The sequence below is a fragment of the Physella acuta genome, unplaced genomic scaffold (assembly GCF_028476545.2).
Source record: "Physella acuta isolate Inbredline_101_S28 unplaced genomic scaffold, ASM2847654v3 ptg000283l, whole genome shotgun sequence".
In the NCBI taxonomy this organism is placed as follows: domain Eukaryota; kingdom Metazoa; phylum Mollusca; class Gastropoda; family Physidae; genus Physella; species Physella acuta.
The window spans coordinates 817,035-928,143 of record NW_026731802.1 but is presented as its reverse complement, the minus strand read 5'-3'; the positions used below and the strand labels follow the sequence as shown (position 1 = coordinate 928,143).

Here is a 111,109-nt window from a genome sequence, read left to right as displayed (position 1 = left end):
TCACCCATCATCCGATCGCCGTCCCGATCATAAAACACGAAGGGATATAACTAAAAATATTGAGGAGTTATTCCCCTTCGTTCATCCTTAACTTTCTTTCACACAAAGGGATTTGGCGTGGGGGTGAGCAGTGCCGCCATTTTCGGGAAATCAAAATTAATTGAAACAAAGAAGAAAATGTGATGAATTACTAAAATAATGAACTATCAGTGCTTGTACGACTGCGCCTATCTTAAGGTCGGGACCTTAAGAAAGACATTGATGCACATTCCAAAAAAAGACTACTCTTAGTTTTATGCACTCTGTGGGTTTTTTTTTTGTCTGTCCCGTTGTCCTAGTCCAGGGGTCTCCAAACTACGGCCCGCGGGCCAGATGCGGCCCGCGAGGACATCTCATCCGGCCCGCGGCGATCTTTTTGTCCTCGGAAAAAAACGTTTGTTGGGTATGGCTGAGGAACTTTGCCCAGAAAAATCAAAGACATGCCTGGAACTAACTGGCCCCCGAACTGAAATTTGATAGTTAATGCGGCCCTCGGACTGAAAAGTTTGGAGACCCCTGTCCTAGTCCGTTCGTGCGCCACGAGGTTTTTTTTTTTAAATTTTAAAAATCATTTCCTGCATTCCTCTCCCTGTGCCTTCCCATCTTTTCTTCTTCCTCTTTTTGTTTGCACATAGACTTAAAGCTTTTTAAAAACGTGTTGCTTATTTTACACTATTAATTAAAATTTTAATCGCAATGCAGAAATCAGTCTTGTCGAAGTGCTCGAAATTTTTCTCGCCAGTTTCGAGCCACTACGAAATACAATTGACAAAAGCACGAGTGAGGGATACAGGTAAGTTGGATAAAAGCTTGGGAAAACATCAAAATCTCGACTTTTCAACGAAACAGTTGTTTTGGTAACGATCTCTAAATTGTGTACCCCCCCCCTAATTGTATTGGAATGTTTATATATTTAATATTTATATATTTAATATTTATACATTTAATATTTATATATTTAAAGATCCAGAAAAGACAATGCCACTCCCCAGCACTCAAAAATCGAAAAAAAAATTATGCTTCCTTTAAGTTAAGCTACCATCCTGATATGAATACAATTAATACAAATAAATACGTAAAAATAAATAATTAATACAAATAAATACGTAAAAATAAATAAATAGATTAACAAATGTACACAAACACCCACACACACACACACACACACACACATATATATATATATATATATATATATATATATATATATATATATATATATATATATATATATATATATATATATATATATAGGCCTATATATATATATATAGGCCTATATATATATATATATATATATATATATAGGCCTATATATATATATATAGGCCTATATATATATATATATATATATATATATATATAGGCCTATATATATATAGGTATATGTAACGTTTAAATTAATTAATAATAAAAATAATAAATAATATCTGTGAACTAATATATTTATATTTTTTCATGTACTATCTTGCGCAATTTTAACTTACAGGAATATTAAATTATCATATTTCGTATTCCATTTAAATACGCATTGGAGATAGTTTTGAATCATGACAACAGTAAACAATTTTACAAAGGGAGGGCATTCATTCTCCCGGAACTACGTCATGAAATAACGCAAAGTATTAATATCACCTATGGAATCGATCGGATTCCTCTGCTTGCGGCACAACTTACGTTTTTACGGTCAGTGTACTTAATAATAAAATCTGTAAACATATAGATCTAGATACCTGTTAATAATAAAGTTTTAACATTTTCCACAAATTTAGATGTAGGCCTATCAACTTTTATAATGATCGTCCGTCATTCTGTGTGTGTGGCTAGTGTGGATCCTAGATTTCTAAATTTAACTAAATTAGTAAATTTACTAAAAATTTAACTAAATTAAATAAAAAATTAAAATGTAGATAAAAGAAGAGCCGGACAGGGTTTAAAAACTAAGATTGATCATTAATCTAGATCTAGATCTATCTCCAGAAGGTTATAATATGTCAGAATTTGTCAAAATCACAATTTAGATTTTTGAATGATTAGGCCTACTAAATTACTATGCACCCTTGGGCCTTATTATATATATTCCGTATATGATAAAGTATGTGTAAAACTGTAAAATCTTTCAAAATATATTATTTTATTATTAGATCTCAATCCCTCTTCAGTCCCCACTACCAGTTTACAAACTCATTTCAGAACAAAGGGAAGCTACATTGTTTTTTATAACATGCATTTAACAAATGTATTAATTATCTAAACTAGTATAGCTTGCTAACCAGGAGGCAAGGCCGGTTGCTAACTATAAAATGGGGTCCACACCGGATGTATGACTTCCGATGATTTTTCTTAGATCCAGTGACCTTCATAGAGTTATTGTTTAAAATGTTTACCACGAGCAAAATGGCGGGGTTTTCACATTATAAAAACAAACTATGGGTGGCAGGGCTAAATATGTCAGAAAAGCATTTTAAAATTTGGTTTGGAGAACAGAGGCTAAATTCAAAAGTTGGTTTCATTAAAATTAATAAAATATCAACATGTAGGCCTAGGTAAAAAAAAATGAGCCAGTAAGTAAAGCATTATAAGTTTTATCAGTCTATGAAAAAAGAAATCAAATATTGAGAGCCTTTTTTTATAGGACCAACTCTCATATCACAACCAATTTATTCTTATTTTCTTAAAACCACGTGCCCTTATCTGGTTCATCACTAGTCAGGAACTCTGTTGCATAGCCAATTATAAAGTGAACAGAGTCGTTGTAAGAGTGATATAACATGGTTGTTATGGAAGGGTGACGTTTTGTAATTTAGTTTAAAACAAATTAAAAACTTCAAAAATTAGTGTCTAATGGATTAAATAAGGATGTCTATTATTCAGTGGTCATGTTAAAATTGAAAATTGAGTAAATTTTAGATTTAGCAAGAAAATCTAATCTAAACATTAATCAATTTAACATTTACAAACAGTAATGCACTCAGAAATGGACAAAATTTCAGATAAATATAACAATACTGGCACAACAAGATAATCTTGAGGTTTCTTGCTATTACGTGAGTCTGAGTACTAATCTTGGGCATGGAGATTTCATGATCTGGTTTGAAAAGTTGGGGAGGTGTCAGACGGAATCCCTGGAGGACGTATTTAGTTGCATCAAGATGGAATGAGTTCATTATTCAACACCAAAACTTCCTCCATACTCTGTATACAAGAGAGTAAAAACTCTCAGGCTTAATTAGAACCAAAAGGGGCACATATTTTACTGGCATAGCTCATAAGATCATCAATTTCTTGATATTCTAACACTAAATTTTTTCCAGACTTGGAGTGATGTCATTTATCCCCCCTCAAACACAAAGGGTACCAGCAGCTTTAATTGTTGATTATTATCATAGCACCATCTAACATTATGAAACAGGCTACTAATTGGCTAATGATTATTGCTAATTCATTAAATTGACTACTAGATCTACTCTCTAGAGTCTACATAAAATTATTTAAACTGTCTTATTAAATCTTGGCCTAGCCTATACCATTGCGAAGTGTATTGTTTATAAGATAAAAAATTGATATAAAAAACAGAACTTACAGAAGGTTGATGTTTGTTATGGCTTCCTTTTTTTTTTTAATAAAATAATCCAGGATGTGACTTTTTGGATTTCTCAAATGGAAATCCAATCTTTCCATTTGAACTGCTATTTCCTTCACTCATTTACTCCTATCTTTCCATTTGAGCTGCTATTTCCTTCACTCATTTACTCCTATCTTTCCATTTGAACTGCTATTTCCTTCACTCAGTTACTCCTATCTTTCCATTTGAACTGCTATTTCCTTCACTCAGTTACTCCTATCTTTCCATTTGAGCTGCTATTTCCTTCACTCATTTACTCCTTCACTTATTTACTCCTATTTTACGCTTATTTTCAATTTTTGCATACCTTTTATGAAGTTTAAAAAAAAAAAAAAAAATTAAAATTGGAAATGACCTCTTTAGAAACAGCTGACATTCCACAGTATTCCACACATTCTTATTCAAATCGTCCTGCTATTCAAATTGTCCTGCTGCTACTAGATCTATTGTTAATTTTTTTCAAACATTTGATGGGAAACGCACATTTCTTTTGGATGATTAGGTATGACGGTACTAGTTTAAGGTTAAATCTAGATCAAGATTCCTAATTTTAACAGATTTACACATTTTTAGAATTCACAAATTTTTTTGTCTTAATTTTTCGATATTTTCAATATTTTCCCCCCAAAAATATGGAAAAAGTTATCCAAAATGTGTCAGTTCTTGAAAAGAAAATCCCCCCAAGCCTAGTTTCTGTTAACTTTGCATGCTGTTAGTGTAACTATTGCCTAATTTATCTACCAGTATTTTAAAGCGGCTTCTGTTTTTTAAAGCCATCCCATCTACCTTTTACCTCAGCCTTCCATTTTATTTCGCACTTCAAATTTTGAAATCCTAGCAAAAGGTGACTGGACTAGATGCCCCAGCAAGTAGCAAGAGTTGCTTATGTGAACTCACCAGGACCCTAAGGATGTGTTTGATACATTTTGTGTTGGCAAACATAAAAATGACATCACATTCAATCTCAGATAGCTATGGTCTTTCTATGACATATTCTATAGGCCTACTGATTTCAAAAGTTATGTGAACTCCCCATGACCCCTCCGCTTCTTGTTCGTGGGAGAAAAAATATTATACGGACAAATTTAGTTTAAAAGAGAAAAATATCCACACAAAAAATGCCTTTTAAAAATTTTAAACAAAATGGTGGACATTTTTCTAGCAAAGTAAGGCTGTTTGATTCCAAATACATTTTCCTCCATATTTGAAATGACAGGCTGCTTGTGAATGTGCTAACCTGCAGCTGTTTCAAGTCTCCAAAGTAAGTTGTAGGTGCCTAGAGAATTGAGCAGTCTGCCTTCTCTTCCTCACAAGTATGTATGCAGGTGTCCCCCAGGATACGCGGAGGTTGGGGTACGTCCATCGTTTGTAATTTATATCAACTGCTATGTTTAGAAATTTGTGTGTGGTGAGGTTTCTATTTAACTTTTAACTTATGTCAGATTATCAGATTAATGAGTGCCATATAGTTTTAGTATGTTGTAAACACCATAGTTTTTCATTTTCATGACATTTGCAGTGGTGCCACTTATTTTGTAGGAAACATGACATTTGCAGGGATGGAAATGTTCTTTTCACAGCATCCTAGCAGGCCTTACTAAAAGAATAGTTATAACTTGAGTATGTTCTTTTGACAGCATATTAGCAGGCCTTACTAAAAGAATAGTTATAACTGGAGTATGTTCTTTTGACAGCATCCTAGCAGGCCTTACTAAAAGAATAGTTATAACTGGAGTATGTTCTTTTGACAGCATCCTAGCAGGCCTTACTAAAAGAATAGTTATAACTTGAGTATGTTCTTTTGACAGCATCCTAGCAGGCCTTACTAAAAGAATAGTAATAACTTGAGTATGTTCTTTTGACAGCATCCTAGCAGGCCTAACTAAAAGAATAGTTATAACTGGAGTATGTTCTTTTGACAGCATCCTAGCAGGCCTTACTAAAAGAATAGTTATAACTTGAGTATGTTCTTTTCACAGCACCATTGCTTAAGTAGGATAGAAGAGTGAACTATTTTTTCTGTCTTTTGTAGCTCATCAGATGCCAACATGAGTGGACCACCTGGCAGGTGGGTCACTTGGTTTTATCTTAACACTTACTCCAGTCATCATTCCCTCACCTGCTCTTATGACCTGTTCTCATGACCTGCTCTCGTGACCTGTTCTCATGACCTGTTCTCATGACCTGTTCTCATGACCTGCTCTCATGACCTGTTCTCATGACCTGTTCTCATGACCTGCTCTCGTGACCTGTTCTCATGACCTGTTCTCATGACCTGTTCTCATGACCTGTTCTCATGACCTGCTCTCATGACCTGTTCTCATGACCTGCTCTCATGACCTGTTCTCATGACCTGTTCTCATGACCTGCTCTCATGACCTGTTCTCATGACCTGTTCTCATGACCTGTTCTCATGACCTGTTCTCATGACCTGCTCTCATGACCTGTACTCATGACCTGTTCTCATGACCTGTTCTCATGACCTGTTCTCATGACCTGTTCTTGCTAAATGTTAAAATGTTCAAATTTGATGACCTTCTACAGATGGAATCATTTCATGTCATAGACCTAACAGTTTGTCCTATAGCTATGTCATAGACCTAACAGTTTGTCCTATAGCTATGTCATAGACCTAACAGTTTGTCATGTCCTATAGCTATGTCATAGACCTAACAGTTTGTCCTATAGCTATGTCATAGACCTAACAGTTTGTCCTATAGCTATGTCATAGACCTAACAGTTTGTCATGTCCTATAGCTATGTCATAGACCTAACAGTTTGTCATGTCCTATAGCTATGTCATAGACCTAACAGTTTGTCCTATAGCTATGTCATAGACCTAACAGTTTGTCCTATAGCTATGTCATAGACCTAACAGTTTGTCTTGTCCTATAGCTATGTCATAGACCTAACAGTTTGTCCTATAGCTATGTCATAGACCTAACAGTTTGTCCTATAGCTATGTCATAGACCTAACAGTTTGTCTTGTCCTATAGCTATGTCATAGACCTAACAGTTTGTCCTATAGCTATGTCATAGACCTAACAGTTTGTCCTATAGCTATGTCATAGACCTAACAGTTTGTCCTATAGCTATGTCATAGACCTAACAGTTTGTGTTGTATTTCAATTTTCTTGTAAAATATATGAAGAGTATATTTATTTTCCTATTGTATATGTCATGATTTCTTGTAGTATACCCGATGAATACAAACACAACAAACTTGAGAACCAAAGAGCCCTCATTGAACTCAATGCTAAAAAGAAACGGCAAATGCCGCTGATGATACAACCCAATGACAATAGCAACAGGCCAAACTCTGGGCGTAAAGGGCGAGATGACAGCAGACCATTGGTCAAGGGTGATGCGGTCCGTGATGCCAGGACATCGGATAATTATAATTATGGTCAGTAGCTGCGTGTTCCTAACTTTCAAAGTTATCTTTATAAATCACACAGTTCTTTTACACCTCTTACAACCACTGGCTAAAGGTAGAGTCAGCCATTGCACCTTTACTACCACTGGCTAAAGGTAGAGTCAGCCATTGTACCTTTACTACCACTGGCTAAAGGTAGAGTCAGCCATTGCACCTTTACTACCACTGGCTAAAGGTAGAGTCAGCCATTGTACCTTTACTACCACTGGCTAAAGGTAGAGTCAGCCGTTGCACCTTTACTACCACTGGCTAAAGGTAGAGTCAGCCATTGTACCTTTACTACCACTGCCTAAAGGTAAAGTGATAAATCAAAGATAAATAAATGTAGTTTTTAATAATAAAGTTTAAAATCTTAATTTTATTAATATAAAACAGTAGAAAAAAAACGGGATAATGTTATATCAGCTTGTAAATGCACTGAAAATAAGAAAATGGTCCCCTAGCAGATGTTAACAATGTATCTGAATGTGGTCCCCTAGCAGATGTTAAGAGTGTATGTGAATGTGGTCCCCTATCAGATGTTAAGAGTGTATGTGAATGTGGTCCCCTATCAGATGTTAACAATGTATCTGAATGTGGTCCCCTAGCAGATGTTAACAGTGTATGTGAATGTGGTCCCCTAGCAGATGTTAACAGTGTATGTGAATGTGGTCCCCTAGCAGATGTTAACAGTGTATGTGAATGTGGTCCCCTTGCAGATGTTAACAGTGTATGTGAATGTGGTCCCCTAGCAGATGTTAACAGTGTATGTGAATATGGTCCCCTAGCAGATGTTAACAGTGTATGTGAATGTGGTCCCCTAGCAGATGTTAACAGTGTACGTGAATGTGGTCCCCTTGCAGATGTTAACAGTGTATGTGAATGTGGTCCCCTAGCAGATGTTAACAGTGTATGTGAATATGGTCCCCTAGCAGATGTTAACAGTGTATGTGAATGTGGTCCCCTAGCAGATGTTAACAGTGTATGTGAATGTGGTCCCCTAGCAGATGTTAACAGTGTATGTGAATGTGGTCCCCTATCAGATGTTAACAGTGTATGTGAATGTGGTCCCCTAGCAGATGTTAACAGTGTATGTGAATGTGGTCCCCTAGCAGATGTTAACAGTGTATGTGAATGTGGTCCCCTAGCAGATGTTAACAGTGTATGTGAATGTGGTCCCCTAGCAGATGTTAACAGTGTATGTGAATGTGGTCCCCTAGCAGATGTTAACAGTGTATGTGAATGTGGTCCCCTATCAGATGTTAACAGTGTATGTGAATGTGGTCCCCTAGCAGATGTTAACAGTGTATGTGAATGTGGTCCCCTATCAGATGTTAACAGTGTATGTGAATGTGGTCCCCTAGCAGATGTTAACAGTGTATGTGAATGTGGTCCCCTTGCAGATGTTAACAGTGTATGTGAATGTGGTCCCCTAGCAGATGTTAACAGTGTATGTGAATGTGGTCCCCTAGCAGATGTTAACAGTGTATGTGAATGTGGTCCAGTGTACACAGATGTTAACAGTGTATGTGAATGTGGTCCCCTATCAGATGTTAACAATGTATCTGAATGTGGTCCCCTAGCAGATGTTAACAGTGTATGTGAATGTGGTCCCCTAGCGAATGTTAACAGTGTATGTGAATGTGGTCCCCTATCAGATGTTAACAGTGTATGTGAATGTGGTCCTCTAGCAGATGTTAACAGTGTATGTGAATGTGGTCCCCTATCAGATGTTAACAGTGTATGTGAATGTGGTCCCCTAGCAGATGTTAACAGTGTATGTGAATGTGGTCCCCTATCAGATGTTAACAGTGTATGTGAATGTGGTCCCCTAGCAGATGTTAACAGTGTATGTGAATGTGGTCCCCTAGCAGATGTTAACAGTGTATGTGAATGTGGTCCCCTATCAGATGTTAACAGTGTATGTGAATGTGGTCCCCTAGCAGATGTTAACAGTGTATGTGAATGTGGTCCCCTATCAGATGTTAACAGTGTATGTGAATGTGGTCCCCTAGCAGATGTTAACAGTGTATGTGAATGTGGTCCCCTAGCAGATGTTAACAGTGTATGTGAATGTGGTCCCCTATCAGATGTTAACAGTGTATGTGAATGTGGTCCCCTAGCAGATGTTAACAGTGTATGTGAATGTGGTCCCCTAGCAGATGTTAACAGTGTATGTGAATGTGGTCCCCTATCAGATGTTAACAGTGTATGTGAATGTGGTCCCCTAGCAGATGTTAACAGTGTATGTGAATGTGGTCCCCTATCAGATGTTAACAGTGTATGTGAATGTGGTCCCCTAGCAGATGTTAACAGTGTATGTGAATGTGGTCCCCTAGCAGATGTTAACAGTGTATGTGAATGTGGTCCCCTAGCAGATGTTAACAGTGTATGTGAATGTGGTCCTCTAGCAGATGTTAACAGTGTATGTGAATGTGGTCCCCTATCAGATGTTAACAGTGTATGTGAATGTGGTCCCCTTGCAGATGTTAACAGTGTATGTGAATGTGGTCCCCTAGCAGATGTTAACAGTGTATGTGAATGTGGTCCCCTAGCAGATGTTAACAGTGTATGTGAATGTGGTCCCCTAGCAGATGTTAACAGTGTATGTGAATGTGGTCCCCTAGCAGATGTTAACAGTGTATGTGAATGTGGTCCCCTAGCAGATGTTAACAGTGTATGTGAATGTGGTCCCCTAGCAGATGTTAACAGTGTATGTGAATGTGGTCCCCTAGCAGATGTTAACAGTGTATGTGAATGTGGTCCCCTAGCAGATGTTAACAGTGTATGTGAATGTGGTCCCCTAGCAGATGTTAACAGTGTATGTGAATGTGGTCCCCTAGCAGATGTTAACAGTGTATGTGAATGTGGTCCCCTAGCAGATGTTAACAGTGTATGTGAATGTGGTCCCCTAGCAGATGTTAACAGTGTATGTGAATGTGGTCCCCTAGCAGATGTTAACAGTGTATGTGAATGTGGTCCCCTAGCAGATGTTAACAGTGTATGTGAATGTGGTCCCCTAGCAGATGTTAACAGTGTATGTGAATGTGGTCCCCTAGCAGATGTTAACAGTGTATGTGAATGTGGTCCTCTAGCAGATGTTAACAGTGTATGTGAATGTGGTCCCCTAGCAGATGTTAACAGTGTATGTGAATGTGGTCCCCTAGCGAATGTTAACAGTGTATGTGAATGTGGTCCCCTAGCAGATGTTAACAGTGTATGTGAATGTGGTCCCCTAGCAGATGTTAACAGTGTATGTGAATGTGGTCCCCTAGCAGATGTTAACAGTGTATGTGAATGTGGTCCCCTAGCAGATATTAACAGTGTATGTGAATGTGGTCCCCTAGCAGATGTTAACAGTGTATGTGAATGTGGTCCCCTAGCAGATGTTGACAGTGTTTGTGAATGTGGTCCTCTAGCAGATGTTAACAGTGTATGTGAATGTAGTCCTCTAGCAGATGTTAACAGTGTATGTGAATGTGGTCCAGTGTACACAGATGTTAACAGTGTATGTGAATGTGGTCCCCTAGCAGATGTTAACAGTGTATGTGAATATGGTCCCCTAGCAGATGTTAACAGTGTATGTGAATGTGGTCCCCTAGCAGATGTTAACAGTGTATGTGAATGTGGTCCCCTAGCAGATGTTAACAGTGTATGTGAATGTGGTCCAGTGTACACAGATGTTAACAGTGTATGTGAATGTGGTCCCCTATCAGATGTTAACAATGTATCTGAATGTGGTCCCCTAGCAGATGTTAACAGTGTATGTGAATGTGGTCCCCTAGCAGATGTTAACAGTGTATGTGAATGTGGTCCCCTATCAGATGTTAACAATGTATCTGAATGTGGTCCCCTAGCAGATGTTAACAGTGTATGTGAATGTGGTCACCTAGCAGATGTTAACAGTGTATGTGAATGTGGTCCAGTGTACACAGGTCCTGCTGCGGGCCTAGAGGTGGGCTCAGGTGAGCCGGTCCACCCTGGCAAGTACAACCTGAGAGATGTGACTGAAGACGAATCGAGAGATGTCAGTGACACAGACAGTGACGACATCCAGACAATAACAGCTGGTAAGTCCAGATATCCCTCACTTTGATTTGGTACTCTGATTGTTTAAATCTGTGCTTTGTGCTGGGGCCATCATGGGGCCATCACATCCATGTTTTGTGCTGGGGCCATCATGGGGCCATCACATCCATGTTTTGTGCTGGGGCCATCATGGGGCCATCACATCCATGTTTTGTGCTGGGGCCATCATGGGGCCATCACATCCATGTTTTGTGCTGGGGCCATCACATCCATGTTTTGTGCTGGGGCCATCATGGGGCCATCACATCCATGTTTTGTGCTGGGGCCATCACATCCATGTTTTGTGCTGGGGCCATCACATCCATGTTTTGTGCTGGGGCCATCACATCCATGTTTTGTGCTGGGGCCATCACATCCATGTTTTGTGCTGGGGCCATCACATCCATGTTTTGTGCTGGGGCCATCACATCCATGTTTTGTGCTGGGGCCATCACATCCATGTTTTGTGCTGGGGCCATCACATCCATGTTTTGTGCTGGGGCCATCACATCCATGTTTTGTGCTGGGGCCATCACATCCATGTTTTGTGCTGGGGCCATCATGGGGCCATCACATCCATGTTTTGTGCTGGGGCCATCACATCCATGTTTTGTGCTGGGGCCATCACATCCATGTTATGTGCTGGGGCCATCATGGGGCCATCACATCCATGTTTTGTGCTGGGGCCATCACATCCATGTTTTGTGCTGGGGCCATCACATCCATGTTTTGTGCTGGGGCCATCATGGGGCCATCACATCCATGTTTTGTGCTGGGGCCATCACATCCATGTTTTGTGCTGGGGCCATCACATCCATGTTATGTGCTGGGGCCATCATGGGGCCATCACATCCATGTTTTGTGCTGGGCCACCCCACCCTCAAGATGGAAGATTGATTGAACTTTGCAGACACAGATCCCGTCCCCCACCCACGACGTCCTCGTCCTGTCCAATCAGACAGCAGCAGCCCAGCCCTGATCCATGAAGATGATGTTGACAGTGAATCCATCCCCATGCCCGTGGCACCCTCACAGGGAGAGGTCAGCTCCAGCCCCCACCTCGCTCCTATCTCCACATTCCAGACACAGAACAGCTCAGAGGTAAAACTCTTGGTGTAGTGCTAGTAGTTGGTGTAGTGCTAGCAGTTGGTGTAGTGCTAGCAGTTGCTTGTTGGTGTAGTGCTAGCAGTTGCTTGTTGGTGTAGTGCTAGCAGTTGCTTGTTGGTGTAGTGCTAGCAGTTGGTGTAGTGCTAGCAGTTGGTGTAGTGCTAGCAGTTGGTGTAGTGCTAGCAGTTGGTGTAGTGCTAGCAGTTGCTTGTTGGTGTAGTGCTAGCAGTTGGTGTAGTGCTAGCAGTTGGTGTAGTGCTAGCAGTTGCTTGTTGGTGTAGTGCTAGCAGTTGGTGTAGTGCTAGCAGTTGGTGTAGTGCTAGCAGTTGCTTGTTGGTGGAGTGCTAGCAGTTGGTGTAGTGCTAGCAGTTGGTGTAGTGCTAGCAGTTGCTTGTTGGTGTAGTGCTAGCAGTTGGTGTAGTGCTAGCAGTTGGTGTAGTGCTAGCAGTTGGTGTAGTGCTAGCAGTTGCTTGTTGGTGTAGTGCTAGCAGTTGGTGTAGTGCTAGCAGTTGCTTGTTGGTGTAGTGCTAGCAGTTGGTGTAGTGCTAGCAGTTGGTGTAGTGCTAGCAGTTGGTGTAGTGCTAGCAGTTGCTTGTTGGTGTAGTGCTAGCAGTTGGTGTAGTGCTAGCAGTTGCTTGTTGGTGGAGTGCTAGCAGTTGGTGTAGTGCTAGCAGTTGCTTGTTGGTGTAGTGCTAGCAGTTGCTTGTTGGTGTAGTGCTAGCAGTTGGTGTAGTGCTAGCAGTTGCTTGTTGGTGGAGTGCTAGCAGTTGGTGTAGTGCTAGCAGTTGGTGTAGTGCTAGCAGTTGCTTGTTGGTGTAGTGCTAGCAGTTGGTGTAGTGCTAGCAGTTGCTTGTTGGTGTAGTGCTAGCAGTTGGTGTAGTGCTAGCAGTTGCTTGTTGGTGTAGTGCTAGCAGTTGGTGTAGTGCTAGCAGTTGGTGTAGTGCTAGCAGTTGCTTGTTGGTGTAGTGCTAGCAGTTGCTTGTTGGTGTAGTGCTAGCAGTTGGTGTAGTGCTAGCAGTTGCTTGTTGGTGTAGTGCTAGCAGTTGGTGTAGTGCTAGCAGTTGGTGTAGTGCTAGCAGTTGCTTGTTGGTGTAGTGCTAGCAGTTGGTGTAGTGCTAGCAGTTGCTTGTTGGTGTAGTGCTAGCAGTTGGTGTAGTGCTAGCAGTTGCTTGTTGGTGTAGTGCTAGCAGTTGCTTGTTGGTGTAGTGCTAACAGTTGGTGTTGTGCTAGCAGTTGCTTGTTGGTGGAGTGCTAGCAGTTGGTGTAGTGCTAGCAGTTGGTGTAGTGCTAGCAGTTGCTTGTTGGTGTAGTGCTAGCAGTTGGTGTAGTGCTAGCAGTTGCTTGTTGGTGTAGTGCTAGCAGTTGCTTGTTGGTGTAGTGCTAGCAGTTGGTGTAGTGCTAGCAGTTGGTGTAGTGCTAGCAGTTGGTGTAGTGCTAGAAGTTGCTTGTTGGTGTAGTGCTAGCAGTTGCTTGTTGGTGTATTGCTAGCAGTTGCTTGTTGGTGTAGTGCTAGCAGTTGTTGGTGTAGTGCTAGCAGTTGTTTGTTGGTGTAGTGCTAGCAGTTGGTGTAGTGCTAGCAGTTGGTGTAGTGCTAGCAGTTGCTTGTTGGTGTAGTGCTAGCAGTTGGTGGAGTGCTAGCAGTTGGTGTAGTGCTAGCAGTTGTTTGTTGGTGTAGTGCTAGCAGTTGCTTGTTGGTGTATTGCTAGCAGTTGCTTGTTGGTGTAGTGCTAGCAGTTGGTGTAGTGCTAGCAGTTGTTTGTTGGTGTAGTGCTAGCAGTTGGTGTAGTGCTAGCAGTTGGTGTAGTGCTAGCAGTTGGTGTAGTGCTAGCAGTTGCTTGTTGGTGTTGTGCTAGCAGTTGGTGTAGTGCTAGCAGTTGTTTGTTGGTGTAGTGCTAGCAGTTGCTTGTTGGTGTAGTGCTAGCAGTTGGTGTAGTGCTAGCAGTTGCTTGTTGGTGTAGTGCTAGCAGTTGGTGTAGTGCTAGCAGTTGGTGTAGTGCTAGCAGTTGGTGTAGTGCTAGCAGTTGCTTGTTGGTGTAGTGCTAGCAGTTGGTGTAGTGCTAGCAGTTGCTTGTTGGTGTAGTGCTAGCAGTTGGTGTAGTGCTAGCAGTTGGTGGAGTGCTAGCAGTTGGTGTAGTGCTAGCAGTTGTTTGTTGGTGTAGTGCTAGAAGTTGCTTGTTGGTGTAGTGCTAGCAGTTGCTTGTTGGTGTATTGCTAGCAGTTGTTGGTGTAGTGCTAGCAGTTGTTTGTTGGTGTAGTGCTAGCAGTTGTTTGTTGGTGTAGTGCTAGCAGTTGGTGTAGTGCTAGAAGTTGCTTGTTGGTGTAGTGCTAGCAGTTGCTTGTTGGTGTAGTGCTAGAAGTTGCTTGTTGGTGTAGTGCTAGCAGTTGCTTGTTGGTGTAGTGCTAGCAGTTGTTGGTGTAGTGCTAGCAGTTGTTTGTTGGTGTAGTGCTAGCAGTTGGTGTAGTGCTAGCAGTTGGTGTAGTGCTAGCAGTTGCTTGTTGGTGTAGTGCTAGCAGTTGGTGGAGTGCTAGCAGTTGGTGTAGTGCTAGCAGTTGTTTGTTGGTGTAGTGCTAGCAGTTGCTTGTTGGTGTATTGCTAGCAGTTGCTTGTTGGTGTAGTGCTAGCAGTTGGTGTAGTGCTAGCAGTTGTTTGTTGGTGTAGTGCTAGCAGTTGGTGTAGTGCTAGCAGTTGGTGTAGTGCTAGCAGTTGGTGTAGTGCTAGCAGTTGCTTGTTGGTGTTGTGCTAGCAGTTGGTGTAGTGCTAGCAGTTGCTTGTTGGTGTAGTGCTAGCAGTTGGTGTAGTGCTAGCAGTTGGTGTAGTGCTAGCAGTTGGTGTAGTGCTAGCAGTTGTTTGTTGGTGTAGTGCTAGCAGTTGTTTGTTGGTGTAGTGCTAGCAGTTGCTTGTTGCTGTAGTGCTAGCAGTTGGTGTAGTGCTAGCAGTTGGTGTAGTGCTAGCAGTTGGTGTAGTGCTAGCAGTTGTTTGTTGGTGTAGTGCTAGCAGTTGTTTGTTGGTGTAGTGCTAGCAGTTGCTTGTTGCTGTAGTGCTAGCAGTTGCTTGTTTAGTTAACACTCAGTTGTTGGTAGGTGAATGTTGGCCAGCCATGGCATTGGGTGAATGATTGACATATTTCCTGGTTAATTACAGAACTCAGAAAAGATTCCAAAGAAGAAAAAAAAAGCAAAAAAGACAGAAGAAACCTGTGAGGTGAAAAACTTTGAGGTGAGAAACTGTGAGGTGAGAAACTGAGGTGAGACACTGTGAGGTGAGAAACTGTGAGGTGAGAAACTGTGAGGTGAGAAACTGAGGTGAGACACTGTGAGGTGAGAAACTGTGAGGTGAGAAACTGAGGTGAGACACTGTGAGGTGAGAAACTGTGAGGTGAGAAACTGTGAGGTGAGAAACTGAGGTGAGAAATTGAGGTGAGAAACTGTGAGGTGAGAAACTGTGAGGTGAGACACTGTGAGGTGAGACACTGTGAGGTGAGAAACTGTGAGGTGAGAAACTGTGATGTGAGAAACTGTGAGGTGAGAAACTGTGAGGTGAGAAACTGTGAGGTGAAAAACTGTGAGGTGAGAAACTGTGAGGTGAGAAACTGTGAGGTGAGAAACTGTGAGGTGAGAAACTGTGAGGTGAAAAACTGTGAGGTGAGAAACTGTGAGGTGAGAAACTGTGAGGTGAGAAACTGTGAGGTGAGAAAAGTTTTTTGCAAGCTTTTATTTAACTTGTTTCCTCTGTCTGTCTTAATCCTGTTTGTCTAGATCAAAATTTTGGGCACATTTAACTGATCAATTTCTTTAAAATTTGGCAAGTGGGTCAAGACCTGATGACAATGCAATATGCCATTAAATTTGACTTGATTGGTTGCATAATTAGTTTTTTTTATTAATTTACTTAAAATTTTCTGAAATGAGTATGGCATCCTACTACTATTGCGCACTTTTATTAGCACATTAATCATGTTCATCTGGAGCACAATAGTTTTTAGTCATGAAACTCTATTGTATTAAAAAAAAAGTTAAGGACGGAAAAAGAAATGCATGAAAAACATTTTAATAACGTGCTGTCATGTAATGCACTAAAAAGGAGAAAATAAATGATTTTCTTCAAATTTATAATAACACACTACTATTCAAACTACCAAAAAATATGTCGTCAGACTTTTTTCAGAGAACGGCAATGCTAGTTTTAAAATATTTGCTAGTTGTGTTTAATTTTGTCCTGTCTCCAATAATGGATGGAATGATTGCTGCGTTGAGTACACATTTTGTTCCATGAAAGCAGCAGCAGCAAGAAGAGGAGGAGAGCGGGGGTGCCACCGCACGCTCCTACACACCAGATGCCTCGGAGCTCAACGAGTTTGTCTTGAGGCCAGCACCCCAGGGGGTCACCATGAAGTGTCGCATCACCCGTGACAAGAAGGGGGTAGACAGGAACATCTTCCCCACCTACTTCCTGCACCTGGAGCAGGATAATGGCAGAAAGGTCAGGCAGCTGCCAGATTGATCTCACACTGTCATAGCACTCACTTGGCACATCAATTGGGTTTCACTCTAGATTAGCATTCACAGGCTGCATTGTCATATTAGTCACATGTCACACTGCCATGTTAGTCACATGTCACATGGGTCACACTTTCATAATCTCATGTCACACATGTTATATAAGACACATGTTATATCAGACACATGTTATATAAGGCACATGTTATATAAGACACATGTTATATAAGGCACATGTTATATCAGACACATGTTATATAACACCCAGGTTACATAAGACCCAGGTTATATCAGACATATGTTATATAAGGCACATGTTATATCAGACACATGTTATATAACACCCAGGTTACATAAGACCCATGTTATATCAGACACATGTTATATCAGACACATGTTATATCAGACACATGTTATATCAGACACATGTTATATCAGACACATGTTATATCAGACACATGTTATATCAGACACATGTTATATCAGACCCAGGTTTGGAAAAAAAAAACACCCTCCCCATCTTCTGCAGGTTTTTATCCTAGCTGGCAGGAAAAGAAAGCGCAGTAAAACATCCAACTATCTGGTCTCAACTGATCCCACAGACCTAGCACGCAATGGGGACGCTTATTGCGGCAAACTCAGGTAAACAACTCTCTCACCCTAACTGTAGGGGACACAACTCTCTCACCCTAACTGTAGGGGACACAACTCTCTCACCCTAACTGTAGGGGACACAATTCTCTCACCCTAACTGTAGGGGACACAACTCTCTCAGCCTAATGTAGGGGACACAACTCTCTCACCCTAACTGTAGGGGACACAACTCTCTCACCCTAACTGTAGGGGACACAACTCTCTCACCCTAACTGTAGGGGACACAATTCTCTCACCCTAACTGTAGGGGACACAACTCTCTCACCCTAACTGTAGGGGACACAACTCTCTCACCCTAACTGTAGGGGACACAACTCTCTCAGCCTAACTGTAGGGGACACAACTCTCTCACCCTAACTGTAGGGGACACAACTCTCTCAGCCTAACTGTAGGGGACACAACTCTCTCACCCTAACTGTAGGGGACACAACTCTCTCACCCTAACTGTAGGGGACACAACTCTCTCACCCTAACTGTAGGGGACACAACTCTCTCACCCTAACTGTAGGGGACACAACTCTCTCACCCTAACTGTAGGGGACACAACTCTCTCACCCTAACTGTAGGGGACACAACTCTCTCACCCTAACTGTAGGGGACACAACTCTCTCACCCTAACTGTAGGGGACACAACTCTCTCAGCCTAACTGTAGGGGACACAACTCTCTCACCCTAACTGTAGGGGACACAACTCTCTCACCCTAACTGTAGGGGACACAACTCTCTCACCCTAACTGTAGGACACACAACTCTCTCACCCTAACTGTAGGGGACACAACTCTCTCAGCCTAACTGTAGGGGACACAACTCTCTCAGCCTAACTGTAGGGGACACAACTCTCTCAGCCTAACTGTAGGGGACACAACTCTCTCACCCTAACTGTAGGGGACACAACTCTCTCACCCTAACTGTAGGGGACACAACTCTCTCACCCTAACTGTAGGACACACAACTCTCTCACCCTAACTGTAGGGGACACAACTCTCTCACCCTAACTGTAGGGGACACAACTCTCTCACCCTAACTGTAGGGGACACAACTCTCTCACCCTAACTGTAGGACACACAACTCTCTCACCCTAACTGTAGGGGACACAACTCTCTCACCCTAACTGTAGGGGACACAACTCTCTTACCCTAACTGTAGGGGACACAACTCTCTCACCCTAACTGTAGGGGACACAACTCTCTCACCTCTAGGTCTAACCTGCTGGGGACACAACTCTCTCACCCTAACTGTAGGGGACACAACTCTCTCAGTCTAACTGTAGGGGACACAACTCTCTCACCCTAACTGTAGGGGACACAACTCTCTCACCTCTAGGTCTAACCTGCTGGGGACACAACTCTCTCACCCTAACTGTAGGGGACACAACTCTCTCAGTCTAACTGTAGGGGACACAACTCTCTCACCCTAGGTCTAACCTGCTGGGGACACAACTCTCTCACCCTAACTGTAGGGGACACAACTCTCTCAGCCTAACTGTAGGGGACACAACTCTCTCACCCTAGGTCTAACCTGCTGGGGACACAACTCTCTCACCCTAACTGTAGGGGACACAACTCTCTCAGCCTAACTGTAGGGGACACAACTCTCTCACCCTAACTGTAGGGGACACAACTCTCTCACCCTATCTGTAGGGGACACAACTCTCTCAGCCTAACTATAGGGGACACAACTCTCTCACCCTAACTGTAGGGGACACAACTCTCTCAGCCTAACTGTAGGGGACACAACTCTCTCACCCTAACTGTAGGACACACAACTCTCTCACCCTAACTGTAGGACACACAACTCTCTCACCCTAACTGTAGGGGACACAACTCTCTCACCCTAACTGTACGGGACACAACTCTCTCACCCTAACTGTAGGGGACACAACTCTCTCACCCAAACTGTAGGGGACACAACTCTCTCACCCTATCTGTAGGGGACACAACTCTCTCACCCTAACTGTAGGGGACACAACTCTCTCACCCTAACTGTAGGGGACACAACTCTCTCACCCTAACTGTAGGGGACACAACTCTCACCTCTAGGTCTAACCTGCTGGGGACACAACTCTCTCACCCTAACTGTAGGGGACACAACTCTCTCAGTCTAACTGTAGGGGACACAACTCTCTCAGCCTAACTGTAGGGGACACAACTCTCTCACCCTAGGTCTAACCTGCTGGGGACACAACTCTCTCACCCTAACTGTAGGACACACAACTCTCTCACCCTAACTGTAGGACACACAACTCTCTCACCCTAACTGTAGGACACACAACTCTCTCACCCTAACTGTAGGGGACACAACTCTCTCACCCTAACTGTAGGACACACAACTCTCTCACCCTAACTGTAGGGGACACAACTCTCTCACCCTAACTGTAGGGGACACAACTCTCTCACCCTAACTGTACGGGACACAACTCTCTCAGCCTAACTGTAGGGGACACAACTCTCTCACCTAGGTCTAACCTGCTGGGGACACAACTCTCTCAGCCAAACTGTAGGGGACACAACTCTCTCACCCTATCTGTAGGGGACACAACTCTCTCACCCTAACTGTAGGGGACACAACTCTCTCACCCTAACTGTAGGGGACACAACTCTCTCACCCTAACTGTAGGACACACAACTCTCTCACCCTAACTGTAGGGGACACAACTCTCTCACCCTAACTGTAGGACACACAACTCTCTCACCCTAACTGTAGGGGACACAACTCTCTCACCCCTAGGTCTAACCTGCTGGGGACACAACTCTCTCACCCTAACTGTAGGGGACACAACTCTCTCACCCTAACTGTAGGACACACAACTCTCTCACCCTAACTGTAGGACACACAACTCTCTCACCCTAACTGTAGGGGACACAACTCTCTCACCCTAACTGTAGGGGACACAACTCTCTCACCCTAACTGTAGGGGACACAACTCTCTCACCCTAACTGTAGGGGACACAACTCTCTCACCCTAACTGTAGGACACACAACTCTCTCACCCTAACTGTAGGACACACAACTCTCTCACCCTAACTGTAGGGGACACAACTCTCTCACCCTAACTGTAGGGGACACAACTCTCTCAGCCTAACTGTAGGGGACACAACTCTCTCACCCTATCTGTAGGGGACACAACTCTCTCACCCTAACTGTAGGGGACACAACTCTCTCACCCTAACTGTAGGACACACAACTCTCTCACCCTAACTGTAGGGGACACAACTCTCTCACCCTAACTGTAGGGGACACAACTCTCTCACCTAGGTCTAACCTGCTGGGGACACAACTCTCTCAGCCAAACTGTAGGGGACACAACTCTCTCACCCTAACTGTAGGGGACACAACTCTCTCACCCTAACTGTAGGGGACACAACTCTCTCACCCTAACTGTAGGGGACACAACTCTCTCAGTCTAACTGTAGGGGACACAACTCTCTCACCCTAACTGTAGGGGACACAACTCTCTCAGCCTAACTGTAGGGGACACAACTCTCTCACCCTAACTGTAGGGGACACAACTCTCTCACCCTAACTGTAGGGGACACAACTCTCTCACCCTAACTGTAGGACACACAACTCTCTCACCCTAACTGTAGGGGACACAACTCTCTCACCCTAACTGTAGGGGACACAACTCTCTCACCCTAACTGTAGGGGACACAACTCTCTCAGCCTAACTGTAGGGGACACAACTCTCTCACCCTAACTGTAGGACACACAACTCTCTCACCCTAACTGTAGGGGACACAACTCTCTCACCCTAACTGTAGGGGACACAACTCTCTCAGCCTAACTGTAGGGGACACAACTCTCTCACCCTAACTGTAGGACACACAACTCTCTCACCCCTAGGTCTAACCTGCTGGGGACACAACTCTCTCACCCTAACTGTAGGGGACACAACTCTCTCAGCCTAACTGTAGGGGACACAACTCTCTCAGCCTAACTGTAGGACACACAACTCTCTCACCCTAACTGTAGGACACACAACTCTCTCACCCTAACTGTAGGACACACAACTCTCTCACCCTAAGTGTAGGACACACAACTCTCTCACCCTAACTGTAGGACACACAACTCTCTCACCCTAACTGTAGGGGACACAACTCTCTCACCCTATCTGTAGGGGACACAACTCTCTCACCCTAACTGTAGGGGACACAACTCTCTCACCCTAACTGTAGGACACACAACTCTCTCACCCTAACTGTAGGGGACACAACTCTCTCACCTAGGTCTAACCTGCTGGGGACACAACTCTCTCACCCTAACTGTAGGGGACACAACTCTCTCAGCCTAACTGTAGGACACACAACTCTCTCACCCTAACTGTAGGACACACAACTCTCTCACCCTAACTGTAGGACACACAACTCTCTCACCCTAACTGTAGGGGACACAACTCTCTCACCTCTAGGTCTAACCTGCTGGGGACACAACTCTCTCACCCTAACTGTAGGGGACACAACTCTCTCACCCTAAGTGTAGGACACACAACTCTCTCACCCTAACTGTAGGACACACAACTCTCTCACCCTAACTGTAGGGGACACAACTCTCTCACCCTAACTGTAGGGGACACAACTCTCTCACCCTAAGTGTAGGACACACAACTCTCTCACCCTAAGTGTAGGACACACAACTCTCTCACCCTAACTGTAGGACACACAACTCTCTCACCCTAACTGTAGGGGACACAACTCTCTCACCCTAACTGTAGGGGACACAACTCTCTCACCCTAACTGTAGGGGACACAACTCTCTCACCCTAACTGTAGGACACACAACTCTCTCACCCTAACTGTAGGGGACACAACTCTCTCACCTAGGTCTAACCTGCTGGGGACACAACTCTCTCACCCTAACTGTAGGGGACACAACTCTCTCAGCCTAACTGTAGGACACACAACTCTCTCAGCCTAACTGTAGGACACACAACTCTCTCACCCTAACTGTAGGGGACACAACTCTCTCACCCTAACTGTAGGGGACACAACTCTCTCACCCTAACTGTAGGGGACACAACTCTCTCAGCCTAACTGTAGGGGACACAACTCTCTCACCCTAACTGTAGGACACACAACTCTCTCACCCTAACTGTAGGGGACACAACTCTCTCACCCTAACTGTAGGGGACACAACTCTCTCAGCCTAACTGTAGGGGACACAACTCTCTCACCCTAACTGTAGGACACACAACTCTCTCACCCTAACTGTAGGGGACACAACTCTCTCACCCTAACTGTAGGGGACACAACTCTCTCACCCTAACTGTAGGGGACACAACTCTCTCACCTTAACTGTAGGGGACACAACTCTCTCACCCTAACTGTAGGGGACACAACTCTCTCACCCCTAGGTCTAACCTGCTGGGGACACAACTCTCTCACCCTAACTGTAGGGGACACAACTCTCTCACCCTAACTGTAGGGGACACAACTCTCTCACCCTAACTGTAGGGGACACAACTCTCTCACCCTAACTGTAGGGGACACAACTCTCTCACCTCTAGGTCTAACCTGCTGGGGACACAACTCTCTCACCCTAACTGTAGGGGACACAACTCTCTCAGCCTAACTGTAGGACACACAACTCTCTCACCCTAACTGTAGGACACACAACTCTCTCACCCTAACTGTAGGGGACACAACTCTCTCACCCTAACTGTAGGACACACAACTCTCTCACCCTAACTGTAGGGGACACAACTCTCTCACCCTAACTGTAGGGGACACAACTCTCTCACCCTAACTGTAGGGGACACAACTCTCTCACCCTAACTGTAGGACACACAACTCTCTCACCCTAACTGTAGGGGACACAACTATCTCACCCTAACTGTAGGGGACACAACTCTCTCACCCTAACTGTAGGGGACACAACTCTCTCACCCCTAGGTCTAACCTGCTGGGGACACAACTCTCTCACCCTAACTGTAGGGGACACAACTCTCTCAGCCTAACTGTAGGGGACACAACTCTCTCACCCTAACTGTAGGGGACACAACTCTCTCACCCTAACTGTAGGGGACACAACTCTCTCAGCCTAACTGTAGGGGACACAACTCTCTCACCCTAACTGTAGGGGACACAACTCTCTCACCCTAACTGTAGGGGACACAACTCTCTCACCCTAACTGTAGGGGACACAACTCTCTCACCCTAACTGTAGGGGACACAACTCTCTCACTTCTAGGTCTAACCTGCTGGGGACACAGTTCACCTTGTTTGATGATGGGGACAACCCAAAGAAAGGTTCTCAAGGTGCCAGACAAGAGTTGGTTGCTGTTGCTTATGTAAGTCTGTCAAGTTTGCTTGCTGTATATCTGTCAAGTGTGCTTTCTGTGTATCTGTCAAGTTTGCTTTCTGTGTATCTGTCAAGTTTGCTTTCTGTGTATCTGTCGACTGGCTGTTTTACTGTCAAGTTTACTGGCTGTATGTCTGTCAAGTGTACTTGCTGTATGCCTGTCAAGTTTGTTTGCTGTTTGCCTGTCAAGTTTGCTTGCTGTTTGCCTGTCAAATGTACTTGCTGTTTGCCTGTCAAGTTTGTTTGCTGTTTGCCTGTCAAGTTTGCTTGCTGTTTGCCTGTCAAATGTACTTGTTGTATGCCTGTCAAGTTTGTTTGCTGTTTGCCTGTCAAGTTTGCTTGCTGTTTGCCTGTCAAATGTGCTTGCTGTTTGCCTGTCAAGTGTGCTTGCTGTATGCCTGTAGAGTGTTTGCTGTTTGCCTGTCAAGTTTACTGGTTGTAAGAAGAAGTTGTTTGCCGCAGGAAACGAATGTTCTGGGCTTCAAAGGCCCGCGCAAGATGACCATCATCATCCCAGGGATGACCAGTGAGCACCAACGTGTCAATATCAAGCCTCAGGGGGTAAGCTTCACACATCACACACTCAGGGGGTAAGCTCTGCACACAGCTTCACACATCACACACTCAGGGGGTAAGCTCTGCACACAGCTTCACACATCACACACTCAGGGGGTAAGCTCTGCACACAGCTTCACACATCACACACTCAGGGGGTAAGCACACAGCTTCACACATCACACACTCAGGGGGTAAGCTCTGCACACAGCTTCACACATCACACACTCAGGGGGTAAGCACACAGCTTCACACATCACACACTCAGGGGGTAAGCTCCGCATACAGCTTCACACATCACACACTCAGGGGGTAAGCACACAGCTTCACACATCACACACTCAGGGGGTAAGCTCTGCACACAGCTTCACACATCACACACTCAGGGGGTAAGCTCTACACACAGCTTCACACATCACACACTCAGGGGGTAAGCACACAGCTTCACACATCACACACTCAGGGGGTAAGCTCTGCACACAGCTTCACACATCACACACTCAGGGGGTAAGCTCTGCACACAGCTTCACACATCACACACTCAGGGGGTAAGCTCTGCACACAGCTTCACACATCACACACTCAGGGGGTAAGCTCTGCACACAGCTTCACACATCACACACTCAGGGGGTAAGCTCCGCATACAGCTTCACACATCACACACTCAGGGGGTAAGCACACAGCTTCACACATCACACACTCAGGGGGTAAGCTCCGCATACAGCTTCACACATCACACACTCAGGGGGTAAGCTCTGCACACAGCTTCACACATCACACACTCAGGGGGTAAGCTCTGCACACAGCTTCACACATCACACACTCAGGGGGTAAGCTCCGCATACAGCTTCACACATCACACACTCAGGGGGTAAGCACACAGCTTCACACATCACACACTCAGGGGGTAAGCTCCGCATACAGCTTCACACATCACACACTCAGGGGGTAAGCTCTGCACACAGCTTCACACATCACACACTCAGGGGGTAAGCTCTGCACACAGCTTTACACATCACACACTCAGGGGGTAAGCTCTGCACACAGCTTCACACATCACACACTCAGGGGGTAAGCTCCGCATACAGCTTCACACATCACACACTCAGGGGGTAAGCTCCGCATACAGCTTCACACATCACACACTCAGGGGGTAAGCACACAGCTTCACACATCACACACTCAGGGGGTAAGCTCCGCATACAGCTTCACACATCACACACTCAGGGGGTAAGCTCTGCACACAGCTTCACACATCACACACTCAGGGGGTAAGCTCCGCATACAGCTTCACACATCACACACTCAGGGGGTAAGCTCCGCATACAGCTTCACACATCACACACTCAGGGGGTAAGCTCTGCACACAGCTTCACACATCACACACTCAGGGGGTAAGCACACAGCTTCACACATCACACACTCAGGGGGTAAGCTCTGCACACAGCTTCACACATCACACACTCAGGGGGTAAGCTCTGCACACAGCTTCACACATCACACACTCAGGGGGTAAGCTCTGCACACAGCTTCACACATCACACACTCAGGGGGTAAGCTCTGCACACAGCTTCACACATCACACACTCAGGGGGTAAGCACACAGCTTCACACATCACACACTCAGGGGGTAAGCTCCGCATACAGCTTCACACATCACACACTCAGGGGGTAAGCTCTGCACACAGCTTCACACATCACACACTCAGGGGGTAAGCTCTGCACACAGCTTCACACATCACACACTCAGGGGGTAAGCTCTGCACACAGCTTCACACATCACACACTCAGGGGGTAAGCACACAGCTTCACACATCACACACTCAGGGGGTAAGCTCTGCACACAGCTTCACACATCACACACTCAGGGGGTAAGCTCTGCACACAGCTTCACACATCACACACTCAGGGGGTAAGCTCTGCACACAGCTTCACACATCACACACTCAGGGGGTAAGCTCTGCACACAGCTTCACACATCACACACTCAGGGGGTAAGCTCTGCACACAGCTTCACACATCACACACTCAGGGGGTAAGCTCTGCACACAGCTTCACACATCACACACTCAGGGGGTAAGCTCTGCACACAGCTTCACACATCACACACTCAGGGGGTAAGCTCTGCACACAGCTTCACACATCACACACTCAGGGGGTAAGCTCTGCACACAGCTTCACACATCACACACTCAGGGGGTAAGCACACAGCTTCACACATCACACACTCAGGGGGTAAGCTCTGCACACAGCTTCACACATCACACACTCAGGGGGTAAGCTCTGCACACAGCTTCACAGATCACACACTCAGGGGGTAAGCACACAGCTTCACACATCACACACTCAGGGGGTAAGCTCTGCACACAGCTTCACACATCACACACTCAGGGGGTAAGCTCTGCACACAGCTTCACACATCACACACTCAGGGGGTAAGCACACAGCTTCACACATCACACACTCAGGGGGTAAGCTCTGCACACAGCTTCACACATCACACACTCAGGGGGTAAGCTCTGCACACAGCTTCACACATCACACACTCAGGGGGTAAGCTCTGCACACAGCTTCACACATCACACACTCAGGGGGTAAGCTCTGCACACAGCTTCACACATCACACACTCAGGGGGTAAGCTCTGCACACAGCTTCACACATCACACACTCAGGGGGTAAGCTCTGCACACAGCTTCACACATCACACACTCAGGGGGTAAGCACACAGCTTCACACATCACACACTCAGGCGGTAAGCACACAGCTTCACACATCACACACTCAGGGGGTAAGCACACAGCTTCACACATCACACACTCAGGGGGTAAGCTCTGCACACAGCTTCACACATCACACACTCAGGGGGTAAGCTCTGCACACAGCTTCACACATCACACACTCAGGGGGTAAGCTCTGCACACAGCTTCACACATCACACACTCAGGGGGTAAGCTCTGCACACAGCTTTACACATCACACACTCAGGGGGTAAGCTCTGCACACAGCTTCACACATCACACACTCAGGGGGTAAGCACACAGCTTCACACATCACACACTCAGGGGGTAAGCACACAGCTTCACACATCACACACTCAGGGGGTAAGCTCTGCACACAGCTTCACAGATCACACACTCAGGGGGTAAGCACACAGCTTCACACATCACACACTCAGGGGGTAAGCTCTGCACACAGCTTCACACATCACACACTCAGGGGGTAAGCTCTGCACACAGCTTCACACATCACACACTCAGGGGGTAAGCACACAGCTTCACACATCACACACTCAGGGGGTAAGCTCTGCACACAGCTTCACACATCACACACTCAGGGGGTAAGCTCTGCACACAGCTTCACGCATCACACACTCAGGGGGTAAGCACACAGCTTCACACATCACACACTCAGGGGGTAAGCTCTGCACACAGCTTCACACATCACACACTCAGGGGGTAAGCTCTACACACAGCTTCACACATCACACACTCAGGGGGTAAGCTCTGCACACAGCTTCACACATCACACACTCAGGGGGTAAGCTCTGCACACAGCTTCACACATCACACACTCAGGGGGTAAGCTCTGCACACAGCTTCACACATCACACACTCAGGGGGTAAGCTCTGCACACAGCTTCACACATCACACACTCAGGGGGTAAGCACACAGCTTCACACATCACACACTCAGGGGGTAAGCACACAGCTTCACACATCACACACTCAGGGGGTAAGCTCTGCACACAGCTTCACACATCACACACTCAGGGGGTAAGCTCTGCACACAGCTTCACACATCACACACTCAGGGGGTAAGCTCTGCACACAGCTTCACACATCACACACTCAGGGGGTAAGCTCTGCACACAGCTTTACACATCACACACTCAGGGGGTAAGCTCTGCACACAGCTTCACACATCACACACTCAGGGGGTAAGCTCTGCATACAGCTTCACACATCACACACTTAGGGGGTAAGCTCTGCACACAGCTTCACACATCACACACTCAGGGGGTAAGCTCTGCACACAGCTTCACACATCACACACTCAGGGGGTAAGCTCTGCATACAGCTTCACACATCACACTCAGGGGGTAAGCTCTGCACACAGCTTCACACATCACACACTCAGGGGGTAAGCTCTGCACACAGCTTCACACATCACACACTCAGGGGGTAAGCTCTGCACACAGCTTCACACATCACACACTCAGGGGGTAAGCTCTGCACACAGCTTCACACATCACACACTCAGGGGGTAAGCTCTGCATACAGCTTCACACATCACACACTCAGGGGGTAAGCACACAGCTTCACACATCACACACTCAGGGGGTAAGCTCTGCACACAGCTTCACACATCACACACTCAGGGGGTAAGCTCTGCACACAGCTTCACACATCACACACTCAGGGGGTAAGCTCTGCACACAGCTTCACACATCACACACTCAGGGGGTAAGCACACAGCTTCACACATCACACACTCAGGGGGTAAGCACACAGCTTCACACATCACACACTCAGGGGGTAAGCACACAGCTTCACACATCACACACTCAGGGGGTAAGCTCTGCACACAGCTTCACACATCACACACTCAGGGGGTAAGCTCTGCACACAGCTTCACACATCACACACTCAGGGGGTAAGCTCTGCACACAGCTTCACACATCACACACTCAGGGGGTAAGCACACAGCTTCACACATCACACACTCAGGGGGTAAGCTCTGCACACAGCTTCACACATCACACACTCAGGGGGTAAGCACACAGCTTCACACATCACACACTCAGGGGGTAAGCTCTGCACACAGCTTCACACATCACACACTCAGGGGGTAAGCTCTGCACACAGCTTCACACATCACACACTCAGGGGGTAAGCTCTGCACACAGCTTCACACATCACACACTCAGGGGGTAAGCACACAGCTTCACACATCACACACTCAGGGGGTAAGCTCTGCACACAGCTTCACACATCACACACTCAGGGGGTAAGCTCTGCACACAGCTTCACACATCACACACTCAGGGGGTAAGCTCTGCACACAGCTTCACACATCACACACTCAGGGGGTAAGCTCTGCACACAGCTTCACACATCACACACTCAGGGGGTAAGCTCTGCACACAGCTTCACACATCACACACTCAGGGGGTAAGCACACAGCTTCACACATCACACACTCAGGGGGTAAGCTCTGCACACAGCTTCACACATCACACACTCAGGGGGTAAGCTCTGCACACAGCTTCACACTTCACACACTCAGGGGGTAAGCTCTGCACACAGCTTCACACATCACACACTCAGGGGGTAAGCTCTGCACACAGCTTCACACATCACACACTCAGGGGGTAAGCTCTGCACACAGCTTCACACATCACACACTCAGGGGGTAAGCTCTGCACACAGCTTCACACATCACACACTCAGGGGGTAAGCTCTGCACACAGCTTCACACATCACACACTCAGGGGGTAAGCTCTGCACACAGCTTCACACATCACACACTCAGGGGGTAAGCACACAGCTTCACACATCACACACTCAGGGGGTAAGCTCTGCACACAGCTTCACACATCACACACTCAGGGGGTAAGCTCTGCACACAGCTTCACACATCACACACTCAGGGGGTAAGCTCTGCACACAGCTTCACACATCACACACTCAGGGGGTAAGCTCTGCACACAGCTTCACACATCACACACTCAGGGGGTAAGCTCTGCACACAGCTTCACACATCACACACTCAGGGGGTAAGCTCTACACACAGCTTCACACATCACACACTCAGGGGGTAAGCTCTGCACACAGCTTCACACATCACACACTCAAGGGGTAAGCACACAGCTTCACACATCACACACTCAGGGGGTAAGCTCTGCACACAGCTTCACACATCACACACTCAGGGGGTAAGCTCTGCACACAGCTTCACACATCACACACTCAGGGGGTAAGCTCTGCACACAGCTTCACACATCACACACTCAGGGGGTAAGCTCTGCACACAGCTTCACACATCACACACTCAGGGGGTAAGCTATTCACACAGCTTCACACATCACACACTCAGGGGGTAAGCTCTGCACACAGCTTCACACATCACACACTCAGGGGGTAAGCTCTGCACACAGCTTCACACATCACACACTCAGGGGGTAAGCTCTGCACACAGCTTCACACATCACACACTCAGGGGGTAAGCTCTGCATACAGCTTCACACATCACACACTCAGGGGGTAAGCACACAGCTTCACACATCACACACTCAGGGGGTAAGCTCTGCACACAGCTTCACACATCACACACTCAGGGGGTAAGCTCTGCACACAGCTTCACACATCACACACTCAGGGGGTAAGCTCTGCACACAGCTTCACACATCACACACTCAGGGGGTAAGCACACAGCTTTACACATCAGTTGCTTCCATCATCACTCTTTTCACACACCCCACCATTCACACATCACACACTTCACTCATCAAACTGTTCACACATCACACGCCCCACACTTCACACTGTACACACATCATACTGTACACACATCACACGCTTCACACAACAAACTGTTCACACCACTCACCAAATTGTTCAAACATCACACACTTCACACGCTTCACACATCACATACTTCACACATCACACTGTTCACACACTTCACACACATCACACTGTACACACATCACACTTGGCTTGTGTCCATTGATCTCTAGATTAGCCTGTAGACTTAGGGCTTGTGTCCATTAATTCTATTGCAGCAACACGATGGCTTGATTGAAAGATGGAAAAGAAAAAACATGGAGAATCTTTTGGAACTACACAATAAAACACCTGTCTGGAATGATGGTAGGTGTCTGTAATGATGGTAGGTGTCTGTAATGATGGTAGGTGTCTGTAATGATGGTAGGTGTCTGTAATGATGGTAGGTGTCTGTAATGATGGTAGGTGTCTGTAATGATGGTAGGTGTCTGTAAGGATGGTAGGTGTCTGTAATGATGGTAGGTGTCTGTAATGATGGTAGGTGTCTGTAAGGATGGTAGGTGTCTGTAATGATGTTAGGTGTCTGTAATGATGTTAGGTGTCTGTAATGATGTTAGGTGTCTGTAATGATGTTAGGTGTCTGTAATGATGGTAGGTGTCTGTAATGATGGTAGGTGTCTGTAATGATGGTAGGTGTCTGTAATGATGGTAGGTGTCTGTAATGATGGTAGGTGTCTGTAATGATGTTAGGTGTCTGTAATGATGTTAGGTGTCTGTAAGGATGTTAGGTGTCTGTAAGGATGTTAGGTGTCTGTAATGATGGTAGGTGTCTGTAATGATGGTAGGTGTCTGTAATGATGGTAGGTGTCTGTAATGATGGTAGGTGTCTGTAAGGTTGGTAGGTGTCTGTAATGATGGTAGGTGTCTGTAATGATGGTAGGTGTCTGTAATGATGGTAGGTGTCTGTAATGATGGTAGGTGTCTGTAATGATGGTAGGTGTCTGTAATGATGGTAGGTGTCTGGAATGATGGTAGGTGTCTGGAATGATGGTAGGTGTCTGTAAGGATGTTAGGTGTCTGTAATGATGGTAGGTGTCTGTAATGATGGTAGGTGTCTGTAATGATGGTAGGTGTCTGTAAGGATGGTAGGTGTCTGTAAGGATGGTAGGTGTCTGTAATGATGGTAGGTGTCTGTAATGATGGTAGGTGTCTGTAATGATGGTAGGTGTCTGGAATGATGGTAGGTGTCTGTAAGGATGGTAGGTGTCTGTAAGGATGGTAGGTGTCTGTAAGGATGGTAGGTGTCTGTAAGGATGGTAGGTGTCTGTAATGATGGTAGGTGTCTGTAATGATGGTAGGTGTCTGTAATGATGGTAGGTGTCTGTAATGATGGTATGTGTCTGTAATGATGGTAGGTGTCTGTAATGATGGTAGGTGTCTGTAATGATGGTAGGTGTCTGTAATGATGGTAGGTGTCTGTAATGATGGTAGGTGTCTGTAATGATGGTAGGTGTCTGTAAGGATGGTAGGTGTCTGTAAGGATGGTAGGTGTCTGTAATGATGGTAGGTGTCTGTAATGATGGTAGGTGTCTGTAATGATGGTAGGTGTCTGTAAGGATGGTAGGTGTCTGTAAGGATGGTAGGTGTCTGTAAGGATGGTAGGTGCCTGTAATGATGGTAGGTGTCTGTAATGATGGTAGGTGTCTGTAATGATGGTAGGTGTCTGTAATGATGGTAGGTGTCTGTAATGATGGTAGGTGTCTGTAATGATGGTAGGTGTCTGTAATGATGGTAGGTGTCTGTAATGATGGTAGGTGTCTGTAATGATGGTAGGTGTCTGTAATGATGGTAGGTGTCTGTATGACCTTTATTGACCTGTCCTCTCTACAGATACACAGTCCTATGTTCTAAATTTCCATGGACGTGTGACTCAAGCTTCTGTCAAAAATTTTCAAATTGTGCATGATAATGATGGTAAGTAGGACATTAGGTGATGGTAAGTAGGACATTAGATGATGGTAAGTAGGACATTAGATGATGGTAAGTAGGACATTAGGTGATGGTAAGTAGGACATTAGGTGATGGTAAGTAGGACATTAAGTTATGGAAGTTTCAATGTTTTGGTGGGAAAGTTGAATGTTTGCGTGGAAAAGTTGAATGTTTGTGTGGAAAAGTTGAATGTTTGCGTGGAAAAGTTGAATGTTTGCGTGGAAAAGTTGAATGTTTCCGTGGAAAAGTTGAATGTTTGCGTGGAAAAGTTGAATGTTTGCGTGTTTAAATGCCTGAACCTCTCTTGTTGTAGTGGACTACATTGTCATGCAGTTTGGCCGTGTGGCCGAGGACGTCTTCACAATGGACTACAATTATCCCATGTGTGCCCTGCAGGCTTTTGGCATTGCCCTGAGCAGCTTTGATGGCAAGCTGGCGTGTGAGTGAGCTGGCCACCAATCTCTTGTACACTTCTACATGGCAGATTCAGTCCAACACTAGCTTTAGCTTGATGGACTGGTGGAGTGGTTGTCTAGACTTTTTGAAGGATTGAATATATGGTTTGAATCATTGATTAGACTTGAATGATTGTATGGACTGTTTGAATGATGGTCTAGACTATTGGAGTGTGTTTACATTGCTCCAATGCTGTCTGTTAGGTCACTTGTTAGGTCTGGGGTTTGCTGTGTAATTTCATCAAAATCAAATGACCTTTGTTTTCTCATTAATTGACCTTTGTTTTCACATCAAATGACTTTTGTTTTTCACATTAAAATCCATTTGTTTTCGGCCTGACATAGACAAGAGAATTGGATGTAGTGCTCTAGAATTAGATTGAAACTCCGCCATTTCCACTTGATCCCTTTCCCACATTCCATATACAATATATGAGCGTGTATCAAGATTAATATATGAGCTTGTATCAAGATTAATATATGAGCTTGTATCAAGATTAATATATGAGCTTGTATCAAGATTAATATATGAGCTTGTATCAAGATTAATATATGAGATAGTGTCGAGTAAAAAACAACCTTGAACTTTTTTTAAAGCACCTGAGTACATGGCTGGGGTATTTGTCCCTGGTGTGAATGATGTTTTCATGTGCCCAAGTGTGATCCTTTTATTCAGTTGAAAATGTTCAGACTCTAGTTCAATGATTTGACATTAGAAAATATTTTGACCCCTTAAACAAATATTTTGCCACAGAAACAAAAATGTTTTGATACTTACACAATTCTTTTACCTTATTGTTGTACTTTTAAGAAATGGTTTTTAATTACTTGTATAGATCTATATATATATATATATTTAAATTAATTTTTATTATGAGCTAAATGTGTCCTCAATATTTCACCATATCTAACGTAAAAGATATACTGATTTTGACAATCTGTGAAAGTAATGCTTTGATAAGCAACTTAAGTACAGTGTCAAAAGTGTCATATTTACATACTAGACAGTGTTGAAAGATGTCATATTCACATACTAGACAGTGTTGAAAGATGTCATATTCACATACTAGACAGTGTTGAAAGATGTCATATTCACATACTAGACAGTGTTGAAAGATGTCATATTTACATACTAGACAGTGTTGAAAGATGTCAAAAAATTTGTTCCACTATTTTCTAGTAGAAAAAATGTACATTGATAAAAACTATATTTGATGAAGTAAGATGATCTGGCATTGCCATTTAGAAAGAGTTTGTCTGCAGACTGAGGTTTGCTTGTGATATCTGTCATTGCCATTTATTTATTTCTTTTTTTGCTGACCAAGTATTAATTGTCCAGTAGTAGTCAGCCTACAGCCTCTTGAACATGATTTCTTGCGACTCACAGACTAGACTACTGCTAAACTAGCTCACTTGAACATGATTTCTTGCGACTCACAGACTAGAGTACTGCTAAACTAGCTCACTTGAACATGATTTCTTGCGACTCACTGACTAGAGTACTGCTAAACTAGCTCACCTGTTGGAATCATCTCAAGTTTGATCTTTGCTAAAAAAAAAATATTTGTGTTCAAATTTTAAAGCTGTGAAACATCAGAGGCAAACACCCAAACATGGTGTCTATAGACACCATTTGTCTTGGTAACACCCAAACATGGTGTCTATAGACACCATTTGTCTTGGCTGTTACTTGTGGGCTTGGGTATAAATTCTCTCATCAACAGAAGATGATGAGAGAGATAGTCTGTTTGGGGATCTCTGCTGCCTTCTCATTCGGGGTTCAGAGTTGACCTTATTGGGGTTCAGAGTTGACCTCAGCCTGGGGTTCTATCCCTAGTGATATTTGTGATCTAAATCAATAGATTTTACTAATTAAGTTGTCCTACAATGTTTTTTTTAAACTTTACATTTACAATTACATTCATATTTCTATTCAACATTTTAATGTTCTATACAAAATTTGAATTAGTTTGTACATTAAAACAATCTGTTTGATTTTATATATTTATATGTGAATAACTTTTTCAACTGTTGACCATGTTTGCTATCATCAAATTGTGAGTGGGCATGACAGGAGCTAACATCAGCAGGGGATTGTTTCATTCAACAGAAAAACATGTTTTATACACCAACTTCATTTTCAAACTTCATTACTTCTGATTTGTAATAAAATCATACCTCAAATATATACAAAAATTGTGTCATTGCTAAAACATTCCAATTTTTTCATGCAACCTGCAAGATTTTTATTTTTCTGTTTGCTTGTGTTAAATTTGATTGTTAGGTGCACAAATTGGTATTTCCTTACAATTTTCTTTCATCTATGCTTCACACATTTGTGATTTCATGTTCCTCTATTGTACTATACATATTATTATATACCCCTTCCGACACGACCTCAGGATTTTTGTCCAAAAATTTATCCCATGTATAGAAAATGATACAGTTGGTGTCCTGACATCTTATACCAAATCTCCATCAGTCAGGTATTATGCAAATTATGATGTGTACAAAAATGTACAGCGTGTCACAATAAAGCGCCAGTAACTGCATTTATAACATGCAATTCTGGAATTCTATATACCAAGTATGAGAATGAAGCATTTTATTTTAAGAATAAACAATTTATAAGCGATCTAAAAAAATAATTAAATAATTTTTTTAAAATTTTCAAATTGAGGTCAACAGTTTTTTGGACTCCAATTTGAATGTTGAAAATGTAAAGCAATAAAAAAATACTAAACGTCTTCAACTAAAAGAGGTGCCGGAATAGAATAAATGCAAAACAATATTAAAATTTGTGTTTTTACTTAGAAATTTTCTTGGTCAAATCAAATGTATACAAAAATGACCACCGTGTCGGAAGGGGATACAGATCCATATAAATATAAATGTAAGTTTGTGGAGTGTAAGCCTGGAGTTTTTTAACCAATAATTGATAATGACATTCTCCCCTGGCTGGTTGGGTTAACCACCTGGTCCCATCCAAATAAGATCTAGCCAGAGATCTATGGCCTTCAATTGAACCAATGATCATAAGGCAGAATGATGCTCAAGTGGCCATCCCATTCTGATAGTGTAACTAGTTCAAGTGGCCATCCCATTCTGATAGTGTAACTAGTTCAAGTGGCCATCCCATTCTGATAGTGTAACTAGTTCAAGTGGCCATCCCATTCTGATAGTGTAACTAGTTCAAGTGGCCATCCCATTCTGATAGTGTAACTAGTTCAAGTGGCCATCCCATTCTGATAGTGTAACTAGTTCAAGTGGCCATCCCATTCTGGTAGTGAAACTAGTTCAAGTGGCCATCCCATTCTGATAGTGTAACTAGTTCAAGTGGCCATCCCATTCTGGTAGTGTAACTAGTTCAAGTGGCCATCCCATTCTGATAGTGTAACTAGCTCAAGAGGCCATCCCATTCTGATAGTGTAACTAGTTCAGTGGCCATCCCATTCTGATAGTGTAACTAGTTCAAGTGGCCATCCCATTCTGATAGTGTAACTAGTTCAAGTGGCCATCCCATTCTGATAGTGTAACTAGTTCAAGTGGCCATCCCATTCTGATAGTGTAACTAGTTCAAGAGGCCATCCCATTCTGGTAGTGTAACTAGTTCAAGTGGCCATCCCATTCTGATAGTGTAACTAGTTCAAGTGGCCATCCCATTCTGGTAGTGAAACTAGTTCAAGTGGCCATCCCATTCTGATAGTGTAACTAGTTCAAGTGGCCATCCCATTCTGGTAGTGTAACTAGTTCAAGTGGCCATCCCATTCTGATAGTGTAACTAGTTCAAGTGGCCATCTCATTCTGATAGTGTAACTAGTTCAAGTGGCCATCCCATTCTGATAGTGTAACTAAATGAACTTAACTGTAGTCCGTCCATCCTAATGTTTTATTAGACGTTGTACAATTCTCATTTTTCTTTGTGCTAGGGAATTAAAGAAATGAATTGCAACAGTTGGTGGTGTTGTTTCTTTCTTGACCATCTCCACTCATTGTCAGTGGCAAACAATACATTCTCGTTCTTGCAATGCCAGTGGGTAGTCAATATATGTAACTTGCTACATCAGTCATACAAATTTATCTAAACATAAGAAAAAATTACGTCCTAATTGTTTTATTTTTTCATTTCAAAATTTTTATTTTTTTAAACGTGTTTGATAACAGTGCAATTATTATACCACCAACACTTTGTCCAAGTGAGGAGGTTCTGATGTTTGAACAATGCTGTCCACATCATCCCAGTCATGTTGACAGACAAATGCTGTCCACATGACAAATGCTGTCCACATGACAAATGCTGTCCACATGAGAAATGCTACCTGGGCAGTTGGTTCTCCACCTGATATGTGTCCATGATTTTGCTGATAATGTTCTGGATGATCTGCAGTGTTATATCTTGGTTGAAAACCTGAGGAGACAGTCTAGTGAGTGCTAGGGCTGAGGAGACAGTCTAGTGAGTGCTAGGGCTGAGGAGACAGGCTAGTGAGTGCTAGGGCTGAGGAGACAGTCTAGTGAGTGCTAGGGCTCAGGAGACAATCTAGTGAGTGCTAGGGCTGAGGAGACAATCTAGTGAGTGCTAGGGCTGAGGAGACAATCTAGTGAGTGCTAGGGCTGAGGAGACAGTCTAGTGAGTGCTAGGGCTGAGGAGACAGGCTAGTGAGTGCTAGGGCTGAGGAGACAGTCTAGTGAGTGCTAGGGCTGAGGAGACAATCTAGTGAGTGCTAGGGCTGAGGAGACAGTCTAGCTAGGGCTGAGGAGACAGGCTAGTGAGTGCTAGGGCTGAGGAGACAGTCTAGTGAGTGCTAGGGCTGAGGAGACAGTCTAGTGAGTGCTAGGGCTGAGGAGACAATCTAGTGAGTGCTAGGGCTGAGGAGACAGTCTAGCTAGGGCTGAGGAGACAGGCTAGTGAGTGCTAGGGCTGAGGAGACAGTCTAGTGAGTGCTAGGGCTGAGGAGACAGTCTAGTGAGTGCTAGGGCTGAGGAGACAGTCTAGTGAGTGCTAGGGCTGAGGAGACAGTCTAGTGAGTGCTAGGGCTGAGGAGACAGTCTAGCTAGGGCTGAGGAGACAGTCTAGTGAGTGCTAGGGCTGAGGAGACAGTCTAGTGAGTGCTAGGGCTGAGGGGACAGTCTAGTGAGTGCTAGGGCTGAGGAGACAGTCTAGTGAGTGCTAGGGCTGAGGAGACAGTCTAGTGAGTGCTAGGGCTGAGGAGACAGGCTAGTGAGTGCTAGGGCTGAGGAGACAGTCTAGTGAGTGCTAGGGCTGAGGAGACAGGCTAGTGAGTGCTAGGGCTGAGGAGACAGTCTAGTGAGTGCTAGGGCTGAGGAGACAGTCTAGCTAGGGCTGAGGAGACAGTCTAGTGAGTGCTAGGGCTGAGGAGACAGTCTAGTGAGTGCTAGGGCTGAGGGGACAGTCTAGTGAGTGCTAGGGCTGAGGAGACAGTCTAGTGAGTGCTAGGGCTGAGGAGACAGTCTAGTGAGTGCTAGGGCTGAGGAGACAGTCTAGTGAGTGCTAGGGCTGAGGAGACAGTCTAGTGAGTGCTAGGGCTGAGGAGACAGTCTAGTGAGTGCTAGGGCTGAGGAGACAGTCTAGTGAGTGCTAGGGCTGAGGAGACAGTCTAGTGAGTGCTAGGGCTGAGGAGACAGTCTAGTGAGTGCTAGGGCTTTTAGAAAAATCTTTTCAATTGGTTTAACTAAACATTTTTAGCACAGCATCCACTCAAGAATGTTTTCAGACACAAAGAGAAGTCATGTTACAGCACAAACAGCAGTCATGTAACAAGACAAACAGCAGTCATGTAACAAGACAAACAGCAGTCATGTTACAACACAAACAGCAGTCATGTAACAAGACAAACAGCAGTCATGTTACAGCACAAACAGCAGTCATGTAACAAGACAAACAGCAGTCATGTTACAGCACAAACAGCAGTCATGTAACAAGACAAACAGCAGTCATGTTACAGCACAAACAGCAGTCATGTTACAACATAAACAGCAGTCATGTAACAAGACAAACAGCAGTCATGTTACAACATAAACAGCAGTCATGTAACAAGACAAACAGCAGTCATGTTACAGCACAAACAAAAACAGCAGTCATGTAACAAGACAAACAGCAGTCATGTAACAAGACAAACAGCAGTCATGTAACAAGACAAACAGCAGTCATGTAACAAGACAAACAGCAGTCATGTAACAAGACAAACAGCAGTCATGTAACAAGACAAACAGCAGTCATGTAACAAGACAAACCTGCCACCACTTATTCTTGGCTTGATTTGAGAATGGGACCTCTAGACCATGAGACAACAAGGAGAAGTGTAGTACAGCAATGGCAATGTGTTCAGGCTTGAAGTCCAGACACAGGGAGCTGTGGTAGCTGTCTCGCAGTAGAGCCCAGGACGTGCGGGGGACAGGGGACTCATCCCAGACACAGGGCTGCATCCAGTCAGCCAGAGCCTTCAGGTAATGGCAGAGGTACTGGAAGGTGGAGACATGTCAGCATTATCTTGTTGCCATCATTGTGTCAATGACAATCTTGTTCTCAACTGATCTAAAGATGGTGTAAATACCTTGTGGGGGTGATCAAAGACAACCTTGAATTGTAACGCTCGCAGCAGATAGAGCTCACAGCTGGCCACACTTTCCCTCAGTGCCCAGAACTTGTCGCCTATCTCCAGCGGGGCCTTATTTTTGTGGAGGGTTCTAGCATGGGAAAAACATTAATCACTTCAATCCTCTCTCTATATAAAAAGCAATGTATGTGTGTGCCTGTTTGTCATTACTAAACCTTTCATCCAATCGCCATGGGAAGTTGTTGAGAATATTCCTGGGGAAGTATCTGCCAAAAATTAAATTCAAATTTGAAGGGGTGGCGCTGGGCGTTTAGATTTTCTCTATATACGGTATATACAATTTTTTTCTCTATATTCGGTATATAAATTTTTTTCTCTATATACGGTATATGAATTTTTTTTCTCTATATACGGTCTATAAAATTTTTTTCTCTATATTCGGTATATAAATTGTTTTTCTCTATATACGGTATATAAAAATTTAAGTTGATTGCGCTTTGACACTGTTCATCAGATCGCCATCAAACTTTGGGGAATGGATTAGAATACTCCCGAGAAGTTTTCTAAGGAAAAATTGTAAGTTTCTTTTGAGCATCACCCCCGCGGGTGATAATTTTATCAATACACGATTTTGCGCCCTGAGATCCAGACAGGAATATTGACAGTGTGGCACATGACATTCATATCACCACACTAGAAACTTAAGGTTTTCACATGTTATCACCACACTATAAACTTAAGGTTTTCACATGTTATCACCACACTATAAACTTAAGGTTTTCACATGTTATCACCACACTATAAACTTAAGGTTTTCACATGTTATCACCACACTATAAACTTAAGGTTTTCACATGTTATCACCACACTATAAACTTAAGGTTTTCACATGTTATCACCACACTATAAACTTAAGGTTTTCACATGTTATCACCACACTAGAAACTTAAGGTTTTCACATGTTATCACCACACTATAAACTTAAGGTTTTCACATGTTATCACCACACTATAAACTTAAGGTTTTCACATGTTATCACCACACTATAAACTTAAGGTTTTCACATGTTATCACCACACTATAAACTTAAGGTTTTCACATGTTATCACCACACTATAAACTTAAGGTTTTCACATGTTATCACCACACTATAAACTTAAGGTTTTCACATGTTATCACCACACTATAAACTTAAGGTTTTCACATGTTATCACCACACTAGAAACTTAAGGTTTTCACATGTTATCACCACACTAGAAACTTAAGGTTTTCACATGTTATCACCACACTATAAACTTAAGGTTTTCACATGTTATCACCACACTAGAAACTTAAGGTTTTCACATGTTATCACCACACTAGAAACTTAAGGTTTTCACATGTTATCACCACACTATAAACTTAAGGTTTTCACATGTTATCACCACACAATAAACTTAAGGTTTTCACATGTTATCACCACACTATAAACTTAAGGTTTTCACATGTTATCACCACACTATAAGCTTAAGGTTTTCACATGTTATCACCACACTATAAACTTAAGGTTTTCACATGTTATCACCACACTAGAAACTTAAGGTTTTCACATGTTATCACCACACTAGAAACTTAAGGTTTTCACATGTTATCACCACACTATAAACTTAAGGTTTTCACATCCTCTTCAAATTAAGATCATTTGTGAATGATTTCAAGACTAACTAGGCTCAAATGTTTATGGGTCAACTAACATGTACCTGGAGTATGGGTGGGCTTTTACTAATGTGACCATGTGCAATATGAGACCTAATTCATTCAGCAGTTTGTGACCAATTTGAGACCTAATTCATTCAGCAGTTTGTGACCAATTTGAGACCTAATTCATTCAGCAGTTTGTGACCATGTGCACTTTGAGACCTAATTCATTCAGCAGTTTGTGACCATGTGCACTTTGAGACCTAATTCTGACATTTGAGGGTTGATGGTTGTGACGTCCTATTTGTTTGTTTGATACAATATCTCACAATGGGAGAGGGACTGGAATTATACTTGCTTCTATACTTACACTTAATATATAGTAGTGCTCATCCATCAATGACATCAGCTCTTAAGGAATTGGGAGAGTATGGCCTTTTGTGACAATGTAAGATGGGGGGGAGGGGAGAGAAAGGAGATTTCATAAACTGTGTCATTACACTTAGCAATTTATAGAGTCATTTTTTAAGCTGAAATTGAGCAGTTATTTTGTTGCATATTTTAATTAAGAAGCCCAATCTTGTCATTCTTTTGTTATGTTGGAAGGGATTACCTCCAACTAAATTAAGCATGAGCTTGCTATGCACTATATAGGCTGTTAACAATTTCAGCCTGTTTTTCTTTCTCAATTTGCTTCCATAACCTTAGCTCAACTGCGAACAAACTACAAGGCAGCAGTTGTTTGATTTTAGAGTTTTTTAATCTACGTAGGTTGCTGTCACCAGCTATCAAGCCTCATCTGCCCTAGATTCAATTTTTACAGTTTTTTAATCTACGTAGGTTGCTGTCACCAGCTATCAAGCCTCATCTGCCCAGAGATTCAAACTCAGGACTTTCTGGTTTAGCAACCTTGACCAACCCAACCATGCCACCACTCCTAATGTTGACATAGTAGTTAGTATTTTAGAGAGAAATAGCTGCTTTAAAAGACAAATATTTTAATCTTGAGGGGGGATGAGAAATGTTATTTAAATGAATGTGTGTGTGGGTGTGTGGGGGCATCATTAATGGATGAGACCTTCTAAGTACAAAGAGATGTTATTTGAATGAATGTGTGTGTGTTTGGGGGACACACACACACACACACAGACAAAGAAATATTATTTGAATGAATGGTCACCTGTAACAAACATTGACAATGTCTCTGATCCTGACATTTTCTTCCTCTATCTTACAAGCCAGTGATAAACAGGTGGCACCTAGCAGCTGAAAAACATAGTCATCTTGGCATATTAGTCTTAGCATAGTAATCTTGGCATATTAGTCTTAGCATAGTAATCTTGGCATATTAGTCTTAGCACAGTAATCTTGGCATATTAGTCTTAGCATAGTAATCTTGGCATATTAGTCTTAGCATAGTAATCTTGGCATATTAGTCTTAGCATAGTAATCTTGGCATATTAGTCTTAGCATTGTAATCTTGGCTTATTATATACGGTTTTCATAGACAACTTAAGTTGGTTTATAAGGTTTATATAGAGAGCATAAATTTAAGTTGGTAAATAAAGTTTTTGTAGACAGATTAAGTTAAAATTGAAATAATGTACCAGATCAATTGAATAAAAATGACTTACAAATGGGTCATAGTTTTTTAAAACATTATGTCTGAAAAATTGGTGGTATAATGTGCACGCTGTGGCTATTGGAATACTTTGCAAATGAAGTTTTAGACCTGAAAAGAATGTTCAAAAAGATACATTTCACCTTTGTTGAAGGAAGTTTAGTTCTTTAATAATATTAATGCTAGCACTAGGTAGTGGGCTGGGAACTACAAACTTTTTCAAGTTTTAGTCATTTTGGTATTTGAACACAATTTTTTTATTTTAAAAAGGCAAAAACAATTTGGTTGATTACAATTTATCACAGAAAATTTAAACAAAAATGGCAGAACTAGGTAGTGTGGCCTAAAAGATTTAAAAAATTTAAACAATAAACAATTGAATGACTGAGGATACCTATGTTCGAAAATGGCTCTACCGAAAATAGGTGTGTTTTTTTTTATTGTAGGAAAAAAAGTCACAGGAAAAAAAACACAGGAAAAAAAAACACATAAAAAAAGTCACAGGAAAAAAAGTCACAGGAAAAAAAGTCACAGGAAAAAAAGTCACAAATATATATTTGCATGGAATTTGTTAATACTTGTATGTATTAAATATTCAGAGAGTGCAAATTAACTTAGGATTAATTAAATGTAATGTAATGTGTGTAGGCTGTATACGCATAGTAATTTTTATAACCTAAAAATATTTAGTATGAATTATGTAGATTGTAATTATGTTAAACATAATATTTATAGCATTTAATAGAATGTCCAAGGTTTTCATCGTGTTTTTTTAAAAATTAAATTACAGTGAAATGGTAAAGTCATCTGAATTACTGCCCTCAACTCATCGCAACAATAGTTATGCTTAGTTCAACCACCTTTGCTGCCCACATTTATCACGATTATTACATAACAAAACTTAGGATCAAAACAGAGAGCCGACAAGGTTCAAAGGCTGTCATTGATACAAAATGTCAACAACACAAAATATGTTCGGACAATGCCTAATGAGGGGAGGCCGAGCAGAGAATAGCCTACGGCGAAACATATGCAAAACACAACGATGTGACTAAATTTCTTTTATAGTAAATAGGGGCCTAGGCAGTAGAAAAGTTAACTATAAAAGAAATTTAGGCCCATATTTAACTAAATACGTAACAAAAGTTGAGATTGTTGTGTAAATTATCTTAGAGTATTTTTACTTAAAATTTTAATAAACCATAATGCTTTTAACGTCTATAAATAATTTATGCTATTAAAAAATACAACCCACAACAATAAACACACAACATTTTACAATTCTTAACAAATAAATCAAAATATTTCTAAAAAGATTTTTGTGACTTTTTTTCTGTGACTTTATTTCTGTGACTTTTTTTCCGATAAAATTTTTCCATTGTGACTTTTTTCCGTGACTTTTTTTCCTAGCAAAAACTGTGACTTTTTTTCTGTGTTTTTTTTTTCCTGTGACTTTTTTTCCGTTTACCGTTTTTTTTGTGTAGTACTGTAATCTCAATTAAATTTCTGGCTAGAAATTAGTGTTTGGCAAATGATAGGACTAGGGTTGGGGTTGCGTTAGTTAGGACTTAGGGTAACCATTGAAGCCATGTGAATGTGTGTGATTAGTAATTAATTACCTAACATAACACTCAACACCACTTTTTTGAAGATTCTATTACGGACGCTGGTAAAAAAATCCGACAAATTTTTAGTGTACATTAGATATCTAGTATCTAGATCTACTATGAAATCTGTGGGGATGAGAAAGCTTTGACAGAAGTCCCATTATGTTCCTCAAGGAACGAAACGGAAAAATTTAAAACAAATTTTTTTTTAAATAGATGTTTGACGGTATCTATAAATAATTTATCTCTAAAGATTCTATAGATAGAGGGTCTAGGCCAGTAGCGTACGCAGGGGGGGGGAGGGGGAGCAGGGAGGGCGGCGCTTCCCTCTGGCCATTTTCAGCAAAGTGGCGCCTTTTTGGAAACTTTATATATATATATATATATATATATATATATATATATATATATATATATATATATATAAAGCAATGTATGTGTGTGTGTCTGTGTGTGTGTCTGTCTTTTATGCATTACCACACCTTTTATCACATCGCCGTGAAACTTTGGGAAGTTGTTGAGAATATTCCTGGGGAGAATTCTGCGAAAAAATTTCAAATTCGAAGGGGTGGCGCCCGGCAGGGCGCGATTTGTTTTTCTCTATATACGGTATATAAAAATAAAAGTCTATTTTGATTTCACACTGTTCATCCGATAGGCATGAAACTTTGGGGAGTTGATTAGAACACTCTATGGAAGGGTTCTGTACAAAAATCATTTTTAATTTCGCAAGGGCGGCGCCACGGGAGGGTGCGATTTTTCTCTATATACGGAATATAAAAATAATAAAAGTGAATTGCCGTGACACCGTTCAAACGATTGCCATGAAACTTTAGGAAGTTGTTGAGAATATTCCTGGGGAGGTTTCTGCGAAAAAAAATATTTCAAATTCGCAGGGATGGCGCCCTGAAACGGCGCGATTTGTTTTTTTCTATATACGGTATATAAAAATAAAAGTCGATTTTGGTTTGGCATCGCTCATCCGATAGCCATGAGACTTTCATTATACCACTCTAGGGAAGGGTTCTGTAAAAAAATAATTTTTAATTTCGCAAGGGCGGCGCCACGGGAGGGTCCGATGTATCTCTATTTACGGTATAAAAAGATAATAAAAGTGAATTGCAGTGACACCGTTTATCCGATAGGCATGAAACTTTGGGGAGTTCATTATAAAACTCTAGGGAAGGGTTCATAAAAATTTTAATTTCGCAAGGGTGGCGCCACGGGAGGGTGCGATTTTTCTCTATATATGGTTTATAAAAATAAGTCGATTTTGGTGTGACACCGTTATCCGATAGCCATGAGACTTTGGGGGAGTTGATTAGAACAATTCAGGGAAGGGTTCTGTAAAAAAAATCCCTTTTTAATTTCGCAAGGGCGGCGCCACGGGCGGCTGCGATTTTTCTCTATAAATGGATTATAAAATTTCGGTTTCACACCGTTCATCCGTGTACCATGAAACTTTGGGGAGATGATAAGATCACTCAATGGTAGGGTTCTGCAAAAAAATATTGTTTAATATTGCAAGGGCGGCGCCCCCCCAGGGGGGGGGGGGGGGGGGGGGGCGATTTTTTTTCTCTATACACGGTATATAAAAATTAAAACTTGGATGCGATTCATCCGAGTGCCATGAAACTTTAAGGAGTAGATGAGAATACTCCCGAGAATATTTCTGCGAAAAAGAAAACTAAAGTTTCTTACAGGCGGCACCATATAGGGTACAACTTTCGTCAATACACAGTTTGGCGCCTTGAGTTTTAGAGCGACTAAGTTGGCACTTGGCATCCGTTAATCGAGAGTCCTGCATAGCGAGTAAGGGGTACTACTATATTCAGCGGTAAAACTACAACAGGCTTCTAAAAATAACTTTGTAACGCGAGGAAATCCTTCTGTACAGTTTCGTCACCTTGCGAAAGATGAAAAAATAACTTTTTGAATATGAGGAGCCTACTGTAGAGTTTCGTCACTTTGCGAATGATGCAATAAGCAGCTATTATTAGACAATCCATTAGTAACACTAGCATATTGCATCAGTCACACTGATGTTTAAAATGCGTCAAATATTTTTTTACATGTTAAATAACAAATCCTGTTCATTTGTGTCACTTTAGTGAATGACGCAATCTGCATCATTGTTAACAGGATGCTATTTTAAGGAGCCAGGCGTCGTACGCCGCGCCTATGCGGTAGTGTAATGGGGGGGGGGGGGGGGGGGGGGCTCCTGAAAGCGGACCTCTACGTCTCTGACACATGTGCGGTCACCGAAGTGTGTTATACCAAATTATTTTGCTGAGTGATTAATGTACACTCAAGGTTTTCATGCGTTAGTGTAGGTAAACCCGTGTCCTGATATTTATGATTCAAGCGCAGGCTTTGTTTACATTTAAATAACTGATTTTTAGAAAAGAAGGTCACGCGTCTAAGAACATATGATTGGTAGCACGTTGGTGAAATCCTTCTAATATATTTCGTCAAACTTTCTTCTATCCCCGCGGCAATGCGCGGGGGTCGGGTACGCTAGTATATATATATAATACACGTATATAGAACGTGTTAAAAATTTGGCGCCCTTTTTTTTGCTCTTTTCGCTCCCCCTACAACGAAAACCTGGATACGCCTCTGGTCTAGGTCTAATCAATGAATCATCCGATTTTTCAGATCTATCGTTTTAGGTACATAAAATCGCCCGTGGCTAGTAATGTACGAAAAAGTTACCTCATTGTCAAGGCTTTAATAGAGGTATATTGTGATTTGTGTCAAATATTATGTATAAATGAATATTAAACCTAAATCAATGGCTAAATATATCAATACAGGCCAGAAATTATCTTTAAACAGCAGTGTTTGTGAGCAAGATTTGTTATAGGCCTATAAACAACAGCCATTTCTAAAATAGATTGGCTTCCCTTGAATTTTGCGATATAAGTTTACAAAAAAAAAATCTTAATCAAGACGGCTACTAGCTATAGTAAATGAGCATGTTTGCCTCTGTTGAATTTATTAATGAAAAGTTTTAGGCCTAATGCCTAATACAAGTAACAATTGTTTAAAAACAGACATCTTACACGACTTAAAGGAAACAAGGAAACATTTTTGTATTTTTCAAAACATTAATCCTGGTAAAACCTTAGTTTAGCGTCAGAAATTATCGGGTAATGTTTGTTGAGTTTCGGTAACTAGAGTTACGGTATACCATGGTTTATTTGACCATTGAAATATAAATAAATTGAAAGTCGATTGTAGTAAATTAATGTTTTAATTTTTAAAGAAAAATCGACAAAAGGAAACAAGAATAAATATAATAGTAGATTTTAATTAGTAGATCTAAAAATAAAAAAAAAACATAGATCTATACTATAGGGCCTATTAATATAAATAATGAAGTCAAATGTAATAATTTAATGTTTTTGGCTAGCAGCGGACTTGCAACCATTAATTAATTAGATCTAGATCTAGCTAGATATCTAGTTGCTAGGCCAAGTAAAAAATTCTAGATTACGAAAATAGTAAAAATGATTACAAAATGTAAAAATGATTACAAAAATAAATCTATCCAAATTTTAAACATTCTGTATAAAAATAAAAGATGACGCCAAATAAAGTATGGTTTACAGTAGCCTACTTCCTGTGAATTCCCGAAGTGTGTGACAGACTTTGGCATTGTTTTACTGTTTTTTACTGCTATACAATTCCGGAATAATAACCAACGCTAAACTAAGGCAAGGTTTTACCGTAATCCTCCTCAAAATGTGAAATATTTATTAAAATTTAAGGAGTCACCTGTTTTTCACATTACTAGTCGCGGGCGATTTTACGTACCTAAAACTGGCTAAAACGATAGATTAACGATTTTTCTAACCCTCCCAGTCCCAAATCAATTAGGCCTAATTATTAATTATAATTAGGCCTAATCATCATCAACTCATCAACTAATCAACCATTTCACACTAATTAGTGACTAATTTAATGGTGCGGAATAAAAGCAAACGACTAGATCTAGATCTATAAATTATAAATGTTCGACTAATATTAGGCTATAGCTAATAGATCTACATAATTTGACTAATAAATCTATACCCGATTCGTGAATATATTTAATAACTCGAAAGTGGACTCGAATTTCGCTGTTCGACATTATTGTGGTTTTTTCCGTTTTTTCTGGTTGCCCAAAGAACCGAAACAAAAATAATTAACTATGGACTCACTATTAAACTTACTAATTTTAATTAAAATCAATAAGTTGTTTGGGCCTAGAGATCTAATTAGCAGTTAGATACGAGTATTATATTATTAGACACTCTATTTCAAGTAACGGAAAGCCAATTAAAAAAACACTGGCAGACGGCAATTTTTTTTTTATTTTTTTATTAAATATTTTGTTTTGTTTTGGTGCTTAGGCCTAGACGCAGGCCTTCATTTTTAAAAAGCTGCAGACTACAGACTTAAATCTTGAGAACTAGCCTAATCTCTAGATCTAACTCTAGATTCTAATTATAATTATACATCAAGCGTAGATTTATTTCTATCTAGAACATCGGCAAGAATAATTATATCTAGATTCTAGACTAGTAATAGTAGACTAGATCTAAATAGTAATAGTCACTAAAAATGGATAGTGAAGTAAGGCTTTTTAAAATTTTAATAGCCTAGTAACTGTTTAGATTTAGATTAGTCAGGGTTAGGACCAGGGGGGCCGGTAACGGGTAATCTATCGTTTTAGGCTTTAGGTATAGGTCATAGGATCTAGAAATTCTAGATCTGCGTAAAATCGCCCGCGGCTAGAATAATAATGTACGAAAAAGTTACGGTAAAATCACGATATAGCGTCGGTTATTATTCCGGAACTGTACAGCAGTAAAAAACAGTAAAACTATGGCGTAGTCGAGCCGTTCCGGAAACCACCGGAAATACTGTAAACCATAATTTATTTGCCGCCATATTATTTTTAATACTTAATGTTTAAAAATGTGCAAGGATTGATTTTAGTTGCATTTAAAATACTGTTTTGCTAATTATTTTGTATTTCTAATTATTTTAAGTGTATGTGCTAATTATTGCTGCTACTAAACATTATTCTAGATATTCTGACTACTTTTAACTTTAGTTAATCTAATCGTCTTATTTACTAAAAGAACTAGAACTGGTTGTCGCAAATCTTCTGCAGGTTTTTTCTGTTTCTTAAAAAAAAAAACATTAATTACTACACTCGACTTTATTAATAATATTTAGATTTACTAATTATTGCGTTTTTTTTTGTCAGTTAAACATTAAATTACAATACAATAATTTAATGCACCTGACTCTATTTTTATTTCAGCGGTCAAATAAACGATGGTTTACAGTAACGAATGTTACCGAAACTCAACGAACATTACCCAATAATTTCCGACGCTATATCGTGATTTTACCAAAGTTACCTCATTGTCAAGGCTTTAATAGAAGTAGGCCTATTGAAATTCAAACTATATTCAATGTGATATATTGGTAAACGGAAAAAAAGTCACAGGAAAAAAAAACACAGAAAAAAGTCACAGTTTTTGCTAGGAAAAAAAGTCACAGAAAAAAAGTCACAGTGGAGAAATTTTATCGGAAAAAAAGTCACAGAAATAAAGTCACAAAAAAAAAGTCACAAAAATCTTTTTAGAAATCTTTTTATTAATTTGTTAAGAATTGTAAATTTTGTATGTTTATTGTTATGGGTTGTATTTTTTGATAGCATAAATTATTTATAGACGTTAAAAGCATTATGATTTATAACAATTGTAAGTAAAAATACTCTAAGATAATTATAATAATTAACATAACAATTTCAACTTTTGTTACGTATTTAGTTAAATACACGGTAGAAAAGTTAATTATAAAAGAAATTTAGGCACATTTTGCTGTAGGCTATTATCTGGTCGGCCTCTCCTCAGTAGGCATTGTCCGAACATATTTGTGTTGTTGACGTTATGCGTCAATGACAGCCTTTGAACCTTGTCGGCTTTCTGTTTTGATCCTAAGTTTTGTTATGTAATGAGCGTGATAAATGTGGGCAGTAAAGGTGGTTGAACTAAACATAACTATTGTTGCCATGAGTTGAGGGCAGCAAGTCCGACGAACTTACCATTTCACGGTAATTTAATATTGGTATTTTTTTTAAAAAACGCGATGAAAAAACATGGACTTTGGGGCATTCTATTAAATGCTACTAATCTTAAGTTTAAAATAATTACAATCTACATACTTCATAATAAATATTTTTAGATGAATTATAAAAATTCCTATGCGTATACAGCCTACACACATTACATTACATTTAATTAATCCTAAGTTAATTTGCACTCTCTAATTATTTAATACATAAGTATTAACAAATATCATGCAAATATATATTTGTGACTTTTTTTCCTGTGACTTTTTTTCCTGTGACTTTTTTTCTGTGTTTTTTTTTCCTGTGTTTTTTTTTCCTGTGACTTTTTTTCCTACAATCGATATATTTGTGTCAAATATTATTAAATAAATAATAAACCTAGGCCCTAACATGTTCTTTAAGATGTTTAATAGTACAAATAGGCCTACATATTACTACATAATAAAAGATAATACTTACCTACTCCTATCCATCATACAGGAAATGATCTAATTATTTTTTTAAATCAGCAAACTAATTCATTAATTAAATTATAAAAATATCTAGGCCTAATTATAATGAAGGGAGGCTGTTTTGGTTAAGGCACGACACACAACACTGATATGCGTGCATGTGGCCTGACCGACTGAAAGAAGATTGTTTATATTATTGTTTTGAGTTTATATTTAACTCAATGCAACGAGCCCATCGGTTGGTTGAGGCCACGCCGGACAGACGATCTGTCCGGGATTCAAAAGGTCGATTCTAAATATCATCCTTTTATTATAATAACCAAAACATTAGGAAAACACGATTTATTTATTTGTATTGTAGTTTTGTTTTAACAAATGAATAAAAACAGCAAAGAGACTGACTGAAATGCTTTGTTTGTTGGTTACAAAAATAGAAATGGACAATTTGTACAAATAAGTGTTCCAATTTCAACCAAACTGAATAAAAGTATTAAAAGGCATAATAATGCTCCCAAGGGGGGGGGGGGGGGGTGGAATTTGGTGAGGATGAGGGATGGCGCCCCATAGATTGCACGGCTCGAAGTGCCCCGGGCTCCCCTGAGAGCACTATGGCACCTGAGTTCATTTTTTAAAAAAGGCTATACACTAAAAACAAGATGGGCAACAATAATCATTGACCATATACAACCAGGCGCATCTCCCAACGCCCCTATATGGTTCGATTTGACGCCCTGGGCTTTCCTCTGATCGCAATGATGCCTGCGTTTGTTCTAAACAATGCGATAGATAATGGATGTGACGTTACAGTCGCTCACTAAATTGAATCAGGCATCTCCGCCGGTGCCCTGGTAGGGTGCAATTTTTGCTGCGAACAAAAATTTCAGTTCCCGCCCCAAAGGCTCAAATGGCTCATGGCCCTGTAATAAATTTTTTTTAATAATCAGATAAATTAACCAAGGTTAGATTATTAACTGTGTTGTTTCCTTTTGTCCATCAAAAAACTCCAAACAATTTCCAAAGTCTACAGTTCTTGAAATAATGAGCATGTTTTCGGAAAAAATTTAGTTTTCGGAGGGCAGCTCAAATCTAAAAAAAAAAGTCACACTTCTAAAAATAAATAACTTTGTAACACGAGGAAAGTAACACTGATGTTTATAACATGTCAAATAATTTTTTTTACGTGTTAAAGAAAAAACCTGTTGATTTGTGTCACTTTTGCGAATGACGCAATCTATCTGCATCATTGTTTCAGGATGCTATTTGCGCTCTGGGTTATCCTGTGAGCACTATGGCGCTTATGTTAGTTTTAAGTAGCCATGGGATTGGTAAAGCATTTCATCAGACTTTGTTCTATCCCTGCGACAACATAAGTACGCTTGTGAAGATATAAAGATAAAACCTTGCACATGGTTGCTGAAGTGAGGGATAAGTACGCTTGTGAAGATATAAAGATAAAACCTTGCACATGGTTGCTGAAGTGAGGGATAAGTACGCTTGTGAAGATATAAAGATAAAACCTTGCACATGGTTGCTGAAGTGAGGGATAAGTACGCTTGTGAAGATATAAAGATAAAACCTTGCACATGGTTGCTGAAGTGAGGGATAAGTACGCTTGTGAAGATATAAAGATAAAACCTTGCACATGGTTGCTGAAGTGAGGGATAAGTACGCTTGTGAAGATATAAAGATAAAACCTTGCACATGGTTGCTGAAGTGAGGGATAAGTACGCTTGTGAAGATATAAAGATAAAACCTTGCACATGGTTGCTGAAGTGAGGGATAAGTACGCTTGTGAAGATATAAAGATAAAACCTTGCACATGGTTGCTGAAGTGAGGGATAAGTACGCTTGTGAAGATATAAAGATAAAACCTTGCACATGGTTGCTGAAGTGAGGGATAAGTACGCTTGTGAAGATATAAAGATAAAACCTTGCACATGGTTGCTGAAGGATGCTGGCAATAGAAATTTACATATATTTCATATATTTTATAGGCCTATATGAAAAACTTTTTGGACAAACTGGCCCATTTATCTTAAAAGTGGCTTAATATAAGTATATTAATTTTTAAATTCGCCCTGGAAACTAATGAAATGCTTTGCTTTTGTTCTCTTATTTTTGTTGATTAACCTTATTAAGTCTTATCTTGTATCAAACAGTTTGTTACTTGAGGGTTAGCTAGTGTCATCAACCACACTAATGTCAATAGATTTATTGCTTTTTTAAAATCAATTAATAAGCTGATATTGTTTTAAATTAACAGGATGAGAATTCAAGTACAGCAAGCACCAAAGAAGAAGAATCCTCTAGAAGTGATACACCTACTCTTCGTTGTCGGGCCATAAATAGGAATAAGAGACAAACCAAAAAATGCAAACTGCAGTTCAAATGCACAAATTATTTAAAGGTTATTATGACAGACAGAACAGGGCATTACCCCCTGTAAATTACCCCCCCCCCCCCCGGACATAGCTTAAGGTACAGTTAGGTTTAGAGCTAGGGTTAGGGCTAGATTTAGGTTTAGGGTTAGTTATGGTCAGGGTTAGGGCTAGGATTACTGTATGGTCACGGTTAGGCTTGAACCAATGTCTAGAGTTGGTTTTGTGTTTTAGGTTTTTGTATTTTTCTTAAGGTTAGGATTAAGGTTATATAAAGATATATAGTTTGAGTTAGGATTCTAACTTGATGGATGGGGGGTGAGGGTATATGCTCCGGGGAAGGGGGGGGGGGAATGTCCTGTAGCCATGACAGACGTGTGACGTTCCTTGTTAGGTCTTGTGCTACCCCCTCTCGCAGCATCCAATAGAGGCATGTAACCACCTGTCTGTGGGTATTCATACGCGGCTTAGAAATTATGCCTCTAAGCTGTAGACACCCCATTTGGCACTGACGACATATCCAACTCGTATAAAGAAACACACTCTGACTACAGTTAAGATTACAACCTTTTATTTCTTCACTGTTTAATCACTGTTCCAAGAATAACATGAAAGTCACAGGTACACACTCTGTACTACTACGTACTTCATGTTCTACCGACACTGTTCTCTCCGTTCACAAAAGAAAACACATTGCAAATGCAAATTAACACAAACACAAAAAAAACACAAACACGCAGACACAAAAAGAAAAAACAAATCAAAAAGAAAAAACAAATACAAACACAAAAAAAACCCCACAAATGCTATCGCAACACAAACACAACACAATTGAAACTCAACTGCAAACACATAAAAAAAAAAAAACATAAATAGCAATATTTAGCGCGAGTTGAATTTCTTTTTAAATTACCTCCCCTGGCAAAATTATAAAACATTTAAATTAATTAGTTTTTTCAATCCTACTATTTTAAAAATGTATCAAATTTTTTAGTCTTATAAGCGAAAATATTATTTGACACTGATTTGTTTAATATGTTTTAGCAATGTACGTGTATTTAATATTTTCTTCACGTTCTTTTGTTGATGTATGCAAAAGAGTAAAAACTTTCATTAAAAAATTTAAAATATTATATAAATGAACAAAACTCCTGTACTTTTAACTAGATAATGAGATGCATGTAAAATCACAGCATGTGGTGTTTACTTTTTATGGTTCCCAAATCTATAGCGACAGAAGGAAAGACTGACACACTACCTTGCCGCTTATATGATATATATATAGATAGAAAGATAGATACAGATCAACAGATGATAGATAGACAGACACATATTATTATATATAGATTAGTCATAGATAAGTTTGAAATAAAATTATTGGCTGAATTTTTTTTTTAAACTCAAAATTTAACAGGAAGATCATGGACAACCTTTATTTGGAATTCAAATAAATTTAGTCATGAAAGAGACAGATCCCATTTTATTTGCCACAGTTGGACACAACAGAGTAAGTTGGTAGCCAATGTTTTTACAAGCTTTTATAGCAGGGGTCTCCAAACTTTTCAGTCCGAGGGCCGCATTGACTATCAAATTTCAGTTCGGGGGCCAGTTTCTATCAGGCATGTCTTTGATTTTTCTCGGCAAAGTTCCACAGCCGTCACCAACTAACGTCTTTTCCGTGGACAAAAACATCTCCGCGGGCCGGATGAGAGGACATCACGGGCCGTAGTTTGGAGACCCCTGTTTTATAGTGTAAGTTTCTAACCTACTTCCCATTTTACAAGCTTTTATAACCTACATCCCATTTTACAAGCTTTTATAACCTACTTCCCATTTTACAAGCTTTTATAACCTACTTCCCATTTTACAAGCTTTTATAACCTACTTCCCATTTACAAGCTTTTATAACCTACTTCCCATTTTACAAGCTTTTATAACCTACTTCCCATTTTACAAGCTTTTATAACCTACTTCCCATTTACAAGCTTTTATAACCTACATCCCATTTTACAAGCTTTTATAAGCTACATCCCATTTTACAAGCTTTTATAGCCTACTTACAATTTTACAAGCTTTTATAGTGTAAGTTTCTAACCTACATTTTACAAGCTTTTATAAGCTACATCCCATTTTACAAGCTTTTATGAGCTACTTCCCATTTTACAAGCTTTTATAAGCAACATCCCATTTTACAAGCTTTTATAACCTACTTCCCATTTTATAAGCTACATCCCATTTTACAAGCTTTTGTAACCTACTTCCCATTTTACAAGCTTTTATAACCTACATCCCATTTTACAAGCTTTTATAACCTACTTCCCATTTTACAAGCTTTTATAACCTACTTCCCATTTTACAAGCTTTTATAACCTACTTCCCATTTTACAAGCTTTTATAACCTACATCCCATTTTACAAGCTTTTATAAGCTACATCCCATTTTATAAGCTTTTATAACATACTTCCCATTTTACAAGCTTTTATAAGCTACTTCCCATTTTACAAGCTTTTATAACCTACTTCCCATTTTACAAGCTTTTATAGTATAAGTTTCTAACCTACATTTTACAAGCTTTTATAACCTACATCCCATTTTACAAGCAATCACCGGGTCGCCAGTGGCTGCGTCTGTTATAGTTCAATTTACAGCTGAATATAGTAGTACCCTTTTCCTGCTATATAGGACACCGATTAACGGTTACCAAGTGCTACAACAGTGTTCTGGAACTCTGGGCGCTAAACCGTGACAAAAATGGCGTGCTCCCGGAGCCGCCATATAGAGCGAAAAATCGCACTCCCGGGGCCCATAAAATCTTAAAAATCAACTCCCTAAGTTTATGCAGATCGGATAAATGGTGTCAAACCGCAATCAACTTTTATTTTTTATTGTTTTTATATACTGTTTATAGAGAAGAATCAAGTTGTGATCGGATGCAAGGCATAAAATACAAACTGACAAACCATATATCGATTGAGAAGTTTTTATCTTTTTAGTTTGATGTGTGTACAAGATAACTATCTGTGAGTGTACAAGAGAAATGTGTCTCTATTTCTCCAGGTTACAATCTATGAGTGTCATGATGGTGGCAGGATCAAGCTGCTTCAATCTTATGCTGACCCTTGTGTATCCTTGTGCTGAGCCTAAGGTTTATAGCCTCGTATTCACTGCAACTGAGCCTAAGGTTGATAGCCTCGGATTCATTGCAGCTGAGCCTAAGGTTTATAGCCTCGGATTCATTGCAGCTGAGCCTAAGGTTTATAGCCTCGTATTCACTGCAGCTGAGCCTAAGGTTGATAGCCTCGTATTCATTGCAGCTGAGCTTAAGGTTTATAGCCTCGTATTCATTGCAGCTGAGCTTAAGGTTTATAGCCTCGTATTCATTGCAGCTGAGCCTAAGGTTTATATCTAGTGCATATTATAGATACAATTGAGTTTCAGATTGATATGAAGTTAGAGTAAAAAATTACTGATGTATAGTTAGAGTAAACCTACAGGTACAAAGTTAGAGTAAACCTACCAATACAAAGAGTAAACCTACTGAGATGTAGTTAGAGTAAACCTACTGAGATGAAGTTAGAGTAAACCTACTGAGATGTAGTTAGAGTAAACCTACTGAGATGAAGTTAGTGTAAACCTACTGAGATGTAGTTAGAGTAAAGCTACTGAGATGAAGTTAGAGTAAACCTACTGAGATGAAGTTAGAGTAAACCTACTGAGATGAAGTTAGAGTAAACCTACTAAGATGTAGTTAGAGTAAACCTACTGAGATGAAGTTAGAGTAAACCTACTGAGATGAAGTTAGAGTAAACCTACTGAGATGAAGTTAGAGTAAAGCTACTGAGATGAAGTTAGAGTAAACCTACTGAGATGAAGTTAGAGTAAACCTACTGAGATGAAGTTAGAGTAAACCTACTGAGATGAAGTTAGAGTAAACCTACTGAGATGAATTTGCAGTAAAGCCACCCATATCAAGTTAGTGTAAAGCTACTGAGATGAAGTTAGAGTAAACCTACTGAGATGAAGTTAGAGTAAACCTACTGAGATGTAGTTAGAGTAAAGCTATTCCTTAACTGGATGAGACAGAAGAAAATTTCTATTGCTGCGCCTGGTCCTTTGATGATGCTTCTGGTCAACCAATCTTAGCTGTAGCTGGTGTTCGTGGGATCATCCGCATCATTAGTCCAACTATGGGGCAGTGCATTAAGGTCAGTTGTAATATTCTTGCCTGTAGCTGTGTATGATTTAGTTAGCGTTTGTCTAAGCTTAGCATTTGTATGTTTTCTGACATTTTCCTTCTGGTTTCAGCAATTTGTTGGCCATGGAAATGCAGTCAATGAGCTGAAATTTAAGCCAAAAGATAATAATTTATTATTATCTGTTAGCAAAGGTAAATGTTGCCTCATGTTTTTCCCCTCAGCTTGTGTCTGCTTATCTAGACAATTGTCTGTTTACCTGTAGTAGTTTGGCCACCTGGCCTGTAGTAGTTTGGCTATCTGAGCTCTTGTCTGGCTACCTTAAATGTTTTTGGATAATTCCTGGCTTGCTATGGACTATGGAAATTTTTGAGAATTAGCCACTATGCTCAGATCAAACACAATATTTCAGAAGTAAATGTTCATTTTGACATTTGAAACTAAATAGTAGATTTAAATTATGCGTAAAAAAATGTACGGAGGAAAACACCATAAAATCATAAATAACTCGCTTATTTTTTATTTATTAATCTCTATCTAGATCTAGTAATACTTGCAGTATTACAAGCTAGGTAGGCTTTAACTTCTTGTGCTTCGGCTTTTGGTGTTCATTTGGCTTAGTACATAGCAAGCCAGGAATTGTCCAAAATAGTTAAAAAGTTGTAAATGGACATTATTTAGATGTAGCTTAGAGACTATATATAACCTACTAAACACTTTACATATGCTTGTATCTACTCTACTGTGTGTAAATTAGTCTTATTTTAATTATTTATTTTTGGTGTGTTCCTCTTTTTGTCTCCAAATTTCTCTTTTTTGAGATGAGTGTTACTTTTTTTGGTCGCCAGGGGTAGGCATATCTGGATATTGATTTAGATTATGATGGTAGTACTAGAGTAAGATGTTGGTTATGGTAAAGTAAGATTTTTAAGGTGTGGGTTGAACTTTTTCAGATCACGATCTCCGAGTGTGGAATGTGAAGACAGGAGTGTGTGCTGTGATCTTTGGTGGGGTTGATGGACACAGAGATGAAGTACTCAGTGCTGTAAGTTGTTTGCTGGTTAGCTCAGTGTAAGACAGAATGGTTGTAACTTATCATCTTAGTGCTGGATAGTCTTTTCTCTAGACTGGAAAATGTCTGTTGCTGGAGAGGGTCCTTTAGATAGAAACAAAGTCAGACCAACTGATGACACTTGTCAAAAGAAAGATTTGAATGGATGCCATATGGAGCACTATGTTACCAAAGATTTGAATGGATGCCATATGGAGCACTATGTTACCAAAGATTTGAATGGATGCCATATGGAGCACTATGTTACCAAAGATTTGAATGGATGCCATATGGAGCACTATGTTACCAAAGATTTAAATGGATGCCATATGGAGCACTATGTTACCAAAGATTTAAATAGATGCCATATGGAGCACTATGTTACCAAAGATTTAAATGGATGCCATATGGAGCACTATGTTACCAAAGATTTGAATGGATGCCATATGGAGCACTATGTTACCAAAGATTTAAATGGATGCCATATGGAGCACTATGTTACCAAAGATTTGAATGGATGCCATATGGAGCACTATGTTACCAAAGATTTAAATAGATGCCATATGGAGCACTATGTTACCAAAGATTTAAATGGATGCCATATGGAGCACTATGTTACCAAAGATTTAAATAGATGCCATATGGAGCACTATGTTACCAAAGATTTAAATGGATGCCATATGGAGCACTATGTTACCAAAGATTTGAATGGATGCCATATGGAGCACTATGTTACCAAAGATTTAAATGGATGCCATATGGAGCACTATGTTACCAAAGATTTAAATAGATGCCATATGGAGCACTATGTTACCAAAGATTTAAATGGATGCCATATGGAGCACTATGTTACCAAAGATTTGAATGGATGCCATATGGAGCACTATGTTACCAAAGATTTAAATGGATGCCATATGGAGCACTATGTTACCAAAGATTTGAATGGATGCCATATGGAGCACTATGTTACCAAAGATTTAAATAGATGCCATATGGAGCACTATGTTACCAAAGATTTAAATGGATGCCATATGGAGCACTATGTTACCAAAGATTTGAATGGATGCCATATGGAGCACTATGTTACCAAAGATTTAAATGGATGCCATATGGAGCACTATGTTACCAAAGATTTGAATGGATGCCATATGGAGCACTATGTTACCAAAGATTTGAATGGATGCCATATGGAGCACTATGTTACCAAAGATTTGAATGGATGCCATATGGAGCACTATGTTACCAAAGATTTGAATGGATGCCATATGGAGCAATATGTTACCAAAGATTTAAATGGATGCCATATGGAGCACTATGTTACCAAAGATTTGAATGGATGCCATATGGAGCACTATGTTACCAAAGATTTGAATGGATGCCATATGGAGCACTATGTTACCAAATACATCCACCATGAGGATGGTCAAGCTTTTGTGCTTGTGAAACAGCTAATGGAGGTACCCAGGGTTTTGAATAACTGGGACACCAAGCCAGCCAAAATGATGTCTGTTTATCTCAACAAGTAGTGTGCACACAATGACAGAGCTGGTATTTATCTCCTCAACAAGTAATGTGTACACAATGACAGAGCTGGTATTAATCTCCTCAACAAGTAATGTGTACACAATGACAGAGCAGGTATTTATCTCCTCAACAAGTAGTGTGCACACAATGACAGAGCTGGTATTTATCTCCTCAACAAGTAATGTGTACACAATGACAGAGCTGGTATTAATCTCATCAAGTAATGTGTACACAATGACAGAGCAGCTATTAATCTACTCAACAAGTAATGTGTACACAATGACAGAGCAGGTATTAATCTCCTCAACAAGTAATGTGTACACAATGACAGAGCAGGTATTAATCTCCTCAACAAGTAATGTGTACACAATGACAGAGCAGGTATTAATCTCCTCAACAAGTAATGTGTACACAATGACAGAGCAGGTATTAATCTACTCAACAAGTAGTGTGTACACAATGACAGAGCAGGTATTAATCTCATCAACAAGTAGTGTGTACACAATGACAGAGCAGGTATTAATCTCCTCAACAAGTAGTGTGTACACAATGACAGAGCAGGTATTAATCTCCTCAACAAGTAATGTGTACACAATGACAGAGCAGGTATTAATCTCATCAACAAGTAGTGTGTACACAATGACAGAGCTGGTATTAATCTCCTCAACAAGTAATGTGTACACAATGACAGAGCTGCTGTTTATCTCCTCAACAAGTAATGTGTACACAATAACAGAGCTGCTGTTTATCTCCTCAACAAGTAATGTGTACACAATGACAGAGCAGGTATTAATCTACTCAACAAGTAATGTGTACACAATGACAGAGCTGGTATTTATCTCCTCAACAAGTAATGTGTACACAATAACAGAGCTGCTGTTTATCTCCTCAACAAGTAATTTGTACACAATGACAGAGCAGGTATTAATCTACTCAACAAGTAATGTGTACACAATGACAGAGCTGGTATTTATCTCCTCAACAAGTAATGTGTACACAATAACAGAGCTGCTGTTTATCTCCTCAACAAGTAATGTGTACACAATGACAGCAGGTATTAATCTACTCAACAAGTAATGTGTACACAATGACAGAGCTGGTATTTATCTCCTCAACAAGTAATGTGTACACAATAACAGAGCTGCTGTTTATCTCCTCAACAAGTAATGTGTACACAATGACAGAGCAGGTATTAATCTACTCAACAAGTAATGTGTACACAATGACAGAGCTGGTATTTATCTCCTCAACAAGTAATGTGTACACAATAACAGAGCTGCTGTTTATCTCCTCAACAAGTAATGTGTACACAATGACGTAGCAGGTATTTTTCTCCTCAGGATTTTAACCTGAGTGGCACCAAGATTGTGTCTTGTGGCATGGACCATTCCCTGAAAGTCTGGAATCTCCAGAAAGCCGACATCAAGAAAGCTTTGCTGGACTCACACAGCTACAGTCCAGCTAAGAATGATGAGTAGGTCTTCCATCTTTTATTATGTCATGAGAATTTGACTTCTTTTAAATCATTTTTTTATATTTTTGACTTGGTAAAATAGTGTCTATGTTCCTCTTTTTGGCTTCAAATTCCTCTTTTTAGGCATGACTGTTTTTACTTTAGGTAGGCATGTCTGGCAGGTCTTCCTTCTTCTATTCTGTCATTAGTAGAAGTCAAAATAAAACAAAAAACCTTTCCAGGAACCCAGTCAGGCCCTCAATGTGCAGCTAGAAAATTATAGATTTCTGCAGTTTTTCTACTTCTAGCAGATGCTTAGATTTGTGCAGCTAGAAAATTATAGATTTCTGCAGTTTTTCTACTTCTAGCAGATGCTTAGATTTGTGCAGCTAGAAAATTATAGATTTCTGCAGTTTTTCTACTTCTAGCAGATGCTTAGATTTGTGCAGCTAGAAAATTATAGATTTCTGCAGTTTTTCTACTTCTAGCAGATGCTTAGATTTGTGCAGCTAGAAAATTATAGATTTCTGCAGTTTTTCTACTTCTAGCAGATGCTTAGATTTGTGCAGCTAGAAAATTATAGATTTCTGCAGTTTTTCTACTTCTAGCAGATGCTTAGATTTGTGCAGCTAGAAAATTATAGATTTCTGCAGTTTTTCTACTTCTAGCAGATGCTTAGATTTGTGCAGCTAGAAAATTATAGATTTCTGCAGTTTTTCTACTTCTAGCAGATGCTTAGATTTGTGCAGCTAGAAAATTATAGATTTCTGCAGTTTTTCTACTTCTAGCAGATGCTTAGATTTGTGCAGCTAGAAAATTATAGATTTCTGCAGTTTTTCTACTTCTAGCAGATGCTTAGATTTTATGAACTGTTTTTTTTTTCAGCCCTTTTCCCACAGAGTATTGCCATTTTCCTGACTTTTCAACCAGAGACATCCACAGGAATTATGTGGATTGTGTGCGGTGGTTGGGGAATCTGGTCTTGTCAAAGGTAAGACTAATGAAATCACTAACTGGGATAATTTTCTGCATAATTTTCATTTATAAAATAAGGGATGAATACCAAATAAACACTCTCTTAGGGATTTGTAATAGTAAATTAGACAAGATAAAAAATGTGTTAAACTAAGAAGGAAATTATCAATGCACTAACTTAAAACTAAAAGTTAACCTGAAGTTTTAAATTCTATTCCTTAGGTTTAGGTTTTCAATCAAGTTTATTTGTATTTAAAAGAATGTTTCAGAATATGTTATGTAAAGCATCTGCAAAAGGGCAGTTAAGTGTGGGAAGAGCATTCAATTACACTGAATTTCTAAGTATAAGTAATATATTGAAACAATTCAAGGAATTTCTGAAAATGAGTGTAAACATTCAAAGGCAATTCTAAAATGTGATACCCAACTTGATTGTAAACATAGCAGGAGTATAGCTAGAGTTGAACAGTTTGTGTTGACAGGAGTATAGCTAGAGTAGAACAGTTTGTGTTGACAGGAGTATAGCTAGAGTTGAACAGTTTGTGTTGACAGGAGTATAGCTAGAGTTGAACAGTTTGTGTTGACAGGAGTATAGCTAGAGCTGAACAATTTGTGTTGACAGGAGTATAGCTAGAGCTGAACAGTTTGTGTTGACAGGAGTATAGCTAGAGTTGAACAGTTTGTGTTGACAGGAGTATAGCTAGAGCTGAACAATTTGTGTTGACAGGAGTATAGCTAGAGCTGAACAGTTTGTGTTGACAGGAGTATAGCTAGTTGAACAGTTTGTGTTGACAGGAGTATAGCTAGAGTTGAACAGTTTGTGTTGACAGGAGTATAGCTAGAGTTGAACAATTTGTGTTGACAGGAATATAGCTAGTTGAACAGTTTGTGTTGACAGGAGTATAGCTAGAGTTGAACAGTTTGTGTTGACAGGAGTATAGCTAGTTGAACAGTTTGTGTTGACAGGAGTATAGCTAGTTGAACAGTTTGTGTTGACAGGAGTATAGCTAGAGTTGAACAGTTTGTGTTGACAGGAGTATAGCTAGAGTTGAACAGTTTGTGTTGACAGGAGTATAGCTAGAGTAGAACAGTTTGTGTTGACAGGAGTATAGCTAGAGTTGAACAGTTTGTGTTGACAGGAGTATAGCTAGAGTAGAACAGTTTGTGTTGACAGGAGTATAGCTAGAGTTGAACAGTTTGTGTTGACAGGCATATAGCTAGTTGAACAGTTTGTGTTGACAGGCATATAGCTAGTTGAACAGTTTGTGTTGACCAGTGATCTTCTGGTTTCAGTCTTGTGAAAACTGCATTGTGTGTTGGCGGCCAGGAAGCCACCATGACCCACTCAAGGTCAAATGTGATGAGCCAGCCAAGGTGAGATGTGAGGAGCCAGCAAAGATGAAATGTGATGAGCCAGGCAAGGGGAAATCTGATGACAATGTGTGGGTGCTCCACAGGTTTGAGTACAAGGAGTGTGAAATCTGGTACATGAGGTTTTCACTGGACTACAACCAACAGGTTGGTAGGGGGGGGGGATGTTCTAGCTATGCAGCCTCTAAGATGGTATTTGCAAAAAATAAATCTAGACAGGGTGGAGAGTTACAAATGTACACACTATATTATTAGGCTTAAGGGCATGGGCGGGTGGTTTTTTTTGTTGTCAAAAATCCACAAAATCATCGATTTCCCACTTTTACTTGATCTATACAGAATAACCATTGTTGAATCTAAAAATGACATGGTTATGACCCTAAAAGCATTATTTATCAATGAAAAACTGGGTTCAAAGTAGTGTGTATAGCGTCATTGGTTTACTTTTTTGGTAAAAATGGCCATTTTTGGACCTAGAAAAGTGATATTAGGCTTCGCGTAAGTCTAATGTGTTTCATATCAATGGAAAGGATGTGATCTCCTTTCTTTATTTGTTCTAAAATTAAAGGACCAATCAAAATACCTATTTTAATATGATTATTTTTCTACGTCATAAAGTTGTTTATTTTACTCAGTCGGGTTTTTTCGGTATGCAAATTTTTTACCTCAATTTTTTCATTGGCCTTCAGCGGCGGAAGCTAGTTAGCGCTTGGTTGTTTCGCTTCAGTAGTAAACATTCCCTTAGTTTCAGTGCGTTGCAATGTTTGATTTGGTTTAATTTTGTTTCTCTAAGCGTCTGTGAAATACTTACATTATTTTAACATATAATTATTTCAATTAAATATACTATTAACCATTTAGGTTAATTTGTGTGAATTATCAAAAGCAGTGAGAGGATTAAATTTGTTTCTTTTTCGATTATGGTTAGAACCAAACACTCACTAAAAATAGAAACACATCTAAGTAAAGTCTAAAACAAGGCATGTCTGAATGCAACTGATTGCAGCTACCTTACTCAGTCTAGAACTATTCAGACAAGCACTTATGCAGATGCAATAAGCACATTTACTAATAAGAAACTGGTAATGTAAGACTCAGTTTTTACAGACAGAAGAAAGCAATGCTACATCTAGTACTGGTAGTGCTAATTGTAAACCACAGCCATGCAGATTTATTGATGACGGTGATTTGCTTCTTGGTTTTATCAATAAATTTCCTTGCCCAGAGTGTAACTGTGATATAGTGGCTACTATTGATGAAAAAAAGTGTAAAGGGTTTGCTTAAAGCATGGTGTGGCAGTTGTAAATATGTTGTAAACAGTAAGTATACAACTGCAAAAGAAACCAGAACAAGGACATTCACAATAAACAATGACATCATTGGCTTTAGACATGGGACCATACAAAATATGCTGCTGTTTCTGCAATAGCAGAATCCAATTTTGGGCCCATGCAAGTTATGGCAATACTGTCAAAAGAAGGAAACCTTAGTCAAAGACTAAGTGAAGGACGCCAAAGAAGACGTCTTGACAACAGCCTGACTACAGCTTACGGTAAAAGCAAAGAGCGCCAGAAAAAAAGGAAACTAGCAGCTAAACAAGCTCTGAAGGAATTGATTCAGCAGCACCATACTTCTGGCTTATGAATGTGGCCAATTTTTAATTATTTTAATGAAAGTTAATTTTCATTTTGTCCAACTTTATGTTGGTTTTTTGCATTTTTCTAAGTTTGATGTTTTTTTGTACCATTGTTGAAATAACTTTGTTAATAATTATCAGAACTCAACTAAATTTGCTCCAGTTACGCTGTAGGCTATATATATTCAAATAAAACTGATAGAACACTTTTTGAAAAAAAAAATTATTTTTTAATTGTTGAAATAGTGAAAAAATTGGAAGAAATTAAAGTAAAAAAAAAAACTATCTTCATTTTTGAAAATGTAATTATCAGAATTCTTAAACACATGTGTCTCCAGACTATATTAAGTGTTCATGAGTTATTTCCATTTAAAAATTGTCAATTAAATCCAATATGGCCGCCATCACCATGGCAACGGAGTATTTAAAAAAAATTTGAAATATTTTTATATTTAACCCTTTGGGTTATAACTATTAGCCAAATATTATATCTTTAGACTCGGAAATACGGAAGTTGGTACTCGTCACCTGCCCATGCCCTTAACAACAGGGTATGCAAATCAGTTTATTTTTAATAGGTAAATTAGTGTTGGATGGTCACTAAGAAATTCCAACTCTCTCTCCACTGTGTATGACAGGTGATGGCACTGGGCAATCAAGTGGGTCACATCTTTGTCTGGGACCTGGAGGTTGATGACCCCACACAGACTAGGTACAATTTTTCATTGGCTTCAGCCTTGCTACCTTTTGACACCAAACTTTCTCACCACAAATGTAACTCAGCATTGCTACCTTTTGACACCAAACTTTCTCACCACAAATGTAACTCAGCCTTGCTACTTTTTGACAGATTCACCAAACTTTCTCACCACAAATGTAACTCAGCCTTGCTACCTTTTGGCACCAAACTTTCTTACCACAAATGTAACTCAGCCTTGCTACCTTTTGACACCAAACTTTCTCACCACAAATGTAACTCAGCCTTGCTACCTTTTGACACCAAACTTTCTCACCACAAATGTAACTCAGCCTTGCTACCTTTTGACACCAAACTTTCTCACCACAAATGTAACTCAGCCTTGCTACCTTTTGACACCAAACTTTCTCACCACAAATGTAACTCAGCCTTGCTACCTTTTGACACCAAACTTTCTCACCACAAATGTAACTCAGCCTTGCTACCTTTCGACACCAAACTTTCTCACCACAAATGTAACTCAGCCTTGCTACCTTTTGACACCAAACTTTCTCACCACAAATGTAACTTAGCATTGCTACCTTTTGACACCAAACTTTCTCACCACAAATGTAACTCAGCCTTGCTACTTTTTGACAGATTCACCAAACTTTCTCACCACAAATGTAACTCAGCCTTGCTACCTTTTGGCACCAAACTTTCTCACCACAAATGTAACTCAGCCTTGCTACCTTTTGACACCAAACTTTCTCACCACAAATGTAACTCAGCCTTGCTACCTTTCGACACCAAACTTTCTCACCACAAATGTAACTCAGCCTTGCTACCTTTCGACACCAAACTTTCTCACCACAAATGTAACTCAGCCTTGCTACCTTTTGACACCAAACTTTCTCACCACAAATGTAACTCAGCCTTGCTACTTTTTGACAGATTCACCAAACTTTCTCACCACAAATGTAACTCAGCCTTGCTACCTTTTGGCACCAAACTTTCTTACCACAAATGTAACTCAGCCTTGCTACCTTTTGACACCAAACTTTCTCACCACAAATGTAACTCAGCCTTGCTACCTTTTGACACCAAACTTTCTCACCACAAATGTAACTCAGCCTTGCTACCTTTTGACAGATTCACCAAACTGTCTCACCACAAATGTAACTCAGCCATCCGGCAAACAGCCCTGTCTAAAGATGGAAATATCATGCTGGCAGTCAGTGATGATGGGAGCATATGGAGATGGGATAGACTTAAATGAAATATTTGTTCTTCAACCACAGTTATAAATAAAACAATTGTTAAAAATTTGATTCTTTCAATTTTTATTATTTAGAGCAGGGGTCTCTAAACTGCGGCCCGCGATGTCCTCTCATCCGGCCCGCGGAGATCTTTTCGTCCACGGAAAAAAGTTTGTTGGTAATTGCTGAGGAACTTTGCCCAGAAAAATCACGACATGCCTGGAAGAAACTGGCCCCCGAACTGAAAATTGATAGCTGATGCGGCCCTCGGACTGAAAAGTTTGGAGACCCCTGATTTAGAGGTTTAGTTGGAATATTGCAAGTGGTTTTTTTTTTAAGGGAAAAAAAATACCAACATGGTGACTGATTAGCACAGTACAATGGAATGACTAATTCTTCTTCGCTCTTAATTTTTAGTGTTGGAAGGTTATGAGCCTTATCTGCCAGAGGGTCTGAATTTATCAACCATGAGCTTTTGCTGACTCGACCACGCCTCCATCACAATTAAGGATACGTGTCAACTGGTTATGCGCCATTGACTCCAATTTCAGCCTGCTTTTCTTTTTGGATTTGCTTTCATAGCCTTTGTCCAACCAAGAACAAACTACAAGGCAGCAGTAGTTTGATTTCGGAGTTGTCTCTCCTAGAAGAGCGGCTGTCCCCAGCTAACAAGCCTCATCTGCCAGAGACTTTTTCGGTTTAGCAACCATGAGCTTTACTGACTCAACCGCGCCGACCCGTCTAATTCAATGTACACAAAACTACTAAATGAGCCCTTGGTTGTTGTTTTTTTTCCTTAACCCTTTACAGGTTTATGCATCTGCGGTTGCCCTAGAATTTTTTTGTGTGGTACAGTCCGGTGTGCCCAAAGTACTCTATAAAACAATATTTTTATGCTTTGTAGCGGAAGTCTTGTTGGTAACTAGGTTTTGAAAATACCAGAGGAAGCGGGAAATTTTCATTGAGGTTATTCTTTCTATCACTAGTTGATTTTTTTTTCATATAATTTTAATATAATTAGTGAAATAAAATCTAATTAAATCAGGCTTTATTTTTTATGTAATTATTGATAAAGAAAGTAGCTTCAGTGACTAAAATAGTTTTTTTTTTTTTGCATTTGATTTTAAAATAAATTTTTCATGGAAATATTAGTAGTTTTTTGTTCACGCTTTTCTGGGATTAGTGTTATTTATTATTAGTAAACTATCCTCTTTAACTGCATACATAAACGTTTTGTGTATAACGAATTTTATTTTTTAATTTAAGAGATTATTTTGTTTTAATTTTTAAAAATGACCTTAGTTGAAAAATACCCAATCTTTTTGCCTGTCCTTAGAAGTAAATAGTTTTAAATGCCCCGGCTGGTAAAGGGTCAAAGAAACATCTCCAGCACAGTAGACTATCTTAGTGGGGACAGTTTAAACTATCTTAGTGGGTACCTCTGGCTGGACAGTTTAAACTATCTTAGTGGGTACCTCTGGCTGGACAGTTTAAACTTTTTTAGTGGGTACCTCTGGCTGGACAGTTTAAACTATTTTAGTGGGTACCTCTGGCTGGACAGTTTAAACTTTATTAGTGGGTACCTCTGGCTGGACAGTTTAAACTATTTTAGTGGGTACCTCTGGCTGGACAGTTTAAACTTTATTAGTGGGTACCTCTGGCTGGACAGTTTAAACTATCTTAGTGGGTACCTCTGGCTGGACAGTTTAAACTTTATTAGTGGGTACCTCTGGCTGGACAGTTTAAACTATTTTAGTGGGTACCTCTGGCTGGACAGTTTAAACTTTATTAGTGGGTACCTCTGGCTGGACAGTTTAAGTGCCCTTACAATGTTTGATCATGTTACTGACATGTACAAAAAGTAGAATATAAATGCTAATACTATGCCTCTGTTTGTGGCTGATGTATTAAAAAAAACATCTTTATTTTTCTCAACATATTTTAGGTTTTACTGTTGATATTTAATACCATCATTTCTGAAATTAAAAAATCATTAGTGGTGATTGGCAGTGCAGTGTACATATATAATTAATATGTATAGGCTTAACTTTTAGAGGTCTAAAATTGATGATAATAAGCAAGACTGTGGTAACTGGTCTTTCAACTGCATGCACTGATGTAAGAGACCACTTGAGACTGCTGGATATTTTATGTTGTACAGCCACTAGTTCCCAAAAGAATTCAATATGCCCCATTGTGTCATGGGTGGAGGCTGAGCATATCATGTGAACAGCTGGATCACAAGGTGATGACGTCACTCAGTGTCTGATCACATCATGACATCACTACCACTTTCAGCCAAAATTATGCTTTGAGTTATGTGGAGGTTTGTTGCACTCCCAAAAATGGAATGGAACAAATTATTGACTTCAACATTATGGTTATGGGCCTCATGACAGAGAGCCATTGGGTTACCAAGAGAAAGGTTGCAGCACTGTGTGAAACCATTCCAACCTGACATTTGACAACATGACAGATGTATCAATAGTTCAATCAATTCAGGTGCAAGAAACAAACAAGCCAAACAAATACCTTATACCCTGTACATTACTTTTAAAAACTTGAATAATATGAAAAGATCTTATCACCTGACTAAAAAAACAAATCAACAAGCAAACATTCTGGTAAGAAAGAAAATGGTGGACTGAGATGGTCACCTATAAATAGCAGGGCTCCCATGTGCTATTTAGACAGTCATTGGATACTCCTTCAGAGGAGAGTTGTAGCATCAAATGTTTCAAGAGAATACAAAGGTATTTTAAACATGGGGTAATGGCATCAAATATTCATAGAAATCAATATTGGGCTGCAGTTTAAAGTTGATGTTCACATAATGCTTTGTGTCGCCAATGAGGGATGGTTGCTCTATGTTGGCCTCTGCTGCATGTCTCCAACGTGTTGATGGCAGGAAGAATCAAAATTTGAAATAACTTAACTTTGGTCAATGCAATCAATACAGAGATCTCTAAAGTTTGGCTTTGGTCAGATCAATGCATGGCTTAGCCAGGGGATACAGCCCCAAGTCTCTTTTAAACTCCATGACATCTGTTACCACACTAGGCTGAAAAAAACAGATGCAACAAATGTATTCAACTCTCTGGTTAAACAAAGACTAAAAGAAAGCTGGTTGATCTTAGCTGCAGCACTGACCTGTGGCAACTTGGGTGCAGGTATAAAGCCATCGGCCTCTAGCACAGGGGGCGTCTCATCTGATGTGTTGGACAGAACATAAACACAAAGTTTGTGCCGGTTAGGGGCATCAAGTGCGATTTTTTCCTTAGAAGCAAGATAAAATCAATCATCTAGTGGATTGTATAGAAAACTTATATTTCTACTTATCATCTGCAATCTAATGCTAGATTATATTGTGTCACACTCTGACATCAACAAATGCTTGAGATCCTAATAGCTGTATCATCATACTATTTTTCACCTCCCAGATGTCACAGTTAACACATAAAATTGTGCTTTACACAGCCCAAATGTCAGTTAACACAAAATTGTGCTTTACACAGCCCAAATGTCAGTTAACACATAAAATTGTGCTTTACACAGCCCAAATGTCAGTTAACACATAAAATTGTGCTTTACACAGCCCAAATGTCAGTTAACACATAAAATTGTGCTTTACACAGCCCAAATGTCAGTTAACACATAAAATTGTGCTTTACACAGCTCAAATGTCAGTTAACACATAAAATTGTGCTTTACACAGCCCAAATGTCAGTTAACACATAAAATTGTGCTTTACACAGCCCAAATGTCAGTTAACACATAAAATTGTGCTTTACACAGCCCAAATGTCAGTTAACACATAAAATTGTGCTTTACACAGCCCAAATGTCAGTTAACACATAAAATTGTGCTTTACACAGCTCAAATGTCAGTTAACACATAAAATTGTGCTTTACACAGCCCAAATGTCAGTTAACACATAAAATTGTGCTTTACACAGCCCAAATGTCAGTTAACACATAAAATTGTGCTTTACACAGCCCAAATGTCAGTTAACACATAAAATTGTGCTTTACACAGCCCAAATGTCAGTTAACACATAAAATTGTGCTTTACACCCCCCCAGATGTCACAGTTATCACATAAAATAATGCTTTACACCTCCCAGATGTCACAAAATTGTGCTCTAGATCTCTGGGTCACACTAGCATATACAAAAGCAGATACCTTGTAAAATTGGAGTAAATCATCTTTTGTTAACTTCTGCAAGAAAGCAACTTCTATTGCATCTGTAAAATAAGCAAACAATTCAAGACATTCCTGTACGCACTTTGTGTGCTTGCTAATTATGTACAACAGCACTCAAGTCTTTCATAAAATATAACAACACTGGTCATTGCTTTAAACACAAAATGCCCACATAAAAACAACTAAAGCTATTTCTAATAAAAGTTTTATAACGAATTCTCTAAATCCTATAGATCTTTTCTAATAGAAGTTTTATAATGAATTCTCTAAATCCTATAGATCTTTTCTAATAAAAGTTTTATAATGAACTAACGTGCCCGTCTGAAGAAATATATTAGGAGGGTTTCATCAATGCTTTACCAATCCTATGTTCTTAAATGCGTGACTTTGTTTTCTAAAACGGGCGTGCTGTATGAAAGCCTTAAGTGTACGTTATCACTCACCGGGTGTAATATCACTGTTAAACACTCAAGCCTAAGTATCTTGCGAGCCCATGATTAAACTACCCTAATGACGCTACGTCCCCTGGTTTAGTTTGATCCTCGCATGTCGTGTGCTACCAATATTCTAGGGTGATCCTTAAAACTAAAGTAGGTGCCAAAGTGCTCACATGATAGGCGCCAAATCACACCCTGCCGGTGTGCTGGTGGACGCACCTGATTATGTTTAGTGAGCGACTCTAAAACCCCATCTTATTGATTATCTATCAAACTGTTTACAACTAACGTAAGTGACATTGCGCTCAAGGGAAAGCCCAGGATAATACATAATCCATGGCCATGAGTACTGATTGGTACCGTGTTATGTCTGACCTCGATCAAAGTTGTAGTAATTTGAAATGATCTCAGTCCAGTACTTGTTGTTCTGTTGAATAAGTTTCTTGGGTTTCTCCAGTCTCTTGGTGGAGAGTGCCATGACATGTTTGCTCAACTCCTCATCTGACATCTTGTCTAGCACCTCCTGGGTACACAACATACACATCACTCACAGGCGTCTCAACATCACAAGTACATGTACCAACATCACAAGTACATGTACCAACATCACAGACATGTACCAACATCACAGACATGTACCAACATCACAAGTACATGTACCAACATCACAGACATGTACCAACATCACAAGTACATGTACCAACATCACAAGTACATGTACCAACATCACAAGTACATGTACCAACATCACAGAGATGTACCAACATCACAGACATGTACCAACATCACAAGTACATGTACCAACATCACAAGTACATGTACCAACATCACAGACATGTACAAACATGCGCAGAAAGAACAGTTTTTTTTCAAATTTGGTAGTGGAAAAAGAATTGTTGGAAAACATTTTGAAACAGAAGAGGCAGATTTCTAGAAAAGACAACTGTAGCAACTAGTTAATCACCTCCATTTTTTGTATGAAGGCCTCAATCCTCTCCTCGACGTACTGGGCTGGTTTGGAGGACTGGACAATGACCCGCAGACCCTGGACACCTTTGGAGCGTCTGACACCACTGAAGACAATGTAGCCTGGGAGGTGGTCACATTTCAATGATTATCTGGGCTAATGATTATCTGGGCTAATGATTATCTGGGCTAATGATTATCTGGGCTAATGATTATCTGGGCTAATGATTGAGTGTGCTAATGATTATCTGAGCTAATGATTATCTGAGCTAATGATTATCTGGGCTAATAATTATCTGGGCTAATGATTATCTGGGCTAATGATTATCTGAGCTAATGATTATCTGGGCTAATGATTATCTGAGCTAATGATTGAGTGTGCTAATGATTATCTGAGCTAATGATTATCTGAGCTAACGATTGAGTGTGCTAATGATTATCTGAGCTAATGATTATCTGAGCTAATGATTATCTGAGCTAACGATTGAGTATGCTAATGATTGTCTGAGCTAATGATTATCTGAGCTAATGATTGAGTGTGCTAATGATTATCAGAGCTAATGATTATCTGAGCTAATGATTATCTGAGCTAATGATTATCTGAGCTAATGATTGAGTGTGCTAATGATTATCTGAGCTAATGATTGAGTGTGCTAATGATTTAGTGTGCTAACGATCAAGTGTGCTAATGATTATCTGAGCTAATGATTGAGTGTGCTAATGATTATCTGAGCTAATGATTGTGTGCTAATGATTGAGTGTGCTAATGATTATCTGAGCTAATGATTAACTGAGCCAATGATTGAGTGTGCTAACGATCAAGTGTGCTAATGATTAACTGTGCTAATGATTGTGTGTGCTGATGACTGAGTGTGCAAACAATTGAATTTGTTTATGATTGAGTGTGCTGATGGTCTAGTGTGCTGGTGGTCTAGAGTGCTAATGATTGAGAGTGGTAATGATTGAGTGTGCTGAGGGTCTAGTGTGCTAATGATTGAGTGTGCTGATGGTCTAGAGTGCTAATGATTGAGTGTGGTAATGATTGAGTGTGCTGAGGGTCTAGTGTGCTAATGATTGAGTGTGCTGATGGTCTAGTGTGCTGATGATTGAGTGTACTGATGATTGAGTGTGCTGATGGTCTAGAGTGCTGATGGTCTAGAGTGCTGATGATTGAGTGTGCTGATGATTATCTGAGCTAATGATTAACTGTGCTAATGATTGAGTGTGCTGATGGAATAGTGTGCTGATGGTCTAGAGTGCTAATGATTGAGTGCGCTGATGATTGAGTGTGCTGATGATTGAGTGTGCTGATGATTGAGTGTGCTGATGGTAGAGTGTGCTGGTGGTCTAGTGTGCTAATGATTGAGAGTGGTAATGATTGAGTGTGCTGAGGGTCTAGTGTGCTAATGATTGAGTGTGCTGATGGTCTAGAGTGCTAATGATTGAGTGTGGTAATGATTGAGTGTGCTGAGGGTCTAGTGTGCTAATGATTGAGTGTGCTGATGATTGAGTGTACTGATGATTGAGTGTGCTGATGGTCTAGAGTGCTGATGGTCTAGAGTGCTGATGATTGAGTGTGCTGATGGTCTAGAGTGCTGATGATTTAGTGTGCTGATGATTGAGTGTGCTTATGATTATCTGAGCTAATGATTAACTGTGCTAATGATTGAGTGTGCTGATGGAATAGTGTGCTGATGGTCTAGAGTGCTAATGATTGAGTGCGCTGATGATTGAGTGTGCTGATGATTGAGTGTGCTGATGATTGAGTGTGCTGATGATTGAGTGTGCTGATGGTAGAGTGTGCTGATGGTCTAGTGTGCTGATGATTGAGTGTGAGAAGTTGTTGTACCTACCAAGTTGCTCTTTAGTCCTCAGTATGTTGAAACATGGTTCACTAATCACCTGGTTCAAAGAAAAACAGTTTTTAAACCTCTGTTTATATTAATTTTTATGAAACCATTTTTCAAACATTTATTTGAATCAGTTTTAATAAAAACATTTATATGAATCACTTTTATATAATATGCTTTGATCTACACGCTCCATATTTGAATCACTTTTTTAGAATAAGCTTTGATTTACTCGCATTTGGTAGTATCACCTAAACAATCCCACATCTGGTAGTAGCACCGAAACAATCCCACATTTGGTAGTAGCACCTAAACAATCCCACATTTGGTAGTAGCACCTAAATCTTGTCACAAACCAGACCTCTGTGAGCACACCATATTTTCTTCAGTTGCTATCTGGTGCACAGGACTGTACCATAAAATCTTGGCCAGTTTCAGGAATGGCGGCCAGTCAATTGTCAAACCCACAGTTCACACTGAGGGTAGAGCTTTTGTCTTAGAGATAAAGTAAACTTACCTGACAGAAGAGCTCTAACAGCATGTTGCTCTCTGTGTTCTGCAGACCACATTGGTAGTAAACTTCCACACTAGAGCTCTCATGTACCAGGTTCTTCTGCTTGTATAAAAAGTAACAGCCTGGAAAAAATCAAACTTTCTGTTGCTCAACTTAACTACAATCAGACCTAGCACCTATCAGACCACAAGTAAAAGACCTAGCACCTATCAGACCACAGTAAAAGACCTAGCACCTATCAGCCCACAAGTAAAAGACCTAGCACCTATCAGCCCACAAGTAAAAGACCTAGCACCTATCAGACCACAAGTAAAAGACCTAGCACCTATCAGGCCACAAGTAAAAGACCTAGCACCTATCAGACCACAAGTAAAAGACCTAGCACCTATCACCAGACCACAAGTAAAAGACCTAGCACCTATCAGACCACAAGTAAAAGACCTAGCACCTATCACCAGACCACAAGTAAAAGACCTAGCACCTATCAGACCACAAGTAAAAGACCTAGCACCTATCACCAGACCACAAGTAAAAGATCTAGCACCTATCAGACCACAAGTAAAAGACCTAGCACCTATCAGACCACAAGTAAAAGACCTAGCACCTATCAGGCCACAAGTAAAAGACCTAGCACCTATCAGACCACAAGTAAAAGACCTAGCACCTATCACCAGACCACAAGTAAAAGACCTAGCACCTATCAGACCACAAGTAAAAGACCTAGCACCTATCACCAGACCACAAGTAAAAGACCTAGCACCTATCAGACCACAAGTAAAAGACCTAGCACCTATCAGACCACAAGTAAAAGACCTAGCACCTATCAGACCACAAGTAAAAGACCTAGCACCTATCAGCCCACAAGTAAAAGACCTAGCACTTATCAGACCACAAGTAAAAGACCTAGCACTTATCAGACCACAAGTAAAAGACCTAGCACTTATCAGACCACAAGTAAAAGACCTAGCACCTATCAGACCACAAGTAAAAGACCTAGCACCTATCAGACCACAAGTAAAAGACCTAGCACTTATCAGACCACAAGTAAAAGACCTAGCACCTATCACCAGACCACAAGTAAAAGATCTAGCACCTATCGCCAGACCACAGGTAAAAGACCTAGCACCTATCAGACCACAAGTAAAAGACCTAGCACTTATCAGACCACAAGTAAAAGATCTAGCACCTATCGCCAGACCACAAGTAAAAGACCTAGCACCTATCGCCAGACCACAGGTAAAAGACCTAGCACCTATCAGACCACAAGTAAAAGACCTAGCACTTATCAGACCACAAGTAAAAGATCTAGCACCTATCGCCAGACCACAAGTAAAAGACCTAGCACCTATCAGACCACAAGTAAAAGACCTAGCACTTATCAGACCACAAGTAAAAGACCTAGCACCTATCAGACCACAAGTAAAAGACCTAGCACCTATCAGGCCACAAGTAAAGGACCTAGCACCTATCAGCCCACAAGTAAAAGACCTAGCACCTATCAGACCACAAGTAAAAGACCTAGCACCTATCAGACCACAAGTAAAAGACCTAGCACCTATCAGACCACAAGTAAAAGACCTAGCACCTATCAGGCCACAAGTAAAAGACCTAGCACCTATCAGACCACAAGTAAAAGACCTAGCACCTATCAGACCACAAGTAAAAGACCTAGCACCTATCAGACCACAAGTAAAAGACCTAGCACTTATCAGACCACAAGTAAAAGACCTAGCACCTATCAGCCCACAAGTAAAAGACCTAGCACCTATCAGACCACAAGTAAAAGACCTAGCACCTATCAGACCACAAGACCTACCATCTGGCAACTGGACCTCCCTCAGCTTTCTGTGCTGGCTGGCCAAAAGTGGTTTAGACTTGCAGTTCTCCATCAGAATTTTTTCCACCAGGTCCATCATCTCATGGGCTTGCTGGGGAAAAATTTTGATAGCATTTGTTTGTCTGATGTCATATGTCTGATGTCATCTGTCTGTCTGATGTCATCTGTCTGTCTGATGTCATCTGTCTGTCTGACATCACCTGTCTGTCTGATGTCATCTGTCTGTCTGATGTCATCTGTCTGTCTGATGTCATCTGTCTGTCTGATGTCATCTGTCTGTCTGATGTCAGCACTTACTGTCTGTCTGATGTCATCTGTCTATCTGATGTCAGCACTTACTGTCTGTCTGATGTCATCTGTCTGATGTCAGCACTTACTGTCTGTCTGATGTCATCTGTCTGTCTGATGTCATCTGTCTGTCTGATGTCATCTGTCTGTCTGATGTCAGCACTTACTGTCTGTCTGATGTCAGCACTTACTGTCTGTCTGATGTCAGCACTTACTGCATGTCTGATGTCATCTGTCTGTCGGATGTCATCTGTCTGTCTGATGTCATCTGTCTGTCTGATGTCATCTGTCTATCTCATGTCAGCACTTACTGTCTGTCTGATGTCATCTGTCTGTCTGATGTCATCTGTCTGTCTGATGTCAGCACTTACTGTCTGATGTCATCTGTCTGTCTGATGTCATCTGTCTGTCTGATGTCATCTGTCTGTCTGATGTCATCTGTCTGTCTGATGTCATCTGTCTGTCTGACATCACCTGTCTGATGTCATCTGTCTGTCTGATGTCATCTGTCTATCTCATGTCAGCACTTACTGTCTGTCTGATGTCATCTGTCTGTCTGATGTCGTCTGTCTGATGTCAGCACTTACTGTCTGTCTGATGTCATCTGTCTGTCTGATGTCAGCACTTACTGTCTGTCTGATGTCATCAGTCTGTCTGATGTGATCTGTCTGTCTGATGTCATCTGTCTGTCTGATGTCATCTGTCTGTCTGATGTCATCTGTCTGTCTGATGTCATCTGTCTGTCTGATGTCATCTGTCTATCTCATGTCAGCACTTACTGTCTGTCTGATGTCATCTGTCTGTCTGATGTCATCTGTCTGTCTGATGTCAGCACTTACTGTCTGTCTGATGTCATCTGTCTGTCTGATGTCATCTGTCTGTCTGATGTCATCTGTCTGTCTGATGTCATCTGTCTATCTCATGTCAGCACTTACTGTCTGTCTGATGTCATCTGTCTGTCTGATGTCATCTGTCTGTCTGATGTCAGCACTTACTGTCTGTCTGATGTCATCTGTCTGTCTGATGTCATCTGTCTGTCTGATGTCATCTGTCTGTCTGATGTCATCTGTCTGTCTGATGTCATCTGTCTGTCTGATGTCATCACTTACTGTCAGTCTGATGTCAGCATTTAATGTCTGTCTGATGTCATCTGTCTGTCTGATGTCAGCACTTACTGTCTGTCTGATGTCATCTGTCTGTCTGATGTCATCTGTCTGTCTGGTGTCATCTGTCTATCTGATGTCATCTGTCTGTCTGATGTCATCTGTCTATCTCATGTCAGCACTTACTGATCGCGTGACATTGCCGTAGATAAGAGCTTCAATGTAAAGTCTACCCAGCAGTTGTTTGATGAAGACTGTCAGGTTCTCCAATGTTACATCTTGGTAGGAAATAAATCAAGACTAGATTTGGGCTCAAAATAAGAAAATAAAAGTCCTCTTTTAGTTGTCAAGTGTTAGCTGTGGATGAAATCTCATACCATCAACTGTCAGCCAACTAGTCAGTCAGTCAGTTAATCAGCCAGCCAGTCAGTCAGTCAGTCATTCGGCCAGCCAACAAGTCAGTCATTCAGCCAGCTAGCCAGTCAGTCAGTCTACCAGCCAGCCAGCTAGCTAGCCAGCCAGCCAGCCAGCCAGCCAGTCAACTTTAACATCTCACCTTCTAAAGCTTGTAGCAGTTCATCTTTGGTCCACAGGGACTCGGAGGTGAGTACATTAGTGTAGTAGATGGCGTGCTGATGAGGCTGCTCAGCTTGAAAGTTGCGCAAATTTCTCCCATGCTAAAGTGTATCATCATTAGGCAACATCAACAAGACAACATCAGATCAACATTAGACTAAATCAACATCAGATCAACATTAGACTAAATCAACATTAGATCAACATTAGGCTAAATCAACAAGACAACATGTATGTCATGTAAAGAGCTAACTTACAATGTCTTTAAATATCTCCAGCCTAGTGGGATCCACCTTGAAAGACGCCATCTTTTCCACAATTTTTTCTAGGAGAATAGGCAGCTTGTCATTGTAGCCTTTAATGGTCAGCTGGTCAAGAGCATTTCAAATGTGTTAAATCTTGGATTTTATTGACCTTCTTAACATTGAAATAACTCAAAGATAGCTGATGGGAATTCACTAAAAACTTGCAGGGTTATAGAGAGAAATCTTGGTAACAATCATGATAGATGACATTTTCAAATACTTTGGTTTTTACAAAAAAATTTTTTAAACAATTTAAATAAAGCGGGAGTTCTATATAAAAACTATGGGGGATGGCAACTCATGATATAGACAATATTTTTAATCCATTTATAATTAATTAAACTTTTTAAAATAGAATAGAATCTAGTAGAAAAAAGAATTGCGCACCAAGTGAATGGCAAACAATATGTGTATAATAGTGCGGAATATTAGTACTTTATAACTTCATATGCTTTTTTTGAGAAATCGGTAATAGCGTAAATTACTACTTCCGGTAAACTGAAATAACTCAAAATTTAATAGAAGGTAGAGGATTAGATCTTTTACATATATGTGAAATTTTGTTTATCTATCTGAAACAGTACTGAAGTTATAGGCTTTTGAAAAGTTCCACTTCTATTTATCAGAAATTGCAGAAAAGTTGATACAGAACTACAAATTTGATACAACCGAGCTGTAAAAAAAGTAAAGTTCCCTTTTCAAACCTGACAGTCTATAGGGCAAGTAAAGTAGAGTTCACTTGTTTCTGTGACCTCGGTATATGATGAGATAGTGTGGTCAGCACTATGCCCAGCCGCCTTTACTCTCCCTAACATGAGTTAGGTACCCATCAGATTTGGGTGGACTCAGAGACGGTCTACTGACTTGAACCCGGATTTGAACTCGAGACTGACGGGTTAGCAGTCCAGCTCTCTACCACTAGACCACTCTGTCCCAACCGAGCTATAACAGTACTCAAGTTATTGTGTTCACAGACACATAAATGCACACAGACAGAATTGCAAAGCCCTGTTTTTCTGACTCGATTACGCGTAAAACGGCGAAATTTTGATAAATCTGGATTTAAAATAACTCCCCTATACTAAATATATGATGAAGCACTGAGGTGTAAAACGGTGAAAACTGTCAAAAGTTCATGTGATTTTTGTGCATGATTACAATACTTCCTCTATACTCTGTATACAAGAAAGTAAAAATAAAAATTTGTGCAAAAATTAGAATTTGAACTGTAAAAGAAAAACCATACAAATGTTCAAAAGTGTGTTCAGTCAGTTTTGTTGGTATATGTATACAAAACAACTAGATAAAATTTTGATCAATTTTAATTATAATTAAGAAAGTTATTTCAATGTTAGTGTTGTAAAAAAATTCAAAGATGGCTGCTATCACCATGGCAACAGCATGAAATTTCCAGCCATTTTTACTTTCTCGAATATACGAAGTATAGAGAAAGTCTTGTAATCGTGCAAAAAAAAAAATCGAGATTTTTACAAATCTTGACGTTTCACACCTCACTGATACGGAAAAACATAATTTTGCAATCTTGTCCGTATGTCTGTGTGTCTGTCTGTCCGTGTGTAAACACGATAACTTGAGTACCGTTACAGCTAGGTTGATGAAATTTCATATATAGGTATTTAATCAAAATCGTAGATCCGTATCAACTTTTGAGCGATTTCCGATAACCGGAAGTGGTACTTTTCCTACTTTGAATTTTTCAAAAGCCTATAACTTGAGTACTATTTCAGATAGATAAATGAAATTTCATATGTAAGTAAAAGATCTAATTCTCTACCTTCTATTAAATTTTGAGTCATTTCCGTTGACTGGAAGTAGTACTTTACGCTACTTCCGATTTCTCAAAAAACTAATGTAAATTTTAAAAGTAATAATAATATTGCGCACCATTATGCGCTTTTTTATTTGGCGTTCACTTGGTGTGCAATTAATTTGTCTACGAGATTTTATTCTATTTTTAAAACTTTAAGTATTTAAAATGGATTAAAAATCATGTCTATAGCCTGAGTTCCCATCCCCTGTTATTTTATATAAGAATATTCGAGAAAGTTTAGGGGAGATCACTCCCGGTTTATTTCATTTAAAGACTTAACTCTGAGTTATAACTATATGCTAAATATGATATAATTATATGATGATATAAATAAGCATTTTGGTTATTTGGTTTTCATCACCCACCTATGCCTTTAACAATTGCTGAAATTTTAAGATATTAACAACTACAAAGCCCTACCATAAGCTCATAAACCTAAATATAAAGTCCTACCATAAGCCCATACACAGAACTATAAAGCCTTACTGTAAACCCATACATAAAACTATAAAGCCCTACCATAAGCCCATACACAGAACTATAAAGCCCTACCTTAAGCCCATACACAGAACTATAAAGCCTTACTGTAAACCCATACATAAAACTATAAAGCCTTACCATAAGCCCATACACAGAATTATAAAGCCTTACTGTAAGCCCATTTATAAAACTATAAAGCCTTACCGTAAGCCCATACGCAGAATTAATAAACTCAGAATTATAAAGCCTTACCGTAAGCCCATTTATAAAACTATAAAGCCTTACCGTAAGCCCATTTATAAAACTATAAAGCCTTACCGTAAGCCCATTTATAAAACTATAAAGCCTTACCGTAAGCCCATTTATAAAACTATAAAGCCTTACCGTAAGCCCATACACAGAACTATCCAGACTGTATTTGAGTCCTGCTATCTCAGCCATGTAAGAGTACTCAGTGAGTGCGTCGTCAAAGAGTTGAGTGAATAGAGAATTCAAATTAGTGTGGAGTGGGTCTGTGTACGCTATTGGGCTGAAACAGACAAGTTGCTCACACATCAAACTTTTTGGTTTATGTCAAGTGACAATAGTTCATCTCTAATTCATTGAACACACTTCTTCAAGTAAACACTTTCTCTAATGTCAGAAAACTAGAACATGGGGTACCTTATAAAATCAAAGTTGACGCAAGCTTTAGGTTTGAGAAATTTGTCATCTTGTTTGAACCACAACCTACTGAAGGCGGTGTTCTGAAATATTCAAAGGTTATTCACTGGATATACTTTGTAGCATAAAAACAACTTGAAATCATTGATTGATGAAGCTAATGATGAAGTGCAACTAAATCAACCAACCTTGATAATATCTGGTGCGCCATTTGTCTGAAGAGAAGAAAGGTAGGGCTGTATAGAGGTGGCATGATCAGACACTCACATTTAGTCACCGTCACAATTAGTCACTGTCACAATTAGTCACTGTCACAATTAGTTACAATATCACTCTCTACCTACAACAACATCATTCTGTCAACTACAGCTACCTACAACAACATCACTCTGTCAACTACAGCTACCTACAACATCACTCTGTCAACTACAGCTACCTACAACAACATCACTCTGTCAACTACAGCTACCTACAACAACATTACTCTGTCAACTACAGCTACCTACAACAACATCACTCTGTCAACTACAGCTACCTACAACAACATCACTCTGTCAACCACAGCTACCTACAACAACATCACTCTGTCAACTACAGCTACCTACAACATCACTCTGTCAACTACAGCTACCTACAACAACATCACTCTGTCAACTACAGCTACCTACAACAACATCACTCTGTCAACTACAGCTACCTACAACATCACTCTGTCAACTACAGCTACCTACAACATCACTCTGTCAACTACAGCTACCTACAACAACATCACTCTGTCAACTACAGCTACCTACAACATCATCACTCTGTCAACTACAGCTACCTACAACAACATCACTCTGTCAACCACAGCTACCTACAACAACATCACTCTGTCAACTACAGCTACCTACAACATCACTCTGTCAACTACAGCTACCTACAACAACATCACTCTGTCAACCACAGCTACCTACAACAACATCACTCTGTCAACTACAGCTACCTACAACATCACTCTGTCAACCACAGCTACCTGCAACAACATCACTCTGTCAACTACAGCTACCTACAACAACATCACTCTGTCAACCACAGCTACCTACAACAACATCACTCTGTCAACCACAGCTACCTACAACAACATCACTCTGTCAACCACAGCTACCTACAACAACATCACTCTGTCAACCACAGCTACCTACAACAACATCACTCTGTCAACCACAGCTACCTACAACAACATCACTCTGTCAACCACAGCTACCTACAACAACATCACTCTGTCAACCACAGCTACCTACAACAACATCACTCTGTCAACCACAGCTACCTACAACAACATCACTCTGTCAACCACAGCTACCTACAACAACATCACTCTGTCAACTACAGCTACCTACAACAACATCACTCTGTCAACTACAGCTACCTACAACATCATCACTCTGTCAACTACAGCTACCTACAACAACATCACTCTGTCAACTACAGCTACCTACAACAACATCACTCTGTCAACTACAGCTACCTACAACAACATCACTCTGTCAACCACAGCTACCTACAACAACATCACTCTGTCAACCACAGCTACCTACAACAACATCACTCTGTCAACCACAGCTACCTACAACAACATCACTCTGTCAACTACAGCTACCTACAACAACATCACTCTGTCAACTACAGCTACCTACAACATCATCACTCTGTCAACTACAGCTACCTACAACAACATCACTCTGTCAACTACAGCTACCTACAACATCACTCTGTCAACTACAGCTACCTACAACATCATCACTCTGTCAACTACAGCTACCTACAACAACATCACTCTGTCAACCACAGCTACCTACAACAACATCACTCTGTCAACTACAGCTACCTACAACAACATCACTCTGTCAACTACAGCTACCTACAACAACATCACTCTGTCAACCACAGCTACCTACAACATCACTCTGTCAACCACAGCTACCTACATCAATTTCCCTGGACACCAGCTGGAAGTTGCTTGGAATGAATTCATTTTGTGCAGGAAGTCGCAGGTTTTCATGTAGGCCACTGTCTGCCCATTTCTGTCACAGAGTACAGTAATGTTGTTATACCATGTGTGTACACCCCTCAATATGATGTGTGCATACACCAAAAGGTGATATGTGTACATCCCTCAATGTGATGTGTGTGTACACCAAACATAGTGATATGTGTACATCCCTCAATGTGATGTGTGCGTACACCAAAAGGTGATATGTGTACATCCCTCAATGTGATGTGTGCGTACACCAAACACAGTGATATGTGTACATCCCTCAATGTGATGTGAGCGTACACCAAACACAGTGATATGTGTACATCCCTCAATGTGATGTGTGCGTACACCAAAAGGTGATATGTGTACATCCCTCAATGTGATGTGTGCGTACACCAAACACAGTGATATGTGTACATCCCTCAATGTGATGTGTGCGTACACCAAAAGGTGATATGTGTACATCCCTCAATGTGATGTGTGCGTACACCAAACACAGTGATATGTGTACATCCCTCAATGTGATGTGTGCGTACACCAAACACAGTGATATGTGTACATCCCTCAATGTGATGTGTGCGTACACCAAACACAGTGATATGTGTACATCCCTCAATGTAATGTGTGCGTACACCAAACAGTGATATGTGTACATCCCTCAATGTGATGTGTGTGTACACCAAACACAGTTATATGTGTACACTGTGTACAGAATGTAAAACTGACCTGGATCTGGTCTGGAGAGAGCCTGGTCACCTTGTATTGTGTCCCGTACCATTTCTCTGTCTGGTCTGCTAGAGCTTCAAACTTTTTAGACACTACAGTCACCCTGGGGAGCAGGTTTTAACCTCATGTTACTGGGGACATGGTTACCTCATCTTACTGGGGACATGGTTACCTCATCTTACTGGGGACATGGTTACCTCATATTACTGGGGACATGGTTACCTCATGTTACTGGGGACATGGTTACCTCATGTTACTGGGGACATGGTTACCTCATGTTACTGGGGACATGGTTACCTCATGTTACTGGGGACATGGTTACCTCATCTTACTGGGGACATGGTTACCTCATGTTACTGGGGACATGGTTACCTCATGTTACTGGGGACATGGTTACCTCATGTTACTGGGGACATGGTTACCTCATGTTACTGGGGACATGGTTACCTCATGTTACTGGGGACATGGTTACCTCATCTTACTGGGGACATGGTTACCTCATGTTACTGGGGACATGGTTACCTCATCTTACTGGGGACATGGTTACATCATGTTACTGGGGGCATGGTTACCTCATGTTACTGGGGACATGGTTACCTCATGTTACTGGGGACATGGTTACCTCATGTTACTGGGGACATGGTTACCTCATGTTACTGGGGACATGGTTACCTCATGTTACTGGGGACATGGTTACCTCATGTTACTGGGGACATGGTTACCTCATGTTACTGGGGACGGGTTACCTCATGTTACTGGGGACATGGTTACCTCATCTTACTGGGGACATGGTTACCTCATGTTACTGGAGACATGATTACCTCATGTTACTGGGGACATGGTTACCTCATGTTACTGGGGACATGGTTACCTCATCTTACTGGGGACATGGTTACCTCATCTTACTGGGGACATGGTTACCTCATGTTACTGGGGACATGGTTACCTCATGTTACTGGGGACATGATTACCTCATGTTACTGGGGACATGGTTACCTCATGTTACTGGGGACATGGTTACCTCATGTTACTGGGGACATGGTTACCTCATCTTACTGGAGACATGGTTACCTCATGTTACTGGGGACATGGTTACCTCATGTTACTGGGGATATGGTTACTTCATCTTACTGGGGACATGGTTACCTCATGTTACTGGGGACATGGTTACCTCATCTTACTGGGGACATGGTTACCTCATGTTACTGGGGACATGGTTACCTCATGTTACTGGGGACATGGTTACCTCATGTTACTGGGGACATGGTTACCTCATGTTACTGGGGACATGGTTACCTCATGTTACTGGGGACATGGTTACCTCATCTTACTGGGGACATGGTTACCTCATGTTACTGGGGACATGGTTACCTCATCTTACTGGGGACATGGTTACCTCATGTTACTGGGGACAAGCTTGTCTAGCAGCTGCTGGATCAGGTCTGGTCTAAAGTCATCAAACAGGGCATAGGCACTTAGAACATCTTTCATAGGGAACTCCTGGGAGACAAGGTTACATTAGGTCAGTATACAAACACACATAGGCACTTAGAACATCTTTCATAGGGAACCCCTGGGAGACAAGGTTACATTAGGTCAGTATACAAACACACATAGGCACTTAGAACATCTTTCATAGGGAACTCCTGGGAGACAAGGTTACATTAGGTCAGTATACAAACACACATAGGCACTTAGAACATCTTTCATAGGGAACTCCTGGGAGACAAGGTTACATTAGGTCAGTATACAAACTCACATGATGGCCTAATGTACAAACTCACATGATGGCCTAAAACATAATGGCCTAATGTACAAACACCCATCACAGACTTGTGATTGCTGAAGATAAAATCATTGGCCTAACGTGTGAGACCTTAAATTCTTCTTGCTAAATTGTGAGACCTTACCTGAGTGAGACCTTACATGTGTGAGACCTTACCTGTGTGAGACCTTACCTGTGTGAGACCTTACCTGTGTGAGACCTTACCTGTGTGAGACCTTACATGTGTGAGACCTTACCTGTGTGAGACCTTACCTGTGTGAGACCTTACCTGTGTGAGACCTTACCTGTGTGAGACCTTACCTGTGTGAGACCTTACCTGTGTGAGACTTTACCTATGTGAGACCTTACCTGTGTGAGACCTTACATGTGTGAGACCTTACCTGTTTGAGACTTTACCTGTGTGAGACCGTACCTCTCTGAAACCTTACCTGTGTGAGACCTTACATGTGTGAGACCTTACCTGTGTGAGACCTTACCTGTGTGAGACCTTACCTGTGTGAGACCTTACCTGTGTGAGACTTTACCTGTGTGAGACCTTACCTGTGTGAGACTTTACCTGTGTGAGACCTTACCTGCATTCTGCTTGCTAAATTGCTGGTGCAGGCCTTAGGTATCTCCTTGTCTTTAAAATTGAACGCCATTGCAGCCAGGTCCTAGGAATGAGTTACAAGGTCAAGGTCTTCAATTTACAAGTACAAAGGTCAAGGTCTTATAAGTACTAAGGTCAGGGTCTTAATTGTACCAATGTCAAGGTCATATAAGTACTGAGGTCAAGATCTTATAAGTACCAATGTCAAGGTGTACAACTTACAAGTACAAAGGTCAAGGTCTTACAAGTAAAAATGTAAAGGCTACAAACCTGACATTCTTTAAAAATCCACTTTTGAGCTCCTTCCCTCCTCAGCATGTTGATGTACTGGTAGATGAGGGTGATGATGTCCTCAATACAATCTTAAAGTCACAACATCTAATGGTCAGATCAGACAACAGCAGCAACAAGACACCATCCACAGCAAGACACCATCCACAACAAGACACCATCCACAGCAAGACACCATCCACAGCAAGACACCATCCACAGCAAGACACCATCCACAGCAAGACACCATCCACAGCAAGACACCATCCACAGCAAGACACCATCCACAGCAAGACACCATCCACAGCAAGACACCATCCACAGCAAGACACCATCCACAGCAAGACACCATCCACAGCCACAACAAGACGCCATCCACAGCAAGACACCATCCACAGCAAGACACCATCCACAGCAAGACACCATCCACAGCAAGACACCATCCACAGCAAGACACCATCCACAGCCACAACAAGACACCATCCACAGCAAGACACCATCCACAGCAAGACACCATCCACAGCAAGATACCATCCACAGCAAGACACCATCCACAGCAAGACACCATCCACAGCCACAACAAGACGCCATCCACAGCAAGACACCATCCACAGCAAGACACCATCCACAGCAAGACACCATCCACAGCAAGACACCATCCACAGCAAGACACCATCCACAGCCACAACAAGACGCCATCCACAGCAAGACACCATCCACAGCAAGACACCATCCACAGCAAGACACCATCCACAGCCACAGCCACAGCAAGACACCATCCACAGCAAGACACCATCCACAGCAAGACACCATCCACAGCAAGACACCATCCACAGCCACAACAAGACGCCATCCACAACAAGACACCATCCACAGCAAGACACCATCCACACCAAGACACCATCCACAGCAAGACACCATCCACAGCCACAGCCACAGCAAGACACCATCCACCATCCACACCAAAACACCATCCACACCATGAATAAAAACATACCTTGGCTTTTCTCCGTCAGATCAATGGCAACAGAAAAGAAAGAAAATCCCTTGGCTCCAGACTTTTGTCCTCCCACTAAAGTGTTGGCCCATCCTGTCGGAATAGACATTTTATTTACCTCAACAAAAGTAGACATTTTATTTACCTCAACAAAAGTAGACATTTTTTTTACCTCAACAAAAGTAGACATTTTTTTACCTCAACAAAAGTAGACATTTTTTTACCTCAACAAAAGTAGACATTTTTTTACCTCAACAAAAGTAGACATTTTTTTTTACCTCAACAAAAGTAGACATTTTTTTTACCTCAACAAAAGTAGACATTTTTTTACCTCTACAAAAGTAGACATTTTTTTACCTCAACAAAAGTAGACATTTTTTTTACCTCAACAAAAGTAGACATTTTTTTTTTACCTGAACTAAAGTCTCAATTGTTTTCCTTAAAATAGTAGCAATTTTTTACCTAAACAAGTAGCAATGTTTTACCTCGTGCTTTCAGTTCTGACAAAAGGCTGCCGGAGCCTTCATGACCAAGAAGGTGACCCAAATAATGACCTGGCTAGAAAATGTTACAAGCAGGCTCATTTCATATCTATCTAGATCTAACTTATAAATCTAATTTAAATCTAATCTAAATCTAGTCTAGTTTAGTCTAATCTACACTAATCTATCTAATGTAATGTAATCTAATCTAATCAAAATCTAATCCTATCTAACTATCTCTCTACATGTATCTTTAACGCTATCTTATATTTTATAGATATATATATGCCTATATATATATGTATTTATATATATTTACCTATATATATGCCTATATAAATGCCTATATATATATATATATATATATATATATATATATATATATATATAGGTAAATATATATATATATATATATATATTTACCTATATATATATATATATATATATATATATATATATATATATATATATATATATATATATATATATATATATATATATATATATATATATATATATATGCAGAGTGGAAGCTGACATAAAGTATGTATGAATGACTGGCTTACATTAGCTTTATAATGTTCACTAAGATCTGGAGTTGGCCATACAACTGACATCTCTCTGATGTCTTTCACTGGGATGGCATGAACAATACACTGTGGAGAACACGCAGTTTGACATCGTAATGGCGTCTATTGCTTGTGACAGGCAGACAGACCAGACAGACAGAGACAGACAGACAGATCAAGAAAGACAGACAGGCAGGTAGACAGAGAAAGACAATCAGATAGTCGGACAGAGAGACAGACTTAGAGACCGACAGACCTGCAGTTGGTTGCTGGTATATGGGGGATCATCCCACCTGGGGACTGCCACGTTCTTGTTGACAGTCTGCTGGAAGAGGGGCACAACCATCTGACTGAGTTCATCCAGAGATTCCCTCCCCAGCACGCACAGACTCATGATGTTAGAGGAATAATACTGGCTGTGGAACTTGAGCAGTTCATCCCGCGTGTCAATGCCTTTGGACTTGGGGATAGTCTCCAGCGTATCTTTATTGCCTTCAAGAGGTCAAAGTTCACAGATAGAATACAAATAATGGGCATGTCTGTAACGTAACAAGGGACTTATATCAGGCTTATTATCAGAGCTAGCGTTTTGGGTGGCAATTGGCTGACCCAGGCCCAGTGCTTCAAGGGGCCCAACACATGAAGGGGCCCAACACTTAAAGGGGCCCAACACATGAAGGGGCCCAACACTTGAAGGGGCCCAACACTTGAAGGGGCCCAACACTTGAAGGGGCCCAACACTTGAAGGGGCCCAACACTTGAATGGGCCCAACACATGAAGGGGCCCAACACATGAAGGGTACTTGATTGTATTAGGACTGATGTAGGTGGGATGCCTGTAGTATGGCCACCTGGTACTTGATATTTCACAGTCAAGTCAACAAATTCAACGTAACAAAAAGGACAAGTTCAGTTCACTTGTGTGAAGCATCATAGTGATATTTAGCTCAACATTACCTGTCCCAAATTTGCTGAAATCATGGTCTGGTCTGGCCAGAGATTTGTCTAGTTGAAACAGTCTCCATGGGTCACTCTGCAAGTTGCGACTGTTTTCACTGTCCACAGCGTTGACCTCACGACCAGTGGCTGATGGGGTGAAGAGTGGACAGCAGAAAAACTGGGAAAATCTACAACACAATAAACACAATGGGGGTAGTGAACACAATAAACACAATGAGGGTAGTGAACACAATAAACACAATGGGGGTAGTGAACACAATGAGAGCTGTTGAACACAATAAACACAATGAGGTTAGTGAACACAATAAACACAATGAGGGTAGTGAACACAATAAACACAATGGGGGTAGAGAACACAATGAGAGCTGTTGAACACAATAAACACAATGAGGGTAGTGAACACAATAAACACAATGAGGTTAGTGAACACAATAAACACAATGAGGGTAGTGAACACAATAAACACAATGAGGGTAGTGAACACAATAAACACAATGAGGGTAGTGAACACAATAAACACAATGAGAGCTGTTGAACACAATAAACACAATGAGAGCTGTTGAACACAATAAACACAATGAGGGTAGTGAACACAATGAGAGCTGTTGAACACAATGAGAGTACTGAACACTATAAACACCACAATGTACCTATCAAGAGCTCCAGGTAAGTAGTCAGGTGAAACATCAAAGTAATAGTTGGTGTGCTCCAGTGTAGTGAAGGCATTAGACATGCCACCATGTTCACTCAGAAACTGGGGGGAAATCAGGAGGGCTTGTCTGACACATAGCACATGGGCAATATGGGGGAAATAAATAGGGAGTTTCTTGTCAAACATTTGTTTGGCCACACACCAGGTGACTAATGAAGAAAATAAAAACTGACCTTGTTATACTCATTTTCTTCTGGGTACTGAAAAACAAAATACATTGGATTAGATCAAACAGACTTAATAATCTGACAGGTGGTGACTGACTTAATCCGACAGGTGGTGACTGACTTAATCTGACAGTGACTGACTTAATCCAACAGGTGGAGACTGACTTAATCCAACAGGTGGTGACTGACTTAATCTGACAGGTAGTGACTGACTTAATCTGACAGTGACTGACTTAATCTGACAGGTGGTGACTGACTTAATCTGACAAGTGGTGACTGACATAATCTGACAGGTGGTGACTGACATAATCCGACAGGTGGTGACTAACTTAATCTGACAGGTAGTGACTGACTTAATCTGACAGGTAGTGACTGACTTAATCTGACAGGTGGTGACTGACTTAATCTGACAGGTGGTGACTGACTTAATCTGACAGGTAGTGACTGACTTAATCTGACAGGTAGTGACTGACTTAATCTGACAGGTGGTGACTGACTTAATCTGACAGGTGGTGACTGACTTAATCTGACAGGTAGTGACTGACTTAATCTGACAGGTAGTGACTGACTTAATCTGACAGGTGGTGACTGACTTAATCTCTTAGAAAAAAGGATTGCACACCAAGTGAACACCAAACAATAATAGTGCAGAATATTATTAGTACTTTATAAATTCACATCACATGAAAAGTTGATACAGAACTACAAATTTGATATAATACTTATATATGAAATTCCATCAACCTAGCTCATTGTGTTCACAGACACACATACATAAACACACACATACATACACACACACACAGACACATGGAAAAAATTGCAAAACTATGTTTTTACAACTCAGGGAGGTGTAAAACTTCAAGATTTGTAAAAATCTCAATTTTTTTTTTTGCACGATTACAATACTTCATCTATACTTCATATACGAGAAAGCAAAAACAACAGGCCAAATTGTAGTTTAAGCCCCACTGACCTTCTCTGTACCTAAAAACAGCATGTGTTCACAGAAGTGGGCCAGGCCAGGGAGATCATCTGGATCCTTTAGGTGACCTGTGGACTCAAGGCCATTTCTCACTTTAATATTAGTCTAGACACATTCATTGGATTAGTCTAGACCAGTGGTCGGCAACCTGCGGCTCGTGAGCCGCATGTGGCTCTTTTGGTGTCACGATGCAAATCTCCAGCACCTTGTTCACATATTAATATTTATATTATTTCATTTTCAAAACTCATAACAAAATTTATATTGTAAGGATACACACGTTTAAACAGGATAAAAACACTCAGCCCTGGGACAACAATTCCATGCCCAAAGCCGAATTTTTCGAATATCGTTAATTGGGGAATGTTAATTTAGAATGCGTTTCCCTATCGGTCAGTAATCATTAATTTGACGCAAGTGACGTAGTTTGTGTTAGCTTCCTACTGTTGAGCCGGGTATAGGACGGTGGGGTATGAGTTTACCCGGGCTCTGTGGGGTGGAAGATAAGTCAGGTAGGAACCAAAGCGACCGGTACACAGCAATCAAAACAATATCCAAACCAGTTAGTCTGAGTTTGCCATGTTGAGGCCTGCCTGGCTAAAGGAAGATGCTTCCTGAGCCTGTGTTATCCTTAAAAAAAAAATTTTTTTTTAAATTAACAGCTTCTAAAGTGAATTGGGGTAGTCCTATATTTTTATTTTTTTATTACTAATTTCATTTTTCTGGCGAAACAAGTGTATGTTTTCAAATGAATAAATATTATTTCATATTTAAATCTTTTTATTTTAAATAACAAATCAAATGAATTTACCTAATCATAATCAAATTATAAAATATTAAAATAAAATTTCAGTTGCTCTTTAAAGACTGGGAAATTTTGAAAATTATAACTTTTGGCTCTTCCGTCTTAAAGGGTTGCCGACCCCTGGTCTAGACACATTGATTGGATTAGTCTAGACACACAATTGGATTAGTCTAGACACATTGATTGGATTAGTCTAGACACATGATTGGATTAGTCTAGACACACAATTGGATTAGTCTAGACACATTGATTGGATTAGTCTAGACACATTGATTGGATTAGTCTAGACACATTGATTGGATTAGTCTAGACACATTGATTGGATTAGTCTAGACACATTGATTGGATTAGTCTAGACACATTGATTGGATTAGTCTAGACACACAATTGGATTAGACTAGACACATTGATTGGATTAGTCTAGACACATTGATTGGATTAGTCTAGACACATTGATTGGATTAGTCTAGACACATTGATTGGATTAGTCTAGACACATTGATTGGATTAGTCTAGACACATTGATTGGATTAGTCTAGACACATTGATTGGATTAGTCTAGACACACAATTGGATTAGACTAGACACATTGATTGGATTAGTCTAGACACAAAAATTGGATTAGTCTAGACACAAAAATTGGATTATTCTAGACACATTGATTGGATTAGTCTAGACACATTGATTGGATTAGTCTAGACACATTGATTGGATTAGTCTTGACACATTGATTGGATTAGTCTAGACACATTGATTGGATTAGTCTAGACACATTGATTGGATTAGACTAGACACATTGATTGGATTAGTCTAGACACATTGATTGGATTAGTCTAGACACATGGATTAGATTAGTCTAGACACATTGATTGGATTAGTCTAGACACATGGATTGGATTAGTCTACACTGGACACGGCTGGCTTCCTATTTGACTCCACCAAGTTCAACAATACCTCCCAAATGAACAGGCTTTACTTGAGCTAGCCATGACCTAGTTTCTTAAGCTAGCCATGACCTAGTTTGATCTGAGCTTTCCATGACCTAGTTTGACTTGACCTAGTTGGACCAGGCTACCTACCTATATTTACATCCATAGCAGCTGAGGATTTATCAGTTTCTGGGTCGGAGATGAGAAGGACTTTCATCCCATTGGTCAGCTCCAGACCTCTGTACTTTCTAGTGTCTGCTGCAGACTTGATGATGTCACACTCATTGTAAACTTTTGAAAGTCCACTCATGGCTGCAGAGCTGAACAAAAGAATTGGATGAAACATCGCATAGAATTGATCTCCATTGTTTGCTTTGTAACCATGCCAATGTGTAGGATGTCTCTTCTTTAAACTGTAGTCAAACATTAGGATTAACCAAGAGGGTTAGGATATTGAAGAGGGTTAGGATATTGAAGAGGGTTAGGATACTGAAGAGGGTTAGGATACTGAAGAGGGTTAGGATACTGAAGAGGGTTAGGATACTGAAGAGGGTTAGGATACTGAAGAGGGTTAGGATACTGAAGAGGGTTAGGATACTGAAGAGGGTTAGGATACTGAAGAGGGTTAGGATACTGAAGAGGGTTAGGATACTGAAGAGGGTTAGGATACTGAAGAGGGTTAGGATACTGAAGAGGGTTAGGATACTGAAGAGAAGAAAAAAAAAATAACCTAGAGGATGTTATTAAAGCTATTTTTAGAATAAATGACCAACCTAAAACTCTTTCCAGACTGCAAAGTTTGAGATAAAATGGAACAGGTCTGTAAAATATTGACTCTCAGCAACCTTACTGTTCTGCTGATGATCTTGAAACAGTATTTTATAATGCAATTTTTGTGAAGGTACAAGCTAACAGTTTGTATAAGGGCGTCAGGTTTTAAGTAGTAAACTATCTTCCAATGTAAAACTTGAGTAAATCTACTACAATTTTAAATAACTAACAGTATGAGTATGCTTATAGTACTGTTAGTATGTTATATGGAAGTAATATGGTCCTGGCGTATGTGAGTTACAGGCCTAATCCAAATAAGTTAAAAACTCACCAATGCCATACAAAAAATCTAAACTGGCACAAGTCAAGGCCTGCGCTAACTTGTTAAGGTCCTATATAATCTTTGCCTACTATTACAAAAATAGAAACAATGTTCCCAATATGCTGGGCTGCTAATCAAGCGTCTAAAAATACACTCAGAATTTTAAGTTAGGCCTTAATGGCCTTTTTAGTAATTTACTAAATAATAAATATTAAAAACTAGTAGGCCCCTAGATCTAGATCTAAATGTCGTGTAAATGATTATATTAAATTATTCTAGATTTCTAGCTAGATTCTCTAGTAGGCCTAACTACTAACTAGATCTAGTGTGTAGATTTTTTAGCTCTTCTATGAAGTTCTATGAACTATCATATGAATGTTCTAACAATGTTCTGCCATTAGGCCTGGTAGACAGTCTATAGTCTATATGAACTCTACTCTAGGCCGGCTAGATCTAGATTCTAGATTCTAGATCATCATAGCATAGTCATAGGAATATCAATATTGAAATATTCAATCAATATATCTAGATGATCTAAATCAGAAATCTTGTACTAGATCTAGATCTATTCTAGTAGATCTATGATATGACATATTGATAGAAAAAAGGCCAGATCCATATGCCATGGCATAATTCAAAAAAACTTTACTTTATAACATGTCTTACGAAATCGGAAATGGACAGCAAATCTAGATCTAGATCTAGATTCTAGATCTAGATTTGATTAGTCACTAATAATTTGTTACTCAAGATAGTAGATACTAATTTACTAATTTAGAGATATAGTAATCTAGATCTAGAAAATGAAGATAGCCAACACTATTCTACACTATCACCATACACTTAGTTTTCATATTACCAAGGTGTCTAATAATCGAAAAAAACACAACATGCAGTTTCGCTGTATTCAAAGAAAATTACACGTCATCGATTTTTGTTTAGATCATAGGATCTAGATCTAGATTGTTGAACTAATCTAGAATCTAATTTTTTTTCAATAAGGGCATACTTTAATACTTTTATATGTGGGGGGGGGGGGGGGGGGAAATCATCCATAAATGACGTAATACTAATCTATATCTATATATATGATATATATATACGCGAAAAATGGCCCGTTGAGGAAGGATACAACGGGCGCTAGTTTGATAGTGCTGTCTATTTTCTCGGTACTTTAATTTATACAAAATAAAGTCATAGGCATATCCCTAAACCATGCACATAATCTCATTCATGACAAAAGTCGCATTTAGAGTTTCTTTCAGGCAACTCTACTTGGGAGGAGGGGGCTCCGCCCCACCCCCCACCCCCCCCCCCCCCCACACACACACACCCCAAAACATGTCTACCGTCCCATTCAACGAAATATAATTATATACTTTTTCCAGTGTCCGCCCCCTCCCAGAAAATTCTACCCCCGACACGAAAATTCCAAGTACCCCCACCCCTCTCCGGGGAGGAAAAAGTCTGTAGATCATACAAACTAAAGGAAGAATCTGGGCGGGGCTTCGTCCCTACCGAAAGAGATGCATGAAAAAAAAACTGCACGCTAAAAACTTTTTAGATTAGAAAAAGTTCCTCCCTCCGGGAGGAAAAAGTCTGAAAGAAACGCTGGTGTCGCGCTTAGCCACTACCAAAGAATTGCATGTAAGAAACACTTTTAGGGGGAGGGATTAGACGTTATACCAGCCTAACCGAAGAGATGCATGAAAGAAACTCTGCAAGCAAACCACTTTTTACGTTAGACACATGAATTAGGCTGTAATTTTATTATAGTGTATCGATGACGACATTTCTTTTGATATGGGGGGGGGGGGGGTGGGGGGTGGGATCGGCTTAGACGTTCTTACGCGGGGGATGGGCTTCGCCCCTACCCGAAGAATTGTATGAAAGAAACTCTTCACACAAACCACTTTTAAGATTAGACAAAATTGGCTTTTTAATTCAATGTTTACTCGAGAATCAATGACGTCATATTATTCTATGCACTTTCCCGGCTTGAGACAATTTTTTGCTATATACTCAATGTGACGTCATGTTTCGTTTCCGTTTCACTATGCACGTTTTTAATTTGCTTGTGTTTTCTCTATAGCGTTCTTGTCAGACAGATAGATAGATAGACAGACAGACAGACAGACAGACAGACAGACAGACAGACAGACAGACAGACAGACAGACAGACAGACAGACAGACAGACAGACAGACAGACAGACAGACAGACAGACAGACCAGACCGGACCAGACCGGACCGGACCAGACCAGACCAGAAAACACCAAGCTGTAAGCGCGCCTAGCAGGCCCCTCTCTTCCTCTCTAGACATATCGCAACCTCCCCCACCCCCACATGGTCTGTGAGCTGTGGTTCACGCTAAATGTTTACAATCGTACAGCCGGGTTTAGTAGCGCCTATTAGGGGCAGATAATTTAGTTTGAAACTATTTTAAACTTCGGGGAGGTAACTAAGAGGAGGCTGCTTTCACGGGGTTGGGGGAAAGGAGGGGGGGGGGGGGTATCGTCCTTAACGGCCTACTGATAGTGTTTTAAATGTAAGCCCTGCTAGGGGGGGGGATACCTTAAAATCTACCGACCGGTCAGTGCAAGCCCGGCTAAACCCAGACTGGTTAATAACCTAACCTTAGTCTAAATAATAAAAACAGAAAAATCTTTAACAATTAATAAAATTTATTTTCCAAAAAATATGGAACCAATGAAAAATCACAAAAAAGAATAGATAAAAACTACTGACACAAAACAGACAAAACAAAACCAAACAGACTTAATGGGACAAAACAGTTTATATACAACAAAACATTACGTTCGACCATTTGCTGGTGTTGCACCGACTTATGATGTCTAGGATGGTCCAGGCCCTGACACACAGAAACCTCCCTTCATCCATTCTCGACATCCAAAAGTCCACACCAAACAAAACACTACGTACAACCACTACGTACGATACATTACGTAGACAACATTACGTACAAAACAATATATACAAAACAAACTTTTTACACCAAACAAAACACCCAGCCAAGTCGCACAAGCAACCTCACTCCACGCGTGAGGTGCGCCACGCGCCCACACAGAAACCGACCCTGTCTAGATCTTGCCTCGGGTCAAAAAAAGAAAATCCTCCGAGCGGTCAATTTATAATGACCGCTTCGGGCGGAAGGGGGAACCCCGTGGCCGTTCCCCATTGGACCACCATGCACTCACAGATTCGCACCAAATAAATTAATACAAAATAAATAATCCATTCACCCGCTCACATTAAGCAAATATTTTCAGTCGCAGCATTGATACTGTCGAATTCACACATTATGAATGACTGAAAAGTAGAAAATAAAACAACTAAATATCGGCGTATGATATGCCGCGGGTCGGCTCGTATATATAAAATTCTCTTCATGGAGACCATAAAAAACTCAGCGCCCGGGGACAAACTTTCGATTTCCACCCCCCCCCCCCTCTCAAACTTTCGATTTGCACTCCTCTTCAGACTTTCAATTTGTTTTTCCAACCCATTTAGGCGCCCCCTAAAGTCGGCGCCCGGGGACATATGTCACCCCCCCCCCCTCGCTACGCCTCTGCTTGGCGGCCCTGGAGGATGATACACCGTGATTCGGTTGGACTAAAAGTCTAAGTAGAGAGTCAGTAGAGACGATGTGCGGCTTGAAGGAGAGTGGTTGATAAGGGGTGACATCAAACTTACATAAGGTTATCATCATCATGTATGTTGACCATTGTTATAGATTGACGAGGAGCCACATTGGTGTTAACAGTCTTTATTTACAGACAGCCATGATGCAAAGAGGAAGGAAGTGGCGAGAGACAACTATTTATAGATAACAACATGTAAGGGACATCACTCAAGATAACAATATAAATATAATACTAATACAGAAGAGTGAGTTCCCTTGACCTCACAATTATCCCAATCTATTACATCCCTTTACCCTTAGAACACAATAACACATCTCTCAATAGAACAATTGATAGTATCCTAAAATCACCAATTATATTGTAACATGAACACTATGGTAGATTACATCTTACAAACAATGCACAATATGCTACAACATAATCAAGATACAAAACAATGATGTCAAAGTCCTTTTGACCTTTAAAATCATAGGTCTAACTTATTTGGGACCTTGATTGTCTTGCTTGACCTTCTCAGTGGCTTTTGATTTGGTGACTCAATATTCTGACCATTTGGATTCTCTATCTCAGGAGGTCTAGGATTTAAATCATTAACTCCAGAATTTACATTTTCTGACTCCAGACAACTTGGTTCACTCATATCAACAGAACTTGGTTGTGGAACAAACTGGGTTGGTGTGAACTGTTCAGATTTGGTGGGATTGATAGATTCACACTTATTATCTGCACAAGTTATTTTTAACTTTATAAGGCACAGGTCCTGTACATTGAACAATTTGACCTGGTATCCATTTTTCCTTTCTCCCATAATTTCTCAGATACACATTCTCATTAACACCAAATTCTCTTTCAATGGATGTTTGTCATGATTTAATGGAACTATTTTTGAATTGGCATCTGGGAGCATTATGCTGTTATTCAGATCCTTGACTGACATAGATTTCTTTGATTGATCAATTTTCTCAGGTAATCTGATAGTGCTTTTTGGTAACCAAAAATACTGTTTAAAAGTACTATTCTGGACCATATCACTTTGCAACTGTGATCCAGTATTTGAAGTGGGTGTATTAAATGGCAAAAATCTTTTTTCTTTTCTTTTGATGTTACCCTTTTAGTTTCTGTAAGTGCTAATGATGTTAGCAAAGTTGTTTGATGATCACATTCCTTCTTACTTAAAGCATTTGAAATTGCCATATCACCATAATCATTTATTAAGTTACAAATATTTGAAATTGCCATATCACCATAATCATTTATTAAGTTACAAATACTTTGTTTAGGCAACTCTGACTGATAATGGACTGCATCTTCTCCATCTTTTATATTATCTTCACAAAGGTTTTTATTTCTTATTTAATATGGCCTTAAGTCATCATTCACAGACTCTTCAGGCCAACCATTCTTACAGTACTCATATATTTTTATTAAGCACTCATCTTTTTGTGTTTCTCTTTTAATATCATTCACATTTATATTGGAGTTATCCATGATAGTGAAGAGAACAAATACATCTTCTGGTACATAGCTAAGGCTTTGGTTTTTTAAAGGTAATCTACTAAGACTATCTGCACTATTCTCAGATCCAGGTTTGTATTTCAATTCATAATTGTATGCAGTTAGTGTGATAGCCCATCTTTGAATTCTTGGTGAGGCATGCTCAGGTAGGGTTTTGTTTTCTCCAAATAAACCTAGCAATGGTTTATGATCTGTAAAGATGGTGAACTTCCTACCAAACAGAAACTTATGAAATTTCTTAACACCAAAAATGATGCCTAAGCCTTCCCTATCTAACTGAGAATAATTTTTCTCAGCCTGGTTCAAAGATCTACTGGCAAAAGCAATGGGTCTGTCACCCTTCTCATCCATGTGGGACAAGACTGCTCCTACACCATCTGGTGAAGCATCACATGTTAATATAAGTCTTTTCCCTGGGTCATAGTGAGTTAGTAAGGTGTCAGAAGACAAAGCCTCTTTTGCTGTATTAAAAGCAGTATCTTGTTGTTTACCCCAGTGCCAAGTTGCATTTTTCTGTAGCAGCTTGTACAGTGGTGATAGTTTACCAGACAGATTTCCTATGAACTTTGCATAGTAATTTATCAAGCCCAAAAAAGCTCTTAGTTGTTGGGTATTTTCAGGTTTGGGTGCTTCTTTAATGGCTTTTGTTTTCTCAGGTTGAGGTCTGATGCCTTGCTTGCTTAATATATAACCAAGAAAACTAATTTCTGTCAGCATGAATTGACATTTATCTTTGTTTATCTTTAAACCTTTTTCACCAACAATTTTCAATACTTTATCAAGTGTTTTAAGATGTTCAGTGTCATTCTTACCAGTTATGTACACATTGTCAAAGTACACACAAACATTTGGAATGTCCTTAAAAATACTGTCCATGACAGCTTGGAAAATTCCAGGGCTAGATGATATGCCAAAACATAGTCTTTCATATTGGTAGAGTCCTTTATGTGTGTTTATTGTCGTATAGACTTTTGAATCTGGATGCAGTTCTAGTTGAGTGTAAGCATGACTAAAGTCTAATTCAGTGAATTTGTCTCCTCCTGCCAAATTCAAAGAAATTTCCTCAATGTTAGGTATAGGGTACCTATTTAGCTCTATTTGCTTATTCAGTGTAGTTTTATAATCTCCACAAATTCTTATAGAACCATCCTTCTTTAACACTGGCACAATGGGCGACGCCCAATCGGAATAGTCTACCTTCTTTATGATGCCATTAGATTCCAATCTACTTAGCTCATTTTCAATTTTATTCCTCATTGCATAAGGTGGGACTCTAGCTTTGCAGTATCTTGGATTTGTGTCTTTAATGCTTATCTTCACTGTTCTATCATTTAGTAAACCTGAATTGCCAAAAACACTTTTATTTTCAGATATTACTTTATCTAGTGAAGTAAGACTAGATTCTTTTCCATTGTTCAATGAACAAATACTCTCCCAATTTAACTTAAGATTACTTAACCAGTTCCTACCTAGTAATGGTGGTCCATTTCCTTCAACCACAAGAAGAGGAAGTTTAACACTTTGACCATTATAACTTACATGAACCATACACTCTCCTATTACCGGAACATTGTCACCAGTGTATGTTGTTAGACACTTGTGACATGGCTGTAGAGGCACTGATCCTCCTGTGACAGCGTCAAAATCTTTCTTTGTTATGACTGTTAGAGATGCTCCAGTGTCAAGTTGGATGCTGATGCTCTTACCGTTGATATTAACTAGTACATTGATGGGAGCATGACTTATTGATTTCACAGAGAACAGGTTGAAATCCGGCTGCGAATCAGTTTGAGCATTTTCACAGGTAGAGTGGTTCATTGGTTGGGTTAGGTAGTCTTGGTGAGAGTTAACATAGTGCTGCCTTTGGTTGCGGTACTGTCTTGACTGGCTAGATTTAGCAACAGACGAAGACTTTGCAAAGCAGGCCTTGGCAATGTGACCTTGCTTACTGCACTTATAACAAGTTGCAGACTTGAACTTGCACCGATGAGATGCATGGGGACCCTTGCATCGATGACATTTTTGATAATTATTACTAGATTTAGATCTAGGATTTGAACGAGCAGGCTGTTTAGCATAAGTTGGAATGCTCTGATGGGGTTGATGTTTATTGACTAACCTGCTGTTTACTGCATGGATCTCTGAAGGTGCTAAAGATCTCGCCGCATCTGATGACTGCTGGAATGACATTGCAAGTTGTATTGCTTTTTCCAATTTTAGATCTGACTCGAGCAGCAACTTTCTTTGAATATCAGGGCTGTTTACACCTGTCACAAACTTTTCACATAATCTGTCAGACAGCGTGTCTCCGAATTCACAAAATTCACTTAAATGACGTAAAGCAGCAACATATTCTAATATTGACTCGTTTGGTTGACGAGTCCTACTGTCAAATCTAGCTCGACATAGAAACTTTGATGGGGTAGGCGCATGGTGGTCTGTTAGCAATTTGCTCAGCTCGTTAAAGCTCTTGGTAGTTAGACTAGCTGGTGCGCATAAGTCTTTTAGTAGCCTAAATTGTTGAGGCCCTATGACTGTTAACAGAACAGCTCTCTTTTTGGCTTCTATCGTCACGTTGTTTGCTTCAAGGTAAAAGCTTAACCTATCTAGGTAATCTTGAATGATTTCATCATTCGAATCAAATTCTTTTATTTGGCCATACAGCGCCATTATTCTAGAAATACTTAGCTAATATGCTCTAGCAAACCTCTTTTTTGAATAATTAGGTGCTCTTTCTAGTAGATTTTTATCCTCGTCGCCAAAATGTTATAGATTGACGAGGAGCCACATTGGTGTTAACAGTCTTTATTTACAGACAGCCATGATGCAAAGAGGAAGGAAGTGGCGAGAGACAACTATTTATAGATAACAACATGTAAGGGACATCACTCAAGATAACAATATAAATATAATACTAATACAGAAGAGTGAGTTCCCTTGACCTCACAATTATCCCAATCTATTACAACCATCGTACTCGGTTATGGGTGAATAGCTGGGTCCACTACATTCTGGCTGCTGCTGCTGCTTCACTGACAGTGGACGCTCGTTTGTTTGGTAGAGATCTACATTCTCTATAGCTGGGTCCACTACATTCTGGCTGCTTCTGCTTCACTGTCAGTGAACGCTAGTTTGTTTGGTAGAGATCTACATTCTCTATAGCTGGGTCCACTACATTCTGGCTGCTTCTGCTTCACTGTCAGTGGACGCTAGTTTGTTTGGTAGAGATCTACATTCTCTATAGCTGGGTCCACTACATTCTGGCTGCTGCTGCTGACAGTGGACGCTAGTTTGTTTGGTAGAGATCTACATTCTCTAGACTCATTTCCAGTCTAGTGCCTTCTTCTTTTCTTCGTTCTTAATTTTAAGTGTTGGAAGGGATCGAGCCTTGTCTGCCAGAGGGTTGAACTCGAGACTTTTTTTTTCGAATTTATCAACCATGAGCTTTTGCCGACTCGACCGCGCCTCCATCACAATTAAGGATACGTGTCAACTGGTTATGCGCCATTGAGGCCATTGACTCCGATTTTACTTTTCTTTTTGGATTTGCTTCCATAGCCTTTGTCCAACCAAGAACAAACTACAAAGCAGCAGTTGTTTGATTTTGGAGTTGTCTCTCCTAGAAGAGTGGCTGTCCCCAGCTAACGAGCCTCATCGGCTCATCTGCTCATAGTGCCTGTCTAGTGATGATGCTCGCAGTGTCCATCCCCATTTGCACTTGTGTGTTTCTTTGAACGTAAAGTGCCTATGCCCTATACTAGGGTCTTGCCCAGTTTTTCTCAACTGTTTGGTATTTTTACTTTCTCGTATATAAGAAGTATAGAGAAAGTATTGTAATCGTGCAAAAAATTACTTGAAATTTTAACAATTTTCACCGTATTACACCTCAGTCCTTCTTCACATCCGAAGTATAGAAGACTTATTTAAATCGGGCAAAAATTATCAATCCAGATTTATCAAAATTAAAAGGTTTTATGCGTAATCCAGTCTGAAAAACTGGGCTTTGCAATTCTGTCCGTATGTCTGTGTGTCTGTGTGTGTGTGTCTGTGTGTAAACACGATTACTTGAGTACCGTTATAGCTAGGTTGATGAAATTTCATATATAAGTATTTTATAAAAATCGTAGATCCGTATCAACTTTTGATCGATTTCCGATAACCGGAAGTGGTACTTTTTCTACTTTGAATTTTTCAAAAGCCTATAACTTGAGTACTATTTCAGATAGATAAATGAAGTTTCACATGTGAGTAAAAAATCTAATTTTCTACCTTCTGTTAAATTTTGAGTAATTTCCGTTGACAGGAAGTAGTAATTTACGCTACTTCCGATTTCTCAAAAAACTAATGTAAATTTTTAAAGTACTAATAATATTGCGCACTAGTATGCACTTTTTTAATTTGGCGTTCACTTGGTGTGCAATTCTTTTGTCTACGAGATTTTATTCTATTTTTAAAACTTTAAGCATTTAAAATGGATTAAAAATCATGTCTATAGCCCGAGTTCCCATCCCCTGTTGTTTTATATAAGAATATTCGAGAAAGTTTAGGGAAGATCACTCCCAGTTTATTTTTTTCAGGCCACCTGAAGTTCAATATGCGACGGAGGCATCCGTTAATGAAAGTCTCAAGTATGTTGTTATTAGTTTGTGTTACTCTCCACGTCAAATAACAACAGAACAGATTTCACATTACTATTAGACAGTCGTATTTTGTAAAGCGTTGTTGCCGAGGGTGTTGATGAGTACCTGGCCTTGCTGATATGGGTTTTGATGTCCTCGTCTGCTCCCCCATCTTTGCTTACTACACTTCCTAGATATGTCAAGCGATTCACCTCCTACATTAATTTCTTGTAACCTTATCAGGAGCTCCTATGATAGTTCTCACAGCCTCTGTTTTCCCCCGATGATTTTTAAGATGGTCTTAAGTGCTTCTTCGCTGAGTTAGCTTAGCTTGTACTGTGTTCGCTGAGTTAGCTTAGCTTGTACTGTGTTCGCTGAGTTAGCTTAGCTTGGACTGTGGCTTCTGTAGTCGATGTGAGAGGATGCTGATGTCCACAAAATCTAGGTCCTCCAAGTGTTTAGTGAGGTTCTCCTTCTCATGAATGAGTCAGTGAATATCAAAAAGAGCATTGCCATACTCCGGTTTTCAATGGAAAATCGTTAGACAACGTCGTGGATAATCTGACAGTTGTAGTCTTCATAGACTGTTGAATAATGGTGATGAATTTCTGAGGAATTCCACAGTGGGTCATCAACACTTCCCTGTCCACACTATCGAATACCATCCCAAAATCGACAAAGGTCACAAAATAATATGAAATCAAATAATTACGGATGTGCGACAACTCGGCGCCGACCAATGTAGGAGTTACGAATTATCCACTTTCACCCAACTTTTTTAAAGTTCATAGATCCGTAGAAAAAACGTGTTGCCACAAAATGGCAACTCGGGATGTAGACAAAATGTACTTTCTTGTATACGAAGTATAGTGAAAGTACTGTAATCGTGCAAAAATAAAATTTAAAAAATCGCGATTTTTTTTTTCAAATCGACGTTTTACACTTCCCTGAGTAGAAAAAACATAGTTTTTGCAATCTTGTCCGTATGTCTGTGTGTGTGTGTGTGTGTGTGTGTGTGTGTGTAAACACGATAACTTGAGTACCTTTATAGCTAGGTTGATGAAATTTCCTATCAGTATTATATCAAATTTGTAGATCTGTATCAACTTTTCAGCGATTTCCGATAACCAGAAGTGGAACTTTCTGCTGTCATTTTTTCAAAAGCCTATGACTTGAGTGCTATTTCAGTAGAATTAATATCTCCGCCTTCTAACAAATTTTGAGTAATTTCCGTTGACCGGAATTAGTAATTTAAGCTATTTCCGATATGTCAAAAAACGCATGTGAAATTATAAAGTACTAATAATATTCTGCACTATTATACACATTTTGCTTGGCGTTCACTTGGTGTGCAATTCTTTTTTTCTACGAGATTCTATTCTATTTTAAAAAAGTTAAAGTAATTAAAAATCATGTCTATGTTGGCTGGTACCCCATTTGATCCCCCCTTTCCTCCAGTGCCCCCTCCCGTCCCACACCTGAACTGGGACAGCGTATTAACACCCCCCCCTCCCGTCCCATCTAGAGATCTGCAGGCTAGGGGAAGTACCGGTGGCCGGTCTTTGACCTCAGTCTGAACCAACTAACCTGGGATGCACATTTGGGGAAACACGTAATGAGATACCCTGTTGTATTCGAGGTTAAGTCAGGGCATAGACCTCAGGCTGGGTGGTGAGGAGCAGAGAGAAAGAGAACAGTTAAACGTTAGCCTTAGAAGCATGTAGTCGCGTTTTGTTTTGTAAAGTGTGGTAGGGCTGGCCGCGTAGGCGGGCCGTTGTTGTTGGCCAAGCTTTGGTTGTGGACAAATGGCCGGATGTTATGCTGTCATGTGCCTGTCCTGTGAGATGCTGTCCGGTATCTGTCATCGTAATGTCAACCTGTACCTGTGCTGTGAAAGACAAAAATCCTCTAGCGGATTTAAAAGTTGTAAAAAAAAGTATTTATCGATAAGGTACTCTTTTTTCCTATACATTAAAATTAATAAAATTTGAAGGACGATGTTCAGTAGCTCATAAAAAATGAAATACATCCGGGAAAAAATATTTATTTGAATACATATACACATTGTGAATACACATACATGGGTATATATATATATTAAAAAATTAAAAAATACATATGTATGTGTGTCATATATATATATATATATATATATATATATATATATATATATATATATATATATATATATATATATTTATTTATTTATTTATTCATTTATATGACACCCGACTTTGTGGTGCCACTGATTGGCCGTGAGGATCGTAAGGGAGATTTACCTTTACAACCATATTATGATATCAGTAATACCTTTATGAATTTAACCTAAGAGAGGTAATCATGTTTTTTTGTTTCCTAACTCGTTTACGTGTACTGTAAGTTATCCCCTTAGAATTTTTAGAAAAAATTACGGTCAAAGGGAAACAATCATGAAATTATTACGCTACGTAGTTTGGGAGAGGTTATTTCGCTTAAACTTTTTTTAAGTATCTTCGCACATGGTATCCATTAATCGGGTACTACTATATTCAGTGGAAAACTTCAACAGGCGCAGCCGCCGGAGCCCCGGCTATGCGTGACCGGAAGCTCCCCTGTAAGCATTTTGGCGCTTACGTTCGTTTTAAAATAAAGGCTATACACTAAAGACACGCTAGACAACAATAGTCGTTAGAAAGTAAAGTTTCCCTTTCAAACCTGACGGTCTATGGGGCAAGTGAAGTAGAGTTCACTTGTTTCTGTGACCTTGGCATATGAAGAGATAGTGTGGTCCACTATTCCCAGCCGCCTTTACTTTCCCTAACGTGAGTTAGGTAACCCAACAGAGTTGGGTGGACTCAGGGACGGTCTACTGACTTGAACCCGGATTCGAACTCGTGACTTACGGGTTAGCAGTCCAGCTCTTTACTAGCTAGACCACTCCGTTGTTGACTAGATCTATATCGAATTGGGCGAGTTTGCCGGTGCCCCGCATATTTGCGATTTGCCCCGGGTTATCCTTGGACTTTCTCCTGAGACCGCGGCAACGCGCGGGACGGGCACGGTAGTTTATAAAATATTTATTAATATTTTATTGATATACATTATTATAATAATATGTATAATATGAATATACAAAAGGATAAAAAAAATACTATACTGATTTATATTATATAATAATATATTAATATCTTATATATATAATTCTCTTCTGGGATCAGTTAGAAAACAAGCTGCAAGCGCCTCCTTGCAGTCCCCTCTCTTTCTATCACTATCACTACCACCCTACCCCACCCCCACATGGTCTGCTGAGCTGTGGTCACGTTAATGTTTACAAACCGTACAGCCAGGTTTAGTGACGGCTATTAGGGGCAGATAATTAAGTTTGAACCGACTTTAAACTTACAGGAGGTAACTAAGAGGAAGGGGGGGGGGGAGGTTAGTGTTTTAAAGCAAATATTTTCTGTGGCAGCATTGGTACTGTCGAATTCACAAATTATGGATTACTGAAAGTAGAAAATAAATCAACTCAATAGCGGCGTATGATACGCCGCGGGTCGGCTCGTACATTATATTAATATACGTTAGTAATATTACTATTTAGAAATATTAATATTAGTTAATAATATTAGTAGTTATTGTAAATATTAATAAATTTTAAAATTCATATTGAAATTAGACAAATCTTCTCTTTTCGACTAAGAATTTTTTTTATACAGTGCGATATATTTGTTAAAAATTACGCTTGTGTTAAATTTCTTAATTTAAGTTTTTTCTCGTACCTGAATTTAAGCGAGGTAATCCCGGCTAATCTATAAAATGAAGTAAATTTATTGGTTTTTCCCCTTTAACCATAAACTTATGGCTGGATCCATATATAATTATTTTATAACTAAGACCCAAAAAAAAAAAAAACACGGTACAAAAATGAGCATTCTTTCTTATTATAGACCTATCATAACTGATTTAATTTGATAAATATTTACATACATAAACATATTTTAGAGGCTTAACGCTTTTAGATCCTGGTTTCAGCAGTATTCAAAACAAAAATTACCGTCGAAAGTTTAATACCTACAACAGCAGGTTACTTCATACGTTAATTAATGTCCGATAAAATTTTTAAAATCAATTTGAAATATGTTTCTACGCTCGAAACAAATATTATTAATACTTTCAATTTAACTCATTTTGTATCAACATATAGTTTCCTTTAGAAAATCTTCTTGTAACTTTTTCTATATAGATCTAGATACGGTTATTGTTGAAAAAAAATTAAGATTATCAAAATTTGATTGTGTAATGTTCTGTAAATATGAAACTTGTGTTTTATTCATTAAACAAACTCCCCCCCCCCCCCCCCATATAACATAAAATTATGAACAGAGGTACCCTCGTCTCAACTATTTTGTAAATCAATGTTATATCACACCCTCCCCCTTTTGACCACACATTCTCTGTTCTTTTCTTTTAAAATTTAAACCATACTACGAAAATGAAAAATACTAGATGATTCTTCACTGACCGTTGAAAAATGTTTGGGGAGTATACTAATATATACAATACTAACTACCAGTGGCGGAACTAGAAAAAACAGGCCCCCCCCGCAGAATTTTTTTTTGGGCCCCTATATATATATATATATATATATATATATATATATATATATATATATATATATATATATATATATATATATATATGGAAAACATGGGTCGCTCTAAATTAAAAAAAAAATTCCATCTGGTACACGAATAAATCAGAGGTTTTCCAACACACGAGCTGGCCCCTTTCAGTTTTCCAAGTGAGAAGCACAAACTCTCTAAATGTAGTCCAACACACCAAACTGAGGCTTTCATCAAAACGTTACCAACCGTGTGCCCTGTTTTCCAGAAGTTGAATTAAATGTTAACAATGTAGGCAGTTCATTTCTTGGATCTTAGGGCGCGGGTTTGTCCACACTACCAACTAGACACGCCAAGGCATGCTGTAAGTCCCTCGGCGACGGCCCAGGTGTCAGGGGAGTCACGGGGCTCTTGGAGCTACCGGTTACATTACTGCACGGGTGATGGGTGCAACACATTGTTTCTTCCGGCAGAGCTCCCCCCCCCCTCCCCTCCCCCGAAAACAGTCTACCCTGGAAGAAACATTGGTGCGACACCTAATTAGATTTAGTCATCGAGTGTTGTAGCGAGACTTATTCCTAGTGTTGTGGGAACTTTTAATCGACTGTCTGTGGGGGCCAACTTGATCATATGTGATGCGCTCAGGATGACACTGCCGCCGGTTGTATTCAAGTAGTACATCCGCTTATGCAGGATCTTCGGGCGTTAAATCACATATTTCCGTTAGGATCCCCCACTCCAATATGTACAAATGTTAGACCTATGACAGAAACCTTTG

General features: G+C 40.2%; 4 protein-coding genes across 14 annotated transcripts; 2 read left to right on the top strand and 2 right to left on the bottom strand.

Moving 5' to 3' along the window:
* The first annotated feature begins 1,624 nt into the window (after window positions 1-1,624).
* Window positions 1,625-37,162, top strand: LOC131939527 (tubby-related protein 3). 5 transcript variants are annotated; one of them, XM_059297880.1, is made up of 14 exons: window positions 1,625-1,725; window positions 4,881-5,017; window positions 5,697-5,732; window positions 6,859-7,070; window positions 11,006-11,149; window positions 12,058-12,248; window positions 15,397-15,471; window positions 16,537-16,734; window positions 17,281-17,393; window positions 23,592-23,691; window positions 24,165-24,263; window positions 31,043-31,130; window positions 32,655-32,738; window positions 33,067-37,162. In XM_059297880.1, exons 2-14 carry the CDS (start codon window positions 4,980-4,982, stop codon window positions 33,198-33,200), a joined length of 1,512 nt encoding a protein of 503 aa, XP_059153863.1. In that variant the 5' UTR covers window positions 1,625-1,725; window positions 4,881-4,979; the 3' UTR covers window positions 33,201-37,162. The 5 variants fall into 5 exon arrangements, with proteins under 5 accessions (XP_059153863.1, XP_059153862.1, XP_059153861.1 ...); XM_059297879.1 differs by having other exon boundaries at window positions 16,534-16,734; XM_059297878.1 differs by having other exon boundaries at window positions 15,397-15,486.
* A 158-nt stretch (window positions 37,163-37,320) lies between these two features.
* Window positions 37,321-48,878, bottom strand: LOC131939529 (cyclin-Q). Of its 2 annotated transcripts, none has more exons than XM_059297886.1 (7): window positions 48,766-48,878; window positions 43,095-43,192; window positions 42,641-42,726; window positions 39,781-39,913; window positions 39,461-39,688; window positions 37,518-37,616; window positions 37,321-37,481 (listed from the first exon to the last, which is right to left on the bottom strand). In XM_059297886.1, the coding sequence occupies exons 1-6, from the start codon at window positions 48,821-48,823 to the stop codon at window positions 37,524-37,526; spliced, it is 696 nt and encodes a 231-aa protein (XP_059153869.1). In that variant the 5' UTR covers window positions 48,824-48,878; the 3' UTR covers window positions 37,321-37,481; window positions 37,518-37,523. The 2 variants fall into 2 exon arrangements, with proteins under 2 accessions (XP_059153869.1, XP_059153868.1); XM_059297885.1 differs by having other exon boundaries at window positions 37,322-37,471; window positions 37,526-37,616.
* A 181-nt stretch (window positions 48,879-49,059) lies between these two features.
* LOC131939528 (polycomb protein EED) lies at window positions 49,060-67,861 on the top strand. The gene is made up of 12 exons (XM_059297884.1): window positions 49,060-49,308; window positions 53,537-53,680; window positions 55,066-55,158; window positions 56,709-56,774; window positions 57,731-57,856; window positions 57,957-58,038; window positions 58,798-58,889; window positions 61,760-61,893; window positions 62,758-62,863; window positions 64,141-64,365; window positions 66,493-66,566; window positions 67,683-67,861. The coding sequence occupies exons 1-12, from the start codon at window positions 49,297-49,299 to the stop codon at window positions 67,807-67,809; spliced, it is 1,281 nt and encodes a 426-aa protein (XP_059153867.1). The 5' UTR covers window positions 49,060-49,296; the 3' UTR covers window positions 67,810-67,861.
* Window positions 67,862-70,322: 2,461 nt separating this feature from the next.
* LOC131939554 (insulin-degrading enzyme) lies at window positions 70,323-96,864 on the bottom strand. 6 transcript variants are annotated; one of them, XM_059297938.1, is made up of 31 exons: window positions 96,774-96,789; window positions 95,942-96,020; window positions 95,613-95,704; window positions 94,990-95,159; window positions 93,097-93,173; window positions 92,127-92,153; window positions 91,892-91,995; window positions 91,239-91,408; window positions 90,538-90,773; window positions 90,279-90,368; window positions 89,716-89,788; window positions 89,231-89,323; window positions 88,234-88,325; window positions 87,947-88,027; window positions 86,985-87,088; window positions 85,589-85,691; window positions 84,813-84,908; window positions 83,031-83,057; window positions 82,843-82,925; window positions 82,564-82,708; window positions 79,821-79,931; window positions 79,544-79,664; window positions 79,174-79,265; window positions 77,576-77,687; window positions 75,763-75,881; window positions 75,249-75,297; window positions 73,394-73,518; window positions 72,805-72,952; window positions 71,972-72,033; window positions 70,940-71,065; window positions 70,323-70,850 (listed from the first exon to the last, which is right to left on the bottom strand). In XM_059297938.1, exons 2-31 carry the CDS (start codon window positions 95,948-95,950, stop codon window positions 70,755-70,757), a joined length of 3,033 nt encoding a protein of 1,010 aa, XP_059153921.1. In that variant the 5' UTR covers window positions 95,951-96,020; window positions 96,774-96,789; the 3' UTR covers window positions 70,323-70,754. The 6 variants fall into 6 exon arrangements, with proteins under 6 accessions (XP_059153921.1, XP_059153920.1, XP_059153919.1 ...); XM_059297937.1 differs by lacking the exon at window positions 96,774-96,789 and adding an exon at window positions 96,599-96,749; XM_059297936.1 differs by lacking the exons at window positions 95,942-96,020; window positions 96,774-96,789 and adding an exon at window positions 96,792-96,864.
* Between the last annotated feature and the right edge of the window lie 14,245 nt (window positions 96,865-111,109).

Coding starts and splice junctions, on each gene's coding strand:
- LOC131939554 (XM_059297936.1), bottom strand. CDS start 96,824: ATGTTGTGTTTTTTTCGATTATTAGACACCTTG. Junction 87,089..87,946: donor ATTTAGCAAGCAGAATGCAG/GTAAGGTCTCAC, acceptor CTTGTCTCCCAG/GAGTTCCCTATGAAAGATGT. Junction 75,882..77,575: donor GGAGGTCCAGTTGCCAGATG/GTAGGTCTTGTG, acceptor GATTTTTTCCAG/GCTGTTACTTTTTATACAAG.
- LOC131939528 (XM_059297884.1), top strand. Junction 53,681..55,065: donor AATGCACAAATTATTTAAAG/GTTATTATGACA, acceptor AAAATTTAACAG/GAAGATCATGGACAACCTTT. Junction 58,039..58,797: donor ATTATTATCTGTTAGCAAAG/GTAAATGTTGCC, acceptor GAACTTTTTCAG/ATCACGATCTCCGAGTGTGG.
- LOC131939529 (XM_059297886.1), bottom strand. CDS start 48,823: ATGTCGAACAGCGAAATTCGAGTCCACTTTCGAGTTATTAAATATATT. Junction 43,193..48,765: donor TAAATATATTCACGAATCGG/GTATAGATTTAT, acceptor CATTCTTTTCAG/GTCTAAAACTTCATTTGCAA. Junction 39,914..42,640: donor ATTGTCAATGTTTGTTACAG/GTGACCATTCAT, acceptor TTCCCATGCTAG/AACCCTCCACAAAAATAAGG.
- LOC131939527 (XM_059297877.1), top strand. CDS start 4,980: ATGTATGCAGGTGTCCCCCAGGATACGCGGAGGTTGGG. Junction 15,487..16,533: donor TTGAGGTGAGAAACTGTGAG/GTGAGAAACTGA, acceptor CCATGAAAGCAG/CAGCAGCAAGAAGAGGAGGA. Junction 31,131..32,654: donor AACACCTGTCTGGAATGATG/GTAGGTGTCTGT, acceptor TCCTCTCTACAG/ATACACAGTCCTATGTTCTA.